The 144,179-nt window shown below is 43.1% G+C and overlaps 1 protein-coding gene across 2 annotated transcripts; it reads right to left on the bottom strand.

Moving 5' to 3' along the window:
* Positions 1-51,106: 51,106 nt before the first annotated feature.
* On the bottom strand, positions 51,107-89,939 carry p2ry1 (purinergic receptor P2Y1). Of its 2 annotated transcripts, XM_060834581.1 has the most exons (3): positions 89,695-89,939; positions 67,226-68,402; positions 51,107-53,244 (listed from the first exon to the last, which is right to left on the bottom strand). In XM_060834581.1, exon 2 carries the CDS (start codon positions 68,355-68,357, stop codon positions 67,272-67,274), a length of 1,086 nt encoding a protein of 361 aa, XP_060690564.1. In that variant the 5' UTR covers positions 68,358-68,402; positions 89,695-89,939; the 3' UTR covers positions 51,107-53,244; positions 67,226-67,271. The 2 variants fall into 2 exon arrangements, with proteins under 2 accessions (XP_060690564.1, XP_060690563.1); XM_060834580.1 differs by lacking the exon at positions 51,107-53,244 and having other exon boundaries at positions 64,011-68,402.
* Positions 89,940-144,179: the final 54,240 nt, after the last annotated feature.

The following is a 144,179-nucleotide window of genomic DNA, read 5'->3' as shown; positions in this document are numbered from 1 at the left end:
CATCAACTTCACCCACAACTTCCACCATTTCCTCAAATTCACTTGGAAAAACTGCAGAAATCCACAGCAAAAAGGGACTTGTGGGTACTTGTGCACAAAACACAGAACGCTTACACACAGGTACAGCAGCTAATCAGGGAGGCTAATGGAATATTGGCTCTTATTTCAAGGGGGTTAGATTATGGGAGATGGGAAGTCTTACTGCAACTGTGCAAGGTAACAGTGAGACCACATCTGGAATACTGTGAGCAGTTTTGATCCCCTTATTTCAGAAAAAAAATATTTCATTGGAGGCTGTCCAGAAAAGGTTCACTGAGATGATCCCAGTATGGAGTGATAATATTATAACCTAAGTAAAAAATAGGATTCTACATAGAGTTTAAAGGAATGAGAGATGAAACATATAGGATTGTTAAGACACTTCATAGGTTAGATGCTGAGAGAATTTTCCCATCATTTGAGTGTCTACAACCACAGGGTATACTCTCAGAATTAAGGGGCACCAATTTATCACTGAGATGAGGAGGAACTTCTTTTCCTCAAGGGTTGTGAGTCTGTGAACTCCTCGCCATGGAGAGCTGTAGGGGAAGAGTCCTTATGTTTATTAACTGCTGAGATTGATAGATTCTTGATCAGCTGGGGAATCAAGGATCATGGGCAAAGAGCAGGAAAGTGGAAGTGAGGAATGTCAGATCAGCCGTGAATGGCAGAGCAGGCCTGAGGGGCTGAATGGCCTACTCCTGCTCCTATTTCTTATGGCCTTAACTGACAATAATTGCCAACGTGCTCCTGCCTCTCAAGAATCTCGCTAGGCTGCTTGTGAAAACCATAACAGGTGGGGTGAGATGATCCCAACACTGAGGTACTTCTGGATGCAATGGTCACTGGATTCTGCCACCTCTTGTGCCATGGTTCAGGTTGCTCAGACCCCAGCAACATTCTGGACTGGTATTTTCACCTAACTGAACCCTGAGGCAAGGAAGTAATTTTATCAGTACTGCAGCAGACACTCAAATAGTTTCTGTCTCTCACTCACAGCACGTTCTCCTGAAACTCCAAAATTGAAATCAGCTTGTGTCTAGAATTGAGCTTTGTTTTATAGAGATGAACAGCCAACACTTTTTGATTGGGAAACAAAAATTTGTTGCTTTGGGTACTGTAAAGGCTGTCTTTTCCTAAGATAGATATGTCTGGGTTTCATTTCAAAAGATCAAAATACCCCTGAGCGCAAAGTAATTTCTTAATACTGGTGGGGCTAGAATGAATATTACTGCAATGTCACTGATGTGCAATGCTTCCTGATCACTCTCAATGTTCGGTAAGGATGCCAGACGCACAATGCAGCAATGAAGCACTTAATGAGGGTGGTAATGGAGCATAATGCAATGACTCAACATGGTGTTAAAATGGAGATGACAGCTTAATTCAGAGAGAGAAAAAAACACAAGACCTGAAAATAAAAACATTTTGAAGCAAAAAGAAGATTTTTTTTATGCATCATGGGATGTGGTTGCCACTGGCTGGGCCAGAACCTATTGTCAATCCATAATTGTTCTGGGAGAAGGTAGTGGTGAGCTGTCTTCTTGAACTGCTGCAACCCAATGTGCTGTGGGTAGACACACAATTCCCTCAGGGAGGGAGTTCCAGGATTTAGACCCAGCAGTGCTGAAGTAATGACAATATATTTCCAAGTCAACATGCTGAATGACTTGAACGTGGGTCTTTCAGGTGCTGGAATTCTCATATAACTGCCTCCCTCGTCCTTCTAAATGGAAGTGGGCATGCGTTTGGAAGGTGCTGTTGAAGGAGCATTATTGAATTGCTGAAGTGCATCTTGTAGATGGTACACACTGCTGCTACTGAGTGTCAGCAATGGAGGAGGTGGATGTTCCTGGATGTGACACTTGGCTGTTCTGTCCGGGATGGCGTCAAACATCTTGTGACACTTGGCTGTTCTGTCCGGGATGGCGTCAAACATCTTGTGACACTTGGCTGTTCTGTCCTGGATGGTGTCAAACATCTTGCACTCATCAAGATATTTAAAACGTGGAGACTGTTTGAGTTTTCACAGCAGCTTCTAAAGGTAAAGGTCACTTTCAACACAATCCTGCGTCAGAAGAAGGTAATCCCAGCCCCTGCTGGCCCCTCAGTCAAACCTTTGGCTAGTCAAACCTCCAGACATTAAACGTTAACCTTTCAACACTGTTTCAAAACCCTTCAGCCTCCTCCAGCCTCCACATCCCCTCACTCCTGCAGACTCTTTATCCTCTCTCTCCTCCAGCCTCTATATCCCCTCACTCCTCCAGCCTCCATATCCTCTCACTCCTCCAGCCTCCATATCTCCTCACTCTTCCAGTCTCCATATCCCCTCACTCTTCCAGCCAATAGACAATAATAGACAATAGGTGCAGGAGTAGGCCATTCTGCCCTTCAAGCCTGCACCACCATTCAATATGATCATGGCTGATCATCCTTAATCAGTATCCTGTTCCTGCCTTATCTTCATAACCCTTGATTCCACTATCCTTGAGAGCTCTATCCAACTCTTTCTTTAAATGAATCCAGAGACTGGGCCTCCACTGCCCTCTGGGGAAGAGCATTCCACACAGCCAGCCGCCACTCTCTGGGTGAAGAAGTTTCTCCTCATCTCTGTCCTAAATGGTCTACCCCCTATTTTTAAGCTGTGTCCTCTGGTTCGGCACTCACCCATCAGTGGAAACATGTTTCCTGCCGCCAGAGTGTCTAAACCTTTAATAATCTTATATGTCTCAATCAGATCCCCTCTCAGTCTTCTAAACTCAAGGGTATACAAGCCCAGTCGTTCCAGTCTTTCAGTGTAAGGTAATCCCGCCATTCCAGGAATTGACCTCGTGAACCTACGCTGCACTCCCTCAATAGCAGAATGTCTTTCCTCAAATTTGGAGACCAGAACTGCACACAGTACTCCAGGTGTAGTCTCACCAGGGCCCTGTACAGCTGCAGAAGAACGTCTTTGCTTCTATACTCAAATCCTCTTGTTATGAAGGCCAGCATGTTATTAGCCTTCTTCACTACCTGCTGTATTTGCATACTTACCATCATTGACTGGTGTACAAGAACACCCAGATCTCTCTGTACTGCCCCTTTACCTAAATTAATTCCGTTTAGGTAGTAATCTGCCTTCCTGTTCTTGCCACCAAAGCGAATAACCATACATTTATCTACATTAAACTGCATCTGCCATGCATCTGACCACTCACCTAACTTGTCCAGGTCACCCTGTAATCTCCTAACATCCTCATCACATTTCACCCTGCCACCCAGCTTAGTATCATCAGCAAATTTGCTAATGTTATTGCTAATACCATCTTCTATATCATTAACATATATTGTAAAAAGCTGCGGTCCCAGCACTGATCCCTGCGGTACCCCACTGGTCACTGTCTGCCATTCCGAAATGGAGCCGTTTATCACTACTCTTTGTTTCCTGTCAGCCAACCAACTTTCAATCCAAGTTAGTACTTTGCCTCCAACACCATGCGCCCTAACTTTGTTCACTAACCTCCTATGTGGGACTTTATCAAAAGCTTTCTGAAAGTCCAGGTACACCACATCTACTGGATCTCCCTTGTCCATCTTCAGAGTTACATCCTCAAAAAATTCCAGAAGATTAGTCAAGCATGATTTCCCCTTCATAAATCCTTGCTGACTCTGACCTATCCCGTTACTACTATCCAGATGTGTCGTAATTTCATCCTTTATAATAGACTCCAGCATCTTTCCCACCACTGAGGTCAAACTGGTCTATAATTTCCTGCTTTTTCTCCCCCACCTTTCTTAAAAAGTGGTATAACATTAGCCACCCTCCAATCCGCAGGAACTGATCCTGACTCTATCGAACTCTGGAAAATAATCACCAACGCATCCACGATTTCTCGAGTCACCTTCTTCAGTACCCTGGGATGTAGACCATCAGGCCCCGGGGACTTATCAACCCTCAGACCTAACAGTCTCTCCAACACCAATTCCTGGCAAATATAAATTCCCTTAAGTTCAGGTCCTTCAGCCACTGTTACCTCAGTGTCTTCCCCAGTGAACACAGATCTGAAGTACCAATTCAATTCTTCTGCCATTTCTTTGTTCCCCCTAATAAATTCCCCTGTTTCTGTCTTCAAGGGCCCAATTTTAGTCTTCACCATTTTTTTGCTTTTCACATACCTAAAAAAACTTTTACTATCCTCCTTTATATTATTGGCCAGTTTACCTTCGTACCTCATTTTTTCTCTGCATATTCAACTTGTTCCTGACAGGTACTTCCCCCAGGGTCTCTTGCACCTGTCTCCTCTCTGCCTTCCTCATTGTCTGCTCTCTTCTGCCTCCACATTCCCTCACTCCTCCAGCCTCCATATCCCCTCACTCCTCCAGCCTCCACACCCCCTCACTCCTCCAGCCTCCCCATCCCTTCACTCCTCCACCTCCACATCCCCTCACTCCTCCAACCTCCACATCCCCTCACTCCTCCACCTCCACATCCCCTCACTCCTCCAACCTCCACATCCCCTCACTCCTCCAGCCTCCACATCCCCTCACTCCTCCAGCCTCCCCATCCCTTCACTCCTCCAGCCTCCACATCCCCTCACTCCTCCACCTCCACATCCCCTCACTCCTCCAGCCTCCACATCCCCTCACTCCTCCAGCCTCCATATCTCCTCACTCCTCCAGCCTCCACACCCCCTCACTCCTCCAGCCTCCACACCCCCTCACTCCTCCAGCCTCCACATCCCCTCACTCCTCCACCTCCACACCCCCTCACTCCTCCAGCCTCCGCACCCCCTCACTCCTCCAACCTTCACACCCCCTCACTCCTCCAGCCTCCACACCCCCTCACTCCTCCAGCCTCCACATCCCCTCACTCCTCCAGCCTCCACACCCCCTCACTCCTCCAACCTTCACATCCCCTCACTCCTCCAGCCTCCATATCTCTTCAGTACTCCAGCTTTGAAGTTCTGTCTCTTGCCTCTATCCACCTTCCTGATTTTCCAGTGTTGTCTCAAAGATCCATGCCCATAGCCTTTTGCCCTTCTACCCAGACCAAGAAATAAGCCAAGATAATGTTTGTGCATTTTGTCATTTTTACTAATAGGACTAGCCCAGGTCTGACCCTTCACTTTCAAACTACCCACTTTCTCCCTTCGCTCGCACACCATGTTTTCCCACCTTCCCCTAAACGTGCCCCCTGCCCTATACTCTCTTCGCCATCCTCTCAATCTCCCTATTATATTGTACGTTTCAGTTTACCATGCTTCATCTCAAACCTCCTTCCATCCAGATCACTCCCTCCACAAGTACCCACCACCCTGCCTTAAGTTTTTGTTAAACTTCATAAATCAATCCCTGAGATATATTAACACCAGAAGTTCAGTTTCCCTTTCATAAGCAATTCTCACAGTCTGCAATCGATGAGTGTCAACAGTGATTATGCTCAAATGGCCATGTGTAAATATTCAGTCTGATAACTGGAAGACATTCAACCATGGGAGCATCATACCTTCTCCAATTTGCATTGACAGAAGGACTGGACAAACCATTACCACCTGATGCCTGGAAAAGGAACGCCTCATATTCTGCCTGCATCCACACAGCTTCCTTATTTCCCCTGCCCCCACATTATCCCAGTCCCAAGCCTCCAACTCGGCACCACCTTCCGGACCCGTCCATCACTGCCCCTTCTGACTATCACTTTCTCCCTCACCTTCATCCACCTATTGCTTTCCCAGCTACCTCCCCCCAACCCCACCCCCCTCCCATTTATCTCTCAGCCGCGACCCACAAACCTCATTCCTGATGAAGGGCTTACGCCCGAAATATCAGTTCTTCTCCTTGGATGCTGCCTGACCGGCTGTGCTTTTCCAGCACCACACTCTTGACTCTCATCTCCAGCATCTGCAGTCCTCACTTTCTCCTCATTACAGAGTCCAGCTGATGTTGCTACTGTCCAGTCAGAGTCAAAGAGTGTGGTGCTGGAAAAGCACGACTGGTCAGGCAGCATCTGAGGAGCAGGAGAGTTGATGTTTTGGGCATAAGCCCATCATCAGGAGTGAGACCTCATCTAATAATAAAATAAAGAAAGGAAATAGTGTACAAAGTAATTAGCTTTGGGGAGTACCAGGACAGAGAAAAAAAATACTTGCATTGGTAGTTAGTTATTTTGAAGTAAAAATGAAGATTGAAATTCTTCAAAGTAAAATAAGAAAATGGCTTTAGTTCCTTATGACTCATGTCAAATTGATCACTTTGTGTTCTGGGAAAATCGGATATTTCAGAGCCACCTTTTCCTGTGATTGAAACGGCAAGTCAAAATCCTGGAATTCCCTTTTCCCAACAGTGCTGCAGCTGGAAGTACCACCTGAAAGGCTGCAGCCATGGAAGCAGGCAGAGTCTCACCACCTTCTCCAGGATAGTTACGCGTGGGCATTAAATGCTGGCTTGGTCAGTGACACTTGTATCACACCAACAAATACAAAACAGGCTTAGAAATGTAGAAAGTCTTTTCAATTGCCAAGAGGAACTTTGTGATCAGATTTGTAATGTGGTAAATTTAAATTTTGTTGATTCATCGTGGAAAAATTTAATCTGTGAAAAGAAATGATGTTGATATAGTGGCAAAGTCACTGGACTAATAGTACAGAGCCCTTGGCTAATGCTCTGAAGTTGTGAGTTTAAATCTCACTATGGCAGATGATTAAAATTTGAATTACATTAAATCAATCAGAATGAAAAGTCAGCATTGTTGCTTATAATACCCACCTGGTACATTAATGCCCTTTTTGGGAATCCTTACCAGGCCTGGCTTACTTGTGACTCCAGACCCACAGCAATATAGTTAACGCGTAATAGCCAATAAGCACCAAATTCCATGAATGAATTGAAAAAAAGACAAAGTGCTACTGAAACCACTGGATATTGTAAAAATCTCTTTGGTTCACTTTTTAGACAAAGAAACCTATTCAGCTGAACCTGTACCCCATGTGTAATGTTAACAGCACAGCAATGCTTTTGACTCTTAATGTTCTTTGATCTGGCGTGAGCCATGAACGCCTCAAAGGTAATTATGTATTGGCAAGAGATGTTAGCCAGTGTTGCCCAAATCCTGTGAATGAATTAAAGAAAGGTTTCTTCACTCACTTACAATAAAAGAAAAATATTATGCATGTTGGAAATCTCAAAGTTCTGAACAAGATTCACAGTCATAAAGTCATAGAGATGTACAGAAAGGAAACAAACCCTTTGGTCCAATCTGTCCATGCCGACCATTCTAGTCCCACTTGCCAGCACCCAGCCCATATCCCTCCAAACCCTTCCCATCCAAATGCCTCTGAAATGTTACAATTGTGTCAGCCTCCACCACATCCTCTGGCAGCTCATTCCATACCCATACCATCCTGTGTGCGAAAAAGTTTCCCCGTAGGTGTCTTTTATATCTTTCCCCTCTCACCCTAAACCTATGCCCTCTAGCTCTGGACTCCCCAACCCCAGGGAAAAGTCTGTCTATTTATCCTATCCATGCCCCTCATAATTTTATAAACCTCTATGAGGTCACCCCTCAGCCTTCGACGCTCCAGGGAGAACAGCCCCAGCCTATTCAGCTTCTCCCTATAACTCAAACCCCCCAATCCTGGTAACATCCTTGTAAATCTTTTCTGAACCCTTTCAAGATCAGAACTGCACGCAATAGTCCAAAAGTGGCCTAACCAATGTCCTGCAACATGACCTCCCAATTCTCTGCCCGACATTAACTTTGTTTCTGTCTCCACGGTGTGGCCAGACCTGCTGAGTTTCTTCACTATCCTCTTTGTCTGTTTCTTCATCCACTAGTCTCTGAGAGAGCCTTTCCAGATAAGAACATTGGAACAGGTGTAGGCCATTCAGCCTCTCGAACCTGTTCTGCCACACTTCCAGAATGTGGCTGTTCTGTGGTCTAACCTTTGGCCTATATCCCTTTGCTTAACAAAAAAAGGTATCTATCTCAGATTTAAAATTAACAGCTGATGCAACATCCTCTGCCTATTGTGGAAGAGAGTTCCAAATATCTACAACTCTTTGTGTGGTAAATGTTTTCGAACATCTCTCCTGAATGGTTTGGCACTAATCTTTAGACTGTGCCCTCCAAGTTCTACAGTTTCCAACCAGTGGAAATAGTTTATCTTAACCTTTTCCTGTAAATAACTGGAAGCCGTTGATCAGCTCAGTCCCTAACCTTTAACTTCTAAAGAAAACAGGTATAATTTGGATAATCTCTCCTCATAACTTAATCTCTGAAGTTAGAGTATCATTTTTCTAAGCCTGCATCGCACTTCCTCCAAGGTTGATATATTATTCCTAAGCTGTGGTACCCAGGTCTGCTCACAGTACTAAGTGGAAAGTCTTAGAGCTTGTACTTAGAATCATAGAGATGTACAGCATGTAAACAAACTCTTCGGTCCAACCTGTCCATGCCGAACAGATATCCTAACTTAATCTAGTCCCACCTGCCAGCACCCAGCCCATATCCCTCCAAACCCTTCCTATTCATATACCCATCCAAATGTCTCTTAAATGTTGCAATTGTACCAGCCTCCACCACATCCTCTGGTGGCTCATTCCATGCACATACCACACTCTGTGTGAAAGAGTTGCCCCTTAGGTCTTTTTTATATCTTTCCCCTCTCACCCTAAACCTATGCCCTCTAGTTCTGGACTCCCCAACCCCAGGGAAAACACATTGCGGATTTATCCTATCCATGCCCCTCATAATTTTGTAAACCTTTATAAGGTCACCCCTCAGTCTCTGACACTCCAGGGAAATCAGCCCCAGCCTGTTCAGCATCTCCCTGTAGCTCAGATCCTCCAACCCTGGCAACTTCCTTGTAAATTTTTCTGAACCCTTTCAAGTTTCACAACATCTTTCTGATAGGAAGGAGACCAGAATTGCACCCAAAATTCCAACAGTGGCCTAATCAGTGTCCTTCTACAGCTGCAACATGACCTCCCAACTTCTGTACTCAATACTCTGACCAATAAAGGAAAGCAAATACCAAACACCTTCTTCACTGTCCTATCTACCTGCGACTCCACTTTCAAGGAGTTATGAACCTGCACTCCAAGGTCTCTTTGTTCAGCAATACTCCCTAGGACCTTACCATTAAGTATATAAGACCTGCTAAGATTTGCTTTCCCAAAATGCAGCACCTTGCATTTATTTGAATTAAACTCCATCTGCCACTTCTCAGCCCATTGGCCCATCTGGTCCAGATCCTGTTGTAATCTGAGGCAACCCTCTTCGCTATCCACTGCACCTCCAATTTTGGTGTCATCTGCAAACTTGCTAACTGTACCTCTTATACTCACATCCAAATCATTTCTGTAAATGACAAAATGTAGAGGACCCAGCACCGATTCTTGTGGCACTCCACTGGTCACAGGCCTCCAGTCTGAAAAACAACCCTCCACCACCACCCTCTGTCTTCTACCTTTGAGTCAGTTCTGTATCCAAATGCCTCGTTCTCCCTGTATTCCATGAGATCTAACCTTGCTAATCAGTCTCCCATGGGGAACCTTGTCGAACACCTTACCGAAGTCCATATAGATCACATCTACTAATCTGCCTTCATCAACCTTTATTGTTACTTCTTCAAAAAACTCAACCAAGTGTGTGAGACATGATTTCCCACGCACAAGGCCATGTTGACTATCCAGAATCAGTCCTTGCCTTTCCAAATACATGTACATCCTGTCCGTCAGGATTCCCTCCAACAACTTGCCCACCACCGAGGTCAGGCTCACCGGTCTATAGTTCCCTAGTTCGTCTTTACCGCCCTTCTTAAACAGTGGTACCACGCTTGCCAACCTCCAGTCTTCTGGCACCTCACCTGTGACTAATGATGATACAAATGTCTCAGCAAGAGGCCCAGCAATCACTCCTCTAGCTTCCCACAGAGTTCTAGGGTACACCTGATCAGGTCCTGGAGATTTATCCACTTTTAAGCATTTCAAGACATCCAGCACTTCCTCCTCTGTAATCTGGCCATTTTGCAAGATGTCACCATCTATTTCCCTACATTCTATATCTTCCATATCCTTTTCCACAGTAAATACTGATGCAAAATATTCATTTTGTATCCCCCCCATTTTCTGTAGCTCCACTCAAAGGCCGCCTTGCTGATCTTTGAGGGGCCCTATTCTCTTTACCAAACCAAAGGAGGAGCCATGGGCACCTGCATGGGCACCAGCTATGCCTGCCTCTTTGTCGGATATGTGGAACAGTCCATCTTCCGCAACTACACTGGCACCACCCCTCACCTTTTACTCCGCTACATCGATGACTGTATCGGCGCTGCCTCGTGCTCCCACGAGTAGGTTGAACAGTTCATCAACTTTACCAACACCTTCCATGCCGACCTCAAATTCACCTGGGCCATCTCAGACTCCTCCCTCCCCTTCCTAGTCCTTTCCATTTCTATCTCGGGCGACCGAATCAACGCGGACATTTACTATAAACCGACTGACTCCCACAGCTACCTAGACTACACCTCCTCCCACCCTGCCCCCGTAAAAATGCCATCCCATATTCCCAATTCCTTCGTCTCCGCCACATCTGCTCCCAGGAGGACCAATTCCAATACCGTATAACCCAGATGGCCTCCTTCTTCAAAGACTGCAATTTCCCTCCAGATGTGAGCCCCGCCCCTCCAACTGCCACCAGGACAGAACTTCACTGGTTCTCACCTACCACCCCACCAACCTCCGTATACAGCATATCATCCGCCGTCATTTCTGCCACCTCCAAACGGACCTCACCATCAGGGATATATTTCCCTCCCCTCCCCTATCAGCGTTCCGAAAAGGCCACTCCCTCCGTGACTCCCACGTCAGGTCCACACCCCCCACCAACCCAACCTCCACTCCCGGCACCTTCCCCTGCAACTGCAAGAATTGCAAAACTTGCGCCCACACCTCCCCTGTTACTACCCTCCAAGGCCCCAAGGGATCCTTCCATATCCGCCACAAATTCACCTGCACCTCCACACACATCATCTATTGCATCCGCTGCACCCGATGTGGCCTCCTCTATATTGGGGAGACAGGCCGCCTACTTGCGGAACGTTTCAGAGAACACCTCTGGGATACCCGGACCAACCAACCCAACCACCCCGTAGCGCAACACTTCAACTCCCCCTCCCACTCCACCAAGGACATGCAGGTACTTGGACTCCTCCATCGCCAGACCATAACAACACGACAGTTGGAGGAAGAGCGCCTCATCTTCCGCCTAGGAACCCTCCAACCACAAGGGATGAACTCCGATTTCTCCAGTTTCCTCATTCCCCTCCCCCCACCTTGTTTCAGTCAAATCCCTCGAACTCAGCACCGCCTTCCTAACCTGCAATCTTCTTCCTGACCTCTCCGCCCCCACCCCACTCCGGCCTATCTCCCTCACCTTGACCTCCTTCCACCTATCGCATTTCGAACGACCCTCCCCCAAGTCCCTCCTCCCTACCTTTTATCTTAGCCTGCTGGACACACTTACCTCATTCCTGATGAAGGGCTTATGCCCAAAACGTTGATTCTCCTGTTCCTTGGATGCTGCCTGACCTGCTGCGCTTATTTTCAGTTTTGGCCCTATTCTCTCCCTAGTTACCCTTTTGTCCTTAATATATTTGTAAAAACCCTTTGGATTCTCCTTAATTCTATTTGACAAAGCTATCTCATGTCCCCGTTTTGCCCTCCGGATTTCCCTCTTAAGTATACTCCTACTTCCTTTATACTCCTAAGGATTCACTCCATCTATTACCTGACATATGCTTCTTTCTTTTTCTTAACCAAACCCTCAATTTCTTTAGTCATCCAACATTCCCTATAACTACCAGCCTTCCCTTTCACCCTGACAGGAATATACTTTCTCTGGATTCTTGTTATCTAATTTCTGAAGGCTTCCCATTTTCTAGCCATCCCTTTAACTGAGAACATCTGTCTCCAATCAGCTTTCAAAAGTTCTTGCCTAATTCCATCAATATTGGCCTTTCTCCAATTTAGACCTCCAATTTTTAGATCTGGTCTATCCTTTTCCATCACTATTTTAAAACGAAGAGAATTATGGTCGCTGGCCCCAAAGTGCTCCCCCACTGACACCTCAGTCACCTGCCCTCCCTTATTTCCCAAGAGTAGGTCAGGTTTTGCACCTTCTCAAGTAGGTACATCCACATACTGAATCAGAAAATTGTCTTGTATACACTTAACAAATTCCTCTCCCTCTAAACCTTTAACACTATGGCAGTTCCAGTCGATATTTGGAAAGTTAAAATCCCCTACCATAACTACCCTATTATTCTTACAGATAGCTGAGATCTCCCTACAAGTTTGTTTCTCAATTTCCCTCTGACTATTAGAGGGTCTATAATACAACCCCAATAAGGTTATCATCCCTTTCTTATTTCTCAGTTCCACCCAAATAACTTCCCTGGATGTATTTCCAGGAATATCCTCCCTCAGCACAGCTGTAATGCTATCCCTTATCAAAAACACCACTCCTACTCCTCTCTTGCCTCCCTTTCTATCCTTCCTGTAGCATTTGTATCCGGGAACATTAAGCTGCCAGTCTGGCCCATCCCTGAGCCATGTTTCCATAATTGCTATGATATCCCAATCCCATGTTCCTAACCATGCCCTGAGTTCATCTGCTTTTCTTCTTAGGCCCATTGCATTGAAATAAATGCAGTTTAATTTATTAGTCCTACCTTGTCCCTGCCTGCCCTGATTGTTTGACTCACTTCTGTTCTTAGCTGTACCAGTCTCAGATTGATCTCCTTCCTCACTATCTCCCTGCGCCCCACCCCTCCATCTAACTAGTTTAAATCCTCCCAAGCAGTTCTAGCAAATTTCCCTGCCAGTAGATTAGTCCCCTTCCAATTTAGGTGCAATCCATCCTTCTTGTACAGGTCACTTCTACCCCAAAAGAAATCCCAATGATCCAAAAATGTGAATCCTTCTCCCATACACTAGCTCCTCAGCCATGCATTCATCTGCTCTCTCCTCCTATTCCTGTCCTCACTAGCTCGTAGCACTGGGAGTAATCCAGATATTACTACCCTTGAGGACCTCCTTTTTAAATTTCTGCCTAACTCACTGTAATCTCCCTTCAGAACCTCAACCTTTTCCCTTCCAATGTTGTTGGTTCCAATGTGGACAATGACCTCCTGCTGGCCCCTCTCCCCCTGTGAGAACATTCTGCACCCTCTCTGAGACATCCTTGATCCTGGCACCAGGGAAACAACACACCATTCTGCTTTTTCTCTGCTGGCCACAGAAATGTCTATCTGTACCTCAGACTTCAGAATCCTCTTACATAATTGATCTCTTGGAAGCCGACGTACCCCTCATTGTATTAGAGCCAGCCTCAATACCAGAAACTTGACTGTTCGTGCTACGTTCCCCTGAGAATCAATCGCACCCTACATTTTCCAAAACAGCATACCTGTTTGAAAAAGGTATATCTCACAAAAGACTCCTGCCCTAGGTGCCGACCTCTCTCACCCTTCCTGGAGTTAACCCATCTATGTGACTGTATCTGAGACTTTCTCCCCTTCCTATAACCGCCATCCATCACATACTGTTGCAAATTCCTCATCATTTCTATCTGTCTCTCCAATCGATCAACTCGATCTGATAAGATTCGCATCCAAAAGCATTTATGGCAGGTATAATCCGCAGTAACCCTTAAACTCTCTTTAAACTCCCACATCTGACAAGAAGTACATATCACTGCAAAGGCCATTTTTGCTCCTTCACAATCTACAGACCCAGAAAATAACACCGTCTTATTCCTCTACAAACACTGCCCCAGGTTAAATTAATAGCTATGGCTTATATTTTAAGTTTAATCAAGAGACTTATCTCCAAAACCATATAATCAAGAAAGAATCCATTATACTCACTACAGCAGCCTTTCTCTTGGACAGACTTAAAACAACAACTAACTTATCTGATTCTGTGCTGCAAACTTCACTCAATAGTTCCTCCAAGATTAGTTGTGAATTTCACTGTTTGTTAATTTTCCCAGATGCACTCCGATATCCAGCGATACACGAATTCAAACAGCAAAGGTGGTAACTGTGCGGGTTCTCTCTCTCTCTCTCTCTCCTGCACTGTCCTCACCATGTGCTTCCTTTGTCTGCTCTTCTCCCTTTTAAACCGCCGTTGTTTTGACTTTTTTATTTCCAAAGTTCCAAAACAATGCAACAGCATATAAAACTGTATTACTGCTCCTGGAATTTGAGGAAATCACCTCCAACACCTTAAATACCTCAAACAAAGGAGCAGCTCTTACAGCCAGAAATTTCTCCTGTCCTCCATCTTGGATTACCCAGAATCCATGGTTTGAGAATTTCATTTTTTTTTGTCTTGGACTTATCTTTGGCAGTATAAAGATTAAGAAGAATTGCAGCGGATTTTAGGGTCAGGCATGACTCAATGGATACACTACACGGATCTCTGGTTGGCACTATTGTTGTAAGGCAGCTGGATCCCATCATGGCATGTAATATTCATTTTAACAACCATTCAGTCACTCAATCAGTCACCCAGTCAATTATGTATGTAGTGTAACAGCAACATAAGTAGTTACTGTACATAATCTGAGATATCTGATCAGCATACATAGTCTGTGCTTTCAGTAAACTTCAAGACATCTGTCTCAATAAAATCCAGTCTTTGTGGTTTCTGTTAAAATCGAGGGAAGCTCAGGCTATATCACACCAACAGTGATGTTTGCCCCAAGGACACTGCATCAGATAGCACTTCAGAAGACGACGTATAACAATCTTGGTTTTTACTCCCAGTGCTGTGGCTGGTCTGCACCCCAACAACTGTTAAATAAACCAAGGGCCATCTCAGGTGGATGACACTTTTTGAGAAAGAACAAGGAAGTCCTCTGCAGTCTTCTGGTCAATATCTTTTCCTTCGGCACAATCACAAAAATAAGACCTGAATTGGCAAATGTCGTGTTGTTGCTTCTGGGAGATGCTGTGCACAACGTGGACACTGTGTTTTGTGTATTACAACAATAACTGCACTTCAAATGTACTGCATGAGTTGCAAACTGCTTTGAGATGACCTCAGGTTGTAAATCGTGCTTTTGAAATTTAAGTTCGTCTGTTCTCTCTTCACAGTGTGCCCGACTTGACATCCTTTCAATAACCACGAAAATCAGCAATGCATTGCATCCTGATAGAGTTGGATTGTGGAAGCTGGAGGAGGCCATTCTGCCCCTTAAGTGTGTTCTGTCATTCAATTAGCCTGTGGATGTTCTGCAGCTCAATTTTATTTGACAACTTTTTATTCCATATTTGCTGATATCCTTACCAACAAGAAGGCTTTTGATTGTGAAATACATCCACAGAGGCTGATATCTGTCACCAAACCACCTTCTAGTTACACATGAACAGTCATTGACTATGGTGCTACCGCATTCAGGATCAACTCCCAGAATTTCTGATACTCTTCTTTATATCTGTCAGCCAGAGCTCCCTGATTGGACTGGATTAGCAGTCCCAATCAGGGAACTCATGCTCTCTGATGTATAGCTGGTTGATCTTGTTATAATCACTACAGACTGAAATCTTGAAAGCATCAACGGAATCAGCAACAATAGCAACCAGATGTTGCATTCGTACATCAAGGTTCACACAGATAAATATCCCAACCTGCATCAGCACATCATTATCAAAGGAAATTTGACACTAAAAAATATAACAAAGCATGGGACAGATGCTTAAAGCCTTGGTCAAAGAATAGGTTTTAAGGAGCATGGTAAAGGATGTGTAGTAGAGGAATGGTTTAAACATGAAATTCCGGAGTTTAGAATCTTGGCAACTGAAGACGTGGCCCCCATTCATGGACCAAAGGAAATCTGGGCTGTGACCGAGTCTTATAGGAAAGTGAAATACAAATTTAGAGAAAATGAGGGACCAAGTACATTTCCTCAGACTTTTCCAAACCTCAGCAACTGAATCAAAAATATGATGACAAACAGAAACAGTTGGATGCTAATTGAATTCATTAGCTTCAGAGCTGAAGAAACGTTGCCATGGTTCTTTAATACAAAGTTTTGGGATATGTTGGAGCATTTTCCTTTACATAAGCCCTCACTTACCTGCGTTTGCACCACACTTTTATAAAGCGAAACACAAGATCTGGCTTTGGTGAGAAATGTTGGCAAGTGGGAAGTCATACGAGTACCAAGAATGACCATGAGGTGGAGTAAAATTCCCTGCTTTGTCTCTCTGTGTAATCCCCATGTGTACAGCTCACACGGAATCCTGTCAATAATTAGAATTGTACGGACTGCATGGATCAGCGAGATGCTCCTGGGCAGTGGATATCAATGTCACCTTCCCCTTCTCGATAAAATGATGGTGGAGATGGATCTGGCTTTGAACAGTTTTCTTGCCAGGTTACATGTAGATAGAGGAGTGGTCACAATGTTTCCAAGTGGGGGTGTTTTGACAGTCTCGCTTTTGCCATGCCCAAAATTAAAGTAAAGTGTCTAAAGTATGCAAATCAGGGACAATGCAAATGCCAGTCATGAGTCCCTGGATTGTTAGATGTGAGGACAGATGGTTGAATGGGCACTGCTCAGTGGTCTAACCAACATATCTAAAGGAGATCACAGGCGATTCTTGGGAAGGCTGTGATGTAGTGGCGATGCCATTGGATTAGTGATCCTAGGCTAATGTTGGTTCACATCCCACTTCAATCTCAAGAAGTCTTTCCTTGCCCTTGGTGATAAGTCTGAGGTAGACAAAATTATATTTCCTTCAGCAGTTGCTGTAATTTTAATCAATAAGCCAAAGACCTTTTATGAGTGAACGGCCACCTCTTGCAAACCAGTGGAAGCAACAATCAGGCCAGCATAATAATCATCTCAGCAACTCTTGTGAACAGGAACTATTGAGTTGTTTTCCCAATTTTTCTGTTTCTCCATTCTTTTCCCTGTATGTTTGCGTGTGTGTGTCTCTGTGTGTGCACATATGTCTCTGTGTGCATGTGTCTGTAAGTGTCTGTGTGTGTAAATATGCGTATGTGTGTGTGTGTGTGTCTGTGAATGTGTGTATGTATCTGTGTGTGTATGTGTGTGAATGGACATATGTGTATGTGTCTGTGTGTGTATATGTCTGTGAATGTGCGTATGGATCTGTGTGTGTCTGTCTGTATATATGTGTGAATGCTGAAAATGTGTTGCTGGTTAAAGCACAGCAGGTTAGGCAGCATCCAAGGAACAGGAAATTCGACGTTTCGGGCATAAGCCCTTCATCAGGAATGTGTGAATGTGCATATGTGTATGTGTCTGTGCATGTGTGTTGATGCGTATCTGTGTGTCTGTGGTGTATGTGTGTAAGGGAGGGTTTATAAGGGGATTAGAATTTTAATTACAGTTATTCACTGACAGTTCATAATTGTTTACCTGTGCCTGGAGTATATTTACTTGTACAAAATACCTTTTTGTTAAGTACAGAAACCTGGTCCGTACATTTTGTCAACACGTCAAAAGACAGACACGTAAGGATTTTCACGTACTTCTAATTTTTTTTAAACCTTTTGACAACTTCAGGAATAGCAGGGTTTGATTTCAAATGAGTAGTGACAATTAGAAGATGCAGAGTCCATATAACTGAAGGCAAGAAATAACAAGCAATGACAGTGATGGGATTAGTTTTTAGCCACCCTAACAGTAGCTATCTTTTTGGACAGAGAATACATCAGGAGATAATGAGGGCATGTAAAAAAGGCAGTGGGCTAATAATGGGTGACTTTAATCATCATGTAGATTGGGAAAGTCAAATTGACAGAGATAACCACAATGAAGAATTCATAGAGTGTATTCGGGATTGTATCCTAGAACAATATGTTATGGATTGAATCAGAGTCCAGGCTCTGAATATGGTGATGTGTGATTTAATTTAATAAATGATCTCAGAGTAAAAGGTCCCTCGGTAACAGTGACCATTAAGTCATTATCGAATTTAGCATTCAGTTTGAGAGAGAGAACCTTGAGTTGTAAATAACTGTGGTAAACTTAAAGGTAGCACATGGAATTAAGGGCACAATTGACTAGAGTGGAAAAGGAGTTTGACAACAAAGACGATTGAGGAACAATCACAGACTAAAAATCTGATTGAAGATTTGTAGCTCGGGTATCCGTTGTTGTGGTTCTGCTCGCTGAGCTGGAAGTTTTTGCGGCAAACGTTTCGTTCCCTGGCTAGGGAACATCATCAGTGCTGTTGGAGCCTCGTGTGAAGCTTCACACGAGGCTCCAACAGCACTGATGATGTTCCCTAGCCAGGGAACGAAACGTTTGCAGCAAAAACTTCCAGCTCGGCGAGCAGAACCACAACAACAATCACAGACATTTAAGAAAATAGTTCATAGCTCACAGCAAAGGTATATCCCAATGATGAAGAAGAATTCAAAGTTGGGGATAAGCCAACCATGGTTAACCTAGAAGGTAATGATAAAACAAATTGGAAGAAAACATTTAGAATCTGACAGCGATTAGTGGGAAGCCAGAGGATAGGGAAAGTTTTAAAAGCCAAAAATATGAAAAGAAAAAAGGAAGGAAATAAGCCATGAAGGTAAGACACAAGTAATACCAAGCTGGACATCAAGAGCTTCTTTAAATATATAAGAAAGACAGAGGCCAAAAATACAAGCCCCTCAGAGAATAATGATGGGGCAATAATAACATGGAACCAGAAAGCGGCAGAGGGGCTGGAATAGATATATATTTTAATCAGTCTTCCCTATTGATGAAATTGCTAACTTTCCAAAAACATTAAATAATCAAGAACAAGAAGGAAGGCTACATTAACTGTCACTAGAGAGAAAGTGCTAGAGAAACTAATGGGGTGAAAGACCAGTAAGTCCTTAGAATGGATGGGATGTATCCTGGGATATTAAAGGGAGTAGTAACAGAGATAGTGTATTCACCAACAGTAATCTTCCAAAACAAAGGCCTTAGATTCCAGAAAAGTGCTGGAGGATGGGAAAACTGCCCAAGTAGCATCTTTATTCATAAAGGGAAGGAATCAAAACACCAGTTACTATAGATCAATTACCTTAATACCTGTTATTGGGAAAATGTTACAAGTCTACTATAAAGAATGTAACACCAGAGCATTTAGGAATGCATTATAAAATCAAGCAGGGTCAGCATGACTTCACGAAGAGGTAACAGTGCCTGACAGTTTAAAGTGTTATGAGGAGGTAATCAGCAGAATAATTAAGGGGAAAGAGTGCATCTAATATGTTTGGATTCTCAGAAGGTGTTTGGTAAGCTATCATACATTAGGCTACTTAAGTAAGAGCCCATTGCATTGGAGGCACTATATTTGCATAGAAGGGATTTGTGGTACAGCAGTAGTGCCCTGCCTGTAAGCTAGAAGGGATGGGTTCAAATCCCACCTACTCTGGAGGTGTGTTGTAACATGCCTAGACAGATTAACTAACAGCTATTAGAATGGATAGAGGATTAGCTGCCTTTAGAGATGGGTGGAAATCATGGAGGCTGGAGTGCATCATTACCCCAGAAAACATTATTTTAATTAGGAAGTTTCTGTTTTCTTCTATAAGTTTCTGTTTTACCATTAATTTGCATTTGATTTTGATACAGCGACCCAGAAGGGGCGGATTCATTACTATTATTTTTGGCTGCCTGTTCTAAGAAGAGGGTCGAGATTGCTTTGCTCTGTATTAAACCCTGTGTCTTATCTGTTCCCGAGAGTGTTTGATGGAGACTGTGCTGAGGGAACTTTACTTTCTGTTTCCTTTCAATTTTAAAAGAATAGATGATTGGCTAACTGGGGGAGTCCAGAACTAGAGGGTATATCTTTAGGGTGAGAGGGGAAAGATATAAAAGAGACCTAAGGGCAACTTTTTCACACAGAGGGTGGTATGTGTATGAAATGAGCTGCCAGAGGAAGTGTGGAAGCTGGTACAATTGCAACATTTAAGAGGCATTTGGATGGGTATATGAATAGGAAGGGTTTGGAGGGAAATGGGGCGGGTGCTGGCAAATGGGACTAGAGTACGTTGGGATATCTGGTCGGCATGGATAAGTTGGACCGAAGGGTCTGTTTCCTTGCTGTACATCTCTGTGACTCTACAACTCTAATTGGGATACGAGGGGCATTTTTAGGATTGCAACCTGTAAATGCGGGACTGCCACAGGGGTCAGTTCTGAGGAACAATTATTTTCAAAATATACTTGTGACTTGGATGAGGAACATGAATGTACCATCATCAAATTTGTGTGTGACACAAAAATCATTAGGAAGGCAAGGGGTGAGGATGGCACAAAGAATCCACAGAGGGAGAGAGACAGGTTAAGTGAGTGAGCAAACTTTTGGCAGATGGAATATAATGTCAGGTCGTGTACATTTGCAGGAAGAATGGAGAAACTGAATATAATTTAACTGAGGAAGGACTGCAGAAAGTCACAATGCAAAGGGATTTAGCAGCCCTCATGCATTAATCACAAATAGCCAGCATACGTGCAACAGGTATCAGGGAAAGCAAGTAGAATATTGGCCTTTACTTCAAAAGAAAAAAATCAGGAATTCTTATTGAAGTTACATATTGCACCTGGAATACTCTGAACAGTTTTGAACCTCTTGTCCGTAGGAAAATGTACTTGCTATGGTGACAGTCCAGATGAGTTTCATGAAGTTGATCCTGGGTATGGAGGGATTGTCTTATGAGTAGAGGTTGGGAAGGTTGGGCCTGTAATCTTTGGATCTTTGAATAATGAGAGCAGCCCTTATTTAATCATCCACAATTCTCTGGGACTTGACAGAATCAATGGTGAGAGGTTTTTTCCAGTGTGGGAGAGTCAACAGCTGGAGAGCATAATCTCAGAATAAAGGCTCACCTATTTAAAACAGAGATGAGGAGAAATTTCTTCTTCTTGAAGGTGTGGACTTTTTTTTACCACATGGAGGGCTGTCGAGACTGGGTTATTAAATCTGTTCATGTCTGAGATAGACTAATTTTTAACTAGTAAGGGATTCAAGGGTTTTGGGGAAAAGACAGGAAAATGGAGTCTAGGGTGATCATATTTCTCATGATCCTATTGAATAGTACAGCTGACTCAGTGGGCTACTTTTGCTCCTACATCTTAATTCCCTAGAGGGCAGTTAAGTGTCAACAACATTGCTGTGGGTCTGGAGTCACATGTAGGCCAGACCACAGTAAGGACAGCACAATATCTTCACTAAAGGATATTAGTGAACCAAATGATTTTTTAATGAGATCAACAATGATTAAATATTGGCCGTCAAGATTTTTAATGAACTCGAATTCCACCATTCTCAGAACAGAACTCTATATCCTGGAGTTCTGAATTATTAATTCAATTAATTACCAGTATATCACCACCTCCCCAAACTTGGCCTTCGCAAATTCACGTCAATTATGAGCAAAACTGGGATCCAATGGACAAACTTACTCAAAGTCTGAGCAACTTCTGAATCCAATTCCGATCTTAAATTCTAAAATGACCAAGATTGATTGAAATCAGGGAAGTTGGCAATTTCCTTAATGGAGACCCATCAGTCAAATTTACAGCGATTGCAGATTATTCCAGTGATGTGGCTTGTGCTGTGTGATTCATTATGATAACGTACAGCTTCTCTGGAATATTGGTAGGATTAGAAATCAATTACATGTGGTAAATTCATTCAGTGTGGTTCGAAGCTGGAAAGCCACACGTGTGACAACAGGACCCAAGTATGTCACCAAGGATAATTCTTCAAACTTAGCAAGAAGGCCTTTCAGGGAAATCAAATGCTAGTGCTGAAAGCTAGCAACTTCTTTAAATGAGTTTCACTTCATTCACTTTAAATCTCATTTGGCTTCCACTCATCAATTAACCTTTGAACAACTTACAGGAAGTTTTAGCACTCACTAGGGTCTCCCTTCCTCACAGACTGGAGGTCTGTTCTGCAGGAAATGAGATTTGCATTCTCCTATAACTGTCCCCAAGCTGCACCAGATGATGCTGGGACTCGTTGAATACTTCCATATAACCAGGAATAACTGTAGCTTCACCCACTTTGGTTTTTGACACCATTCACAAGTAAGGAAGACCGGGTGGGAAAGGTATGCAGGTTACTGCCTGAACCATTTGAGCATTTAAATTCCAATCTGTCAGCTGCGTACATTGACAGGATTTTGGCCAGAATTTTACTGGATCTTTTCGGACTGTTCTAAAGATGGGAAAGCTCAGGAGTTTTCAGGTGGCCAACTGGAAGGCAATAACCTAGTGGTGGAATTACTCCTTAATGGTCCAGAAACTTAGCTAATATTCCGGGGATCTGGGTTCAAATCCCACCATTGCCGATAGTGGAATTTGAATTCACAGAATCGAGAATTAAAGGTCAATTGGTGACTGTCAAACGATTGCCAGGAAAAAAACCCATCTAAGTCACTAAAGTCCTTTAGGGAAGAAAAATCTCTCATCTTTACCTGGCCTGGCCTACATGTGACTTCAGACCCAAGGCAATGTGGTTGACCCAGCGAAAGTGAGGACTGCAGATGCTAGGGATCAGAGTCAAGATTAGAGTGGCGCTGGAAAAGCACAGCAGGTCAGGCAGCAATCGAGAAGCAGGAAAATCGACATTTCGGGCAAAAACCCTTCATCAGGAATGAGGCAGGGAGCCTCCAGGGTGGAGAGATAAATGGGAGGGGGAATGGGCTGTGGAGAAAGTAGCTGAGAGTGCAATAGGTGGATGGAGGTGGGGATGAAGGTGATAGGTCGGAGAGGAGGGTGGAGCGGATCGGTGGGAAGGAAGATTGGCAGGTAGGACAGGTATGAGGACAGTGCTAAGCTGGAAGGTTGGAACTGGGCTCAGGTGGGCGGAGGGGAAATGAGGAAGCTGGTGAAGTCCACGTTGATGCCCTAGGGTTGAAGAATTCAGACGCATTCTGAGGCATTCTTCCTCCAGGCGTTGGGTGGTGAAGGAGTGGTGGTGGAGGAGGCCCAGGACCTGCATGTCCTCAGCAGAGTGGGAGGGGGAGTTGAAATTTTCGGCCACGGGGTGTTGGGGTTTATCAGTGCGGGTGTCCCGGAGATGTTCACTAAAGCGCTCTGATACAATATCAGTAAAGGAAAAGCTGCAAATTCAAAGGTGAGTCTGTGGGCAACCACATTATCACATGCACACGTCAGGCATTTAATACGTGGTGTTACAGCAAATATGCGAATAAATTCTGTGTGAGGGGAATGGGAGGGATCAATTTTTGCAAGGAGGTTAACCAGGATCCTATTTTTATTTCCTTCAAGTTAAGGATGCCTGTCTCTTTATTCTTTAAAATAAATTCCGGAAGTAATGTGGGAAATCTCGGCCAGATTGTTACTGTGAATATTTTACAACAGTCACACGTCTTCAGTGTACTGCAGTTATCCACACAGTATTATTGCTGGTTCTTGGCCAAGCAGCAGATTATGAATATGACCGGGTGGAGATAATTATAACCTCACCTCGAGGATGCCACAAGCCAAGACTATAAGGGCCTGAACACAGGGTCAGGGCTGCACATCCAGATGCTGAGTTGGAGCTGATCCATGATCATGCGAGGGGCTGGAGACAGACACTGCACATGTCTTGGCTTTTTTATGTTTGTGGATGCAGTGCAGATACAATTGGCAGCCAACGACTTCCTGCCTAATTCCCAAAAGCGGGAAGTGGGTAGTTTTTCCTTTTTCTTTAAGTGTTTATCCAATTTCCTCCCCCAGACGTTGCCTTTGAATTGTCCCCCACTGTCCTTTCAGGCAGAATATTCCAGACCACAAAAAGGAAACATTGGCTGTTAATTATCTTCACCTTTTGATGATCCTCCTGCTTGTGGGAACAGTGTCACCTCAACAAAATCCTTTCAGAATTTTAAACACTTCCATTAAATCTTTTCAACTTCTTTTACCGGATGTGGGCATCGCTGGCTTGTTGCGCATCCCCAACTGCCCTTGAACTGGGTGTCTTGCCAGGCCCTTACATTGGGCAGTTGAGGGTCAGCCATGTTGCTGTGGGTCTGAAGTCACATGCAAGGTTGGCAGATTTTCTTCTCTAAAGGGCCTCAGTGAACCAGAGGCGTGTCTCATCATACCGGTACTGAGACTATAGTTATAGTGCATTCATTGAATATAAACTCCGCCTTCTGCTGTGCGGGAATTAAACCAATGCCAGCACAGCACTACACAGACCTCCAGACTGTGAGTTCAGTAACATTACCACAATGCCACTGCCATGCCATGCCTTACTCTAAGGCCAACTCCAAATTCATCAGTAGAAACCAAACAACTGCGGTCACTGGAAACCAGAAGCAAAAACAGTAATTGCTGGATAAACTCAGCAGCTCTGGCAGCATCTGTGGAGAGAAAGCAGAGTTAATGGTTCAGTGACCCCGAGAAAGTTCTGATTCTGAGGAAGGGTCACTGGACCCAAAACGGTAACTCAGCTTTCGCTCCACAGATGCTGCTAAACCTGCTGAGGTTTTTCCAGCAATTTCTATTTTTGTTTCAAATTCATCAGTCTCTGCAGTGGTCTTGGCTCGATAATAGTCCATTGTGAGCCAGAAAGGTGCAGAATCAGATGCCAGTCCAGTCACCTGAGACCTCTATTCCCGATGAAGGGCTTTTGCCCGAAATGTCAATCTTCCTGCTCTTCGGATGTTGCCTGACCTGCTGTGCTTTTCCAGCACCACTCTAATCTAGACTTCTGGTGGAATGCCAAGTGTGTGTTGCATTGTTGGAGGTGCTGTCTTACCCTGTTAGTAGTTGCTGAAGACCCCATTGCCCTTCTTTCAATGAACAGTAAGTGAGGTTCCACCATAGATCAGTGTGAGATGATGCACTTGGGCAGGACGAACAAGGCAAGAGAATATATGATGCAGGGTAAGACCATAAGACCATGAGACACAGGAGTGGAAGTAAGGCCATTCGGCCCATTGAGTCCACTCCGCCATTCAATCATGGCTGATGGGCATTTCAACTCCACTTACCAGCATTCTCCCGTAGCCCTTAATTCCTCGTGACATAAAGAGGGACCTGGGAAGTTCCAAGGATAAGAGGGTCCTTTCCAAATGGAAAATGGAGCACTGCAGCAAGCCTGAGACAGAGATATTGTTCAGGAAACAAAGTGGTGTGTTGAAGTGGTAGGCAACTGGAAGCTCTTATGGTTCTTCAATTGAAGCTCAGCACAAGCTAAAACAACAGCATCTCATTTTTCACTTGGGAAACCAGCAGTCTTCTGCATTCAATATTGAACTCAACAGTTTCTGGACCTGAGCACTGTCTCCAATGTCCTTACCCTAACCCCCACACACTAGGCCTTGGGCTACTACCACACACAACCCATTGTCAGCCACTAATGGCCCCCATTAGCAGCTATTGATTCTCCCAGGTTGACCTTGAGCCATTCCTGTCAAAACGTGTGGTGCTGGAAAAGCACAGCCGGTCAAGCAGTATCTGAGGAGCAAGACAGTTGATGTTTCAAGCATAAGCCCTTCACTAGGAAGGGCTTCTTGATGAAGGGCTTATGCCCGAAACGTCAACTCTCCTGTTCCTCAGATGCTGCCTGACCGGCTGTGCTTTTCCAGCACCAACGCTCGTGGACTCTGATCTCCAGCATCTCCAGTGCTCACTTTCTCCTTAGTCATTCCTTTGTCTGTTCAGTTGTTTTCCTTTCTCTCTCCCAGCTCTATTTCCATCTACCATTTACTCTTTCCTCTCCTCCCAGCCCATTTTCACCATAGTTAAGAACATTTTTGGAGTGACAATCAGTTCTGAAGGAGGATCACTGGACCTGAAATGCTTTCTCTCCACAGATGCTCCCAGACCTGCAGAGTTTTTCCAGCAATGTGTGATTTAGTGCCCTTCGGCCCCCAATCCAAAATGCAGAAAAATAAAAAGATACAGTCTTTGCACAAAGGTTACTGAAAATATAGAACCCTCTGACAACACTGAGGGTCAATAAAAACGTCAAATTGAGTTTGGTAGGTTTTTAATGAGTTTTTGGAAAAGCTCAGCAGGTCTGGCAGCATCTGTGCAGAGAAATCAGAGTTGGTGGTTCGGGTCTGGTGACCCTTCCTCAGAATGTTCTGAGGAAGGGTCACTGGACGTGAAACATTAACTCTGATTTCTCTTCACAGATGCTGCCAGACCTGCTGAGATTTTCCAGCAACTTCTGTTTTTTTTTCTGATTTACAGCACCAAAGTTCTTTCGGTTTTTGTAAGGTGTACGAAGGGTATGTAGATGGAATTGTTAACAGATCAGCTGTAACAAAACCGTATGAGCGAGCAGGCTTGAGTCTGTTGGAATCTGTCTGTCCCAGCGACTCCATTATTCTACCAACCTATCAAAAGAACTAATTGTACCATTTTGTTTGATGGAGGCGTGTTTTCCTGTCAGGCCCCTTTGATTGCCTTCCTGATGTTGTTTGCAACAAGTTCAATGTAGGGTGTTAAAGAATGTCAAGCCTCTATCAATAGCGATCATGTGATCACTGCGATGGCTTCATTCCACAATTGCATGCCAGCATTGGCACTTTGTAACTTTCACCAGTGAATACAAAGCCAAGCAAGCTTAAAGTGTGTGGGAAAACAAACCTCGCAAGTTCAGCAAAAGCAGAAAAACAAATTCGCAACTCCAGCAATCAAACAGAGCAAAGAGAATGTCTAATTTTTCACAACTGGACTCAGTAGGTTTATCACATCTTCATTTAATTTCGAACATTTGGATTGATTTAGAGTGCGACTGTGGCAGATACCAACCAGCGTTTTAAATAATTTTGAGGGCTTTACCTGACATTTCCTCAAGAGCTACTGTTTGTTATTCAGGAGCTACATTCTTATACTCGCTAACTCTTCAATGAGGTGTTACGATCACATAGTAACAAAACCTTCTGTGCTTGCGTTGAAGTTTTGGGAATATAATTGACACAGAAACAGAATTGGGAAAAAATACAATATCCTCAATAATCATCACAGTTTCATTAAACTTTATACCAAGGAAAGCATTCATTTCCTAGTCACTGCTGTATTTAAATTGGTACAAAACTGCAGTCATAAGTCAATAATTATTTTTTAAAAATAACTGGCACACAGTTACACATCACCTGAAACACACTTTCCACAGGTCGGTGAGGTCACAGCTAGTGCATTTTCATTACATCTGTACAAAGCCGGAAGATTTTATCAATGTAGTACCTGGTCATTTGATTGCATCTCAGACTTCAATTTGACAATTGACAATTTGATCATTATAATAGCAACCAACATAGCTTCCCAAAGAGGATAACACAATAGCTCCATGGTTAGCACTGCTGCCTCACAGTGCCAGTGACCCAGGTTCAAATCCACCCTTGCGCAACTGTTTGTGTGGAATTTGCATGTTCTCTGTCTCCCTTGGTGCTGCAATTTCTTCCCAGGGATACAGTGTAGGTGGATTGGCCATGCTAAATTACTCCAGTGTCTAGGGATATGCAGGTGAGGTGATTAGCCATGGGAAATGCAGGGTTATATCGTAGGAGGTGTTTCTGGGTGGAATGCTCTTTAGAGGATTGCTGTAAACTTCTTGGGCTGAATTACCTGTTTCCACACTGTATGGGTTCTATGAATATGGTATCGTCTGAATGTTTGCAGCCTTAAGTTTCAGAATCACCACTCATTAGTCAAGAGTTTATTACTCTTGCAAGTTTCCCACACTGCTGTTTAGCTGAGTATTCCTTTGCCTGGTGTAAACTGTTCCCTTTACAATCTTTCTTCCCCACATTGCAGCCTCCCTCTCTTTATCTCAATGTCCAGAGCCTAGCAACCCCCACCTCTCTGGCCTTTCACTTACTATTTCACTTCCTGCCAGGCCACATTTCCCTCCCGCGTTTGCCTCTGATGTGTTCACTGGTGCTGGTAAGGAAGAAAAACATTCTGTGCTTGCAGGAGCAGCTCCTGAGAGATTCTGATCATGCCATGTACAGTGACAAACTTTCTCCAATCGACCCCTACTGTGATTGCTTGTTCCTAGGCATTTTGGGGATTGAATTCACCTCCGAATATGTTGAAAGCAGATTTCAACCCATCAGGGGGTGCCTACCATGCACACACATTCATGCTCATTTGCACATACACACAACACACACACATAGGTATATGCCGTTGCACATGCGTTGGCATACATGCACGTGTGCCCCATGCACACACATTTGTGCATTAAACTGCATACTCACAAACACATGTACACACATGAACAGACACACACATATGTCCATGCTTCGACATGCATGCAAACATACACAGACATTATACAGGTGCACTACACATAGAGGCATATATATAAATGTACAGACATTTGTACAGACATTTAATGGGACTGCACTTAGCTGAGGGGAAGCAGAGATGAAGGCTCCTTTTGGAGTCTGTCCATAGGGAGAATTAGGAGGGCCTCCCCAACTGAGCCTGCAGTGGGACCAGAGTGGTCCCCTGGAAGCCCCCCCATGACTCAGCAGACCCATGGACTGCGATGGCGAGCAGGGATCATTTAGGTGACGCAATCAGCTTCTGCGTAGAAGAGCAGGCATCCACCACCTTCCCTGCCATTGGTACAATGCCATGTAGATGAGAAAGAGATAGGCAGTCCAGTCTCCACCTCCTCTTGCTATTTTACATCCCTACCCTCTCACAATGGCATACCCCACTGCCGCTCCCTAGCCCATCCACATATACACAGATACATACCCACACTCGCACAAATGTACACACACGTATGTAAATGTGCACACACACACACACACATGCACAACGCATTAAAAGACACACATGCACATGTTTACAAATATTGATGCAAACCAAGCATTCAAATATATGCATATAAATCCCAAACAAACTTTCAGAGCTCAATGCAAATTGAACACAAAGAAGGTACATTTCTTTGTGTGAGCAACAACAGGCATTACAATGCACCAAGTCATTTCTGCACAGTCACCTTCGTTTATTCACAGATCACGTTGTGGTAACTGGGAGACAAAAGAAATATTTCGTTGACTATTTTACGTCTTCCTCAATAATGTCCATTCTCAAAACTTAGCAACTAACTGGCTTTAGTCTACACTTGCTCATGGCATCGAGGGGAATTCTTGTCATTGGCCAGTCACTGAGAATGAAGACAGACTCAGGCTTGTCAGAGCCATGCAATGCCGCAGGCACCTTCTCCACCCGTTCCTTCAGTAACGTCTCCGTCGTTTCTGGGTAGGCTGAATCTAACTGTCACCCTCTGATACCAGCTGCGATTTCAGTCACTGGGAGTTTCAGCCAAGCAAACATATGGACAACAAAAGGAACAATGGCTCAGAGCTCCAGCACTGAAATGCAGCAGAGCCAGAACAAATTAGTGAAAGAAAAGAACAAGGGGAACATTTAAAGGAAATAAAGAAAGCAGATAAATTATGAACTGATCGTCAGATCAAAGCCCAGGAAAGAGAATGACTTCGGGCATCAAATGTACAAAGATGAAAAGAAACCCAGCAAAGAGCAGAAAGAATGTAAAATTAAGTGAGGGCTTGAAAACATAGGTCTGCAAGAATGTCTCAGAGTCCCTTGCCAGGATTCATAGTCTTTGGATAAGTGGTCAGCCATTAACGACTGAGGTTGGGAGAAATTCATTTTCCTTAGGATTTCTGAACCTGCGGATACTCAGTGTATTCAAGGTTGAGATTTAGAGACTAACTGGGCACTAAGGAAATCCTGGAATACTGGGACATTAGAATGTATAAATCAACTCTTCTGAAAGAACTGGAGAGAATTAGGCTCTAAATTAGAATGGTGCTGGAAAAGCACAGTAGGCCAGGCAGCATCCAAGGAGCAGGAAAATTAACATTTTGGGCAAAAACCCCTCATCAGGACTACTCCAGCACCATTCTAATCTAGACTCTGATCTCCAGCATCTGCAGTCCTCACTTTTGCCTGGAGAGAATTAGAGTCAGCCATGGAGTTATGGGAGTCTTTACAGCAAATATGGAGGTCACTCAATCCATCATGTCCATGCTAGCCCTGTGAAGAGCAATTCCCTCATTGCATCCGGTAGCTATACAGTCTTATCTCCCAAGTGTCAATCCAAATTTCTTTTGCAATTACTGAGCACCTCGTCTTCTTCCAACCTTAAATTCTAAGTCAACAGTATTTGTAGCATAAAATAATTTGTCCTCATATCCTCCTTGCACCTAGAACATAGAACATAGAACAGTACAGCATATGAACAGGCCCTTCCGCCCAATATATTATGCCGAGCATAATGCCAAATTCAATTGATCCCTTCTGCCTGCCCATGGTCCAAATCCCTTCATTCATTGTTTCTTCATGTGCTTACCTAATAAACCTTTCGTATCTGACTCCACCACTACCCCAGCAGCACATTCCACAGTGCTACAACTTTTTGTATAAAACACCTGCCCCTCACATCTCCTTTGAACCTTCCCATTCTCACCTTAAATGCATGCCCCCGAATATTAGAAATAATATTAGAATTTGACCTTTTTGCCCCAAAACTTAAATCTGGGTCCCCCTAGTGCCTGCACGATCAATTAATAGGAATGCTTTTCTTTGTCTATCTGATACAGTTCCATGCATCACTATCAAATCACCCCTCAATTCCATTTGCTTCAGGAAGAACATCTCCATTCTAACCTATAACTAAAATTCTTCATTCTTGGAGTCATTCTGAACAATTTATCCTTCAGACCATCATTCTTTCTTGAGGACTGGTGACCAGAACTGGATGGAATACTGAGCTTCAGAAAATATTAACAATGCATAAACGCATAGAAGTCAGCAGCAGGAGTAGGCCTTTCAGACTTTGAGCCTGCCCCTCCAATCGATATGTTCATGCCATCTCCTTAACCCTATTAATTTCCCTGCCACCATTTTTAAAGTCTTTGGATAATTATTTTCTTCAATTCCGACCCTCCAATTCACCTTTGGCTCCCTAAGATTTCCGGGAGGATATTTGCAGTCTTTTTTACAAAGACAGAGCCAAAATGAAATATGACTACAATAAAAATAAAACCTGGAATAAAATGTCAAGTCTTAATGTTGGCCACTGTTCATTGTAAATGCACCTCGTTCATTAATGTCCATTAGGGAAGGAGATCTGCCATCCTTACCTGGTCTAGATACATGTGCCTGAAAAAACAGAGCAACGCAGTTGACGATTAAATGCCCACTGGGCAACTAGGGACATAAACTATATCATGGCCTAGCTAGCAATTCCTACATCCCATGCACAATTTTCATTCAAGTATCTGTTCAATTCTTCTGCCATTTCCTTGACCTTCATTATCATTTCCCTAGCTTCTGACTGTGAGGGACTTACATTTATTTTGACTAATCTTTATCCTTCATATATTTCTAGAAGCCTTTAGGACTAGAATTAGAATCCCTACAGTGTGGAAACAGGCTCGTCGGCCCAACAAGTCCATACCAACCCTCCAAAGAGTATTCCCCCCCAGCCCCATTACCCTACATTTCCCCGACTAATGTACCTAACCTCCACATCCCTTCGCACTGTCGGCAATTTAGCTTGGCCAATTCACCTAACCTGCACATCTTTGGACTGGATGGAATACTGAGTTTCACACAATATTTAAAAAGCATAAATGCGTAGAAGTCGGGAGCAGGAGTAGGCCGTTCAGACTTTGAGCCTGCCAGCCAGTCAATATGTTCATGCACGATCCTTAAAACTGAGGAAACGCACTCAGACGTGGGGAGAATGTGTAAACTCCACACAGACAGTCACCCAGATCCCGTGAGGCAGCAATGCTGACAACTGGGCCACCACGCTGCCCAATCGGATGCTACGTTCTATGCAACTTCACTCTCATTCTCTATTTTTTCCCCTCTTGATCAAACCTTTTGATCACTTTTGCTGAATTCTAAAATTCTCCCAATTCTCAGGTTTGCTGCTCTCTCTGCTCATTTTGTATTAAATACCATTGCTAATTTCTTTTGTAAGTCATGGTTGAACTCTTGCACTGGATTTGTTGTAATTCTTGTACACATTCTTTAAATGTGCACAATTGTCTTTCTGCCAACTATGCCTTGAATAATGCTCCCCAATCCATTCTTATGAATTCTTGTCTCATACCCTTGTCATTCCCTAGCCTCAGTAAACTTTCCCTACATTGCTGCTCAAAACTTTGTTTATGAAATCTAACATCCCATTTATTTTTCCTCATTCTTTCATTGGCAGTCCCTCGCACACAAGGATGACTCTCCTCTCATCTCAGGGTGAGTCCGTTGGTGGCCAGAAAGTCTGTTGCAGTTTCTGTAGGTTCTGTTACACTTGGGACAGAAGGTAGTCACAGGAGGGCAGTGGGTGGGGCATTGCTTTCACTTGGCTTCCACTTCTTCCCAATGGCATGTCTCAAAGTGCTAGACACCTTCCCGGATGCTCCTCCTTCACTTTAAACGGTCTTGGGTAAGTGATTCCCAGGTGTCTGTGGGAATGCCACACTTCACCAGTTAGGCCTTGAGGGTATCCCTGAGGTGCTTCCTCTATCCCCTGCCATTTTGGAGCTGGGAGTAGAGCACCTGGAGTGTCAGAGTTTGAGGGGTGACCTTATAGAGGTTTACAAAATTATGAGGGACATGGACAGGATAAATAGACAAAGTCTTCTCCCTGGGGTTGAGGAGTCCAGAACTAGAGGGTATAGGTTTAGGATGAGAGGTGAAAGATATAAAAGACACCTATGGGGCAACTTTTTCACACAGAGGGTGGTACGGGAATGGAATGAACTGCCAGAGGATGTGGTGGAGGCTGACACAATTGCAACATTTAAGAGGCATTTGGATGGGAAGGGTTTGGAGGGATATGGGCTGGGTGCTGGCAAGTGGGACTAGATTGGGTTGGAATATCTGGTCGGCATGGACGGGTTGGACTGAAGGTTCTGTTTCCATGCTGTACATCTCTATGACTCTATGACTATGACATGCCTGGGGAGTCTTGTGTTGGTTATTCAGATAACAGGCCCAACCCATAGCCAATCAGGCAGAAGGTCAGTGCCTTGATGTTGGCCTGGTTGAGGATATTAGTGAATTCACAGGATCTTGCACAGACAGCATTGGTGGTACTGCTCCAGTACCTTGAGGTATCTACTGTAAATTGTCCATGTCTCAGAGCCACATGTTAAGGTGAGAACCACCACAGCTCTGTAAACCATGAGATTGGTGTCAGATCTGAAGTTGTTGTCATCAAACATGCTTTTTCCCAGGCGGCCGAAGGCTGCTGTAGATATTGATGTGTTTTGTTGACCAGCTTCTCAATTTTCATTCAGGTAGAAAGGCTCTCCATCATTATGCTCAAAGGCAGGAAAGACATAAGCCCAGAAGTTGCAGCCCCCAACACACAAATCGATATTTTTGTTGTTAACTGGGGAGATCAAATGAAGGGCAGGTTCTAGGGTGGCACGGTGGCTCAGTGGTTAGCACTGCTGCCTCACAGCAGCAGGGTCTCAGGTTCAATTCCAGGCTGAGGCGACTGCCAGTGTGGAGTTTGTACATTCTCCCCCTGTCTGCGTGGGTTTCCTCTGGCTGGCTTCGGTCTCCTCCCATAGTTAAAAGGTGTGCAGGTCAGGTGAATTAGTCATGCTAAAATCGCCTATAGTGTTAGCTGTATTAGTCAGAGGGAACTGGGTCTGGGTGGGTTACTGTTCAGAGGGCTGGCAGTGGACTGGTTTGGCTGAAGGACCTACTTCCACACTCTGGGAATCTAATCTAATTTGAATATCCATGGCTCACTGAGGCAACTGTATATGTTAAAGGGTAACTTACAAGTAGAGAGAGTGGTGCTGGAAAAGCACAGTCAGTCAGTAGCATCCGAGGAACAGGAGCATTGACGCATCGGGCACAAGCCATTCATCAGGCCTCCAGCATTGCAGTCCTCACTTTCTCCTAAAGGGTAGCTGACCTCAAACTGTTTTGATTTTCACATGTGGCACATCCAGAACATGAAGTGTGTACATTAAGCCTGGTAGGAAAAGTTCTAAAGTGTGTAAAGTAGGACATGCTTTTGGATATGATCCTGGGAACCTTCAGCAGAAGTGAGCTGCCCTTTCCAACTAGCTACACTTTGGGAGAGGTAATTTGACATTGTTAAACATAGACATGAACATGCATAAGTAGTGCATAAACTGATGGAAACTGTCAAGCTCATTGGAACTGTCAAGAAAGCTGATTATCAAACTGTCAAAAGAACTGTCAAAATTGCTCTCTGATCTGTCAAAAGAACAGTGAGATGACAAACAGTTGCCATCTCCTGCCCTTTAGATACTTGAAATAAACTGTCTGCAGCACTTGAAACAAAATAACTTGCTTCACCACTCTGTTGGAGTACACCATTACAGGATTAGAGCTACACGACTGGTTTCGCAACCTTACATTATGACAGTGGGGTGCTTGTCAGTCCACAGTTTGATTGCCAGCTCTAAGTGGTTATAAACTCTTTGAAGTGGGAAAAAAGATTTGACACGCAATTTCTTTGAAATGGCAAATCCCAAAAATATTAAACAGTAGGTTATCTGCTGTTCGCTGGGAAAAAAATATTTTGGGCAATGTACCTGACAAGTTTTTAAGAAAGATAAGACCTGAATTTCTTTTCAGATTGGGAGAAAAAATCTCTGGGTTGAAGTTGCTATGTTTTCTCACAGACTGAAATGTGGTCAGGTTAGTTGAAGAAGCTTTTGGTAAAAACACATAAAATAAACCTAACTTAAAAATCTCTTAGTGATGTGCTTGGAAAATGTGATACAGTTTCAAAAATCAGAATACTTAATTGTTTCCTACCTGTGCATGCAACATTATCTGAAGACCTTACATCATTCTGTGAATGTCAGTTTTTGGATCTCTTTCGAAAGAACTGTCAGAAGTAAACTGATCTTTTCTTCTGAATTCAAACATTTGACCCACAAGAGTGAGTTCCTTTTTGCTTAGAGTCATAGACTCTCTATGTACAGTCATAGAGATGTACAGCATGGAAACAGACCCTTCGGTCCAACCCATCCATGCCAACCAGATATCCCAACCCAATCTAGTCCCACCTGCCAGCACCCAGCCCATATCCCTCCAAACCCTTCTTATTCATATACCCATCCAAATGCCTCTTAAATGTTGCAATTGTACCAGCCTCCACCACACCCTCTGGCAGCTCTGCATGAAAAAGTTGCCCCTTAGGTCTCTTTTCTATCCTTCCTCTCTCACCCGAAACCTATGCCCTCCCTGACCACAGGAAAAAGATTTTGTCTACTTATCCTATCCATGCCCCTCATAATTTTGTAAACCTCTATAAGGTCACCCCTCAGCCTCCGACGCTCCAGGAAAACAGCCACAGCCTGTTCAGCCTCTCCCGAAAGCTCAGATCCTCCAACCTGACAACATCCTTGTACATCTTTTTTGAACCCTTTCAAGTTTCACAACATCTTTCCGATAGGAAGGAGACCAGAATTGCATGCAATATTGCAACAGTGGCCTAACCAATATCCTGTACAGCCGCAACATGACCTCCCAATTCCTGTACTCAATACTCTGGTCAATAAAGGAAAGCATACCAAACGCCTTCTACACTATCTTATCTACCTGCGACCCCACTTTCAAGGAACTTTGAACCTGCACTCCAAGGTCTCTTCGTTAAGCAGCACTCCCTAGAACCTTACCATTAAGTGTATAAGTCCTGCTAAGATTTGCTTTCACAAAATGCAGCACCTCGCATTTATCTGAATTAAACTCCATCTGCCACTTCTCAGCCCATTGGCTCATCTGGTCAAGATCCTGTTGTAATCTGAGGTATCCCTCTTCACTGTTCACTACACCTCCAATTTTGGTGTCATCTGCAAACTTACTAACTGTACCTCTTATGCTCGTATCCAAATCATTTATGTAAATAACAAAATGTAGAGGACCCAGCACCAATCCTTGTGGCACTCCACTGGTCACAGGCCTCCAGTCTGAAAACAACCCTCCACCACCATCCTCCGTCTTCTTCTTTTGAGCCAGTTCTGTATCCAAATGGCTAGTTCTCCCTGTATTCCATGAGATCTAACTTTGCTAATCAGTCTCCCATGGAGAAACTTGTCGAACGCCTTACTGAAGTCCATATAGATCACATCTACCGCTCTGCCCTCATCAATCTTCCTTGTTACTTCTTCAAAAAACTCAATCAAGTTTGTGAGACACGATTTCCCATGCACAAAGCCAAGTTGACTATCCCTAATCAGTCCTTGCCTTTCCAAATACACGTACATCCTGTCCCTCAGGCTTGCCCACCACTAAAAACCCATTATATCTCTACAAAACTTATTATGTCTTGTCTGTCTATAGATGCGTGTGTGTGTTTGGCATGAAGGGGATATGGCCTAATCAAAGTAGGTTATTTGTTAACCATTTTAGGTAAAAACAAGCTTGAATCCTGATGAAGGGCTTTTGCCCGAAATGTCGATTTTCCTGTTCCTCTGTTGCTGCCTGAACTGCTGTGCTTTTCCAGCACCATTCTAATCTAGAATCTGTTAACCATTTTATGCAACCTGTTGAAAGGATAACTTATAACTTATTTGCTTAAAGTAAATTAGTTATTTTTGAGTTCATTAAAGAAGACTGATGGAAATTCCTTTCACTCTGGATAGTAGTACAAAAGTGACCCTGATCGATCATTTTGGTGATTTATTCAAATATTTACACTTTTAGTATGACTCATGGAATAGTGAGGCTTGAATACCTGTGCATTCCTTCAGTTACACTCATAATAAGACCCTTACAAACTTTATTTAATCTCAGCATTAGTTCTGAGATCTGCCTATGATGGGTCCTGGGTGAGCTGGCATGGTAGGTGCATTGCAAAATGTACTGGATGGTTGGGGGATGGGTTGCCACCAAGGTGGCATAAGGGTTAGAAAAGGCCTTGGATATGGGTCATGGGGCATAGGTGGGCAGAGGGGATATACAGAATCCCCAAGGTATAGGTAGGTTGCATGAGGTGGAATGAGCTGGCATGGATATGGCAGGGAGAGTGTCAGCAGGGCATGAGAGGTGAGGACTGCAGAGCGGTCCTTGGTTGAGTCCTGTTTTCATTGCGTCAATGAAATGCCAGTGCACTAAGGCCTTCCTCTTCACCAACCAGCCTCTGAATTCACTCAGGAGCTGGCTGAAATGACTCCAATTAAATTCTAACCTGTCAATCAATGCCACTTTGAAAGGAAAATCAGAGCTTTCTCTTCCCCAGTAAGAATTCGCCAAGCCAGGAATATCCTGACTCTATGTTTCTGACCCAGGAGCACAAAACTCAAGACAATATGGCTTGCCAACTTCAAAGGTCTCAGGATATGAATCCCCAAACCCCTTTGTGTCTACATCTAGTTCTTTAGAACTGTGCTGTAATGTTTATTTTGTAATGCTCTAACCCTGCTGTCAAAGCATTTTACCACACATATCTTTTGGGTATTTGTGACAACTTCCTCTACAGTAATAATATTACATGAAAACTTTAGGCTATAGTTGGAAGAGTTCTCCATTGTCAGAGGCTCGATTTAACCCAACATTTTATTACAATGAGTTCTAAAGCATGCTTTCCTGTTGTTTGTTGATGTGTTGAAATGGAATCCAGTTTCTATACTCATTCGTCGACGCTTATGTATAAATAAGCCTTCATTACTGATCTAAACATTTTGGTGGAGGGGGACAAAATATGATGATCAAAATATAATCTTCAAGGTTCGATTCTGACTCAAAATCACAAATATCTAGATAAATGAGTGGTTGGAGAGAGCAAGTATACACAGTGGAATGGCAGAGTGCACTGAGACTAGATTAGAGTGATGTTGGAAAAGCACAGTAGGTCAGGCAGCATTCAAGCAGCAGGAAAATTGATGTTTCAGGCGGGAGTCCTTCATCAGGAATGAGGGCTCCTGCCTGAAACATTGATTTTCCTGCTCCTCGGATGCTGCTTGACCTGCTGTGCATTTCCAGCACCACTCTAATTTTGACTCTAATCTCCAGTATCTGCAGTCCTGATTTTTGCGAAGAGTACATAAAGAGTTCATTCGGTCCTTCATGCCTGTGATGGATCCATGAAACACACGTATATCTAGCCCCAGTCCCTGATTATTTTTGACAGAAAAATGTTACCTTTTCAAGTTTGTATCCACTCGCCTTTTGAAATTTCGCATTGAATCTGCTTCCACTATGCATTCAAGCAGTGAATTGTAAATCACACCAGCTTGCCATGTAAGAATGAAGTTCCTAAAACAAAAATAAATCAAATCAAGCTCTTTGGATACATTGCATCATGCCACCAGGACAGGTGAGATTTGGACCTAGAACTACGAGACCAGAATTAAGGATAGCCACAAGCATTCTGTAAGTTGCTTCCCCTGTCAACTCCAATACTTCAAACAATTTGAATCCTCTTGTTCATGACCTTCGTGCCATTGGATAAAGCTTCTTCTGACATTACTGAATCATTCATGATTCTGAACAACTCTATCAAATACTTCGCTAACAACACCAGCTCTAGATTTTTCAATGTTTCCTAATGGAAATCCTTCAGCTCTGGGCTAGGTTTGACCTATAGGAAGAGGCTGAATAGGCTGGGTCTAAATTTCCCGGAGCATTGGAGGCTGAGGGATGACCGAATAGAGGAAGAGTTGGAAGAGTTCTAAAATCATTAGGGGCATGGGTATGGTGAATAGTCAGGGTCTTTCTCCCAGAATAGGAGAGTCCAAACCAGAGGCGACAGGTTTAAGGTGAGAGGAGAAAGATTTTAAAAAGACCTACAGGGCAAATGTTTCACACTGAGGGTGATGTGTGTATGGAATGAGCTGCCAGAGGAAGAGGTGGAGGATAGTACAATTAAACATGTTCTGAATGGGTATATGAATAGGGAGGATTTAGAGGGATATGGGCCAAATGCTGGCAGTTGGGACTAGATTAACTTTGGATATCTGGTCAGCATGGACCAAAGGGTCTCTTTCTGTGCTGTACATCTCTATGGCTCCATTCAAGAAAGACTCAAAAACCATGAATTAAAAAAAAAATTTCAATGTTTCAGAGCCAGGTAGTCCAGTCGATTAAGTGCCAGATTTTTAAGCTGAGAGTCCGGGACACAAGTTGCAACTGGGGTAAAATCAGCTCATTTTCTGCCTTCCTAAAAATATTGAAATTATACCTACCCTCTCCCATGGACTGCAATAGTTTAAGGAGGTGGATCACCAGCAACTTCCCAAGAACAATGAAGGGTGGACAGCATTGCCCACATCCCATGAATGAACAAAGAAGCCAAGAGAGGAAGCAATAATTGTGGGGATAATGTGCATATGACGCCAAAGAGGAAGGTCAATCATGACCTTACAGAACAATAACAAAAATATTGAAATAACATGATGGCCTCTTCCTGTTTCTTTTCAGCCCTCTACAGCCTTTATATCAACAGAAGAATTAGATCAAGACCAATCTGATCACTTCACATAGGGTAACGTTTCACTCTCTTGTTTATATAGAATCTGTCCACCTCTGTTTCAAAAATATTCAAAGACTCTGTTTCTAAAGCCTTTAAAGGAAGAAACTTCCAAAGACTCACAGCCTGCAGAAGGGAGAGTGATCTCCTCCCACAGTCCAAAAATGTGCGGGTCAGGTGAATTGGCCATGCTAAATTCCCCGTAGTGTTAGGTAAGGGGTATATGTAGGGGTATGGGTGGGTTGCGCTTCGGCAGGTCGGTGTGGACTTGTTGGGCCGAAGGGCCTGTTTCCACACTGTAAGTAATCTAATCTAATCTCCTAACACTGTCTCAGATAGTGATCCCTTATTTTTAAATTGTAACCCTTAGTTCTTCCACAAGAGGAAATATATTTTCTATATGTACCCTGTAAAGACTCCTCAGGATCTCATGTTTCATAGGGGCATAGGGTTAAGCAGCAGGAATAGGCAACTCAGCACTTTGAGTCCACTGTGCATTTAACATGAACATGGTTGACCTTATCCCGGCCTCAACTCCACTTTCCCACCTGCTCTTCATCAGAAACACATCGCTTTCTTTCTTGAATGTATTGATTGATTCTGCCTTCTTTGCACTCCGGGGCAGTGAGCTCCACAGATTCACAATCCTCTGAGAGAAGCAGTTGCTTCTCATCTCAGCTTTGAACCTATCGCCTCTCACTATTGCTCGAGACTGTCCCAAAAGGGGGAGCATCTGATCAACGTCCACCTTATCGATCCCCTTTAGCATTTTATACATCTCAATCACTTTCAGCCAAGTCATCTCATGCTCTTGTAAACTCCAGGAGATATGAAATATCATCCTTGATCGGTGGCCTGTCTATTCCAGGTGCATTCTACTGAACATTCTCTGAACTGCTTCAAGTGCAGTTCCATCCTTCCTTAAGTAAGGAAGCCAATATTATACACAACGTCATACACAAAGTTAAAAATCGCACAACAACAGGTTTTAGTCCAACAGGTTTATTTGGAAGCACTAGCTTTCTGAGGATTGGTCCTTCATCAGGCGGTTGTGGAGGATAAGATCGTAAGACACAAAATTTATACTTAAAGTTTACAGTGTGATGCAAGTGAAATGATAGATTGAAAAAGACCTGGATTGTTGATCAATTCTCTCATCTTTTAGACTTAACAAACAATCCAGGTCCTTTTCAATTTATAATTCTGGTTGCATCATACTAAACCTTTGCAATAAATTCTGTGTCTTACAATCTTATTCTCCACAACCACCTAATGAAGGTTAGTGCTCCAAAAGCTAGTGCTTCCGAATAAACCTTATGGACTATAACATGCAGTTGTGTGATTTTTAATTTTGTACACCCCAGTCCAACACCAGCACCTCCAAATCATGTACACTGTCAATTGTCTTAAGTGTGTGCCCTTTGATTACTGAGACTCCTGCAAGTGGATATAATTCCTTTCCATTAACTTCACAAAAATCTTCAATATTAATCAGCACACAATTAAATTCGCTCTTAAACAATCCTGATCATGTTAGGAATCTAAAGCACACAGCTGGTATGCTTCCTTCAACAGATTCAGGGGATTCAATGAAGCTGTTTGCCATGGATCAAATTTGGGATCATGTTTTAGGGAAAAGAGTCAACTGTTTGGTATTGGGTTGAAAAGAAATGTGTTAATTTGGGGTTTGTGAATCAGTGGAATTCTCTCCCTCAGAGAGCTGTGGATGATTAGCAGTCAAAGATCAGTCACTCTTATGAACATATGGCCATGTTGTGGTAATCCAGGACTATTAATCCAGGATCTTCTGGAGATAGTGGTTCCAATTGCACCATGACAGCTGGGTGGAATCAAACTCAAGCTAAAGGGGGAGGTGCTGGCATAGTGATGATATCACTGGATTAATAATCAATGTTCCCTCCAAACTGCACGGCTGCACTCACACATAGTTGTTCCGAAGTTCCGTACAAGGAAATCACAACATTGTCTTCCACTTCCAGAAGTCACTGATGTGCACAGGCCCCAGAAGCCCATGTAGCCAGTGAGGAAATTCGAAGGCAAGCTGCTACCAATCCAGGTTGGTGTTCTGGATACTTGGCTCACATCCGACTGGTGAAATTTGAATTCAATAAAATCTCAGATTAAAAAGCTAACCGAATGGCAACCATTAGATGGCCTTACACTGTTGATTGTCATAAAAACTAATTCACTAATGCCCTTAATGGAAGGAATTCTGCCATCCTGACTTGGTCTGGTCTACTTGTGACTCCAGACCCACAGCAATATGGCCGATTCCTAACTGCCCTCTGAAAGGCTGAACAAGCCACACATTTCACAGGAAATTAGAGATGGGCAATAAATGCTGGCCCAGCCAGAAATTCCCACATTCCATGAATAAATGAAAAAAAAAGGAAAATCTGGTATAAGCTAGTCTCCCAGCAATAGTGACTGTGAAGTTATCATCATAAATTATCAAAATTCATCAAACTAGTGCCCTCTGGATGTAGGTTTGCTCACTGAGCTAGAAGATACATTTTCAGACATTTCATCACCATATTAGGTAACATTTTCAGTGAACCTCCGAATGAAGCATTGCTGATGTTTCTTGCTTTCTGTGGGTTGGTGATGTCATTTCCTGTGGTGATGTTATTTCCTGTCCCTTTTCTCCCCTCCATCAAAGACATCTCGGAAATGACTGCCAGACTACTCAGCCCCCTTGGCATCATGGTAGCCCACAAACCCACCAACACACTAAAACAGCAGCTAATGAACTTGAAAGACCCTATACAGACAACAAGCAAAACTAATGTCATTTACAAAATACCGTGCAAAGACTGTAACAAACACTACATTGGACAAACAGGCAGAAAACTAGCCATCAGGATACATGAACATCAACTAGCCACAAAATGACATGACCTTCTTTCACTAGTATCCTTACATACAGATAAGGAAGAATATCACTTTGACTGCCAAAGAGAGAGACACGCACAAGAATTCCTAGAAACATACCATTCCCACTGGAACTCTATCAACAAACACATTGACTTGGACCCCATTGACCACCCGCTGAGAATAAGTATCAGCAGTGCTTCATCTGGAGGCCCACTGAGGATGGCACCTAATATGGTGACGAAACATCTGAAAAATACCTTCCAGCTCAGTGAGCCAACCTACATCCAGAACCCCAACCTGAGCTACAAATTTTCATAAAACTCGCTTACTAATGCCTTTTAGGGGATAAATCTGCTGTTCTTGATTGGCCCGCCCTACGTGACACCTGATCCACAGTAACATTGTAAACTCATAACTACTGTTAATGCCAATGTGAGCTGTAAGGCTGAAATGTCAAAGCAGAGAGGGGTGGGTTGGGGTGGATCAGATGTGGGAACCCAGGATTAGAATGGTGTTGGAAAAGCACAGCAGTTCCGGCAGCATCCAAGGAGCAGGAAAATCGACGTTTCCGGCAAAAGCCCTTCATCAGGAATGCCTTTCAACAGGATATCATTCCTGATGAAGGTCTTTTGCCAGAAACGTCAATTTTCCTACTCCTCGGATGCTGCCTGACCTGCTGTGCTTTTCCAGCACCACTCTAATCTTGACTCTAATCTCCAGCATCTGCAGTTCCTACTTCCGCCTAACTGTGGGAACCCACCCACTCTGGTTTACTTGACCATTTCCGGCCATCTCCCCCTGTCAACATATCTCTGGTTCTTATGGGATCGCTTCCTGGAAATGTTTCCGATGCCTGAAATTTTTCAAAGGACAGAAGATTCTGCACATGAAGACTTTAATGGCATGAAGGATGTTCCTGATTTCCAGGCTGTCCAGAACCAAAGGTCACAGTCTAAGGATAGAGGGCATATCCTTTAGGATTGAGGTCTTCACCGAGAGATTGGTGAGCTTGTGGAATTCTCTGCCACCAAAAGTAGTGAAGGATAAAATATTGAATGCTTTCCAAAGAGAGTCAGATATAGTCCTTAGGGATAAAGAGATCAAAAGAGTGTGGAGCGAAAGCAGGAACAGGTTACTGAATTGGATGATCAGCCATGATCATATTGAATTGTGGAACAGGCTTAAAGAGCTGGATGGCTTACTCCTGCTCCTTTTTTTAATGTTTCTCTGAAGGGATATGAGGGTAAGACAGGAAGGTGATGTTGAGGTTGTAAGATCAACCATTGTACTGAATAATGGAACGGGTTTGATAGGCCAAATAGCCTCTTAAATGCTTATGATCTTTTACATAGGACCACATGGGGTAAATTTTGCAATTTGTCAATTCAGAACAGAGTTTCACATGCACCAGGAAGCACCTTACGGAAATTCTGGTATAGACATCAACATGTAGTTTAATCAAATTAGGGCGGCACGGTGGCACAGTGGTTAGCACTGCTGTCTCACAGCGTCTGAGACCCGGGTTCAATTCCCAACTCAGGCGACTGACTGTGTGGAGTTTGCACGTTCTCCCCGTGTCTGCGTGGGTTTCCTCCGGGTGCTCCGGTTTCCTCCCACAGCCCAAAGATGTGCGGGTCAGGTGAATTGGCCATGCTAAATTGCCCGTAGTGTTAGGTAAGGGGTAAATGTAGGGGTATGGGTGGGTTGCGCTTCGGCGGGTCGGTGTGGACTTGTTGGGCCAAAGGGCCTGTTTCCACACTGTAAAGTAATCTAATCTAATCAAATGCTAAACAGGAAAGCTCCTTGTGGCTTCATGTTAAAACTGCTACCAAGCAGCAATGTCCTTCTCCTCCCTCCCTCCCCCCCACCATTATCTACCGTACCACCACCAAATTCCAGGTACACTGAGCACCTCTCTCCTGGCATCTCACTCAATCAAATTCATTCTCAGCCCTGATTGTCCACTCCCTACCATCCCTCTACTGAATGTAAACTGTCCAAAAACTAACTATTCTAGTTAGGAAGCAGGCTTGCATTGCCAAGGGTCCTGTGTACAGCCTCATCAGGTCTTCCAACTTCCAGTCTTACATCTGAAAGGAAGTAACTATAACAAATGTAGCCCTTCCTTTACTGAAGCCACTGTGGGTTAAACCCTGTGACTAATGTTTCCACAAGTGAGAGAGAGTCTCTAACCAGGGATACAATAATCTTATTGACACATATAAGATTCTGAAGGAGCCTAATAGGGCAGATGTTGAGAAGATGTTTCCTCTAATGTGGGGGGCATTCTCAAACTTGGCAACATAGTTACAGAAAATGGGGTTATTCATTTAAATTGAGATAGAAAGGATTTTTTCCCTCCCAGAGGGCAGAGAGTGTCTGGGATTCTAAAGGAGGCTAGATCACTGAAAGTATTTAAAGAGGAAGTGAATTGATTTTTTAAAATAATGATGTGTTGAGGGTTATGAGGAGCTGGTGTGAAAAGGAAGTTGGGATCTTGGGTAGATCAGCCATAATCTTACAGAACAGCAGGGCGGGATTAAGCAGCTAAATGTTCTAACGTTCCAATTTCTAATGTTCTTATATTCTTATGAATCCCACTTTCCCCAATGCACTACCCTCAATCCATTCTCCTTTTTACTATCAGGTTCCCCATGCTGCAGAAGAATGTACCATAGGACAAATAATGATAGCCAATAAATGCTTGTCAATAGACAATAGACAATTGACAATAGGTGCAGGACTAGGCCATTCAGCCCTTCGAGCCTGCACCACCATTCAATATGATCATGGCTGATCATTCCTAATCAGTATCTGCTCCCTGCCTTATCTTCATAACCCTTTATTCCACTATCTTTGAGAGCTTTATCCAACTCTTTCTTAAATGAATCCAGAGACTGGGCCTCCACTGTCCTCTGGGGCAGAGCATTCCACACAGCCACCACTCTCTGGGTGAAGAAGTTTCTCCTCATCTCTGTCCTAAATGGTCTACCCCGTATTTTTAAGCTGTGTCCTCTGGTTCGGCACTCACCCATCAGCGGAAACATGTTTCCTGCTGCCAGAGTGTCCAATCCTTTCATAATCTTATACGTCTCAATCAGATCCCCTCTCAGTCTTCTAAACTCGGAAGTGTCTCGGCAGTGATGCGCACATCCCATGTACAAATAGCAAAACAAAACAATCCAGCTTTCACAACTTGCAGAACTGGCCCATTGTGTAAAGAACTTGTTGCAAATCAATGTTGAAACTGGTTCCCATGACCTATTGTTGCAGGTCATCATATACCCCTATGGTGGAGATTGCCTTCAAATCATTCCCTGTGTAGAGTTTCTTCTGAATTATTTACTGAGTTTGTTACTAACTATGATGTTTACAGCGCAAAGTTTTGAAATTGGACAATGGAAGCATCCTCACTGTTTGTAACCCACTGACCTCACAAAACGTGAAAGATCTTCCATCACGTCACCCCCTGAGCCATCGCTGTTCTATAGAGAAGAGCCCAAGCCCGTTTGATGGTTCATAGTTGGTTTCTGTTTGGCTGGTACTGTAGGTGACACAGTGCTGGACTGTAACAATGAAGACCACATCAATGAACATTGGCAAATCTTACATTTCCCCATTATAGGTCTACTATAGACTTAAATTCATATTGTAGCCTCTTGGCCTATGATGGCATTGTGTGCATCCTTACTTTTACAAGGTCGATATGGGCTAAAGTCATAGGATTATTACAGCTAGTGCCTAAACTTAAAAGATGGGCCATCACATTCTATTAAATTGCAAAATCCACAAAAAAGCAACAATTTGCACTTATATAATGCCTTATATAACATTAAAAGTTAACCATGGAACAGAGCAGAGATTTGTGCAAGGTTTCGACCTTGGTCAAAGTTCATACTCGGTGCCACTTGGACAAACCCAGAGGCTGTCAGTCTGTGTGCAGGTGATCTCGCATCATAGGTTTTGAACTCCCAGTGTGAGACACTGCGAAACTACTGGCTAACTGCTGTGGAGGAAATGACCTGATTCAGGAACACCCTGGACCTTAAAAAGCACTTCCATTCATATCAAAGAAAGCTTGGAGGGCTTTTGGGATATTAGACATAATCAATTCTGGCTAAATATAACATCATGGTCAAACAAAAAGGATTGTCAGCCCACTAAAGCACTAGATAATGCATTTTTGACTTCTCAAATAATATAGAGGGCAGCACTATTCAGCAACAAGGTAAATAGGGAGGGGAATCGTTTGAAGCCATCATCTCAGAATGGGAAAACGACATATCTCACAAAAGTTTCAACTCTGCAGAATAGACTATGGAGAGTTAATTGGAATTAAATCATTTAAATAAGAACAGGATGGTGGATTCATAAAGCATGACAGGCCTGTGTATGAGAATGAAATGTAGCTCTTCATGTTGAAATCTTTCCAGCAAGACTCAGCTCAGGATGTGGGATTTAATCATGTAAGCGGTTTCCCTGAAATTTTAAGGACTGCGTGATCATCTGTGAGTGCATGTAGACTTTCATGGGTCCAAATGAACTGGAAGAGGCCATTCACCCCATTCTTCCAATGCTGGCTCTCAACCAGACTGCTTAAAAAGCCCCGACCTCAAATTTACCTGGACCGTCTCAGACTCCTCCCTCCCCTTCCTAGACCTCTCCATTTCTATCTCGGACGACCGACTCAACACGGACGTTTACTATAAACCGACCGACTCCCACAGCTACCTAGATTACACCTCCTCCCACCCTGCCCCCTGTAAAAACGCCATCCCATATTCCCAATTCCTTCGCCTCCGCTGCATCTGCTTCCAGGAGGATCAATTCTAATACCGAACAACCCAGAAGGCCTCCTTCTTCAAAGACTGCAATTTCTCCTCAGACGTGGTTGACGATGCTCCCCACCACATCTCCTTCACTTCCCGCTCCTCCGCCCTTGAACCCCGCCCCTCCAATCGCTACCAGGACAGAACCCCACTGGTTCTCACCTACCACCCCACCAACCTCCAGATACATCGTATTATCCTTCGTCATTTCTGCCACCTCCAAACGGACCCCACAACCAGGGATATATTTCCCTCCCCTCCCATATCAGCGTTCCAGAAAAACCAGTCCCTCTGCAACTCCTTCATCAGGTCCACACCCCTCACCAACCCAACCTCCACTCCCGGCACTTTCCCCTGCAACTGCAAGAAATGCAAAACTTGCGCCCACACCTCCCCTCTCACTTCCCTCCAAGGCCCCAAGGGATCCTTCCATATCTGTCACAAATTCACCTGCACCTCCACACACATCATTTACTGCATCCGCGGCACCTGATGTAGCCTCCTCTACATTGGGGAGACAGGCCGCCTACTTGTGGAATGTTTCAGAGAACACCTCTAGGACATACACACCAACCAACCTAACCGCCCCGTGGCTGAACTCTTTAACTCCCCCTCCCACTCCGCCAAGGACATGCAAGTCCTTGGCCTCCTCCATCGCCAGACCAGAGCAACACGATGCCTGGAGGAAGAGCGCCTCATCTTCCGCCTAGGAACCCTCCAACCACAAGGGATGAATGCAGATTTCTCCAGCTTCCTCATTTCCCCTCCCCCCACCTTTTCTCAGTCCCAACCCTCGGACTCAGCACCACCTTCTTGACCTGCAATCTTCTTCCCGACCTCTCCAACCCCACCCCCTCTCTGGCCTATCACCCTCACCTTAACCTCCTTCCACCTATTGAATACCCAATGCCCCTCCCCCAAGTCCCTCCTCCCTACCTTTTATCTTAGCCTGCTTGGCACACCCTCCTCATTCCTGAAGAAGGGTTTATGCCCGAAACATCGATTCTGCTGCTCCTTGGATGCTGCCTGACCGGCTGCGCTTTTCCAGCAACACATTTTTCAGCTCTGATCTCCAGCATCTGCTGTCCTCACTTTCTCCTACTTAAAAAGCTGACACATGCACGACAAGCAAATAACATCCTTCAGCTTTTGGGATTGATTTTTAACAAATTGGCAACAGGGAGTGAGTGGGAAGATTTGTCCCACCCTGATCTGAATTCACGTGGAGGTGAGAAGGTGGTGGTGTTATGCTTCCATCATGCCACATCAAGTTTTCTTCAAATCTCTAGTCTCAGCATCTCTGGGGCTGGGAGGTTCCACTCATTGCATCTAGCTCGGTCATGAGGGAGCCGAGATATAGCAATAGATGTAAAAGTAATTACAATTCACCAAAATGATAAGCCTTGGTGAGAATTTTCATAGACTAAAATGATGCCAAGTGATAAAGTGAACTGACTCATACCTTACCTTTCTGCAGCAAGAATAGTCAGCGTGGTTCAGTTGCTGGGCCTCATGTCTTCCGGCAAATGGAGTCAGGGTCCAAATGAATGCACCCTGGGTGACATGGTGGCCCAGTGGTTAGCACTGCTGCCTCACAGCACCAGGGGCACAGGTTCAATTCCAGCTTTGCACATTCTTCCTGTGCCTGTGAGGGTTTCCTCCCACAGTCCAAAAGTGTGCAGGTTATGGTGAATTGGCCATGCTAACCTGCCCATAGTATTCAGGGATATTTTGGTTTGGTGCATTGGTCAGGGGCAAATGTAGGGGAGTGGGTCTGGATCTGTTACTCTTTGGAGGATTGGTGTGGACTTGTTGGGCTGAAGGGCCTGTTTCCACACTGTAGGGATTCTAATTCTAACTGCTGTTCTGATGTTGCATTGTTGAAAGTCCTGCCCATTCGTTGAGATATTGTTCAGAAGTCTCACCTCGCGTTGCTGTTAAGGATTCCAAAGCACTTCCCAAACAACAGCAGAGAGCTGCTTGGTGTCTTGAACAAAGTTCTTTCCTTCACTGACTCCAGTGAAAATAAGTTGGCGGGTGGTTCACATTACTGGGATCTCATCTGTGGAATCTTGCTGCACATAAAAATGGTTACCATGATCTAATGGATTTGTGCATGAAGCACAAGTTTATCTCCAGGTTACACAAATTTGAGCCAAAAATGATTTCCCTTTCCTTCAGGCTCACTGGGTTAAATTCTTGGAATGCCCTCCCTAGTATCAGTGTGGATGGACATTCAACACATGGAAAGCAGCAATTCGAGAAGATAAGGACATCACCTTCTTCAGGGCAACTTGGAATGGAAAACAGATTTTCTCCTTAGTAGTGACACTTGCACCCATGATTGAATTTTCTTTGTTTGTTTTTAATATGTTCATTTCTCAGGAAATGTGCATTATTGGTAAGGCTAGCATTCATTACCTGCTGCGAGTTGAGAGTCAACCATATTGTTGTGGGTTTGGAGTCATACCAGGTGTGTGGAGAGCAGGCTTCCTTTTCAAAACGCATGTTGGTGAACCAGACGGATTTACGACAATCAACAGAAGTAACCTGGTCACCATTACTATCTTTTTATTCCAGAACATTATTGAAATCTAATTTGGTCATCTGCCATGGTGGGAAATGGACAAAGCTGAGAGCACTGGCTTGGATCTTCAAGTTGCTAGTCCAATGACATTACCACTACACTATTGCCTCCCCTACTCGTGCAATTAGGGGCAGCATGGTGGTTAGCACTGCTGCCTCACAGCACCAGAGACCTGGGTTCAATTCCAGCCTTGGGTGACTGGCTGTGTGGAGTTTGCACGTTCTCCCCATGTCTGGGTGCTCCAGTGTCCTCCCACAGTCCAAAGATGTGCAGGTCAGGTGAATTGACCATGCTAAATTGCCCATAGTGGTAGGTGTATTACTCAGTGGGGAGTGGGTTGCTCTTCAGAGGATCAGTGTGGACTTGTTGGGCTAAAGGGCCTGTTTCCACACTATAGGGAATCTAATCTAAAATATTCATTTATTAGTTTTGCAGAATATTATGGAAAATATGCATATTATAACCTTAAGGCTGTACTGTACTGTTCATCAGCACCATAAGGAGAGATTGGAGCGTGCAGCACAGGATCTTGCTAGTGAAGTCATCTGATCTTTGTCAGTACTTGTACTCCACATCATCCTCACAACCTCCCTCTCTCACTTCAACAGCACTTTTTAAATGTTACTTCTCCCCCACCCCATGCATTTATCTAGCTTCCCTTAAAGATCATTGTGCTATTCACCTCGACTACTCTAAGAGACATTGAACAATGTTCTCTCTGAGGTCCATGATCATGCAGCAACTGGGTAACTTGCCTCATAAGCATCACTCCCTTCACCCTGAGCAGCTTCATCTTAAAGGCCCAGGCAATGGAAGACACACACCAAAAAGAAATTAATGTGAGACAAACACAGAGAATGCTGGAGAAAATCAGCAGGCCTGGCAGCAAACGTGGAGAGAGAACGCACAGTTAACACTTTGAGTTCAGTTCGACTTTTTTTCTGTTTCACTCAGCATAACTGCTGCCAGACTTGCTGTATTTCTCCAGCAATTTGTGAGCTTGTTTCAAATTTCTAGTAGCTGCAATAGTTTACTTTTATTTGAGAAATTAATGTGAACATGGGCAATGATTTCCACATTCCAAACACTCACAGGGTTGGCTCCAATGTATGTTTTTCTGAATATCTTATGCATTTATTAGTGATTATCTTGTATTGTCTCCCACCAGCGAAAACATCAGTCAGTAATAAACTATTCAGTAAAAAAATTGAGAAGTGTCCAGAAATGATATAAAACATACCACGAAAGATGGTCATTGCTTTCAGATTTTATTGTTGCAGTTCTGTTACTGGTCTCAGTGTTATACTGTCGAAGTCAATGAGCTGTGTTCTTTGATAACATGCTAAGTTTAACATGCTGTTTTATCCTGGCATGCTGCATAAGTATTGAAACTGCATGCGACAACACAATGCATCATATAAAATACAAGCTGAGTACATTGAGAGAAAGGGGGACTGTTAAAGAGACTGTGAAAAGGCAGGCTTTTGTCATGCTGACAGTTAATGGTCAATTGACAAGACAACTTTGGATTATACGCAGGGAGGGTGGAAGAGTTGTTTTTGATGTAAAGGTTATGAGAATATGAAATGCTTTATCACAATTGACTATTCAATCTCAGTTGATCATGACATTTGAGAGGGATCCGGATAATGACTTGAAGAAAAGAAATGTTAAAGAGTATGGAATTAAAGTTAATGGAAGCTCCTGGTATGGAATAATGAGATGAATAATTTCTTTCTGTGCCAAAATTTGTTTGGCTCAAAGACTCCAGTCTCTTTAAAATCAATACGACACTGTTTCCACATTGTATTGCAATGGTGGTGTCATCTAACAAAACATACAATATTCCCATTCCTTCATCTTAAAATCCTGCTTTACATTAGGCCTCTTGATTCCCTTTGTTTGCCTGTCTCAGGCAGAGAGATTACTGTCATTCAGCAGCATTCACAGGCAAACACTTAAGGCATAACATCCATCTTTTTATTGGGGAGTGGGTGTTGATATGTTTGTGGCAACGTGGTAATGCTTTCTGTAAAGTATAGACCAGAGACACAGCATTTGCCCACTGACTTCAAAGCAGGGATCACTTGGCAGATGATTTTAATGGTCAACCTGCCATCGTACTAGTCACAATTCCAGAAACACCAGAGTCCCATTTTAAAAGCAAAAGGCCATTGACCTCCAACATTGGATTCTCAAATTGTAAAGGACACTTTACTGTACAGTGCACTGTTCCAGTGATATCCTTTCCACTCCGGTTTATTTTGATTGATGCTGCTTCAGAGGTACTGTAACTGTGCTTGAGGTGGTAAGGCGGAGGTAGGGCGGCGGCGTGAAAGATGGTGGAGAGTGTGGACAAGCAGTGAGAGGTAGTCAATTAACCATCCTGAAGTGCCAACTGAGGGCACTCCATACAAACAGCGCGGATTCCTCCAGACAGCTGCCACCTGACAGAAAGCACATTTTGTTGTTGAAGGATAGGGAACCAACAAAACCTTATTTAAATCCATTTCCCACACCACCTCTCTTCACCTTAAGCTGGTGGTTGTAAACCTGTATCTTATGTGGGTTGGGGTTGAGTAGGTTTGGGCCTGGAATTTAGAAGAATGAAGAACCTTCAATTCCATGGCAATTTCCTCAGAGTCTGCCACATCAGGATTCCACAGCGTCCTGACACCCAAATCCCTACCACATTGAAAAATTGACGACTTGGCCATCATAAAATCAGGACAAATGTCTGTAACATAGCACAACATTCCTCAATAATGTACTAGTCGCAGCATTTCTAACGGGAAAGTTCAGCCAAATCTCTGTTTTTTTAAAAAAAATTAATGGTCCAGCAATTTCCGGACTAGGAAATACATCACCATTACCTTCAGTGTCATCAAGTCAAAATCCTAGAACTTCCTCCTGATGGCATTGTATCTCTACCTGCAGCGGTTTAAGAAGGCAGCTCACCACCACCTTCTCAAGGCAATAAAAACTGTTTCAGCCCAAATCCCATGAGGGAATTTTAAAAAGTAAATTTTGTTACATAGCAGGTGAAATTCAACAACTGTGCAAAGTGGGCAAGATCAAATTGGTAAATACCCCTATCTGTGATACACCATTCCTGCTAAATACTCTGTGGTGTACACATTGAACATGTTCTTCCTTATACATTTCACACTCTGGCAGTTAATTACATGTTTGTTAGACATCCTGTCCATCACAAATCCAGCCTGCTATATATCCAAATCTTGTGGATCCTTCAGTTCTGTAACAGATGATTATACACTTTACTAAAGGAAAATGTCACCATCACTGCCCTTGGACTTCATTTCCTCCCCACCGTCTCTGTTCACACCCCGATCTTGTTGACAGCTGACTTCCGTTGTGATGCAGTCTGTGGTCAAATAGGCCGATATGCAGAATGGGAAGCCATTTAAACGAGCGATGTTAAAATGATACAGCAGCAAAATTGGGGATGGGAAAGAGAGAAAAGTCAAAATAAGTAACAGCGTAAATCAGTAACAGTAAACAGTTTATAAGAATCAGCCACTGCTTATGGGGTAGCTCTAATCCTCTAAATCTGATGGTTTTAGAATCAAATTCCAATATTTGCTAATTACAGCCGCAGTTCATGAAGTCTCTGAAAACTCTTTCTCGCTTTATCTCAAGTTTCTATTCACCCCTGCAGGATTATATTGGAAACCGCAGAGTTTGTTGTGCGATATTACCATACAAATAACTTGTCCATTCATATAAAATTTTTTCCATTATTTTCACCAAGCACCAAATCACTAGCTTTACATGGATACATTCTCCAATAAAACAGCAAAAATTTTGATTAAAAAATAGACAGTGTGCATGTGGATAATATCATCAGGTGAGAAAACATGGTTAGAAATTCTATAATTTACTAATATCTCCTTCTCCTGATGACATTCAAGATTTTAATTTCAGTGGGGTTTCAGTCATCTAAAAAAAAGTTGTTAGTCAGTACAGAGTATTGCTGAGAAAGGACACATTTGTTGAAGCTTGTGTCTTGATTCATCAGAATCATTTGCAAGAATATAAACATAAAGGGAAAATCAACAGTCATTCTGCATGATAGGAGAGTACTGATTGGTTGCCAAGAGGGTTCTGATTGGTACAGTGTTGCCATGTAGAATGCACTCATTAATGCTGATTGACAGCTCACAGCCAGGTTATGTTTAAATTTTAAACCAGGCAGCTTGACTCTAATGGATCAATTGATATCTAATGCTGGTGTGTCATAGAGTCATAGAGATGTACAGCATGGAAACAGATCCTTCAGTCCAACTCGTCCATGCCGACCAGATATCCCAACCCAATCTAGTCCCACCTGCCAGAACCTGGCCCATATCCCGTTCCTATTCATATACCCATCCAGATGCCTTTTAAATGTTGTAATTGTACCAGCCTCCACCACTTCCTCTGGCAACGCATTCCATACATGTACCACCCTCTGCATGAAAAAGTTGCCCCTTAGGTCTCTTTTATAACTTTTCCCTCCCCAACCCCAGGGAAAAGACTGTGTCTGTTTATCCTATTCATGCCCCTCATAATTTTGTAAACCTCTATAAGGTCACCCCTCAGCCTCCGACACTCCAGGGAAAACAACTCCAGCCTGTTCAGCCTCTCCCTATAGCTCAAATCCTGCAACCCTGGCAACATCCTTGTAAATCTTTTCCGGACCCTTTCAAGTTTCACAACATCTTTCCAATAGGAAAGAGACCAGAACTGCATGCAATATTCCAACAGTGGCCTAACCAATGTCCTCTATAGCCATAACATGACCTCCCAACTCCTGTACTCTATGATCACCTGCACTTACATCCCCATTCCTCAAACATTCTTGCCAGTGGCACTGCCACACAAGCACCTTTGGGTTCCCTGAGCCTTAAAACATGTAACTTTATACACACTTGGATAAGCTTTTTAACATGTGACTGAGTCTATAACCAAGACCACTGAGCATATACATAGGACTGAAGGCTCCAAACATTGCTTAAAGGCTAGTGGAAACAATTCCCTTACCAAGCTACCAGGATGTGGGTCAAATGCAAATTTCAAAACTGAGATTGCAAGGCTTTTGGGAGGCAAGGATTTTGAGGGATGTGAAAACCAGATCTGCAGGTAGAGTTAAGACATAGATCCAAAATCATCCAGTTGATGTTAGAACAGGAGCTGAATAGCCTAATCTGGTTTCTTTATGATAGGCTGCTGAGGTCAACTTAGATACAAACTTAATTGTATCTGCCTGTAACTCAATGGGTATTCTTACCTCGACCCTGTGATGTTAACTGCTACAATACATTTATGCAAAGTTGGGGGAGAGTATAAATAAATGTGGATTGAGGAGAAGTGTCCTGTTTGGTGAAAGATCCCTTAGAATTCCCTTTACAACCAGAGCCATGTTCCCTGATGTTCTGAAAGTCTTCAACTCTAGAGAGTAAAACAGCAGTGAGAGAACGTACAGCCACACAGTAACAAGCTGCATCTGACCTCAGGCCCACTTCTGTGTTTGTTGCGCCCAAACTCGACAGTACCTTTGCCTCGATGCCCTCCTTCCATCCCCATTACCTCCAACCTGTCAAAAACTCTGCAGGACGAGGGGTGGCGCTTTCCAAAATCAGTGTGCAATCCTTGGAACCAATTCCACATTTCAAGTGAAAATCTGCCCACACTCTCAACTTAAAAATCACAAAATCCTTGCAGTGTGAAAGCAGGCCATTTGGCCCATCAAGTCCACACTGACCCTCCGAAGCACATCCCACAAGACCCACCCCATCTCTGTAATCCTGCATTTCCCACAGCTAATCTACCTTGCCTGCACATCCCTAGACACTACAGGCAATTTAGCATGGCCAATCCACCTAACGTGCACACTTTTGGACTGTGGGAGGAAACCAGAGCACCCAGAGGAAACCCATGCAGACACGGGGAAAACGTGCAAACTCCACACAGACAGCTGCCTGAGGCTGGAATTGAACATGGGTCCCCGATGCTGTGAGGCAGCAGTGCTAATTTCTGAGCTAACGTGCTGCCCCTGTTTAGCATTTTAGTATAATCACGTCAATTGTCTCTTCACATGGTTGCACCACAGATCGAAACCCACTGCTGCCTTAATAACAGAAGTTACATAAGATAAAAACCAAAAGACCTGCGGCTGCTGTAAATCAGAAAAGAAAATAGAAATTGCTGGAAAAGCTCAGCAGATATGGCAGCATCTGTGGAGAGAAATCAGAATTAACGTTTTGGGTTGTTTAGATTTCTTACAGTGCGGAAACAGGCCCTTCGGCCCAAGAAGTCTACACTGACACTCGGAAGAGCAACCCACCCAGACCCATTCCCCTGCATTTACCCATTCACCTAACACTACAGGTAATTTAGCATGGCCAATTCACCTAACCTGCACATTTTTGGACTGTGGGAGGAAATCAGAACCCCCGGAGGAAACCCACGGGCAAACTCCATACAGTTGCCTTTGGTGGGAATTGAACCTGGGTCTCTGGTGCTGTGAGGCAGCAGTGCTAACCACTGTGAGGCAGCAGTGCTAACCACTGTGAGGCAGCAGTGCTAACCACTGTGCCGCCCACAAAGGGTTGAGTGACCCTTCCTCAGAACTGACTTGTGGTGGTGATTATACTCCCTACAAACCTCCTCCTGCACTTCTGTATTGAATTTCATCAATATGAAGTTGCTTGAAGTATCGTATGCTCTCTGCAGTATTTACTTAGTTTCCCCTTATATGTATTAATGCTAATGCCCTCAACCTGTCTCCAGGGACATAAGTCTCCATTCTCACCACCTTCTGGATAAAGGAACGTCTCCTGAATTCTCAAGTCGATTCATTAACCACTGCCTTATATTTAAAACGCCTTGTTTGGGAGTCCTGCACAAGTGGAAACATTTTCTTTACACCACCTTATCAACTACATCGATAAAATTAAAGATCTATATCGAATCCCTGCGCTCCCCCCCACCAACTCTCTTCTCCATTTCACAATAATAAAAAACATCCTTAACTTAGATTTTTGTGTTTAAAATTTGAGCTCATGTCAAGTAAATATGGTATAGTACTAGGAGAAAGTGAGGACTGCAGATGCTGGAGATCAGAGCTGAAAATGTGTTGCTGGAAAAGCGCAGCAGGTCAGGCAGCATGGTATAGTACTCCCCATTAACCTGATGTAAAACAGTCCTTCAAAGAAAGCCAGTTATATCAGTCTCACACTTGCGTGACAGTAAAAGCTGGCCCATTATCATGGTTTAAAGTCAGTAATTGTTTGCATCCAACATGCAAGTGAACAGGCAATTGAAGCCTGTTGTTTACCCCTGTCTCCACCCCAATTCCTATTTCCTGGTCACTTTCACTCGAACCTCATTACATAGCTAATGAGAAAAGGCCGATTTTGTCATCTTTATACAATAGTTATGATGAGCAGTTTTATGACAATTTGTTACAGTCGTTCAGAGCTAATGAATGTACGTTTTTACACCATGAGAAATCAAGGTAAGCAGGGCATGGAACACCATCCAGGAAAGTCCTGATGTCGATTTGCTTGCTGGCCATCTGCACTGCAGGCAACCAAAGCCATAGTATATGCCCATCCAACCCAACCAACCTCCCCTGGCACATCCCAGAGTGGAGAAAGTGAGGACTGCAGATGCTGGAGATCAGAGCTGAAAATGGGTTGCTGGAAAACCGCAGCAGGTCAGGTGGAATCCAAGGAACAGGAAATTCGACGTTTCGGGCATAAGCCTTCCTGATGAATTTCCTGTTCCTTGGATGCTGCCTGACCTGCTGCGCTTTTCCAGCAACACATTTTCACATCCCAGAGTGGACAAACTGCTAATCTCACTCTGCCACACTGAGGTTCGAGGAAGCGATGGTCCAGTGGTATTATCACTGAATTGTCAATCCAGAGACCCAGATAATGGCCTGGGGACCTGGGTTTGAATCCTGCCACAGAATTTGCATTCAACAGGGTAAAAAAAAACTGGAATTAAGAGTCTAATGATGATCAAGAATCCATTGAAAATTGTCTGAAAAACCCATCTGGTGCACTAACGTCCTTGACAAAAGGAACCTGCTGTCCTTACCTGGTCTCAACCACATGTGACGCCAGAGCCACATCAATGTCATTGACTCTTACCTGCCCTCTGGGTAATTAGGGATAAATGCCAGTCTAGCCAGCGATGCGCACATCCCGTGAATGAATACATTTTTAAAAAAAATCAATGGAACCAGTCCAACTGTGTTAGACCTGACCCAGCCAAGGGACATCCATCTGTGTCAAGATTAGAGTGGTGCTGGAAAAGTACAGCAGGTCAGGCAGCATCCGAGGAGCAGGAAAATCAACGTTTCGGGCAAAAGCCCTCTGCCCATCTGTGTCACAGCAACAGGCTAGAGGCAGCTGCCTAATCACTGAAGCCATCCTGATAACCAATCTATGTACAGGATGTTGTACCCAAACATAAACCCTCAGAAATATTGTTTATGAGAAACAAAATCAACACTTTTTGACTAAAATGTCTGGCCTCATAAATTTGACTTTTACATTGGAATTTAGGTTGTCATTTTTGCTTTCCTTTGCTACCATGTGTGACACTTTGATCTTTTACTGTAAATTCTGTGCCCGATTATCCTGCCCCATGAGCTACCTGACGAAGGGGCAGTGCTCCAAAAGCTTGTATTTTCAAATAAACTTGTTGGACTATAACCTGGTATTCTGTACTATTTAACTCTTTTTTTTGTTGTCATTCCTTCCACAGTACAACTACATTCATTCTGAAATTCTTTTCTAAACCTGTGGCCAAGAGAAGATACCAGTGCTAATTATTAATCATATTCTTTGGGCCCCAGTCCTGAATCTCCCAGCAAAAAATCAAATCCTTTAGTATTTTACTTTGAAACATTTTCTCTGAGATACGCTCAGGGGCAGCACGGTGGCTCAGTGGTTAGCACTGCTGCCTCACAGCGCCAGGGACCCAGGTTCGATTCCAGCCTCAGTTGACTGCCTGTGTGCACATTCGCCCCATGTCTGCATGGGTTTCCTCCCACAATCCAAAAGATATACAGGTTAGGTGGATTGTCCATGCTAAATTGCCCATAGTGTTCAGGGATGTGTAGGTTGGATGCATTAGTCAAGGGTTAAATGTAGGGGAATGAGTCTGGGTGGATTACTCTTCGGAGGGTTGGTGTGGACTTGTTGGGCCAAAGGGCCTGTTTCCACACTAAAGGAATTCTATGATAATAGTCCAGCATTGAGCAGGTGAAGAACTGAGGCTCAGGAATCAACAGGGCCATAAACCCTGGTGAAGGATACTCCATTCAATGGCAAAGGAGCCGTGAAATGGCTCACAATGGAATGCATTGTGTTCATTCTGTCAAGAATTCCTCTGCTTCTACTTATAGGTGCTAGAGAGCAAAGATCGGCTGAGCGGGGGGGGGGGATCTGAGTGGCGTTCAAGATTTATGGGAAGAACTGTTTCCCTTAGTAGAGGGTTCAGTAAACCAGGGGGCATAGTTTTAAAGTGAGGAGCAGAGGGTTCAGAGTGGATTTGAGGAAAAAAGCGTTCACCCAGAGGACATGAATCTCTGGAACTCACTGCCTAAAAAGGTGGTTGAGATGGAAACCCTCAAGACATTTAATAACTGTTAAGGTGAGCATTTGAAATATGTTTGCATACAAAGCTATGGGCCAAAGGTTGGAAATTGGGATGAGAATAGATGGATGTTTGATGGGTTGTAAAAACTCCATGATTCTCTAGGTTAGAGTCTGTCAACTGCAGTGTGTAAAGGTAGCTCAGTGAACTCCGAAATGTATAAATTTATGGATGCTGGTCCAATCTGATAAAATTTCTCTGCTAATCTGCTCTATTGGGGGGTTGGGGCCTTGGTGGAAAGAGAATTTTACATATGTGTACAAAAACAGTTTAAGACAAAACAACATTCGGAGCTATCAAAACCCATTTCCTTAAACTCATGGCACTCATTAATGAGAAATTATGTAATTTTTTGAGGAACCATCCAGGCAATAGGAAATATGTATATATTTCCTCAACGTTTCCTCAGAATCAATAATGAATTGCTTATGTTTTGGCCATCAATGGTTCTGAGATGACCGACAGATGTAAAGTACATACCTGCAGACTTTGCCAATGTGGGACAGCTGTTTGGTAGATGGGGGTTTTTTTTGGACGTTTTTGTATTCCCTTCAAAATCTTGAATTCACCTCTCCATTTTCCCATTGAAGTTGTCCGGGTGTATTGGTGCCTTACTGAATAAACCATCTCCTTTTTGATACGTTACAGGAGTTGGCAAGTGATTTTATCTTCTTACCGTGAAGGTAGATACAGATATTCATCTTTGCCGCCAATGTGCCAGTCCAGCCTTGAGGGGGAGGATATTTGAGGACCATGATCTCAAACCCAAGACAATGCTCATTGTTTACTAGGCTGTGGTAGTCCCCATGCTCCTGGGTATTTCATAGAAGGCATGTAACAAGCACTGCAGAAGTGCCAGCTCCCTGTCAATTAGCAAGTCAAGCAGTCCACCATGAGCGCCCTCTGCCATCCCAACAAGCATAGCATTAGGGTGCGAGTGCTCAAATTCAGCACAGACTGGAAATGTCAATTGTAACATTACGTTGGACACCTAAAGCAACTGCCCTGCTTGGATTACGGTCACAACAGGAGACCGCCAGGAAAAGCACAGAAACACTTTCAAATTACCCTCACACTATTCCTGAAGCAATCAGCTAGAGGAAATGTAGAACCCAGAAACAGGTTATTTGGCCCAAATGCACTATATGATTATTTATGCTTCACTTCTTGATAGAAACTCATAAGGATTTTCACACAATTGCAGTATTCATTTTAGTAATTGGTGAGTTTGGGTTGCTAGTGTTAACATCAATAAGAGGGGCTTTGAGCCTTGTTCCAGCTGGAATAGACTCAGGCTCTGCCTTCTTGTCCTATTTGTCTTAAAAGAAGTGACAGTACTTCTGCTTTAGGACCTGACATCAGACAGTGAACATATGAAAATACTAACAATGTCACACACTGTAACTCAAGATTGGCAAACACAGTTTGAACAAAACAATATTCCATTTGAAATTCCATTGCAGCCCTATGTGACCTGTAGAAGTCATGAGGAGAATGATGGAAGTTTCCATTTTCCTAATGAATTCTACAGAGCGCAAAGATAGTGCTGCACACCATACTGTTTCACTCTACTGTGAGTGGAAATAATTTTGAAATTCGATGCTGAGATTGTAAATTTTCCTCAACAGGTTCATCCTTTCCGGACACCACTGCAACAATCCCACTCCCCACTTCCTGAAGGCTGGTTCAAGTCCATCGGGCCAACGATCCCTTACATCATCTCAGCACACTTGCTTACAAGCCAAGACAGATGCTTGGAATTCATGTCTCCATCTGACTGGAGTGATGTGGCTTTTGAGTGAAGTTGTATGGTCAATGTGCACAGTCAAGCAATAATTTCTGCAATATCTTGGCTTTATGAGTGACAGTCATGTATGTGGGTAAAAAAATGAGGTCTGCAGATGCTGGAGATCACAGCTGCAAATGTGTTGCTGGTTAAAGCACAGCAGGTTAGGCAGCATCCAAGGAATAGGATGTGACAGTCATCTTGTTGTATTTTCTGCTGGATCACTTCATTTTCAAGGTAACCTGTCTCACAGAAGTGTAATAAATCAGGGATATAGTCCAATCAGCTCTTTCGGCTTCTTCCACCATTCAATAAGATTATGGCCGATCATCCAACTCTGTACCTTGTTTTTGCTTTCTCCCCACACCATTTGATCCCTTTAGCTCTGAGAACTAAGGCTAACTCCTTGAAAGCATTCAAGGTTTTGGCTTCAACCACTTTCTGTAGGGGAGAATTCCACAGGCTCCCCACTGTCTCAGTGAAGACGTTTCTTCCCATTTCAGTCCTAAATGGCACATCCCCTACGCTTAAACTGCAACCCCTGGTCCTGAACTCGACGGTCCTTGGAAACATCCTTCCTGCATTTATTCTGTAGTGCTGTTCGAAGTACTCCAGAGCCCTGTGAGAAATTTTTAGGTTTCTATAAGATTCTCTCCAGTGAATATTGTCCTAACTGACCCAGTCTCTCTTTATTACTCAGTAATCTCACTTACGTTATGTAGTAACAGGCCTAGAGCTAAGATTCTGAGACGTATTAAACTCCATTTTGAAAACATGCGTTTTTAACTAATTCTGACAAGTAAGTAACAGTAGTGATGCAAACAATAGGTTTCCATAAAACTGATCTGGATCACTGAGCTCTGCCATCTGAAATCTGCCATAGTCCTCTGATATGGCCTTCGTGTGACTCCAGACTCACAATGTGGTTGACTCATAACTGCCCCTGTACTAGCCTAACAAACCTCACAGCTGGACAAAGTGATTACACTTGTAGTTATTCAAGAAGGAAATCATCACGATCTTCTCAGTAGCAATTAGGAACAGGCAACAAATGCCAATGATACCTGTATTCTGAGAACGTTTTTTTTTATAAAAACAGTGCAACTCCAGTCTGAGCTGTGAGGAAGGGCCACTGGACCTGAAATGCAAAATCTAATTTCTCTCCACAGATGCTGCCAGACCTGCAGAGCTTTTCTAGCAATGTCTGTTCTTTTTCTCCCTAACTCCAATCCAGTAAATCATTGTTACCCAATAAACTAAAAAGATAGATTTGGGTTTAAATTTGGCACCTTGGGTGAAGGGTTGCTCATAGTGTTGGGATGGAGGGGGGGTGCTCAATAGATATAAATTATTAAAGTGTTGGAAATAATATCAACAGGTCAACTGGATACTGTGAGCATAAAGTAAAATTATTAAGGGGCAAATTAGGAACTGTATTTAAAACTGGTAAGCTGCTAGTTGAGGACACAAAGGTCAAGTTAGATCTTGGCCCTTCAGGGTTGAATATATGAACATAAGGAATATGTTGAGTCTGCTTTCACCATTTAATGGCATGCACAATTTAATGTCACCATTTAATGGGACCATGGGCTAACGTTTTAGATTAATTCCAGTTTCCCACCCTATTCCCATAATTCCCTTAGTGTCAAACAAACTATTGATGCAGACCCTGAATATACTCAATGACTGAGAACACCCAGCTCTCCGATGAGAGAAAATCTAAACAATTCACAACCCACAGAGTGACAGGAAACCTCTCAGCCTGAGTGAAGTCACCACTGCAACCTCACATGAAGGCTCAAAAAAAACTTGAATGCTTCCCCTGAAAGACTGCTAATACTCCAATAAGGTAATCAAATGGGAAATCGTATATGATGTTTCGTTCCCATTGGAAATCTCTAAATATCCCCCAGCCATTGAAATGCATTTGGATGCAGTCACTCTTTTGATGTTGATATAAATGGCCAGCACAGCAAGCTTCCACAAACAGCAATGTGAACACGCAGACTGTTTTTACACTGGCCTCCCCTGTTTCTCTTGAACTTGGAACAATGGGCTCTTCAATGTCCATGTTGGAGAGCAGGAGGTGCCTCAATGTTACATCTCGTCTGAGTGGTTGCACATCTGACAGTGTAGCACTCCAGTAGCATTTACACTCCACATTGTTTCTTTCGCCTGCCAGAATGCTTGCAGTTCGGACTTTTACATTAACACTGGTCAAAAAAGCTAGTAACATCGGTCAAAAAAAGCACACAGTGTCCTGAAAAATGTCAATAGTCCAACCATTGTCTGAGAGAAGATTGGTTGCTCTCCCTCCTCATCTCCAATACAAGCAGATTTGAGCAGGATCAATGGTAGCGGTAGTGTTCGAAATTTTAAGTAGTTTTGCTTTCTTGCCCACATGCAATCCCTGCTTGGTTTCTGAAGATTAAAAGCCCCTTATAAGGGCAAGGCAATTGGATTACACATCAATGAACCAGATGAACAGAATCTGGAGTTGTAGGATTAATTTTAGATACGTACACCTGATTATCAGCTCTATGTGGTTTCCACGCAGACATGGACTTCAAATGCAATGCGGCAATGCTGAAAAGCCTACAGAGAATTTTAACCCACCACAATTTAAAACAAATGCATAAATCAGTGGGCTAAAGAGAATGCACAACAATATTACACAATGACTTGAAGTGTCACCAGACTGACATGAAAGTTTAATAGTAGTTTGGGAAACATTGTCACAATATTAAATCACATTTGGAACCTGATTTCCATATTAACTAGTTTCATACAGCACCAAACAGTGTGCAGATTCCGAAGGCAGTGATGAAATCAGATTGATATCAAACCCTGCTATGCGAAGGTTGTTACTGTCACTGGAATATCTCCAAAAAATAACATGGATTAATGGCTTGCTGGTCTTGGAAGGGGAATAACACAAGAATTATGATGATAAAAATTGGAAGTAAATTAAATATAATGGAGTAAATGTTCCTTTGCTCTTATCAAAACTGTGTCATATTTATTGCAACAAATAAAATATTCCAGCATGATTTGTCCAATAGAATTTAGGATTATAGAGAACAAAACACACATTTCTTTTTGTGAGAGTAGTAATGCAGAACATAGAACAGTACAGCACAGTGTTGGCCCTTTGGCCCTTCGATGTTGTGCTGGTTTTTTACCCTACTACTTGTCGTATCAATAAATGGTTCATTCTCATTTGTTCAGCTGTAACAATGTCAACAGAATTGATGTATCACATTGTTTTATGTGGTGTTGGGACCAAAGGTAATTGGGAATGATCTTGACTTAGTGGGAGAGTGTAAAACAGCTTTAAATTTGCATACCTCTACCAAATCTCCTCCTAACCATGTCTCCTCCAAGCGGAATTCTCAAAACCATATTGGAAGTGAAACTCCTCATCCCAGGGATCATTGTCCGAAACCTTTTCTGCAGAATGTCAGATCTTGACGCATAGACTCATAGAGATGTGCAGCACAGATCTTCCGGTCCAGCTCATCCATACCAACCAGATATCCTACATTAATTTGGCCCCATTTGCCAGCATTTGGCCCAAATCTCTCTAAACCCTTCCTATTCATATACCCATCCAGATGCCTTTTAAATGATGTTACTGTACCAGCCTCCACTACTTCTTCTGGCAGCTTGTTCCACACATGCACTACCCTCTGAGTGAGACAGCTGCCCCTTAGGTCCCTTTTAAATGTTTCTCCTCTCACCCAAAACCTATGCTCTCTAGTTTCATTAGCCTTTTTTGTTAAAACATTTTAAGTGATTATTAATATAATTGGCGAAAAACATGAGAGATGTGGAATGGGCTGCCAATGTGTTGTTGACAATTTGACATAAAGCCAAAATGATCCAAATGGACACCCAGATATCTAAACATAGCTTCAGGGAATGGTTACAGAGTTGAGAAAGACCATTCAGCCCTTTTGAGCTGATTGTCAGCTCCCTGCAAGAGCAATTTCGCTGATCTCAATCACCCTGAAAACTACTTTTCTTGAGGTGCTTGTCCAATTCCATGTGAATGCATGAGTCGAACCTGCCTCCTGCACAGCTGTCCACTCCAGATCATATGCACCGGATGCTTAAAAATTCAACTCTAGTTCTTTTGCTGAGCTCCATAAATTGATATCATCTGGATCTCAACCTATTCCCAGTAAAAACCGGCTTCACGACCCCTCAATCCACATCTCTCATGATCTTAAGCACCTTTATCAGATCTCTTTTCAACTCCTTCTCCAAGGAGAACAGCACATGTCCTGCAGCTTATCCTTATTGCTGATCTCCCTGATCCCCAAAGCCATTCTCGTCAATCTTTTCTCTGAGCGGTTTTCACGTCCTTCCTAAATTGTGGTGTCCAGAATTGGACACCCATACTCCATATAATTCAATATTAGTGATACGGTGAGCAAAGCAGAAAATGAGCCAGTGAATGTTAGTAGCACTGTGAAAGACTGTGTTAGGATATGTTACACATAATGACCAGACAAATTGCTAGTACCACGGACAGTAAAGCTTTCTCTGCATTGTTTGGACTACAGAAGCATTATTGCTATAAGGGTCAGCTCATGGATTTCAACATGCATTGTGCCGTTTTACTGCAAACAAGCTACATCTCTTTGCAACTACATTCACAATTATTGTGATGCCTTGCATCATTTCAACAATTTCCATTTTCCTGGTCCTAATCACTTCTTCTTTGCTATGAACGTCCAATCCCTTTATATCTCCATCCCTCACTAGGATGCTCTGATGGCTCTCGGTTTCTTACTCCAGCAGAAGCCCGAACAGCCCCTTTCTATCATGACCCTCCCACGCCTGGCTGAGTTGTTCACTAATTGGACAATTTCTCCTTGAAATTTCGTACATATAAATGGGCCTGACTTAAACTTGTCTTTTTGCGGGGTATGTCAGACAAAAAGATAGAAGAGATGTAGGCCATTCAGCCCATCGAATACTCCACCATTCGATGTGATCAGGGCTGATCTGACCACCATCAACTCCACTTTCCTGCCTTCTCCTCATAACTCACGATTCCCTTACAGATGAAAAATCTTCTTCCCTTCTGTGTTCCAGCCTTACTCAGGCCCTATCCCATCACTCTTTATCCGATACATTGATGACCAACGGTGCCATTTTCTGAGCAGAGTGGGCAGCCATGATTCATCTTAAACCACCCCCTGATAATCTGAACCTGCCAAAACTGTAAACCTTTTGTGTAAACAGAAAGGCATGGCCTCCATGAAGACCTTAAACGTAGATTAACTTTCAAGAGGTTCTGTTGAAGAACAATTAATTGGCAGAGTCACTTGCCCCACTTGCTTGCCAGTCTCGGGGTAGTGGAACAGTCAGGGTAATCATGAGTAGAAATATCTGAAAGCTCTCAAGCTTGAGGCACACTCACTCGGACAACTTGCATTCGAATCTCTGCCAAGTCATCACTGGGAGGTGCTGCAAGCAGTACTGAGCAACTACTGCATTAGGACGCTCCATGTAGGGCTACTCTTGTATGCTTCCTCTGTGTTGAAGTCAGAACAATATGAAGATGCTGAACTTCCCATGTGGGCATAGGAAAGGGATTGAGGGACAAAACTAATCTCTTTTTCAAGCCATGAAAGAAAACTTACTTTTCTGAAATTAAACACTTCATATTCAACTGTAATAGGTTTAGTGCTGCTGAGTGCACGATGGAAAACGTCAACAAAACATGTCTTTGGACAGCAATACTCAAACTGTGACGAGAGTCAGAAGATAAACGGTTAAGTACGCACAGTATGCTCAAACTTATAAATGCTGGATGCTTTACTCTCCATTGTTTCCTATATTAGATCAGAGCTTTAAATCGAGACCGATCTCATGAACACAATTCTTACTGTACCTCCAAAACCTACAAAGAAACGTTGTAAAATTTGCCAACACAAAGTTCAGAGAGAAGTGTCACCATTTTGTGAAATGTTTGACACAGCATGAAGTGGACTGTCTTCACTCCGAAACTGTAGGTTGGTCTCTCCCCGCTTAGACATGAACCTACTGGCCGCAGTAGTGAATCTCCTCCTGAAAGTGTCTCCTGCCAGGAAGTACAAGATAGGGTCCACGCAGCTATTGAGGCTGGCAAGCCCGCGGGTCACCTGATAAGTGGCGTAGACCCTCTTGTTCCACTCGCATGTCTCTAGCCCCTGGTAATAGAGTCTGGACTGGAGGTTAAGGTTCTTCATTACATGGAAGGGGAGGTAGGAAATGGCAAAAACGGCCAACACGATGATGACGAGACGCACAGACTTGCCCCGGAGTGGTGTCCTCATGTCGTTAGATATTAAGGCCTTCACTATGAATCCATAACAGACCAGGATGGTGGCAAAGGGGACGCAGAAACCAAAGAATGTAGTCAGCATGCTGTAAATGAAATAAGTGCTCAGGAGCTCTTTCGACGTTGTATCGTAACACGTAATTGTTTTATTTTTCCTTGGCCCAGTTCGGGAGAAGTACAGTATTGGGGAGATGCCAGCCATGACCACAACCCACACGCACATGCACACAATGGTGGCCGATTTTTTCTTCAACCTGCCCAGTGATCTCATGGGGTGCACCACCCCCGTGTACCTGTGGACGCTGATGCAGGTCAGAAACAAGATGCTCCCGTAGAGGTTAACGTGGAAGATGAACCTCTGCAGTTTGCACAGGGCCTCCCCGAAGATCCAGTCTGTCTTGTTGAAATAGTAAAATATTAAAACCGGCAGAGAGAAGACGTAGAAGAGGTCAGCCAGGACGAGGTTAAACATGTAAACGGTGATGCTACTCCAAGGCCTCATGTGAAAGATGAACATCCAGAGAGCAACACTGTTTCCGATGAATCCAGTGACAAACACAATAATGTACATGATGGGCAGATAGTAAAACTGGAAACCCTTGTTCAAGGAGCAGGTTTTGTTGATGCTAGCAGTCAGGTCACTGGACAAATCTGAAAAATTTGATAACGTTTCCTGCATTGTATCCAAGTCAAGGTCTTCCATTTGGCATCAACAGGATGGTGTGCCTCCCTTTATGTAACAGAACATCTGAAACAGCAAATAATCCAGTTTAAGTTTGCATGATCTTTTGGGAAACAATTAAGACTCATTAATGATCCTTTTGAAATTAATGATATTAATGATACATCAGCAAATTGCTCCCATTCGACAGAAAACTTTACCAAAAAGTAAATAAATAATCGATGTAATGGTGCAAAGAAAGAGCAAACTTGCACTGACCCAGAATAGCGTAAAACAGAGGAGCAGAGGGAGGCCAGTTGGTCCATGGCTGATCCGATAATACTCAAATTCACATTCCTAACTTTTCCCCATAATTCCCTTTCTAATTAAAAATCTGTCTATTTCAGCCTTAAATATAGTTAAGAACCTAACAGCCTTAAATATAGTTAAGAACCTAACCTTGACAGTTCTCTGTAGTTTAAAAAAATCCACAGGGTTTACTATCCTCTGTTTCAAGAAATTCCTCCTCTTTAATGTTAACTAGGTGACCACTTACTCTGAGACTTTGCCCTCTGATCCTAGGCTCTCCCACAAGGGTGAACTAAACTTTCTTTACCTATCTTGTTAAGTCCTTCAAAAATCTCACATGTTTCACTATGGTCATCTCCGGTTCTTCTAAATGCCAATAATTAATCTAGAACGTAGAACATAGAAAAGTACAGCACAGAACAGACCCTTAGGCCCACAACGTTATGCCGAGACTTAATCCTAATGTAAAATATAGTAACAACCTACGCACCCCTCAACTCACTGCTATCCATGTGCATGTCCAGCAGTCACTTAAATGTCCCCAATGACTCTGCTTCCACCACCACAGCTGGCAACGCATTCCATGCACTCACAACTCTCTGCATAAAGAACCTACTTCTGACATCTTCTTTATACCTTCCTCCTAATATTTTCAAACTATGACTTCTCGTACCAGTCAATCCTGCCCTGGGGAAAAATCTCTGGCTATTGACTCTAGCTATTCCACTCATTATTTTGTACACCTCGATCAGGTCTCCTCTCTTCTTCCTTCTCTCCAGAGAGAGAAGTCCGAGCTTATTCAAGCTTTCTTCATAAGGCAAGCCCTCCAGTCCAGGCAGCACCCTGGTAAACCTTCTTTGCACCCTCTCCAAAGCTTCTATATCTTTCATATAGTCGGGCGACCAGAATTGGATACAATATTCCAAGTGTGGTCTCACCAGGGACTTGTAGAGCTGCAGCAAAACCTCGCGGCTCTTAAACGCGATCCCCCTGTTAATGACAGCCAAAACACCTTATGCTTTCTTAACAACCCTATCCACTTGGGTGGCAACTTTGAAGTGCAACTACGTACTTGCACACCCAGATCCCTCTGTTCCTCCGCTCTGCCAAGAATCCTGTCTTTAATCCTATATTCAGCATTCAAGTTTGACCTTCCAAAATGCATCACTTTGCATTTACCCAGGTTGAATTCCACCTGCCATTTCTCAGCCCAGCTCTGTTTCCTGTCTATGTAGCACTACAGCCTGCTGTAGCCCTCTATACTATCAACAACATCTCCAATCTTTGTGTCATTCGCAAATTTACAAATCCACCCCTCAACCTCCTCATCCAAGTCATTTATAAAAACTACAAAGAGCAGAGGCCCAAGAACACGGCGGCACTGTGGCTCAATGGTTAGAACTGCTGCCTCACAGCGCCAGGGACCCGGGTTCAATTCCTGCCTCGGCCAACTGTCTGTGTGGAGTTTGCACATTCTCCCTGTGTCTACGTGGGTTTCCTCTGGGTGCTCTGGTTTCCTCCCATAGTCCAAAGATGTGCAGGTCAGGTGAATTGGCCATGTCAAATTGCCCGTAGTGTTAGGTGCATTAGTCAGAGGGGAATGAGTCTGGTGGGTTGCTCTTCGGAGGGTTGGTGTGGATTTGTTGGGCTGAAGGGCCTGTTGCCACACCTTAGTGAATCTAAAAAAAACAGAACCCTGTGCGACCCCACCCAACACTGACCTCCAGGCAGAATATTTTCCATCTACAACCACTCTCTTCCTTCTGCCAGCCAGCCAATTCTGAATCCAGATAGCCAAATCTCCCAGTATCCCATACTTCCTGACTTTATGAATGAGCCTACCATGGGGAACCTTATCAAATGCCTTGAATATGGTGAAACCCATATACACCACATCCACTGCTCTACTGTCGTCGACCTGTCTTGATACCTCCTCAAAGAACTACTCAAACTCACTGCATAAGGCAATCTCTCCATACCCAAGTTAAGCCTGGTAAAATGTCTCTTGGCTGCCTCCAGTGACAGTATATCTTTCCTTAGATAAAGAGACCAAAACTGTTTTCAGTATACCAGATGTGGTCTGACTATTCGATCTCTTTTGTAAGAAAGGTCTATATTCTACTTGCCATTCCTAACACTTGTTGAACTAATGTGTTCCCATTTTGTGATTTCAAATCCCTTTCTGCTGGCCTTCTGCAGTTTTGCAAAATTAAATAATATTCAAATCCCGTTTTCTTCCTGCCAAAGTGCATAATCTCACATTTCCCACATGATGTTACATGTCCATAAATATTGTTGTTGTAACAGTTACAGGATGCTCCAAAATCTCTTTTATACTCAATCAACTACTACTTGAACCATTCTGATGTAGTTGTGGGCGGCACGGTGGCACAGTGGTTAGCACTGTTGCCTCACAGTGCCTGAGACCCGGGTTCAATTCCTGACTCAGGCGACTGACTGTGTGGAGTTTGCACGTTCTCCCGTGTCTGCGTGGGTTTCCTCCGGGTGCTCCGGTTTCCTCCCACAGTCCAAAGATGTGCGGGTCAGGTGAATTGGCCATGCTAAATTGCCCGCAGTGTTAGGTAAGGAGTAAATGTAGGGGTATGGGTGGGTTGCGCTTCGGCGGGGCGGTGTGGACTTGTTGGGCCGAAGGGCCTGTTTCCACACTGTAAGTAATCTAATCTAATCATAACTTCAAGTATGCACTGAGCAAGGGCCCTGGAGCTCCTGTGGGTCAGAGGCAGTATGTCTCTCATGGCTACAAGACCTCATTCAAGTTGCTCTTGTCACATTATGGTATGATGTCAAGTTTGAGTAGGATAAGAATAATTAGTAAGGATGGTAGGCCAACAAAAGCATTCATGCAACCCTTTTAACTTCCTAAGGTGCTTCACAGAAACATTAGGAAGCTAAACAGAAGCTTTATTTAATGCCTGATCTGAAAGAGGGTATGAAATGTAATCTTTCTTCAATTTTTCTCCCTTATCAATCATTCTAACTCAAGATGTGATCTAAAGCTTCAGGCATGCTATAGCAGGAATGTTGCTACTGTGGTACTGCAGTTCCTGTCTGAAGTTGGCTTGAAACCAGAGACATGGAGGTCAGTGGCATTAAAATGGAGAGAATTTCCCTGGAGGGACGGACTCACGCTCTTTCTTGTGGTTGACTACCCCACCCACTTCAATGAAACAGCAGCAATTATATAACATCTTGAAAACAGGAAGTTCCAGGCTCAAATCCCATTCAGAAACTTGAGGACATAATCAAGGCTGAAAACTTCAGTAACGTGCTGAGGGAGTTGCTGCATTGTTGGAGGTTCCACTTCTTACACAATACCCCATATTCCCTCTCAGGTCTAACTTTTAAGTTTCCAGAGAGTTTTAAGAAGATCAGGATAGTTTCTTCTGTGGCCTGGCCAACACACATTCCCCAATCAGCAGGACATATATACATAATCCAGTAGTTAATGCACTCTTTTCTGGGAATTTGCTGAGTACAAATTGGCTGCATTTCAACAAATACTGCATTTCAAGAAGATGTCACTAGTGGTGAAAGCATTAGGATTCCCTGTCGTTAAGAAAGACATTATATAATTTTGTGTCTTTCTTTTAAGCACCCTAGGGCTGTTCACTGGAGAATTATCAGAGAAACATTGGCACCAAGTTTCATGAAGAACTATGACAAGAGAAGAGGAAAAAGAACACTGGCTATATAAAGAGGTGTAGGTAGTACAATCACCGATTTGTAAATGTTGTGCCATGGTTTGGGAAGAGGAAGGGACCACAAAATAACTCAAAAGGCACTTGCCTTGATCCAATGAATTGAAACCTATGCCTCACTCTTCCAGATTGGCTCAGTCTTTTGGAACAATTTCAGGATTGAAGTAATTGTCCTGTGTGGTATTCAAATTCTGTAATGTGACTAATAAGCAATATTGTCAGCAACTTCCTTTAAAAAAATGTTTCGTTAAAGAAGCTGCGAGCAGTGATGTATGAGTGAGAAGCGGAGATTGAGAGATAAAGAGGGTTATGACAGGAATTCATCAGCTTAGGTTCGAGGCAGTGGAAGGTATGACCGCTTAGGAAACAAGGAAATTGGGAATGCACCAAGTGTTCCGAATTGGATCAGTGTGAAGAGCTATAGAACCATTCTTGCTGTAGGACTGGACATCAGGAGGGAAAATGTAAACATAAGATGAGAATGAAAATCGTGACATTGCCAGAGTGTGAATACATCAGCAAGTAAAGGCAATGGGGCGAAAGAGAATTTGATACAAGTTATAACATGGGCAGCAGAGATTTGAATGCGCTCAGGTTTACAGTGGGTGGTAAGTGGGAGGCTGGCCAAGAAAGCATTGGAATAGGCAAATCTATTGGTAACAGAGCATTATACAGGTTTAGTATTGTTAAGAAACTATATCTGATTCATATATATGTGTAATGCAGGAGGGAAGCTTGCATTTAAACTGAACATAATTTCTCTCAATCTGTCAATGAACTTACATATAGTGTACGATTAAAAAAAAGTACTGATCTTTGCAATGCCAAAAAGTCATCTACAAACCGTGTAGTTGATGAGGTTAATGAATGTATAGTGCTGCTTAAGAGAGCATTATTGGTTGTTGCAGTGCATCTTGTAGATGGTACATATTGCTGCAACTGCACTAATGGCAGAGGGACTGAATGTTTGAGGTGGATAGGGTGCTGATCAATTGGGCTTTGGCTCCTTTGGTGTCAAGCTTTTTGAGTGTTTTTGGAGCTGTATTCATCGAGACAACATCCCATCACACCCGAGTTGTGCTTTGGAGATGTTGAGCAAGCTTTAGGAGATAATTATCTTGGAATTCAGAGTTTCTGACCAGCCCTTGTAGCCAGAATATTTGTATGGAGGCCCTGACCACTGTCTGATCAACAGTACCTCTCATGACTTTGATGGTTCTTGGCTTAAATCAACTGTGTTTCTAAGCGCAGCTCATTAGCTGGTATAGTGGTATCAAAAGACACTCAAGATACTTGACATCATCCAGGACAAGCAGCCCACTTGACAGGCACCAGATCCACAAACGTTCAGATCCTCCACCACTGGCACTGAGTTGCAGCAGTGTGTATCGTAAGTGAATGCACTGAAGAAATTCACCAAAGATCCTTAGACAGCATCTTCCAACCCACAATCACTTGCAACTAGAAGGACAAGGGCAGCAGGTACATGGGAATACTACCACCGGCAAGCCACTCACCATCCTGACTTGAAATACATCACTGTTCCTTCACTGGGTCAAAATCCTGGAATTTCCTCCCAATTGCATTGTGGGTCTACTTACAACACATGGACTGCAGCAGTTCAAGAAGACAGTTCACTACCTTCTCGAGGGCAACTAGGAATGGGCAATAAATGTTGGCCCAGCCAGCAATGCCCATGTCCCATGAGTGTAGAAAAAGACCATGATAACCCATAGACATGCCTCACTGACCTTGAGTTACAAACCATGGTCACACATGCAGCTGGATTTTCACTTCAGCTTAAGCCCTTGTGGTTGTTGCGATCATTATACACTCAACATCTTATACTTAGGCAGCACCTTTAGCATTATAAAATGTCCCCAGATGCTTCATAAAAATGTTCTTGCGATGTAGTATTTTTTGTATTGTAGTTCCCATGTAATATAAAATGTAATAACGCCTTTCAGCCAGTTCAATCTAATACATGTCAATGTACTGAGGTTGTGCCTCTATCCATTGGATTTTAGAACAATTTATTCAGATACTGAGGGGACTTGACAGGGTGGGTGCAGAGAGGATGCTTTACCCTGTGGGTGAGCCTAGAACCAGGGCAGACTGGTTAAAAATTATGCATCTCCCACTGAAGACAGAGATGAGGTGAAATATTTTCTCTGAGGATTGTGACTCGAATTCTCTTCCTCAGCAAACAGTGGATGCTGGGTCATTGATACACTCAAGTCTGGGGTGTGACTTTTGATAGACAAGGGAAGTTAAAGGTTAGGAAGGGCCACTGGCCACATTCTATCACCAATGATCTTACTGAATGTCAGAGCAGGCCCGAGGGCTGAATGGCCTTCCACTGTTCCATGTTCAATAACCCTCATTGTTCAAATCTTTGAACTGCACAGCATTGAATTGGATCATTCAGGACACTGTGCCTTGAGAAAGTAGTCCAATTGGTCTTATAAATTGAGCAGCTTTAATCTTTTTAACAGATTTTAAACTGTTTGGCAAAAGAGCTTGAAACATCAGCCACAGCTCAATTTCTTGTTTATTTCTGAGTCAGAAAGTTATGGGCTCAATACTGACTCCAGAGATTTCAGTGCATAATTTATGGATAAGTCTAGTGCTCTTGCTCTGTTGCTCAAATGAAGCATTGCAGGTAGGTGGAAAAGAACTGATGGCAGCATTTCAGGTCAGGCTTTCTTCCCCGAAACTAATCCGCACAAAACATAAACTGCTTTCTGGTGAAGCCTCCTCTCTTGATAACGTTAACTCCTGCTCCCTCGCCTGCCTGACCTGCTGAATATTTTCTGTTTTTATTTGCGATTTCCAGCCAGGACAGTGTTTTGCTTAATTGAGTTAAAATGCACATTTCTTCCCCACGTTCTTTGTGGCCTTTTGGTTCCAGTGGTTGTTAAACTTTGTAAGAGTGACTGCACTTGAAAAAATTTATGATTTTGTTGGCTGTGAGTCATTTTGGAATGTCCTGAGGAAATGATTGATATTGTATAAATCCAAGTTTTTTATTTCTCAATGAAAGTTCTTGTATTTGAAACAAAGGCCACTCTGACAATCAGGTTCCTTCCAAGATTAACTAAACACTGGACCGATGGAAACGTCCAACATGTACGGCACCTTCTCATGACATCCTTGGAGTAGAGTTCTCAGTGTTCTAATATGCCTGAATGTTCTCATTGTCTTCTGTGGTTTCCCTACTGATTGAAGAGTCTGATGCAGGATCAGCACGGTCCATCAGAGCTGATACTTTATGCTATTGTTGACACTTTGTTGGGGCGGGGAGCAGCACAGTTGTATTATCTTTTTATGGGCATATCGAACTTTGCAAGGTTGGCGCTGATGGTCCTCAAAAGGATGGGGAACCAAATTTTAGCATGTGCCTTCAACTGCACAGTTTTTAACAGGAATGAAGGGTCATCTTAGAGAAATCTATCAACGTATTAACAGATTTAGACAGGATAAACATAGGAAGGATGTTTCCTATGACCGAGGAGTCCAGAATCAGGGATCACAATTTAAGGGTACAGAGAAAGTCATTTAGGACTGAGATAAGGACAAATTTCTTCACCAGAGAGTGGTCAGTCTGTGGAATTCTCCGCTACAGAAAGGGATGGATGCAAAGCATTGAATGTTTTCAGGAAGGAGATAGATATAGTTCTTAGGGTTAAAGGTATGGGCAGAAAGCAGGGACAGGGGACTGAGTTGGACAATCAGGTGAATGGCATACTTCAGCTTCTATGTTTCTGTTTTTGCACCGTTTTCCCAGGAGACATGGTCCACAATGCTCAAATTTATTAGACTCTAAAATAGGATGACCCTCATTTTTTTCCTATCAATCACCTTGATATGACTTCCCTGAGACCATTCCCCAAGAAGACATACAAGATAAAATTAGGGGTCGCTTTTAACTCCAGAGGTGAGAAGATTTTTTTGTAAATGACTATTGAATAACTTTGGACACCTCCACCTCAGAATTTGTTGACAATGGGTGCAATGAATATTTTTACGCCAGAAATGGACAGAATCTTGTTCAGCAGAAGACTCAAAGGTTGTCTGGGGTTGGTGGGAATGAAAAACTCAAAACACAAATATATTTACCACAATCTTATTGAATGGCAAAGCATGCTAGGAGCAAAAGTATACCATCAGCTTCTCAATCTTGCCCTATTATTTAATAGAATAAGGGCAGTTATAATTGGAACCTCAAATAATGTTTCCCTGAATAAGCTTTCACTCGCTGGCTTAACAGAATCTAACTCTGCCTTAATAATATTTTGAGGGATCTGCTTTCCCCATGTCTTCAGGTTCCAAAAGACTCACGGCCCTGTAAGTTAAAGATTTCATCTTATCTCTATTTTAAAGGAGATTAGCACTGGGTAATGATTCTTCATTTAGAATTATAGAACCATGCAGCACGGAAATAGACCCTTCAGTCCAACTAGTCCATGCTGACCATAACTAAACTAAATTGAACTAGTCCCACTTGCCTGCATTTGGTCCATATTCCTCCAAACATTACATATCCATGTACCTATCCAAATGTCTTTTAAAATGTTGTAACTGTACCCGCATCCACCACTTCCTCTGGAAGTTCATCCACATATTCTATGTAAAAAAACCTTTCTTTTAAAACCTTTCTCCTCTCACCTTAAAAATAAGCCTCCTGGTCTTGAAATACTCCATTTTAGGGAAAAGACATCTGCCATTCACCTTTTCTATGCCCCTCATGATTTTATAAACCTCTTTCAGGTCAGGCTTCAACCTCCTACCCTCCAGAGAAACAAAATTGGCTATTGAGGGAGTGCAGCATAAGTTCACAAGGTCAATTCCTGGAATGGCAGGACTATCTTATGTTGAAAGATTGGAGCGACTGGGCTTGTATACCCATGAGTTTAGAAGACTGAGAGGGGATCTGATTGAGACGTATAAGATTATTAAAGAATTGGACACTCTTGAGGCAGGAAACATGTTTCCGCTGACGGGTGAGTCCCAAACCAGAGGACACAGCTTAAAAATAAGGGATAGGCCATTTAGGACAGAGATGAGGAGAAACCTCTTCACCCAGAGAGTGGTGGGTGTGTGGAATGCTCTGCTCCAGAAGACAGTGGAGGCCCAGTCTCTGGATTCTTTTAAGAAAGAGTTGGATAGAGCTCTCAAGGATAGTGGAATCAAGGGTTATGGAGATAAGGCAGGAATAGGATACTGATTGAGGATGATTAGCCATGATCATAATGAATGGTGGTGCAGGCTCAAAGGGCAGATTGGCCTACTCATGCACCTATTGTCTATAAAATCCCAGCCTCTCCTTATAACTCAAACCCTCCATCCCTGGCAACATCCTGGCAAATTTCTTCTGAACCCTCTCCAGCTTAATATCTTTCCTTTAACAGGGTGATCAGAACTGGATTCCAGAAAATGTCTCACTAATATCCTGTACAACCTCAACATGAAGTTCAGATCAACCAAACAAGGCAATACCGCTTGCCCAGTCAGCCTTCCAGCAGAGATTTTGAAATGTGACCGTACAAGGCTTCTGAACAAACTTACGACTACCTTCAAGAATATCCGGGATTAGGCAAATACTCCTCAAGGATGCTAATTATGTAGTCAGCATCTAGAAGCAGAAAGGATTAAAAACTGGATTCAGCGAATGAATCTTCTCTCAATCATATTCCGATCCTCAAAAGGATCCTACTAGATCTCTTACCAAGCATCCTTGTAGCTGACATCCTCCCAGAATTATTATGAAGTTTTGGGTGAACTGTTGTCATGACGATGGATTAGACCCCCAAGTATAATAGAGCTCCAAGGCTGTCTATCTATCCTAACAGCAAACAACTTCAAGAAAAAGTGCATTACGCCCTGGTAACGATCTCCTCCAACCTCTTCTGTCAGGCAGAAGATACAGAAACTTGAACACACACACACACACACACACACACCCACCAGCAGGTTCAAGAACAGCTTCTCCCCAGCCGTTATTTGACTGATGAACAAACTCTCTAGCCACAAATAATGCTGATCTTGCCAAGGTTGATCTAGCCTAGTGCACATCCTATGCAATGTAACCTGTGTGCCTCTAAGTCTCTTTGATCTGTACATCCTTGTTTACTATGATATGCCTGTACTGCTCGTAAACATAGCTTTTCACTGTACTTTGGTACAAGTGACAATAAATCAATTAATCAATCAAAGGATCCAAATCTTATCCATACCTGCTGGTTCTAGTCTGAACTAAAGTTTTGACAGTGTAAGTGAACCTGGTCTTTGGTATTTGTTCTCCAAACTAGGATGTCTGAATAAACTTGTACTAACTGCTTGATGGATATGTTTGTGATGTAAGAGGTCTGTTGGCTTCCTAGTAACAACCTTGTTAAACAAGGATGTGTCGTAGTCTCCTCACTCTTCAATTCCTACCTTGATGCACAGCTGAAAGAATTCAGTGGTGACATGCCTGCAGGTATCAGTATTAAATTGCATTTGAGGGAGCTCTCCAGTTTGTCTCAACCATGTCTCCATCGAAGTCACAGAGACAGTAATCAGAGAGTTTCTATATACAGGTGACTGTGTCCTTGCTGCCCACAACAAGAAAAATGCACAGACAATGGCAGACAAATTCCTGCTGTGAAAAGTATTGGTCTCCAAAGTAGCCTCTCAAGAAAGAAGTTATATTTCAGCCAGTAGCAGCCATATGATACAAAGCTGCAGATATTTTCAGGTAAAGATCAGCATTAACGTGGCTCAGTGGTAGCCCTGTCCATATCTGACAGTCAGGGTTTGGAGATACTGGTGTTGGACTGGCGTATACAAAGTTACAAATCACACAACACTAGGTTATAGTTCAACAGGTTTATTTGGAAGTACTAGCTTTCGAATCACTGCTCCTTTATCAGGTGATTGTGGAGAATAAGATTTTCAGACACAGAATTTATAGTAAACTTTTGCTATAAATTCTGTGCCTTAAAATCTTATTCTCTACACCTGATGAAAGAGCAACGCTCCAAAAGCTAGAGCTTCCAAATAAACTTATTGGATTATAACCTGGTGTTGTGTGATTTGTAACTTTGTACATATATGACAGGAGCATCTGAACTTGATTGGCACATGTGTACAGTGCTGAGGGAGCGCTGCAGTGTTGGAGTAACTACCATTGTGAGGAATCACTTAAAATGAAGACCTGACTGCCTCCTTGGTCAGAACGCAACAGATCTCATATCACGTTCCTGAAGAACAACACATTTTCTTTGTAGAACTTCGTAATATTCCACCCCCAAACAGCAGTGCATTAAACCTCACTCAATAGATTTTTTCTTGTTGGACCTTGCAGCGGACTAATTGATTGCCGTGTTTGCATCTGCAAAAGTGGCTGAAAAACAAAAATATTTTATGGGCTTTGTAGGTGGACTCAAAGGTGTGAGAAACACTATACAAAATATTTTTTTTAAGATTATAAGCTTGGTAATTTTCAGTCATTTCTAACGTCTTAGTTGTTGCTGATGATACGTGGCTAAGATGGGTGTTGGCTATCAATAAAGTAGGCAGTCCATATACTTAACATTTGTATGAGAGAAAGGTCAAATTAACAAGTTGGAATAATGGAAATTGAAAGTGAGGATATACTATTACAATCCATCTAACGTGAAGTAATCTTCCGAAAACATTCACCTTGTTTACCTGCACATATGCCATTGACTTGTTCAGCATCACAGAATATTTACAGCGCAGGAGACCATTCAACCCATTGTGTCAATGGAGGGTACAGTATATGAATGAATGGTGCACTAATTGCTAATATTCCACCTTGTTCTCATAGGCCTGTACATTTCTCCTTTTCAGATGGTACCCAATTCCCTTGAATGCCTTGATTGAACCTGTGACCACTGTACTCCCAAAGGGCACTTTGCTAACCGTGGCCACTTGGTAAATGAAAAGTTCATTTGGAACTTGTCAAGTTTCCACTGTTTCTTTTGCCAACTACCTTAAACCTACAACCTGTTCACTCTCCATCTTTCAATGTATACAAAAAGCTTTTACCAATTTACTCCGCCTAGGCCCCCTACTGAACAGCTGAACATTTGAGTATTTCTAGTGCTTGCTTGTCTTTGTTTCAGATTTCCAGTACCTGCAGTGTTTTCCTTTTATATTCAAGTTACAAGCCAACAGATGCCTCATACAATAATTACATTACTGACTAATCATTCCATCAATCTCCAATAGTCAGCAAGACACCCAGAAATCAGGACAAAGAAACAATCCAGTGATGGAACAGCTTTGGAACTATAAGCCCAAAGTCAACCGCTTCTCCCAAAGACCATCATACCACATCTACATCCTGTCTAACGTGACTCAGAAACTGAATCACAATGTGTTCTTTTCTGCTATAAATTTGTAGCTGAAATGTAGATGTTCATCAGAATGATCAGCTGAGAAACAGAATGACAAATCATAAATGTGTTTTTACTGTCTAATGGAAAGGGACATGGTGTTCATTATTTCCAACATTTTCACCTGTTTCTTCATCTGGAGTTCATTGTAGAATTGATAAATGACTGTTATTCACAACTACAGGAACAATAGATTTTATTTAAAAGATAAAAAATAACAAATACTTCTATAGCTTTTCATGACCCAAAATGCTTTACAGCCAGTGACACACTTTTGAATTCAAAGTTAAAAATCACACAACACCAGGTTATAGTCCAATAGGTTTAATTGGAAGCACACTAGCTTTCGGAGCGACGCTCCTTCATCAACTATGCTCCTTCATCAGGTGGTAGCTGATGAAGGAGCGTCGCTCCGAAAGCTAGTGTGCTTCCAATTAAACTGTTGGACTATAACCAGATGTTGTGTGATTTTTAACTTTATACACCCTAGTCCAACACCGGCATCTCCAAATTTTGAATTCAACGTTGTAATGTAGAAAATGCAGCATCTAATTTGAGCACAGCAGACTCATCAAATGGCAATGTTATGGTGACCAGGTAATCTGTTTTTTTTTAACTGATGTTCAGCAAGTGCTAAATATTATCCAATACATCAGGAAAAGCTCTCCTGCAACGTAGCATCTTGAGATAGAGTCAAACAACATGAAGACTGTCGTTCCGGATGAAGGGCTGATGCCTGAAATGTTGATTCACCTGCTCCTCGGATACTGCCTGACCTGCTGTGCTTTTCTAGCACTACACTCTCGACCATGAAGACTGTCCAACCAGTCCATGCCATGTTCCCAAACTAAATCAGTCCCACCTGTCTGCGCTTGGCCCATATTCCTTTAAACCTTTCCTATTTATGAACTTATCCAACTGTCTCTTAAATGTTGTAACTGTACCTGCACCTGCCACTTCTTCTGGCAGTTCATTCCACACACGACCCATTCTCTGTGTAAGAAAATTGCCCCTCGTAGTTTTTAAATCTTTCTCCTGTCACCTGAAAAACATGCCCCCTAGATTAAAACTCCCCCATTCTAGGGAAAAAGACCTTTGTCATTCACCTTATCCATGCCTCTCCTGATTTTATAAACCTCTCTAAGGTCACCCCTCAACCAGCTATGCTCCAGTGAAAATTATCTTTTGCATCTATCCCTTCACTTCAATATGAAACTGAGTCACAGCATGAGCTTGAATTATAGTTAGATTATTACCACATTGGAAAGTCACAGGCTCGGGCCAGAGTGTGGAGTCAAACACATAATCCAGACTTCTAAAGGCAGAACACTGTGGATGCTGGAAATCTGAAATGAAAACAAAGTGCTGGAGAACAAAACAAAAGATGCACAGAGGTGCTTGTGAGAAACTGCTATGTGCAAGTTGGCATTCCATATTACAATGGTGACAAAACAGCTATTTCCTTGTTAGTAAAGTACTTTGGGGCATCTTGAACTCAAGACAAGTGCTACAGAAATGGAAATTTCTCTTCCTTCATTTTATTGGTAGAATGCTGTGTGATTGTCCTGACATAATCATGGAGAAAGTGAGGACTGCAGATGCTGGAGATCAGAGCTGAAAATGTGTTGCTGGAAAAAGCACAGCAGGTCAGGCAGCATCCAAGGAGCAGGAGAATCGACGTTTCGGGCATGAGTCCTTCTTCAGTGTTGCTGGAAAAGCAGGACACACTTTCCTCATTCCTGAAGAAGGGCTCATGCCTGAAACGTCAATTCTCCTGCTCCTTGGATGCTGCCTGACCTGCTGCGCTTTTCCAGCAATACATTTTCAGCTCAGACACAATCATGCCAAGTTACAAAATAACCATTGTGCACATGTGCAAATTTAATCTGATTCAACAGAGAGAAATAGAACTGGCTTTTCTTCTCAACTTGGAATCACACAAATCCCCAGTAAGAGCTCTTGTTGATTAATGGTTTGCTTTCAATACGGGCTGCATATGGACTTCTAAAATCTTCTCAATTCCTGCCAAGAGGTAGCAGGGACTGGAAGAAAACAGACATTCAAAACAAATTTTTGTTTGCAGTGAAGCGTTGCAGTGAATGTAGCAATCTACATCTCAGACCTTGTAATGCTGTTGCTTCTGTCATCCAAACAATACAGCAATAGATCATAGACTATGATGGGAACAATTACTCTGGTCATGATGTGTAACAATATCATAACTTAAAGTGTAGGCATTGTTGCTTACAATGCACACAGTGACCAGAGATTATCTCTCCACTTTGTTTTTCAAGTCATTACTGTTCCCATTGTTGGAATGATTAAGCACCAGAGAGTGTAGATTTAAGTTAATTGGCCAAAGAAATGAATATGAAATAAGGAATTTTTTTGTTCACAGCACTTGGTTATATTTGGGGAATTCACTACATGGGAGTCTGGTGGAGGCAGACAAACTGTTCATAAGGAAATTGGATTATTATCTGATAAAGAAATATTTGCAAGATTAAAGCCAAAAAGTCTAAGATTGACATCAGGTGAGTTGAATTTGCAGAGTACTTGCAGAATTTGGGGTGGCTCAGTGGTTAACACAGCTGCCTCACAGCACCAGGGAATGGGTTTAATTCCAACCTCAGGTGACTGTCTGAGTGGAGTTTGCACACTCTCTCCATGTCTGTGTCGGTTTCCTCCAGGTGCTCCATTTCCTCCCACAGCTGTGCAGGATGGGTAGATTGACCATGTTAAATATTGCTCCATAGTGTTTAGGGATTTGCAGGCTGGGTGGGTTAGCCATGGTGATGGGATGGGGGAGGGCATTTGGGTGGGAATGCTCTTTGGAATGTCAGTGCAGACTCGATGGGCTCAATGGCCTCTTTCTGCACTGTAGAGGCACTATGAGAAGCAGAAAATTGGACCAAATCTTTTTAGAAGGTCTAATAATACATTTTGGACTAGATGGATTAAAAAAAGCACTCAATCCAATAAACTGATGCAAATATAACTGATTTCTATTCAACTTGTTTTAACTGTGGGGTCAAACTTGCTTACAATATGGAGCATTTTAAATATGTCTTGAGTCTGAAAATCAGGACAGTGCATATAATACAAAGTCCCTCCCAACGATACTGATAGTCAGCAATTTCTGCACAGTACAGAAAGTTGGAACAATAAGTACGTAATTTGTAAAATCTTTCAGAACCAAATATTAATATTGTACAATCTACCTCTTTAACTCTAGTTCCTTTAAAAACCGTAAGTATCTAGAACACCGAACATATTTCAAAAAGAATGATAAATTATTGTGAAAATGCAAGTTTTTTTTCCTTTGTTCATTCCCAATTCTACAAAATCCCAACACAAAATTACAACTGCTGGTCTTCAAAGTAGGAAACGGTATGGTGCTAGTGCTAACAGTGCTGCCTTTCTGATTAAATCTTGAAGTGAGACTCAGTCTGCACACTGGCAGAGCTTTAAAGAAAGTCCCATGACGCTATTTGAGAGCAGGGAATCTGTTTGGCCAACACTTCTCCCATAACAGAAAACAAATGATCATGTTTTTATTGACATTCTCTCTGAGGCATGTCCCCATGTTGCAAATTGTTGGTACAATGTTCTAAAACATCAACAGCGATTGAGTTTCAAAAGCAAATCACTGTGGCTTTTTCTGGCGTTTTGGGATTTCTTAAAGAAATGATATGATGCTTTATAAATACTTACTATTTCTCTGGTCAGTGTGTTTTGTTTGTATACTTAAAATTAAAAAGGGAGGGGAAAGTGCTAACATGCAAGCACTTGCAGGGAGGAAGCTGGAGAAAGGGATAAGAAATTGGAGTGATTCAGTTCAAGACTTCTGCCATTCAATGAGATCAAGACTCCTCTCTACATGAACGCCACATTCCTGCACTATCAATGTATCCCATTGTGCCTTTAATTGATAGAAATGCCTTCATTTTTGCCTTGGACATGGTTAATGAGCAAGTCTTTATAATCCCTTCGCACAGAGATTTCCAAAAGATTCACCATCCTCTTATTGAAGAAATTCCTCCTCACTTACCACTTATCACTTACACTGAGATTATGTGCCCATTTCTGATTTAGAATCCTGATGGTATGGAAGCAGGCCATTTGGTCCATTGAGCCTACACTGACCCTCTGAGGTGCATCCCACCTAGATCCAGCCCTGTCTCTGTCACCCTGCATTCCCCATGGCTAATCCACCTAACCTGCACATTCCTGAACACTGTGGGCAATTTAGCATGACCAATCCATCTAACCTGCACGTTTTTGGATGGTGGGAGGAAACCAGAGCATACCCACGTAGACACAGGGAAAACATGCAAACTCCACACAGATAGTCACCCGAAGGTGGAATCGAACCCAGATTCCTGGAGCTGTGAGGCAGCATTGCTAACTACTGAGCCACCATGCCATACGTAAACTTATCAGTCAAGTGAAGCATTTTAACTACATTACCCGTGACTCACCCCATGAGAATTTTGTAAGTTTCAACTAGACCACCCCCTAGTTCTTTGAAGCTCTACACGTTAAAGATCCGGTCTCCTCAATCTCCCTTCTGCCACCCCAGGGATGAATCACGTGAAACAAAATGAAAAACAGAATGTGCTGGAGAAACTCAGTTCTTGAGTTCTGACACAGGGTCACTGGACTTGAAACATTAACTCTGTTTTTCTTTCTCGAGATGCTGAGTTTCTCCAGCACTTTGTTTTCGTTTTTGATTTCCAACATCCATAATTCTGTGTTAAATTTAATCTGAACCACTGTTGCACTATTACTGTGGCACATATATTCTTCCTTAGATAAGGGTGTCAATATTGTACAAAATACTCCAGGTGCCTTATCACTAAGATTCTACACAACTGCAGCAAGATAGCTTTCTCCTGTGGTCACATTTCCTTGTAATGAAGGCCAATAGACTATTTGCCTTGCTAATTGCTTGTTGCACCTGCACACTCACTCACAAACAAGACCACTCAGATCCTTTTAGATACTCACACTTCCCAATCTCTCTCCCTTTCAGAAATAGTCTCCCTTTCCATTTCCCTTCTACCAAAGTGAATAACTTAAAACTTATTCAATTTATATTACATCTGCCATGTTCTAGCCCATTCACTTTTTCTGTCCAAGTTCACTTGAAGTGTCCTTGTATCCTCCTTCCAACTTAAGTTCCCACCCAGTTTGGTGTCGCTGGCAAACATGGAAATATTACAACTGGTCCCCACAACCAAATTATTTGCACAGATTGTGAACCAAAGGTCATCCAGCATGGACTCTTATGGTATCACATTAATTGCAACATGCCACATTAATTGTCTTAGTTTTTGCACAAGTCTAACTTTAAAATGCCCAACAACTGAGCATCCATGGTTTTGTGCAGTAGGGAATTCCAAAAGTTTGTAACTCTTCAAGTGAAGTCATTTCTTCTCATCTCATTCAGAAATGGGTAACTCCCACTCGGAAAACTGCAATCTCTAGTATGTATATCTCTAGTATACCTTCACAGCATGTGAAACATCCTTCTCGAATCTATCCTGTTGGACTTTAAAGGATTTTATATGTTTTAACTCTCATTTGTTTAAACTCTGGATAAATAGACTTCATTTGCATTGTTATCTCCTCATAAACCATTTTTCTTTAATCACAGGAACCAGTCTACTGAACCTTCACTGCACTTTCTCGAAGGCACATTCCTGAGGTACAGAGACCAGAAATCTGCACAGTATTTCAGGTGGCCATGATGTGGAGGTGCCAGTGCTGGACTGGGACAGACAAAGTTAAAAATCACACAACACCAGCATATAGTCCAACAGGTTTATTTGAAAGTAAAGCTTTCAGAGCTCTGCTCCTTCATCAGGTAGTTAGCTGTTGTTTGATTTTTAACTATTTCAGTGGGGTGCACTAACTCCTTGTGCAATGTGAATGAGACTTTTACTTTTATACTCCAATTACATTGCAATGAATGTTGACTTGCCTTTAGTTGGATGGGGTAGGGTTAAGTGGCGGTAAGTAAAAACAATGACTGCAGATGCTGGAAACCAGATTCTGGATTAGTGGGGCTGGAAGAGCACAGCAGTTCAGGCAGCATCCAAGGAGCAGTAAAATAGACGTTTCGGGCAAAAGCCCTTCATCATGAATACAGGCAGAGACCCTGAAGAGTGGAGAGATAAGTGAGAGGAGGGTGGGGGGTGGGGAGAAAATAGCATAGAGTACAATAGGTGAGTGGGGGAGGGGATGAAGGTGATAGGTCGGGGGGGTGGAGTGGATAGGTGGAAAAGAAGATAGGCAGGTCGGACAAGTCATTGGGACAGTGCTGAGCTGGAAGTTTGGAACTGGGGTGAGGTGGGGAAAAGAGAAATGAGGAAACTGTTGACGTCCACATTGATGCCCTGGGGTTGAAGTGTTCTGAGGTGGAAGATGAGGCATTCTTCCTCCAGGCATCTGGTGGTGAGGGAACGGTGGTGAAGGGGAGGCCCAGGACCTCCATGTCCTAGGCAGAGTGGGAGAGGAAGCTGAAATGTTGGGCCACAGGGCGGTGTGGTTGATTGGTGCAGGTGTCTGTAGAATAAATTTGTATCAAATATGAACTATTGAGAGTTAAACACTTAGAGGTCAGTTGATGTGACCTGAGATTCCTTCAATTCTAGGAAAGCCCCAGAATGGTAAAAATACTGTGTTAGCAGGAGGGTCAACATCTGCACTCACAAAGCACCAGCTGTAATGCACCAGCATTATTAATTAAGAGCATGAGGAGCTTGCTTCATAGTTTAAAACATGACACAGAGCCAATGTAGGAGGTTAGAACAGGAAATTTACAACATAGGAAGAGATCATTCAACTCATCATGTCAGCAAATTTATAGGGAATATTCGGAATAGTCAAAGGTACAGATTTTGATGAAAATTTGAAACAAAGATAGAGAGGGGTAGAAAGTTGGAGAGCTGTAATCAGAGCAAAGGCAGTGGAAGACGATTGCAATTAAACATCAGTAAGGCTAGACCTGGAGATCACAGAAGATAGCAGGACTGTAGTAGGCTACATAGACAAAGGATTTGCAAACAACGGTGAGAATTTAAAATCAAGGCATTAACATGTCAGGAGTCAATGTAGGCAGTGGCTACAGCAGAGATGGCTGAATGGGATTTAGTGTGAATCAAGGTATAGACAGCAGAGTTTTGAACAAACACAAGTTTACAGAGAGTAGATTGGAGGAAGCTGGCCAATTTCAGGAACAGATGATCTGAGGGAGGGGCAGGGACAAGTGATGTTTGACAGGCACAAATAGGTTCAGGAACTCAGTTCAAGGTGAAATAGAATGAGAGATTTGCAGACAGCCTGGTTCAGCCTGAGACAGTGGTCAGTGGGTGTGATGAGGTTGGTGCTCAGAAACCACTGTTCATACACTGAATGCACTTCATTAAATTTAGAAGTCATTTACTGAACTGAGGAAATTCCTTTACTTATCTTCATCTGTTGCAATTCATGCAATGGAATTCATCCACATCTATAATTAGACTGCGTTTGAAAGAACTTAAATTACAAGTCAACCATTCTAAGTGTATGCTAAATATGAAAAGGCATCTATGGACCAGTTTTGTATCTTCTAATGACAACCCGAACCCTTCAATTTAAGTTATTTCCTCGCGCAAGGCTCTATTATCCTGTATTTTATTCCACGGGCATATGATTGATAATCTCAACTCTTGCTCACTGGTGTTCCCGAGTGCAAAGCGACGATGGCAAGATTTTAAAGAAATCATCACCGCATTAGGGAGACCATGGAAAAACACATCAGGATGCTGGGCTGATGATGGAAATCTAGGGTCAAAGTTTTTGAAATGAAAATGGATAAAGTCTTCCAACTCATATCAAACAAATCTTAGTGATCCTACTGATAGAATAAGCTTCCATCTCAATAGAGGATTGCTGATAAGCTCCTGAAATACTGGTCTACCCAAAATATCAGAGAAGCAGACAGCACCGAAGGAGGTTGCTCATCCTATCACAAGATCATAAAAAACAGAAGCCGGGTGATGTGATTTTCCCCTTCAGAGTTTCTCTGCAATCCAATGTGCACAGGCAGTATCCCTTAAATGTCTCCTTCCCCAACCTCACATTGAAAAGACTCGACTGACTGCCCATGACCCTCTGGGGCAGAGAATCCCAAAACTTCACTATCCTCCAAGCGAAGAAATTTCTCCTGATCTCAGTCCTGAACAGTCTCACCCCTTTATCCTCTCACAGAAGCACGAAGTACAGGGGGAGGCCAATCAGCTACACATTTTATCATCTCCAATCCCGAGACTGTGACTCCCCGCTTTCTCATCGTGCCCAGACTGATTCTATGAGGGAATCTGTCCCACTCCTCTTCCCCCAATTAACATGCGAAGTATTTATCACATTGTCCTTTCCAACATTATTTGTTTCTCCTACCCCGTCAGGCAGTATACTGCATATCACAATTCGCGGAGTTAAACAAAAAAAGTCTTTTCTGGTTCTTATACCAACTGATCTTAAAACTGGTTACACATCCTTCATTCAGTCCGAACATTTCTGTTCAATCTCCTCAGCCCTTAAGCACCCCTCAGTAAGAGCTGCACTGACCCTCTCTGGACGCTGGTCTCTCACACATGCACCCCACACACATACTAACTCAGACCTTGTCCACAAACCACACGTAAACGCGAAACATGTTCACCACCCAGCCTTCACTCAAGACACAGATCAAAAACAAAACAATAACCTTTACCGAGTTTGCTCAGGAGAAGTTTGTTTTTAAAGTGGACTTCCCCCACCACCCAAAAAAAAATGTTTTTTGCTACTTTGTGATAAACACGATGAAAGACCTCACGAAGGATCAAGTTCTGTTGCTCAGCTTTAACCACGCGTATTTTTTTAACAACATGTTGACAAACAGCCTTAAAAATTTCCTACCACATATTGCCGAATACTTTAACACCTAACAGCAGCTCCAGGTCCCAGTCCCATGCTTTGAGATCCTCCAGGAGCGCGTGTGTGTGAGGGGCTAATAGGTAGATTTATTTTTCCTCTTCATTTTGTGTCTTTTAACCCCTTTCATTGACAGCTCGGCTCTTCCGCACAGATCTCACGCTTTTTTTTAAAGAAGGGGGGTTGACTGAAACAGTCGCACACTCAGAAGTGAGTTCTCCCTCCTCTGCTCCCTCTGTGCTGGAGCGTCATAGCCAGGCGTGGCATTAGAGCTGTTTCCTATTCTTTCTTAATCAATGTGACAGGTTCTGCAACAAATTGCATTTTACCCTCTCCCTGCTTCCACCTCCCCGGAAATTGTGAAAACTGGAATTCGCCCTGGGCTAATGAGTTTCACTGATCGGTCAGATTTTTTTTTATTAAATGACTCCAAATGTTCTTCTCTTTCACTGACCTTCCCCGACAAACCCGATGTCCCCAAATGTTATTCTGATATTCTTTTTTTATTCCCCCGGTGTTTCATTGGAAAGAACACCACCCCCCCCGCAAACTTTGCAATTCGTTGGTGTGTTCTCGTTTGAACGCAGAGCGAATGACACATGTCTTTATAAGTTTCATACTTGCGGAAGTGAAGGAATTTGTCCATCTTCGCCTCGACTGTGACGAGTTTGGAGCTGAACTCTTCTCCCACCAGCGGCAGAACCCATCGGGGGTGGTGTATCTTTTGTAGAATTTCATACAAGCGTGAATTATATTTTTCGATCACTCAGCACATTACATTTCAACACATAAAATTGTGTAAAACAGCTATAGTATATAAGTAGATGCAATTCATATGATACCCTCGTTCAACATCATTGAATCTGGCTGGAATAGGCTGGGGCTGTTTTCCCTGGAGCATCGGAGGCTGGGGGATAACCTGATAGAGATTTATAAAATCATGAGGGGCATGGATAGGGTAAATAGACAAGGTCTTTTCCCTGGGGTGGGGGCGTTCAGAACTAAAGGGCATGGCTTTAGAGTCAAAGGGGAAAGATATAAAAGGGACCTAAGGGACAACTTTTTCACACAAAGGGTGGTACATGTATGTAATGAGCTGCCAGAGGAAGTGGTGGAGGCTGGTACAGTTACAGCATTTATATGAATAGGAGGGGTTTAGAGGAATATTGGCCGAGTGCTCGCAAATGGGACTAGATTAGGTTAGGATATCTGGTAGGTATGGACAAGTTGGACCAAAGGGTCTGTTTCCATGCTGTACATCTCTATGACTATGTGGTTATTAACATGTGGGAGCTTATTCTGTGCACAAGTTGCCCAATATATGCATGACCACAGTGACTCAGTTTAAATAATACTTTATCCAAATGGGGCTAGATGGGCGAGTTGGACAAAAGACCTGTTTCCATGCTGTTCATCCCTATGACTCTATGACTTTGTGTTAGCATATCCTGCTGTCTTGAAAGAGGATACACAAATGCAAACCTTTGTTTCTCTAAGCCACATATAATTTCAGTCTGGAGTTCATGGTTTTCTGGTGGTGTGTGGCAGCTTACTGAGGATGCTGTGGCAATGGAAACCTTTACACAGAACCTGGGTTTGCTCCCTGCCTGGGGAGGCACGGTGGCACAGTGGTTAGCATTGATGCCTCACAGCACCAGGGACCTGGGTTCGATTCCTGCCTCGGGCAACTGTCTGTGTGGAGTTTGCACATTCTTCCTATGTCTGCATGGGTTTCCTCCCACAATCCAAAGATGTGTGGGTCAGGTAAATTGACCATGTCAAATTGCCCATAGTGTTAGGGTGCCTTTGTTAGGGGTCTGGGTGGGTTACTCTTTGGAGGGTTGGTGTGTGTGGACTTGAAGGGCCTGTTTCCAAACTGTGGGGGATAAAATCTAAAAGAGTGATGGCTGAGGGGCCAACAGTTTCTCCATCACATGGCTGACCAATCAGGAGTCTCCCCTGTTCTTGCTGCCTGCCATCGAGATGTGCTAGAAGGACTGACAAGTTTATAATTAATCTGGTTAGATGTGGACACGCCTTCCTCAGCCATCAAGTGGGATTTGAACCTAGAGCATCTGGCTTAGTGGCAGGGGCACTATCACTGTGCACAAGATGCCTCAAGTTTTAGCTTGATGCATCATCACTATTGTTGATTGACTTCCATTACTTTGACAGGGGTGAAGTTGACAATGTAATGGACGATAGTGCAGTGTTAAATTTATGCTGCACTGCCACCGGTCTAAGTTTTAGAGAAGATGTCAAAGCTTGGCTCCATTTGACCTCTTAAGTGGATGTAAAAATTCCATGATCCCAGCCCATCCCAATTTGAATTCTGGCCTGATAAATAATATTTTGTTTTGGTTTTAACCAAGATGGTCTCTAACTGAAACATAAGCACTCAATGTTTGCAAATTTGTTTCTAACAATAAAACCTAAAATTATTAAGCGTGGGAAATTCTGTTAAAATAGAGGAAGCCAATCTATTTATGTATAATACAATCTTAAACATTTTTAACACACAATAAAGTATAATCCCATTAATCTCAAAACTCTCCTTTACAGATATTCAAAATACTTATGTACCACAGTACCAAAGAACTGATGTACAGTACCCTTCTTTAGTACTCACACCAGAAAACTGCTTCCTCTTACACCTCAATGGGTTCAATTTGACTTCAACTTCTTGTCTAAAAATCTGATTGCTTCTTCCTAGAGCTATCACAAACCTGAACTTATACAGACCCAGCGTCAAATAACCTCTTCAAGTATTTACCAGTACTTTTGGTCTGGAACTATTCCTAGTTTCTGTTTCTAATATTATCTAATGGTAACAAATATAACTACTTTATCCCTTCTCGGCAGTAGCTTTACGCATGGACTTTTTGCAGAATTTCCCCAAAAGTGAAACTGAAACTGAGTACTTCTCTCTTTCTCTCTCCACCTCACCCTCTCTCCCTCTTTCTCTCTCTTTCTTTTTCAACCTTTCTTCCTCCCTAAACTGTAGATGTTACCACGAAATGGAGAAAAAAAGAAATCCTGTAATTTCTAGCCTTAACCGTGAAGTTTACATTACTAGGTCATAATACCCCTGAAGATAAATAAAAATCCATTAGTTCTGACAACTGGCACTCACAAATTCTATTTAAAAATCACCATGGCTACAGAAACACTCACAAGTTCTGAAGAGGATTCACTGGATCTGAGACATTAACTCTGTCTTCCCTCCATAGATGCTGCAAGACCTGATGGATTTCTCCCAGCTATTTCTGCCATTGTTTCTTCAAACACAGAGAAAAATCCAAAGTCTAAAAATCCAAGTTTAACACAAATGAAATGAAAAATACATTCAAATTTAAGGACGGCATAGTGGCTCAGTGGTTAGCACTGCTGCCTCACAGTGAAACGGAACCAGATCCGATTCCAGCCTTGGGCGACTGTGTAGAGTTTACATGTTTCCCCCTGTGTCTGTGCCTGTTTCCTCTGGGTGCTCTGGTTTCCTCCCACAATCCAAAGATGTGCAGGTTAAGCGAATTGGCCTTGCTAAATTGCCCATAGTTTTCAGGGATGTATAGACTAGATGCATTAGTCAGGGGTAAATGTAGAGTAATAGGATAGGGGATTGGATCTGGGTGGGTTACACTTCAGAGGGTTGGACTTGTTGGGCCAAATGGCCTGTTTCCACACTGTAGGGATTCTATAATAAATCACACTGACCCTATGTCCAAAATGGACAGAGTGTCTTTGCAAATATTTATTAATCATCAACATGTAGAAAAGTAAGAGGTGATTTTGCATTTGACTTCTTGCCATGTGTGGGAACTCATGGACAAATTGAATGCAGATATTGCTACATTAGAGTTGTGACTAAAATTCAAAAATGCCTCATTGGCTATAAAATCACTGCAACGTCCTTGACCATTCATTGGAAGCCCTTTTTTCCAATGGAAGGTGTTTGCCTCAGATATTTCAAAGGATAAGCTGATAACATGCAAAGTGTTGCATTTTTGAAGGTGAAGTGTAAAAAAAAGAGACAATACTGTAGTCAAATTCAATTTGACTGCCCATTTGTTACCTAAATGGTATTCCTCTGGAGATGCAAAAATACTGACATCTAGATGATAACTGAATGGTTTCATCTATGCTTATTTCTGTACAGGCTGCACAACATTCCTTTGTAGACCTACTACTGACACTTTCGTGTCCCATCAAAGTTTCAACCTTACTTCATCTGTTGTCTCAGATGGATCTATAAGACCATAAGACACAGGAGCAGGTGTAGGCTGTGCTGCTTCAGTGATTACTCTACATGGCTGATCTGATAATCCTCCACTTGCCTTTCCCTTTTCCCCATAACTCTTAATTGCCTTACTGATTAAAAATCTGTCTATCTTAGCCTTGAATATTCAGCCTTGACAGCCCTTTGTGGTAAAGAATTCCACACATTCACTACCCTCAGAGATAAATAAATCCTCCATATCCTTAAATGGATGACATTTTACTCTGAGATTATGCCCTTTGATCCTGGAATCTCCCATGAGAAGATGATTTGTTCAGTGACATTACCACTACTCCAGAGCCTTCCTTATGCTAACAGCCATTCTATAATAGCACTTTATCTGCTGTTGTCAGGGCGATGTTGAAACAGATCGATTAGCCCACCAACTAAAATGTTGGCAAAGTCCAATTCCTATTTGTAAAGGTGATTGTGTTTCAAAAGTATTTCACTATCTGTGGGATACCTAGATGTTCTGAAATTTGCTACATTAGCTGCTTTAATTGTTTCATTCAAACATAGTTTAGAAACGTTAATTTTATGCAACCTTGACAAACAGGTCAACCATCATATGTCTCAACCTATTTTCTTTTCCATAGGTTCCAATTGAATGCAAAGTGGGTGTGTCGTATAATGTGAGAATCCATTAGTGCCCATTTATTCCTGTTCACAAAATTCTGTGCAAGTGAACCTCAATAAATTTGTCAAGAAATGTATTTCAAAGTTGTTTAATTTTTTTCAACCGAAATCAGCTGGCAGTCCCTAGTATTTAACCAACGGATCAGTGATGAAAAGAAGGGTTTATTCTGTCTTTAACATTTTTCTGGAAAGCAATTTGCTGATCTGTGCTATCAATTTGTAACACAAGAAGTAAGTTAGTGTAAGCATTTTTCTTCACTGTTCCTCCCCACCCAACTAATGACTGGTCTTGCAGATGTTTAGGCATTCCCTGGTGCCTTAAAGCTTTTTTATTCTAATTGCTCCACTGACATAATGTCAACTGTTGGAAGAATGAACTAGGGAGCAAAAAGCTAATGTTTTACTTGTGGGAATACTTTTTGCGCAGATGAAGGTGAGAGTTTATCACTTGATAAATGTTAGACTTAATAGAGAGGAATGTGCCCTTTTGTGAAATCCGTTTTCATAAGATCAGGGGAAATGTTAGATGAATAAGTATCATAAATCTCCCTCGAACAATATGACAGGAACCTTAATGATAAAGTAATCATTGTCTAATCTCAGAAATCAATTGTCATCAATTAGTCCATGGTGTCAACTTTGGCTGAACTCTCACATCTTGATGGAGAGGTTGCAGTTTTAATACGCAGACCGTACATTACAATGCTGCCCTGTTGGATATTTCAGCTTTCAGTTGAGACATTTTGATTTTGATTTTATTGTTGCATACTGAAGTACAACAGTGCAGTGAAAAGTGTGTAATGTCGCCACAAGGTGCTACTTTAGGTACAAGTACCTAGGGACAGAATCTTAAGAACAAGGTAGAAAGAAAGAACAAAGTTAAAAACTAAACGTTGCAGCAGTTATACAAAGCGTAAGACATCTGAAATATCTTCTTAGTTTTAAGTAGAAAATAAAGGAATAAATTTGAAAGTTCAAACATTACAGTCTTTCCCATTAACTATTCAGCCCTCTCAGGTAGATGTAAAGTAAGGTTCCTGTCATTCTTAATTTTTCTGGCTTGATGGCTTTCCAGAAAAATGTTAAAGACAGAATAAACCCTTTATTTCATCACCGATCAGTTGGTTAAATACCAGGGACCACCAGCTGATCTCAGTTGGAGAAAATGCGATAACTTTGAAATACATTACTTGACAAATTTACTGAGGTTCACTTGCACAGAATTTTGTGATTAGAAATGGGCACTAATGGATTCTCACATTATACGACACACTCACTTTGCATTCAATTGGAGTCAATGGAAAAGAAAATAGGATGAGGCATATAATGGTTGACCTGTTTGTCAAGATTGCATAAAATTAATATTTCTACACTGTGTTTGAATGAAACAATTAAAGCAGCTAATGTAGCAAATTTCAGAACATCTAGGTTAGATGCTGACCCAGCCAATGACACCCGTGCCCAAGAGTGCAAAAACCAATCTGCACTTCAGTTGGGACGTATATCCAAACCTTATCTGATGCAGAGTATGAATGCCACCAGCTAGCCAATGCTGACACTGCTTAATCTATCTGTAAAAGTTACTTTACTATCATCATTGCCTTGATATTGGCTACTTTTTATCTGATTCATGTTACCATCATCCTACTTTATGTGAACTCTGATTTCGCTTGCTGGATGTGGATGAGGATAAGAAAGAAAGAGGAATTGAAACACTGTTTTGTTTGTAGGGCTGTAAACTGCCACTGTTTTCAGCTGAAGACCTTTGTAGTCAAAGATAAATACTGGCCTCATGCTTGAAGTTTGAGGAAGAGTTGGAGATGAACTTGCAAATTAGCCTTCCCATTAGCCTTGACTGCACAGAGAGACTGGCTAATCATTGATTGTGTGCAAGAGAAATGCAAGTATAATTGATGGTTTTGTGGATGAGAAATTGAAGTGAAATTAGCAAAGCAGTAACCTACTAACAATTTCCAAGCAAGCCAACATCACTACGGTAATGGAAATATGCTGAATTTTCAAGACAGCCCTGAGTAGACAATCTTGCTTTAGTGCTGGAACCTGTAAACATCATCTACCCTGTAGATTATGCCAGGATTGGAGAGTGCAAGCTCTCTGTCTAGTCCCACTATTCCACTAGTCACAACATGAATTTAAATGCTTTACCCAGTTCCTGATATGACCAATTGTATAGTCGATCTGTAACAAGTTCAGAATGAAAGAAAAATCAAAGAGAATTTACCAACAGACACTAACATTATTAATTTATTAAGAAAACAAGGCTTATTCAGCAGAGATGTCAAACTGATTAACACATAGAACATAGAAAAATACAGCGCAGTACAGGCCCTTCGGCCCTCGATGTTGCGCCGACCGAAGCCTACCTAACCTACACTAGCCCAATAACCTCCATATGCTTATCCAATGCCCGCATAAATGACCATAAAGAGGGAGAGTCCACCACTGCTACTGGCAGGGCATTCCATGAACTCACAACCCGCTGAGTAAAGAATCTACCCCTAACATCTGTCCTATACCTACCACCCCTTATTTTAGAGCTGTGTCCCCTAGTAACAGCTGACTCCATTAGCGGAAAAAAGTTCTCACTGTCAACCCTATCTAAACCCCTAATCATCTTGTACACCTCTATCAAGTCACCCCTAAACCTTCTTTTCTCCAATGAAAACAGTCCCAACTGCCTCAGCCTTTCCTCATATGATCTTCCTACCTTGCCAGGCAACATCCTGGTAAACCTCCTCTGCACTCGTTCCAATGCCTCCACATCCTTCCTATAGTATGGCGACCAAAACTGCACACAATACTCCAGATGTGGCCGCACCAGAGTCTTATACAACTGCAACATGACCTCAGGACCCCGGAACTCAATTCCTCTACCAATAAAGCCCAGTACACCATATGCCTTCTTCACAGCACTATTTACCTGGGTGGCAACTTTCAGAGATCTGTGTACATGGACACCAAGATCCCTCTGCTCATCCACACTACCAAGTGGCCTACCATTAGCCCAGTAATCCATCTTCTTGTTACTCCTACCAAAGTGAATGACTTCACACTTAACTACATTGAACTCTATTTGCCACCTTTCTGCCCAGCTCTGCAACTTATCTATATCCCGCTGTAACCTGCCACATCCTTCTTCGCTGTCCACAACTCCACCGACTTTCGTGTCATCCGCAAACTTGCTCACCCAGCTTTCCAGCCCCTCCTCTAGGTCATTTATAAAAATGACAAACAGCAATGGTCCCAAAACAGATCCTTGTGGAACACCGCTACTAACTGCACTCCAAGATGAACCTTTACCATCAACTACTACCCTCTGTCTCCTTCCAGCCAGCCAATTCCTAATCCAAACCTCTAATGCACCCTCAATGCCATACCTCCATAGATTTTGCATTAGTCTACCATGGGGTACCTTATCGAACGCCTTGCTAAAATCCATATACACCACATCTACTGCTTTACCCTCGTCCACTTCCTTGGTCACCTTCTCAAAGAACTCAATAAGGTTTCTGAGGCATGACCTGCCCTTCACAAAACCATGCTGACTATCCTTGATCACATTATTCCTATCCAGATGTTCATAAATCCTATCCCTTACAATTCTCTCTAAGACTTTGCCCACAACAGAAGTGAGACTCTCTGACCTATAGTTACTAGGGCTATCCCTACTCCCCTTCTTGAACAAGGGGATCACATTCGCTATCCTCCAGTCTTCTGGCACTATTCCCGTAGACAACGATGACATAAAAGTCAAGGCCAATGGCTCCGCTATCTCCTCCCTAGCTTCCCAGAGGATCCTAGGATAAATGCCATCAGGCCCAGGGGACTTATCTATTTTCATCCTTTCCAGTATTCCCCAGACCTCTTCCCTACATACCTCAAGGCCATCCATTCTAATCACTTGAGACTCAATATTCACATCAGCAACAATGTCCTGTTCCTGAGTGAATACTGATGAAAAGTATTGATTTAGTGTCTCTCCAATCTCCTCCGCCTCCATGCACAACTTCCCAGTACTATCCTTGACTGGACTGATACCTACCCTAGTCATCCTTTTATTCCTGACATACCTATAGAAAGCCTTTGGGTTTTCCCTAATCCTACCAACTAAGGACTTTTCATGTCCCCTTCTCGCTGCTCTTAGCTCTCTCTTTAGATCCTTCCTGGCTACCTTATAACTCTCAATCGCCCCAACTGAACCTTCACGCCTCATCTTTACATAGGCCGCCCTCTTCCCTTTCACAAGGGATTCCAATTCCTTATTAAACCACGGCTCCCTCACAAGAGCCTTTACTCCCTGCCTGACTGGTACATACTTATCAAGGACACCCAATAGCTGTTCCTTGAACAATCTCCACATATCATTTGTGTTCTTCCCTTGAAGCCTATTTTTCCAATCCACGCATCCTAAGTCATGTCTCACCGCATCATAATTTTCCTGTCCCCAGCTATAACTCTTGCCCTGCAGTGCACACTTATCCCTCTCCATCACTAGAGTAAAAGTCACCGAATTGCGGTCACTGTCCCCAAAGTGCTCACCTACCTCCAAGTCTAACACCTGGCCTGGTTCATTACCTAGAACCAAATCCAGTATGGCCTCACCTCTTGTTGGCCTGTCTACATATTGTGTCAGGAAACCCTCCTGCACACATTGGACAAACACCGACCCATCTAACGAACTGGAGCTATAGCTCTCCCAGTCAATATCTGGGAAGTTAAAGTCCCCCATAACAACCACCCTATTACTTTCACTCTTCTCCTGAATCATTCTCGCAATACTTTCCTCTACTTCTCTCGGACTTTTAGGAGGCCTGACCTCACCTTTCCTATTTCTAACCTCAGCCCAAACTACCTCAGATGGCAAGTCTTCCTCCATCGTCCTTTCCACCGCTGTAATACTATCCTTGACAAGCAATGCCATACCTCCTCCTCTTTTACCCCCACCTCTGACCCTGCTAAAACATTTAAACCCTGGAACCTGCAACAGCCATGCCTGTCCCTGTTCTACCCACGTCTCTGTAATGGCCACAACATCGAAGTCCCAGGTACCAACCCACGCTGCAAGTTCACCTACCTTATTTCTTATACTTCTGGCATTGAAGTATACACACTTCAAGCCACCTTCCTGTTTACAGGCACCCTCCTTCGAGATCGATGCCATGTTCCTAAACTCCCTGCACTCAAGGTCCTGTACCCTAAAGCTACAGTCTAGGTTCCCATGCCCCTGCAGAGTTAGTTTAAACCCTCCCAAAGAGCACTAGCAAACCTCCCCCCAAGGATACTGGTGCCCCTCAGGTTCAGGTGTAGACCATCCTGTTTATAGAGGTCCCATCTTCCCCAGAAAGTACCCCAGTTGTCCAGAAACCAGAATCCCTCCCTCCTGCACCATCCCTGTAGCCACGCATTTAACTGTTCTCTCTCCCTATTCCTCGACTCTCTATCACGTGGCACGGGTAACAAACCAGAGACAACAACTCTGTTTGTTCTAGCTCTGAGCTTCCAACCTAGCTCCCTGAAAGACTGTCTAACATCCTCACCCCTCTTCCTACCTATGTCGTTGGTGCCAACGTGGACCACGATCTGGGGCTGCTCCTCCTCCCCCTTAAGGACCCGGAAAACACGATCAGTGACATCACGTACCCTTGCACCTGGGAGGCAACATACCAATCGTGAGTCTCTCTCGCCCCCACAAAACCGCCTATCTGTGCCCCTCACTATTGAGTCCCCAATAACTATCGCTCTACCTTTCTCCACCCTTCCCTTCTGAGCAACGGGGACAGGCTCCGTGCCAGAGGCCTGAACCTCGTTGCTTACCCCTGGTAAGTCATCCCCCCCACAAATATCCAAAACGGTATACTTGTTCTTGAGGGGAATGACTGCAGGGGGTCCCTGCACTGGCTGCTTCCTCCCACTCCCCCTCACTGTCACCCATCTCTCTATAACTTTCAGTGTAACTACTTCCCTAAAGCTCTGACCTATGACCACCTCTGCCTCCCGAATGATCCGCAGTTCATCCAACTCCAGCTCCAGTTCCCTAACACGGTCTTGGAGGAGCTGGAGATGGGTGCACTTCTTGCAAGTGTAATCAGCAGGGATGCTAATGGCTTCCCTCACCTCATACATGTTGCAAGAGGAACATTGCACTGCCTTTGCTGCCATCCCTCTAAAAGGTAAACTTTAAAAACTAGATCTAAAGAAACAAACAAGCAAAATGCAGCACTTACCTGCTTACCACAACGGGTCTTATTATTAAGTTAGAGGAGGAGGGCGGGTGGGAGGCTCTACCCCTGTAGTGCCTCGGGTTCCTCGCCTGCGCGCTTTTATAAGAAAAAAAAACCTTCCCAGGTAAGCTAGCGCGACACCAGCTTCCGGGTCCGCTAGGCGCTTCAAAAAAACTTTAAAGTTTAGCCGTTAAAAAAAACAATAACTGGACTATACCGCGACTTAAAATAAACACCACCAGACAGCCGTTACCTACTCTGCCGAGAGAGTGAGGCCGAAGGCTTGGAGCTGCGCGCTTTTATAAGGAAAAAAAACCTTCCCAGGTAAGCTAGCGCGACACCAGCTTCCGGATCATAATTGGACATAGGAAAACCATGGTATTTCCCTTCTACTATAATGAAACATATGTTCTGAGGAAGGATCACTGGACCTGAAATGTTAATTCTGATCTCTCTTCACAGAATGCTGCCACACCTGCTGAGCTTTTCCAGCAATTTCTGATTTCCAGCATTCACAGTTCTTTTGGTTTTTATAATATATTAATATCAGTTTTGCAGTTTGGATTTCAAAATAATGGCGTATGGATATTGACTACTTTAGTGGAGTCTTTTTATGAAAGAAAAGGTCAAAGGGTCCTTCCAGAACAGTGACCTAATACAGCATTGCTCTGAAAACAAATGGCCGTAGCCACCTGTGGTGTTAGTGGCAAATTATTTCTCCTGTAGTTTATGATAGGTGGTAAAACACTGAAGGCTAATTGGTTATTTTCACTTTCAAATGCTTTAGAGTGGCAATATATTGAAGAGTTTTACAGCAGTTTGGAGGAACCATGACTGATGTCAGAAGCAAGTATAGCTTCCCTTCTAGAAAATAACTTTTCATGCAAGTTCAGTGAAAACACAGCCAACCCCTTAGTAGAAAAGTTTAGTTTGTGAAACTTCCAGATCAGATGTTTGTTAGAAATCTGCAGGTTAATGGAAGCTGAAAAATTCTTAAGATCTTAGGTTTTATGAGTATTCATGTGAAAAGACTTTACACTTCACAGCAAAGAAAATGGGCAATCAATTTGTAGATTGGATTTGATAAATCATAGAATCCCTACCGAATGGAACTGAGCCATTTGGCCCTTTGAGTCCACACCAGCCATGTGAAGAGCAGCCTATCCAGATCCATCTATGACTAATCCACCTAGTCTGCAAATCTTTGGACAGTGGGAGGAAACTGGAGCACCCAAAGAAAACCCATGTAGACACTGGGAGAAGGTGCAAACTCCATGCAGACAGTCACCCAAGGGTGGAATCAAACCCAGGTCCCCAGGCATTGTGAGGCAGCAGTGCTAAGCACTGAGCCACCATGCTTCTGTAAAGAGGAGTAATTGTTCTGGACTTTAATTTCTCTAAATGAATAGTGTCTAAATATGTTGGAAATTTGGCTTTTCTCTGTGCTTTAAGGTTTTATTTTCTAAATTCTTTTTGTACCTTGCTTTAATTTTTATTTGTCTGCATCCTATTGTATAACCAATTGCTCAAAACTGCCCACACATTCCAAATGCAGTCTGATCAGAGCCTTATATGGCCTCAGCAGTACATCTCTGCTCTCATATTCTAGCCCTCTTGAAATGAATGCTAACATTGCACTTTCTTTCCTAACTGCAAACTGAATCTGCATGTTAGCCTTAAGAGAATCCTGAATTTCAACTCCCAAGTCCCTTTATACTTCAGATTTCTGAAGTCTTTCCCCATTAAGAACATAGCCTACACTTCTATTCTTCCAACCAAACTGTATAACCTCACATTTTTCCACATTATATTCCATCTGCCACTTCTTTGGCCACTACCTAGTCCAAGTCCTTCTGCAGCCTCCCAGCTTCTTCAACACTATCTGTCCCTCCATCTATCTTTGTATTTTATGCAAACATGACAACAGTGTACTCAATTCCTTTGCCCAGATCATCAATGCATAAGGTGAATAGTTAAGGTCCCAACATTGACCTCTGCAAAACTCCACTAGTCACCAGATGCCATCCTCAAAAAGGTCCCTTTATCCCTACCTTTTGCAAGTCAGCCAATTGTCTATCCATGTCAGTGGTTTGCCCTAACACCATGGGCTCTAATCTTACTTGCAATATCCTATGTGCCACTTTGTCAAAGGCCTTCTGTAAATCCAAATACATCATATCCACTGACTGTCCTTTGTCTCAAGTGCTTGTTACCTCTTCAAAGAATTCTAACAGATTTGTCAGGCATAGCCTCCCCTTGATGAAACTGTGCTGGCTCAGCTCAATTTTACCACACACTTCCAAGTACTCTGCTATCTCATCTTAGGTAATGAATTCTAAAATCTTACCTGTGACTGAGGTCAGGCTAACTGGCCTATAATTTCCAGTCTTCTGCCTTCCTCCCCTCTTAAACAGTGCTGTTACATTAGCCATTTTCCACTCCTGTGGGTCCTGAAAGATCAACACCAATGCCTCAACAATCTCGTCAGCTATCTCCTTCAGAACTCTGGGATTTAGTCCATCTGGACCAGGTGATTATCCACCTTCAACCTTTCAGCTTCCCCAGCTTCTCTTTCGTGAAAACTACAATACTGATCTCTGCTCTTGAAGTTTCAGTATGCTGCTGGTATATTGATCAGACTGGTGCTGGAAAAGCACAGCAGGTCAGGCATCATCTGAGGAGCAGGAAAATAGATATTTCGGGCAAAAGCCTTTCATCAGGAATCACTGGTGTATTGTACCATGAAGATTGATGCAAAATACCCATTTACTTCCTCAACCGTTTCTTTGTTCCCCATTACTCCTTCTCTAGCCTAATTTTCCAGTGATTCAATGTCAATTCCTGCCTCTCTCTTATCTTTTAGATACTGAAAAAAACTTGCAATCTCTTTTTAATTTACTAACTAGCTTATTCTCAGATGTCATCCTCTCCTCCCCTATTGCTATTTTAGTTATTCTCTGCTAGTTTTAAAGGCTTCCCAATCCTCTTGGCTCCCACTAATCTTTACCATTTTGTATATTTCCATTTTGTTTTTATGCTGTCCCTGACTTTCCTTATCAGTCACAGTTGCCTCATCCTCTCCTTGTGTGTTTCCTCTTCCTTGGGATGAATTTCAGCCATGCCTCCCAATTTACCCCCAGAAACCCTTACTTTTGCTGCTCCACCATCTTCCCTGCTACACTGCCCTTCCAATCAACTCTGGCCAGCTCCTCCGTCATATCTTTGCAGTGCCCTTTACTCCATTGTAATACCATTCCATCTGATTTCAGCTTCTCCCTCTCAAACTGCAGGATGAATTGTATCACATTACAGTCACTGCCCCCTGGGGGTTCCTTCACCTTAAGCTCCCTCACCTCTGTAGGCAATGATGTTGAATGTCAGGCAAATCAAAATTGGTACAGTATTATGATCAAAAAGCCCAGAAACTGCAGCCTCACAGCACCAGGGTCCCAGGTTTGATTCCAGTCTCGGGTGACTGTTTGTGTGTTGTTTGCACATTCTCCCCGTGTCTGCGTGGGTTTCCTCCGGGTGCTCCGGTTTCCTCCCACAGTCCAAAGATGTGCAGGTTAGGTGAATTGGCTATGTTAAATTTCCCAAAGTGTTATGTGCATTAGATTAGATTACCTACAGTATGGAAACAGGCTCCTCAGCCCAACAAGTCCACGCCGACCCTCCAAAGAGCAACCCACCTAGACCCATTCCCCTACACCTAACACTAAGGGCAATTTAGCATGGCCAATTCACCTGACCTGCACATCTTTGGACCGTGGGAGGAAACCAGACCACCCGGAGGAAAACCACGCAAACACGGGGATAATGTGCAAACTCCACACAGATAGTTACCTGAGACGGGAATTGAACCCAGGCCCCTGCCACGGTGAGGTAGCAGTGCTAACCACTGAGCCACCAAGCCACATTAGTGAGAGGGAAATGGGGCTGGGTGGTTTACTCTTCGGAGGGTCGGTGTGGACTTTTTGGGTCGAAAGGTCTTTTTCTACACTGTAGGGAATCTAATCTAATCAAACAGAAACGGCTAAACCCCAGAGACATAATGCATAATCTGACCCTTAACACTAAACTAATTGTAGTGTACTCACTGTTGTAATGTTGTTATCATATTCATGTTAATGGGATTGTGTTGTGCATAAATTGGCCGGTGTACGTGCTTCCTACATTAAAACAGTGACTACAGTTCAGAAGTGTCTTAATGCTTGCAAAGTGCTTTGGGACTTCCTGAGGCAATCAGAAGTGCTGTATTAATGCAAACTTTTTTTTTACAGTGGGAGATGTGTGGCTCATTAATTGCACCACTAATGGATGGATCATCCATTTCAGTGATTTTGGTTCAGGATTGAAAATTGGTTAGGACAACAGTAAAACTTCTCTGTGGAGGGGTCTTACACACCCACAGCAGGTGACTGATGGGAGCTTGGTGTAATGTCTTAAACCAAAAACACTTCATGGTACCCTGGTTCATCTTTGTGAATCTGCGGCAGCCATTTTGTGGTATTACGGGAGTGGAGGGCAGATCTCATAGGTTTATCCAGGCAAGAGTTAAAAAGGTTAAATGTGGTGAACCTCTGCCTCTCACTATATGGCTGCACATACAGCCAGCGAATGATCAAAAATTGTTGTGGTACTGTCTGGGATTTTAGATTCATTGAATTGGATGAAAAATTGGAAAGGCAGCATCTTTAGTTCCAGTCAATGGAGTGGGGCCTCACAAATTTACCCTTTACACATAAAGCACTCATAGAGTCATACAGCATGGAAATAGACCCTTCGGTCCAACCAGTCTATGCTGACCATAATCCAAACTAAACTAATCCTACCTACCTGCGCTTGGCCCATAGCGTTCCAAACCTTTCTAAATTTATGAACATACCAGTGTCTTTTAAACATTGTAACTGTACCCGTGTTCATCACTTTCTCTGGAAGTTCATTCCATACATGAATTGCTCTCTCTATATAAAAATAAAAAAGTGTGACAACATACTGATACAGGCTGAATTTGTGGAATTTTCAAAGGGTTAGTAGGACTTTATACCCCCGCTCATTTCAACAGTAACTTGCATTTATAATTCTATTTATATCATTTTCTAACTCAGTAAAAAAAAAACCCTTACTACTTCAACTGAGCATTATCAAACAAAAATTGATACCAAGGTCAAATAAGGAGATGGTGAAGCAGGTGACCAAAGATTTAGTCAATGGATAGATATTAAGGAGCTACTCAAATAAGGAAAAATAAACTCTTGTATTTCTTGAAAGAGCTTCTTCAAATTTCAAGATGTACCAAAGTGCTCTGTAGCCAACAAAGTGCTTTAGAGTTATAATCATAGTTGTAGTATAGTAAATACAGGAATCCATATATGCAAAACAGAGTAGAGCGGCAAAGGGAGTTAAAGATAGCATTCCAAAGATTAGGATCTCAGCAATTAGACATGTCTGCTGATGATGCAAAAAAGGAAATTAAGGATATGCAAGCGGCTATAATTCGAGGTGTGCAGATTACTACTTCTCCAGGAGGCGAAGCAGATTTGGCATGTCCACAAAAACGTTCATAAGTTTTTACAGATGCACCATAGAAAGTGTCTTATCTATGCATAAGCTGCTTTTCCCAAGACCGCAGGAAATTACAGAGAATCGTGAACACAGCCCAGTCCATCACACAAACCAGCCTTCCATCCAATGACTCTGTTTATACCTCCTGCAGCCTCAGGAAAGCAACCCAATATAATCAAAGGCCTCCCCGATTATACTCTCTCCCACCCTCTTCCATCTGGCAGAAGATAAGAAAATTTAAATACACTTAAGAACAGTTTCAAGAACCGTCACTTCCCTGCTGTTATCAGACTTTTGTAGATAGTCAGGAGGCTGGAAGAACATAGCACGCCAGGCAGCATCAGGAAGTGGAGAAGTCGGTGTTTCGAGTGTAACCTTTCTTCAGGGCCGGGGTGGATGTGCAGGGAGCTGTAGATAAAGGGAGAGGAGGGGGCAGGGTGGGGAAGTAGGGATAGGTGAAGACAGGCAGAGAGTATGATCTAGTTCGTCAATGGGAGGAATGAATCCAGCTAGTGGCGGAAGGGAGGGTGAGGAAATTGGGGAAAGGGAGTTGGGGGATGGGGAGGGAGGTTATTTGAAATTGGAGAACTCAGTGTTGAGTCTTCTGGGCTCTAGGGTGCCCAGGTGTTGTTCCTCCAATAGGAGCTGTGGTTTGTTTTGGCAATGGAGGAAGCCAAGAATGGTCACGTCAGAAAGGGAGTGGTTGGGGGAATTGAAATGGGTGGTGACTGGGAGGTCAGTTCAGCCCCTGTGGGCCTGACTGAGATGCTTGGCAATCTGTTCCCTAAGTTTACGTTTGGTCTCCCTGATGTACAGAAGACCACAGCGGGAACATCTGATGCAGTAAACTAGGTTGGAAGAGAGGCAGGTGAACCTCTGTCTCACCTGGAAGGACTGTTTGGGGTCCTGGATGGAGGTGAGGGGTGTGGTGTACCAGCGGAATTTGCATCTTTTCTGGTTGCAGGGGAGGTACCTGGGAATTCAGTGGTGGGGGTGGTGGGGGTGGCAAGAACCAAGGATTGTTGAAGGGAACAGTCCTTGCAGGAAGCTCAGATGGATGGGGAGGGGAAGATGTTCTCAATGGTGGGGTCTAGTTGGAGTTGGTGGAAGTGTTGGAGGTTGAAGTGTTGGATGCGGAGAGTGATGGGGTGGTGGGTAAGGACAAGGTGGTCTCTGTTTTTATAGCATGTAAAGGGGAGGGTTGAGAGTGGTGGAATGGGTAATGGAGGTGGTGCACCGAGGGTTGCCTGGATGACGGAGGGAGGAAAAGCATGTTCTTCAAAATAGGTGGACACCTGGGATGCTAGTAAGTGGAATGTCTCCTCATCCGAGCAGATGCAGCAGAGGGGGAGGAATTGGGAGAAGGGTATGGAGTTCTTGCAGGATACTGGGTGGGAGAAGGTGTAGTCCAGGTAGTTATGCAACTCTACAGCTTTGTAGTAGATGTCTGTCCGGAGACTGTCACCAGAGATGGAAATGGTGAGGTCAAGAAGGGAGAGGAAGGTGTCCGAGATGGACCAAGTGAATTTAAGGGCAGGATGGGAGTTGTGGGTGAAGTTGATTAAGTCCATTTCAATTCTCCCAACCATTCCCTTTCCAACATGACCATCTTTGGCCTCCTCCACTGCCAAAAGAAATTGCAGTTCCTATTGGTGGAATAATACCCTAATCTTCCACCTGGACAGCCCAGAAGATTCAACATTGAGTTCTCCAATTTCCTCCCCATCCCCCAACTCCATTCCCAGCCCCTCTCCCTCCTTTCCACTCCTCCTAACCACCTACCAGATTCATTCCTCCCATTGACCAACCAGGTCGTACCCTCTACCTGCCTTCACATATCCCCACTTCACCACCCTGCCCCCCCCCCAACTTTATCTGCAACTCCCCTTATACCCATTCCCAGTCCTGAAGAAAGGTAACACCCAAACATTGACTTTTCCACCTCCTGATGCTGCCTGGATTGCTGTGTTCTTCCAGCCTCCTGCTTGTCTACTTTGGGTTCCAGCATCTGTAGTTTTTCTGTCTCTAACCATTATCAGACTTTTGAACAGACCTCAGAGATGTTAATGTTGATCACTGTCTCTGCATCTTCTCTGCAGCTGTAACACTATATCCTGCACCTGTTTGTGACCTGATGCACTTTGTATGGTACGGTCTGTCTGTAGAGCACACAAAACAACACCTTTCATTGCATCTCGATACATATGGCAACAATAAATCAAATCAAATCAACTTAAAGAGGAAGGTCACAGAAACTGATATTCTTCTGAGCAGAACTCCTACAGAGTCCACTTGTCACCCTCCCTTCTTATACATGTTGTTTCCCATTTATCTTTGTATTTCTTGGGAATTGTGCTGTCAAGTGAAAGTCGTGTTTATAAAATTCATTTTTGGGATAGGCAACATTTATTGCTCATCCCTAATTACTCTTGAAAAGGTGGTGGTGAACTGTCTTCTTTAGCCATTGCAGTTCACTGGCTGTAGGTTGACCCATGCTGCCATTAGGGAATTTCAGGATTGTGACCCAGCGACAGTGAAAGAATGGCGATGTAACTCCAGGTCAGGATGGTGAGTGGCTTGGAGGGGAACTTGAAGGTGGTGGTGCTCCCATGTATCTGCTGCCCTTGTCCTTCTCAGTCAGAGGTCACACACGACACCAGGTTTTGTCCAACAGGGCAAAATCACAAGTTTTCCTAGCACGCTCCTCACAACGTTCTGAAAGGTTGTGATTTCAAATAAACTTGTTAGACAATAAACTGGTGTTGTGTGAGACTTTTGACTTTGTCCACCACAGTCCAACACTAACATCTCCACATCTTGTCCTTCTGCATGGAAGTGGTCATGAGTTTGGAAGGTGCTGTCTGAGGACGTTTGGTGAATTTCTGCAATGCATCTTGTAGATAGTCCACACTGTTGCTCCTAGACGTTGGTGGTGGAAAGGTTGGATGTTTGTGTATGCGGTGCCAATCAAACAAGCTATTTTGTCCTGGATTGTGTCAAGCTTCTTGAGTTTTTTTGGAGCTGCATCCATCCAGGCAAGTGGGGAGTATTCTGTCACACTCCTGAGTTGTACCTTGTAGATGGTAGAAAGATTTTGTGTAGTCAGGAAGTGAGTTACCCGCTGCAGTATTCCTAGCCTCTGGCCTGCCCTTGTAACTTATAGTTTTAACAAAATATGTTGTTTCACAGCAGTATTCAAAACAGATTATCCACCTCATCATCGTTTGTCGGAGATTACTTTGCAAAATTTGACAAAAATTTGTTACTCTCTATGTAGTTCAAAAACAACTAATTGGCTGCGAAACATTCTTGTGATAGTGAAAGACACTGAGAAACTTTCATTATTGAGTATTTATTTTAGGATGGCTCATGGTCACAAAAGGCACAATATTAATGTGAATGATATCACCTGCATATTTTGTGAACTCTTTGTGCTTTTTCTGTGGTTTCTGTTGCTGTTTTACCTGAAACAGTCATGACAGATATTTAAGCCTTAACCAATTCACTTTCCTTGTCCATTTGTCCCCAGGCAATGAGATACAGGCTGGTCTCCACCACTGTTGATCATGTTTGGGTCCAGCATCTTTCCCTCACTTCAAGATCCTCCGTTATGTAATTTTATTCAGTGTGGATGGAATTGCAGTTGGAACTGCTGCACTTGATCAGGGTCTTTGCCCCTTTTTACCACATCTTCCTCAGCCAACCTCCCTGGGCAGCATCAGGTGACACTTGCTGATCAGAATGGCCTGAGAGTTGGTCACCGAGTACTGGCAACTGCACCAGACCTGTGCTCAAGTGTGAATTATTCTAGAGTAGAGAGACTAGATTACCTACAATGTGGAAACAAGCCCTTCAGCCCAACAAGTCCACACCGACTCTCTGAAGAGCAACCCACCTAGACCCATTTCCCTACATTTACCCCTGACTAATGCAACTAACACTACTGGCAATTTAGCCATGGTCAATTAACCTAACCTGCACTTCTTTGGATTGTGGGAGAAAACCAGAGCACCCAGAGGAAACCCACGCAGACACAGGGAGAATGTGCAAACTCCACACAGACAATTGCCTGAGGTGGGAATTGAACCCAGGTCTCTGGTGCTGTGAGGCAGCAGTGCTAACTACTGAGCCACCATGCTGCCCACTTAGTTTCTCCACTTAAATTCATAGAGTTGTACAGCATGGAAACAGACCCTCAGTCCAACTCGTCCACACCTACCTCATATCCGAAATTAATCTAGCCCCAATTGCCAGCATTTGGCCAATTTCCCCCGAAACACTTTCTATTCATATACCCAGTCAGATGCTGAGTTAAAGTGTAATTGTACCAGCCTCCACCACCTCCTCTGGCAGCTCGTTCCATACATGCACCACCTTCTACATGAAAACTTCCCCTTAGGTCCCTTTTAAATCTTTCCCCATTCACCCTAAACCCATGCCCTCTCGTTATGAACTCTCCTAACCTGGGAAAAAGACATTGACTATTCATCCTATCCATGCCCCTCATGATTTTACAAAGCTCTATAAGGTCAACCCTCAGCCTCCAATGCTCCTGGGAAATAGCCCCAGCTTATTCAGCCTCTCCCTATAACGCAAGCCCTCCAACCCTGGCAACATCCTTGTAAATCTTTTCTGAGCACTTTCAAGTTTCACACCTTCTTTCCTGTACCAGGGAGATCAGAATTGAATGCAGTGTTCTAAAAGTGACCTGCTGAAAGGTGGTGGTGGAGAAGGTCAATTTTAATGATCTGATCCATTATCAGTCATGAATTAGTTTGCTAGCAGGGTAGTGTCTTAACAAGTCCACTACATGGATGAAGTGTGCACGCATAAGTACCCCCCTGAGAGAGAAGAAAGAATCAAGCCATCATTCAACAATCTGTAAGTTATTAAGTTTAACTTGCAATCAATGTTTTTTGGCACACCTGATTGAGTGAATACAATTCAGGATGTAATTAAAGCCAGCAGAGGATAACTGAGTAACCGCATGTGCAGCCTATGTTCTGCAATGCCTTACAACTCTGCTATTAAACTCTTTTGTGTAGAGACACAGTAGTGGGGAAGGAGATTTGAACTTTGCTTCTTTCTCTGTAGTGTCATCTTAAAATAAACTGATTTCACAATAGCAATCTCTGTCTTGCTTAGGTCATTCCAACTCGCAGCTGTTCATTGTAAAGTTCACAATTCGAGTTTAGCATGGTAGCTGTTGGAAAGCCTATTTCTGGATTCTAGGGAGGAGACTAAACACTATCCAATCCAGTATATGTGGCCGTGAATGATTGGAGGTAGAGTATTTCCATCTAGAATTTGAGTGACTATTCAAGGGGTACAATTTGCAAATGTTCTATTCTCAGATGTAGCAGCTGTGACAATTCTCTAGGTTACATTGAGTGCATTTCCCTTCTCTATGGCCTCTGACACCAAGATCGATAAGTTCAGTAAGAGACACTGTACTTGATTTTGTTTTGCTTTAAAAATTCACGAGTGTGGCAAGCAATTTCCACAAGTTACAGGTTCTCTCCACTTTGTGTTAAAGTGTGATGGGGTGTGATCTTTAATAATAGGCTGTGTTTTTGGCATGGTTTATCTCTGCATTGCATAAAAGACTTTCCAAGTTTGTTTTGCTTTGATGGATGAATAAGAGGAATATTGAAGTGACAACATTTTGCAAGTTGGGCTGAAGTTGAAAGATGTAACTCCCATAAATCACTGGCTTCTCGCTGGTGCAGAATGTCGCTTAGTGCATCTCATCATTTAGACAGCATCTCAGAAGTGTCAGGACAGCATTAAAGAAGAGGGTTAACCTGATCCAGAAACTTGACAAATTCTTGTGGTCACAGAAGTAAAAAAAAACATCTATAGGGCACCTGGTGTGTTCCTAAAGCAGAGAAGAGTTCTCCAGTATAGTTACAAAGTCTACATCACACATCGGCTGATGTCCAGCTGAAGTCCACACTTAAACTTACCATTGATGCTTTTTTTTAACTCAACCCCAACATTCCCTGGCTGCCTGCGGTTGCAAAGATCCCATTATCACACCTAAGCTGTAAATGTGTATCTCCAGAGAGTACGACTGTGCCATCAACAAAGACACAGCAAATCTGAATTGATTAACTGTATTAAAATGTAGAAACTCATTACAGATCTGTGTTGCTGTTCTCCACCGATTTCCCCTTCCCCTCAGTGACCTTTGGTGCAATGCTCATAAGAATAACCACATAAAACTAGATTCCTTCTTAAAAACCCCGCACAACCACCTGAAGGACAAAACCTTCTTCACAAACAGTAGACAACCATCCCCTCTGTCCAAGTCAGTCACCGTCAATACTTCCATCTTCTTGTTAGGCTAAATTATTCCCAACATATGCCTACTCAGTTTCTAATCGGGACCTGTAAATGATTATCGAATGCTACTTTCAGAGGGCTTTCACAAACAGCCTTTAGGATATCCTTGCATCAAAAAACTCAAAGTTTCCTTTTGAAATGGATATCTACTTTTGTATTTTGTTGCTCCTGGACAAAAGAAGCCTGGTGTCAAAAACCTTCTATACCTGTCCAGTCTCTATCCATGAGTCAGCTACCTGAACAAACAGTCAATAGGAAATCTGTTTCTATTCTCTCCACACATGTGCAGATAAACTTTAGCTCCCATTTAGAGTTTCAACATTTGCCTTCCCAGAAATGACTACATTGAGATTCCTTCCTGTCATTGAAAGATGTTTGGTTGAAAAGGAATCAAAAAGGGGAAGGTCGATCAGGGAGTCTTTTATCATGTGATTTGATGCAACCTAATAGGTTTGGATTCAGGAAAGATTGACTGAGGATAAGGCAATCTCAAGAACTATTTTTGGGTTTACATTTCAAAGTAATACTATTTATCATACATCCATACGAAGTACTGCTATAGATGGTAATCACAGAAATATCAGGTTTAGATGTATATTTGCACTAAATAAAAAACTAATTTCTCCTTTTTATGTTCATGGCCACATGCTCTCAAGACTCTCTCACATTCCAGTGTATTATTGGGAGTCGATGTGTTGGCAAAAGCCCTTCACCAGCCATTCCCAATAAAGGGCTTTTGCCTGAAACGTCACTTCTCCTGCTCCTCAATGCTGCCTGACCTGCCGTGCTTTTCAAGCATCACACTCTCGAATCCGAACCTCAGCATCTGCAGTTCTCACTTCCTCCATAATGTATATTATGGTCTCGTGTAGTTCGATGCCATATGGTATGGCCTAATGAGTATAACTCCTCTCACAGTGCTCACAGTGAGCAGCTCCCTGACATCATCACAAGTTTACTCCTGGATCTTAAAACTTTCCACATCAGAGAGAAGGGATTATGTATTGAAGTGTAACTGGACAGGTGCACCTCATGAATGAGCAATTAAGCTTTTCTTTCTGCTGAAAACTGTACTCCATTTCCAGTCACCCTGCATTTAGATCCAACTCCTTGCATTCACCTTCTGTATGGGTAATTAATGCTACATTAGTTGAGACTGATTACTTTCCAAAAGAGCTATTCCTCAGTCATTCAGCATGCATGGCTTGCCTGTCACAATCTATTATCGTCAACATGTATGGTTAGTGATAGCGGTTCCAGTATTGGTTATTTTGTCTATTTTGAAATTCCACCAGGCCTTTGTCTGGTCCTTTCCTGAAGTCCATTGCCCAACTCTCAACACATCAGCATGTGCAGAAACATCAACACTTTCACATCAGAGGAAATGGAGACAAAGTAAGGATATTAACCAATCATATCTGCTCATGCTAAGCAAGGAAAGTATGTGTTGAGCTTGGTGTGTTTATCACTTTCCTCAGATCAATGCCACTAGTTTTAAAGTGTACTACCAGTTAACTTATAGAAGTTTTAAAATATTTCCACAATCACAAAATGTTTGTAGTTGGAGGATGATGGTGGTGTAGTTGTGATGTCACTCAACTAGCAATCCAATGGGCTAGGCTAATACACAAGAGTCATGGGTTCAAATCTCCACCACAGCAAATACCATAGACTTAGAAATCTTAATGTGTGGAAGCAGCCATTTGGCCCATTAAGTCCACACCAATCCTCCAAAGATCATCCCATCCCCTACACTATTCCTGAAACCCTGCATTTCCCATGTCTAAGCCACCTAGCCGGCACATCCCTGGACAATCTGGACAATTTAGCATGGCCAATTCACTTAACCTGCACATTTTCGGACTGTGGGAGGAGACTGGAGCACCCAGAGGACACCCACGCAGACAGAGGGAGAACGTGCAAGCTCCACACAGACAGTCGCCCAAGGCTGGGATCGAACCTGGGTGCCTGGTGCTGTAAGGCATCAGTGCTAACCACTGTCTCTGATTGCAATTAATAAACCTGGAATATAAAATTTGTTAGCGTGACAGTGACCACGACAATGATCATTTGATTAGTCATCCTTGTCAGGCCTGTTCTGCATGTGGTGTTTCGTATGGCTTAGCCAATCACTCAATTCCATAACAATTACAGATGGGCAAAAAACACTGATCCAGCCAGAAGCTTCACACATCATCTGTGAAAGTATAAAGAAACCATGTTTGCTCCAGCTTCAGTAGTTTTTGTGCTTTCTGTTTAACTTTGATCCATGCCAACACCTAGGCTGAACCAATCAAACACATTGAGCACAAATCACCTTCACTCTTGCTTAATCAATCACAGAAGAAACATCGCAGTAACAAACTAATTGCAAAAGTGGGGCATGAAAACAGCATTGATGCTTTGTCATTATTACGACTAAGTAAACTTTTGAAAATGTCTATGTGTAGTTTTACACCGCACACGTCCTAATTTATTCTCCATTGCAGTTATATTGGGTGCAATGAAAAACCAGTGTTCAGCCTGAGTCAGTGGAACTCCTACCTGTTAAACTTGTTAAATTCCCCTCCACTATTGTTGAAGACTGAAAGGACATAATGGTTTAAAATGGAAATGGACATTTTGACTTGCATTGAGATATGTCTAAATATTGCTTGTTACTTATTTATTTTGGTTCAGCAAATAATAGTAGTCAAAAGACTGTTGTTTTTAAATTTTGAGAGTGAGCCCCAGGCTAGCGGAAGAGTAAGCATTGTTTGGTTAGTTGCACGCCAACTTTGTGAATTACTTTCAAAAGGATTAGAATCCCAAGCCCTGACTGATGAAACCTCTTGGGAGTAAATACAAATGATATGATGTTTTCCTCTTTTCTTGATGATTTGTGGTAAATTCTGCCAAGAGAATATTTACATAAGCCCTGTCATCCTGCAGCACGCTAGTGGTTTGATAATCCTGCTAGGCATGTGTTCAATTATTGAGCACATCTGTTAACGTCTGGATCCTTGATGATTGGAGCAGTACAATAAGTCACTTATGCTGACCTGAACTGCCACTGGTAAATAAACAGGCAGCTCTCGCCCTTTAGTATTCCACTGGTGGAATGATACATTGCTTAATGTGTCAGTTGATTCCAGGGGGGAGAGTCCTATGAGGTTTTGAGCTGCGATGGGTGTGAAGACAGTCACCATCCAGGGTTGAGAATTAGTGCCGTCGCTATTTTCTCAGTACCAGATCTTTTTGGATACGCAAGAGTCAACAGAGAATGAACATAAGACAACAGGGTGAAGATGGGGACACATATCCTGGTGAAACAGAAAAGAGCATTGACCTTCTTTCGGCAATGGTGTGCATCCCTCCGGACTGTGGTGGCAACGTCAGTCAGGTTTTTGGAACTTGCTGGCATCATTTCCTCTGGTAGTCCTGGAGAAGAGGAGGTTCCTCCTCTGCTCACCAGCCCATCCAGGTCCCTATCTGCAAAATAGAGGACCATCCTCCTCTTATTGGTCAGATTCACATAAAAGATGACAAACTGTGCAGGCCAAGGATGTGCAGGTTAAGTGAGTTGGCCATGCTAAATCACCCAAAGTGTCCAGGGATGTGAAGGTTCGCTGGATGAGCCATGACAAATGCCAGGTTACAGAGATGGGGTCGGTTTGGGAGGGAGGCTCTTCAGATGGTTGGTGTGGACCAATGGGCCAAATGGCCTGCTTCCACACTGCAAGGATTCTATGATTCAGTGATTCTATGAGCTTCAGACAGCCGACTCTTGATCTGATGCACAATTCCACATTGAAGACATCAGAGAAACCACTGAGGCCAATCATTCTGGTTAGTGTCAAGTTCTTCCAGGCTAGCATCAGGCCAGAGATGGGACAGGGTTTATAGTTAATGAAGTGATTTTGGGACAGTTCATCAAGATATCTTGCTGGGCAGCACTGAACTTGAAGAAATTGATGCTGAGCCAAACTATTGTAAGATCTCACCCAACGAGTCAAACTACTTGTAAATGATTAAAAGCAATGTTTACAAGCAAAGAAAAATGTTTAAAAGTTTAGATATTTTTAATTCCTGGCTGAATTTCTAATACTGCAAAATTAACTTTACCATTTATTTTGAGTCAAGAGATTTTTAAAGAGAAGCAATTCTCACATTAGTTGAATTAAAGTTTAAAAAACTCAAAATAACAATTAAACGTCCTTGAAATATCAAAAATATGCCTAAACCTCACTATTGCTGGATCATGCCAAATTGTATTCACCAGTTCTTGTACAATGGTACTTTACTTTTTACTGGTCTGGATTATCAGGTTGGTGGTATACACCTGTGTCCCATCGTTGAGTGAAAAATCTCAGCCAATCAGGCATCAACATGGTCACTGTGGGAGCAAGAGCAGATGTTTCAACTCCATCATGGGTTGATCATCTATCTCAATGCCAGTTCCATGTGCTACCAGCTTCCTCCATATTCCTTGAGGTCATTAGTATTTAAAAAACCCATCAATCTCTGTCTTGAACACATTCCATGACTGAGCTTTCATAGATCTATGGAGTAGACATTTCCAGAGTGATAGCATCCTCGCAGTTTAAGAAATTCATCCTCATCCTCTGCCTGAAGAGGCCATAACCCTTATTCCATACCTATGTCACCTTGTTTCCAGACCCCTCAGTTTCAATGAGATAAAATCTCATTGTTATAAACTGTGGAGAGTACAGTCTCCTCAAATCCCACATTTCTTCTGGCAGGAATCAATTGCTGCTATCAATTTTCCTTTTTAGATATTTTTAATCAATCTGTTCAGACCAGGTTGTGGCTCTTGTTTGGCGTAGGGGGCCTTCAATCCAGGCCTCTTCACCCAGAGGTAGGAACAATATAATTGCACCACAAGAAGCTGACAATACCATGTTTTATTCTGAGTCCAAGGATCTGTCTACTAGTAGTAATAATGGTTGACTACTTTAGTGTATAACAAAAAGAGGCATTTGTGCAGTCTATTGAATAATAACAATAGAGAAATTAGCATTTACAATTAAGCGAGGACTCTTGTGATGTAATGGTAGTAAAGTTCTGGACCAAGTGACTAGGGATTAAGTCCCACCTGCTCCAGATGTGTGTGATAATATCTCTGAATAGATTGATTAGAAACAAAATAAAGTAGTTAGGCATCAATGCAAACATTGGGAGCCAAGTGCATCAGGACTGTCTACAACAATGTCTCATTCAGGACAACTCTAAAAGACTGCATTGCATCATCAGTTCAGATAGAGCTAACGAAGCTTCATTATTGGCTCTTTCAGGACCATGATCTGATGCAGCATCTTGATGATGGCCAGAGGTGTGTTTGAAGAAGCAATTGCAGCCAACTACCTCATAATAATGAGCTGGATTTACATTGTCATCTGTAAATTGTGGTCGAGCAGGATAGGCATCATTTTAGGCACTGTCTCAGTGTTATTCAGATGTGCTGGGGAGTGAGCATAGAATCCTAGAACGTAGACACCCTACAGCATGGAAGCAGGCCATCTGAAACGCCGAGTCCACACCGACCCAATGGGTGGTGGGGGATTTTGGCAGAAGCAAATCACAGGCCATTCTTTGTGAGTAACTGCTGTTATTTTTACGCATTCCTGTGATTACCTCCTAACTGAGCTCAATGCATTCATGCCAGTTCGATGTTTTGATTCCTTTGCTGATGCCACATCAACTCCAATATAAGCTGGAACTTTCCATCTCGAACAGCTGAACTGCACGTCTGCCAAAAAAAGAAGCAACTCTCAAGAATTTAGTGTTTAGTATAAACAGCGCTTTGTATACATTCAGTGTGTGTACCGTGCATGTATAGAAATGTATACGGGTGTGTGTTTAAATACATGTGTGCCTGTTTGTGAGGGCATGTGTGTGTGTCTGTGTGTTGTAATGAAATCCATTTCCAGTTTTCTGCAAGACTATATGTGGATACATTCAGGTTGAATATACTATATCTAACTGTTCCAAAGTGTTAGAGAATTCTGCCCAACAATAGTTGGTGGGGGTGGGGAGGTGCTTAAAACCAGAAGGTGATAAGAAATAGGATCAGGAATAGGCTGTTTGGCAACTTGAGTCTCCTCACCGCTCAGTATGATTTTGACTTTTCTGCCTATTCCCTGTTACTCTTGATTTCCCCTACTGATCAACAATTCATCAATCTCAGCTTTAAATATAAACAAGAACTCTGCCCCCACAGCTCTATGTGACAAAGAGTTCCAACCCTCTGAGAGAAGAACTTCTTCCTCATCTCTGTCTTAAATTGGTGTCCCTTTATTCTGAAATTATACCCTCTGGTCCTAGGCCCTCCCATAAGGGCAAACATCCTCTCAGCATTGACCCTGTCAAATCTCTTAAGAATCCCACATGTTTAAATGACATCACCGCTCATTCTTCTGAAGTCTGAGTAATCCCAATCTGTTTAATCTTTGGTCATAAGACAATCCCTCCTTAGAAGGGACAATGCTGGTGAATCTGGTCTGAACTTCCTCAATGAAAAAATATCTTTCTTCAATAAGGAGACCGTAACTTTTCGTAGTTCTCCAGATGTGGTCCCATCAGCACCTTATAGAAATGCAGTAAGTCTTCCCTATTCTTAAACGCCAACCCCATTGAAATACTGGCCTACAGTCCATTACCCTTCCTGATTGCTTGCTGCGCCTGTGTGCTCATTACAACATTTTCAATCACTGAAGAGGATTTCGAAGAATTCAAGGAATTGAAGGGACAATCAGGGAGACACAACAGACTCCACCCTAGGAGTACTACAGTTAGCTGCTCTGCTGGGAAGGTAGCTCACTTACTTAGATTCTACGTAATGACTCAACGCCATTACAACTCAGGGGCAGCAGTGCTAACTATTGAGCCACTGTGGACTCAGGAGAGTCTTGATTATCTGAGGAAAGGGGAATGTCATTGGCTCTGTGCTGCTGGAAGCTATGAGGTGCTTGGAAGAACTCTGTGAGCATTAATATTTAAGTGTAGCTAATGGAGTGGGAAATGAAAAACTCAGAAGGCCCATTTGTTCAATGTAACTGAGCAAGATTGGAGCTCTGAAAAACTCAGTACAGGAGTAAGATTGGCTCAGTGAAGGTTGCTGTTAGTGAAGACCTGGTGTTATGTTTGTGAATGAGTACTGGAGTGCAGTTTAGTAGTCAAGGGAGTTCAGGATCAGGAAAGGGAGATGATGGAATGGAAGCAGTATTGAAGCAGCCCATGATGGAGTGGATCTTGAGAGGGTATTTCAAGACCACACCGGTGGAAGTAAAGAATTGCAATTCTTTGTGAGTTTAATGAGCTATGATGATCTATCATGTCAGTAATGTCTCGGGGAAATTGCTAAGAAATCTGTGGAATCTGACTTGTTTGCTATTGCAATTTGACTTTCACTATAGATTGTTTGATTACAATCAGTTATTCATGTTAACTACACAATAATTCTGGATGTTGGAAATGAGTTGAATTGAATTTATTGCCACATGTACTGAGGCACAGTGAAAAGCTTTGACTTGTGAGCAATACAGGAAGATCACAGTGTTAAGTAGCATAGATAAGTAAATAATAGGTAAACAACGACAAAAACAAAAGTTTAAAGAGTGTAGAACGATTTTGTACATATTTTGTAGTTTGCATGACTATTCTAAATTTGTATAGTAAAGTCTTGCTTGTTCAACTGAGTGGAATCTTGTGATGTCATGCTCTAAATCCCCTGGATCTCGCACTTTGTCTCATTTGAAAATAGAAGTCATGATCTCCGGCCAGGTTATAGAGGAGTTTGGCACTCTGATCTGGGATCATGACAACATGTGCATCTGCATGTGTATTTATGAGTCTTTTTGCCCCACATAGACCCACTCAACCCTTTTCATTTATAATGTCTTGGTGACTGCCAATTCCTTGCTCCAAACTTCAGCATTCCTAAATTTCCTACTCTCCTGTCATAATCCCAGGCTTGATTCCACTTTAGATAAGACCGTGGCTTCCCTCCATGCCTCATCATGTAAAGCCCTTGGAAGTGCTCATTCTGTAAGTAATCTCAATTTCTCTGTACTTTTTCTCTGACTTTACAATAAAACAGGTCCACTGAGGGATAATCTTGTCATTTTGCCTTCTCTTCCAAACTTATCCCTTCCACTTCTGCACTCAGCCAATGGTTCAGCTTTGACCATCACTCTTTGCATCTCTTGCAGGTGCACCTGTTGTGAAACAGGCTTTCTCAGTTCCTGAGTGCATTGTGGATGAGTGTACTGACATCAGAGTCATGATGGAATCCTTCTCTCTAAATGAATGCTCAATATTTGGATAGACCTTTCACCAGCTGCCCTACTCAAATGACCGCTGTGGTATTGTCTTCATCACCATATTTAAGCTTATTTGCCCCCAGCTACTCTCATTCTTTGCTCTATCCTTCTTATAAAAGCAACATAGGTTGTTCAGATAGATGAATCTTGGGGGACAACAAGAGGTGGCAGAGCTGCATTGTGTGTCTCACAGATTTACAATTGGATCTTTACTGTAAATTTAATGTAATATTTCTTGAACTGAATCACATCAAAACATCCCATTTGGATTTCCACCATGAAGGCCATTGAGTGAGGAAGGTGGTAAGCATTAATAATTGTTCAAACTGCACTGGGCACAGAGAATTTCTCTGGCAAAGACTCACAGATTTGTTTCTCTGAAACCTGGCAATCAACATAGGACAGCTTGATAAATCCACTTGTACAGAAGCATCAGTAAGACAAGGACAACTTCAGCCTGTCTGTCCCAAACTGCATCTTGAAATAAGAAAGGGAATGTCCAGTCACAGCACTCAAGGCTATAAGAAAATGTTATGTAAGAACTGAAAAATATAGCCACTTCTGTTAAATGCCAAGCAAACAATATTTAATCCATTTATAGCTGACCAAACATCATATGTCACATTTTTCCCCAACAATGACCAAAACAATTTGGATTTACATGTTGTAAAATATCGCCATTTTACCATGCACTGCATAAGAGCATTTTCAATTAATGCCAAGCTGTATAAGGAGTTATGAGGGCAGGTACACAAGACTTAGTCAAGGAGGTCATTATGTCAGGTTTGGAAATGGTTTTAATATTGGAGATTGCATTAGATTCCAACCAATCTAATGATTCAGGCGAGAATCGAACAGTCTAGATCTGGAAGAGTTCGCTTAACTCTGAGGAAGGGTCTCTGGACCCAAAATATTAACTCTGATTTCTCTCCACAGATGCAGTCAGACTAGCTGAACTTTCCCAGCAATTTCTGTTTTGTTTCTGATTTGCAGCATCTACCGTTCTTTTGGTTTTTAATCGAGATCTAGATCCTATTGGTGTCAGATGCATCATCTCAAGCTCCTGTTAGCCTGAATGGTTAGGGGTCAGTTAGCTGGATGGCTGATTTGAAATGCAGAGTGGTGCCAAGACAGGTTAAAGTTAACACAGAAGTCTTTCCTTCTCAATCTCTCCCTTTGCCTGAGGCATGGTTATTTTCAGGTTAATATACTAGTAAAAGAGGGCATAGCCTCGAGATTAGAGGGAGCAAATTTAGGATTGAAGTGAGAAGGAACTTCTTCACCCAGAGAGTTGTAAATCTATCGAATTCCTTACCCAATGAAATAGTTGACGCTATCTCAGTAAACATTTTTAAAGCTGAGGTAGACATTTTTCAACTATATAGGAATTAAGGGATACGGTGACAGTGTGGGTGAGTGGATCTGAGTCCACAAATAGATCAGCCATGATCTTATTGAATGGCAGAGCAGGCTTGAAGGGACGAATGGCCTGCTCCTGCTCCTAGTCCTTATGTGCCTATGTACCACCAGTTACCTCTTACGAACGAGCAAGGAGCCGTATGATCTGATAAGACAATGGTGGCTTTATCGTTAATGATTATATCTAATTAGTTAATGTAACTTGGACCTATTTTTACCATGTTCCTTCCAGTTGGAGCTGGCTTGATTGAAACAAGTAAGGTCTTAAGAGACCTTAACAGAGGGGAGTTGGAAAGGATGATTCCACTTTTGGGAGAATCCAGAACAATATATAGGACACACTTTCCAAAAAAAGGTCATTCATTTAAGATAAAGGTGGAGAGAATATTTTTCTCTCACAGAGAGTTAAAAATCTCCAATCTTCAAGAGAAATGGAAGCAGGATCTTTTACTATTCTTAAGGTGTAGCTGGATAGAATCTTGAGAAGCAAGTGAGTGAAAGGTTGTAAGGGTCAGGAAAGAAAGTGGAGTTGAAGTTACAATCGGAGCAATTGTAATCTTATTAAATAGCAGAGCAGCTCAATGGGCCAAATGGCCTACTCCTACTCATTTGTTCCTTGGATGGAAGTTAGTGCTACGTCCATGTGGTATCTTTCCACCTACTGTTCAGAACCTTTTGAATGACACTGCTTATTTATTTGAATAAATCTGAAGGTGAATGGCCTGGACACAATAGACACTGCCAGAATATTTCTCCTTGTGGGCCATCTGGAACTAGGGAGCATAGAACTGAGGCAACTTAACTGGGTTTGGCAGAACTCTGGCAGTTCTGAAGAAGGGTCACTGGACTCAAAACATTAACTCTGTTTCTCTCTCCACAGATGGTGCCAGACCTGTTGAGTTTCTCCAGCAATTCCCGCTTTTCTTTGGTGCTATTTTGTTACTTTTAGATTTAGTACTTCAATTCATAAAGTTTAGATTAGATTACTTACAGTGTGGAAACAGGCCCTTCAGCCCAATAAGTCCACACCAACCCGCCGAAGCGCAACCCACCCATACCCCTACATTTACCCCTTACCTAACACTACGGGAAATTTAGCATGGCCAATTCACCTGACCTACACATCTTTGGACTGTGGGAGGAAACCCGAGCACCCAGAGGAAACCCACGCAGACACAGGGAGAACATGCAAACTCCACACAGCCTGAGGCGGGAATTGAACCCAGGTCTCTGGCGCTGTGAGGCAGCAGTGCTAACCACTGTGCCACCGTGCCGCCTGCCGAAGCGCAACCCATCCCATACCCCTACATTTACCTCTTACCTAACACTACGGGCAATTTAGCATGGCCAAAGTGTTGGAACACATAACACCTTTTAACAGCTTTCTCGATTTGTCTTGCTACCTTCAAAGAGAGATACCTACACGATCTCTCTTTTGCTATTGTGGCAGTTAGTTTATTAAAGGGAATGTGGTGGAGATAGACAGCAGGAATATCTGTGGAACTGGTTCGAGTGAGATTGTGGTAAATTAGAGAAGATTAAAATAGCATGTTGCTTCAAAGGATTGAGTGTTCTGAACTTGGGCTGAAGCCATATTGTTTGAATAGAGCAGAAAAATTTACCGGTAGTTGCTTTCTCGCACTTGGGCACTGGATTGATGCCATGTAGGTAAAAAGCTAGAGTTAAGTCTCTATACTCTCTCCCCACACACAAGCAAATAATTCACTGGCATACACTAGAATCATAAATAAAAACAGGCGTCAGCCATTGTGCCTTTGATCCTGCTGCCCCATTCTATAAGATCTGCTCTCAACTCCTCTTTCCAGTCCATTATCCTTAACTCTCAACTTCCCTTCAGGTGAATAATGTGTCCACCTCAGCCCCTCGTCTCCCCACTGCATCAAGAATTCCAATGAATGATGATCCTCTAAGAGAACAAATTGCTCCTCGTCTCCAGCTTAACCCTTCACTCCGAAACTGTGCCTCTGAGTTCCCTAGATTCACCGATGAAGGGAAACATCTTCTAGCCTCTACTCCTATCTAAACCCTTGCAGAATTTTAGGTTTTAACCTACGATTATGCTTCAAACGCCTTGCAAAATTGGTCATTTAAAGACTAATTGAATGATTTGGTTGCAATTTGCAGTCCAGGATTTCCTAAGGTGCTCTCTGTGGATACAGGTGTGATTGTTCTTGTTTGACTTTTACTCTGTCTCCAGTTGACTCCTCACACCTCAGTATCGTCAGAGGTTAATCCACTCTATATGATTAGATTAGATTACTTACAGTGTGGAAACAGGCCCTTTGGCCCAACAAGTCCACACCGACCTGCCGAAGCGCAACCTACCCAGACCCATTCCCCTACATTTACCACTGCACCTAACACTATGGGCAATTTAGCATAGCCAATTCACCTAACCTGCACATTTTCGGACTGTGGAAGGAAACCGGAGCACCCGGAGGAAACCCACGCAGACACGGCGAGAATGTGCAAACTCCACACAGTCAGTTGCCTGAGGCAGGAGTTGAACCTGGGTCTCTGGCACTGTGAGGCAGCAGTGCTAACCACTGTGCCACCATGCCGTCCATATTTGGCACTGAATCATTCCCAACCTGGCCTCAGCCCCTCCCTGACCAGGAACTTAGAACTTTCATTTCCTGTTTCTATGCTTGAACTTCCTAACATAGTAGGTTCAATAGTAGGTTCTTATCTGAGCTTGGGCATCTTCAGAAACATAGACTTTAAAAGTAGAAATGTAACGTAAAAAGTCACATCAATAAAACACAAGTAAAATACTGTGGCTTGTATCCAAAAGAATAGAATTCATAAGTAGATCCCACTCGTGAACTGTTCTGGTTTCCAAATTGCAAAAAAAGATATAGGAGCTTCTGGAGAAAGTGCAGAAAACATTTGCAGCAAACATTTCAGATTGAGGGGATTATACATTTCCAGAACATTTGAACAAGGCAAGGTTCAAGTTTTCAACACAACAGAAATTGCTGGAAAATCTCAGCAGGTCTGGCAGCATCTGTGCAGAGAAAGCAGGGTTAATATTTCAGATCCAGTAATCCTTCTTTAGAAAAACGGTGACTGGACCCAAAGCATTGACTCTGTTTTCTCTCCATGGATGCTGCCATACCTGCTGAGTTTTTCTAGTAATTTGTGTTTTTGTTTCTGATTTCCAGCATTTAGAATTCTTTGGGGTTCTTTTTTGTTTAAGGTTCACATTCTGCTCTGGATAGGCAAGACTAAGGCATTATTAAATAGGAAGGGGTTTGGTAAGGTAGACATAGAGATGATTGCACTTGGGGTTGGGTGAGCTAGGGGTGGGGGTGGGGTTGGAGTGCAGTGTTGGTGGGGTCTAAAACTCAGAGCCATAAATATAAGTTCATCTTGAATTAATCACTATTTATATAGATTAGGTAAATAAACAAGGTCTTTTCCCTAGGATGGAACCGTCCAAAACTTTAAGGCATATGCTTAAGATGTGAGAAGAAAGATTAAAAAGGGACTTAAGGTTAACTTTTTCACACAGAGGGTTGTGCGTGTATGGAATGAGCTGCCAGAGGAAGTGGTGGAGGCTGGTACAATTACAACATTTAATAGGCATCTGGATGGGTATATGAATAGGAAGGGTTTGGAGGGTTGTGGGCCAGGTGCTGGCAAATGGGACTAGACTAATTCAGGACATCTGGTCGGCATTGACGAGTTGGACCGAAGGGTCTGTTTCTGTGCTGTACCTCTGTATGACTATGACTCTAAATAGTTAAATTTAGATAATCAATTGGGAATTCAGATGAATATTCTCTCTAGTGTGGTTAGAATATAAAACATATCAAATCACATGCAGTAGTCGCAGTGAGTAGTATGGGTGCATTTAAAGGGGGAGGTGACAACGTTATGAGGCAGGAGGGATTAGAGAGATAGTGGAGATGAGATAACATGGAGGAGGTAGTTGTGAACCAGAAACACAAGCATTGAATCATTGGGTTGAATAGTCTGTTTATTTATTCTAAATTCATGTCTTTCTCCATGAGGGCTGAGGAGGAGTATTCTGAATTTCAAACAAGAACAGGATGCCCAATTCCCTGTGACCAGAATCACTGTGCCGGCATTATCGGTAACTATTACTTACATTGTCAAGGCTGGTGAAACAGAGCAGAATCAAAGAATGCTTTAAATTTGGGAAAGTGAACGGTTGAATCCTGGTGCATTTCGGTGTAAAGTGAAAAGGAAATACTTTAGTTCCTTAAATTATTTTCAGCTTGTTATTTTTACAACCTGTCAGTTTAGTTCTTCTCCAAATTAATTTGTGACACACAGAATGACTCAGACATTTTGCAGCTAATCTAAATGTGGAGTGGGGGGTTGGTATTTGGAAAGCCAGGTTGCAAACCTATGTAGGTCAGATGTAATGGCATGGATGAAACAGCAACAACTAGCAAGCAGAAACACCATCAGATGTCATAACCAAATTTTAAAAAGCCCTTGTTAATTAATTAATTGCAACAATTTGTCCACTATGCAGAAGAACTTAAGGAACAGGTATAAGAGACAATCACTCAGCTGTGGCTTCACTAGTAGCACACATCCTTGCAAGACCTTTGAGTTCCAGTTCTACTCCCATGATTGAAATCAAAAGTGAATACTAAAACTCTGCTCCAAGACTGAGAGAGGATTATATTGTTTGTAATCACTCAGAGCTGAATTTTACGGAACGCGGTCAGCATATTTGAAAGCAGGACGGATAAGGTGTGAGGCAGGACGGGTAAGGTGTGAGGCAGGACGGGTAAGGTGTGAGGCAGGGTGGGTAAGGTGTGAGGTAGGGTGGGTAAGGTGTGAGGCAGGATGGGTAAGGTGTGAGGTAGGACGGATAAGGTGTGAGGTAGGGTGGGTAAGGTGTGAGGCAGGATGGGTAAGGTGTGAGGTAGGGTGGGTAAGGTGTGAGGCAGGATGGGTAAGGTGTGAGGTAGGGTGGGTAAGGTGTGAGGCAGGGTGGGTAAGGTGTGAGGCAGGGTGCGTAAAGTGTGAGGCAGGGTGGGTAAGGTGTGAGGTAGGGTGGGTAAGGTGTGAGGTAGGGTGGGTAAGGTGTGAGGCAGGATGGGTAAGGTGTGAGGTAGGGTGGGTAAGGTGTGAGGCAGGGTGGATAAGGTGTGAGGCAGGACGGGTAAGGTGTAAGGCAGGCTGGATAAGGTGTGAGGCAGGACGGGTAAGGTGTGAGGCAGGACGGGTAAGGTGTGAGGTAGGGTGGGTAAGGTGTGAGGTAGGGTGGGTAAGGTGTGAGGCAGGGTGGGTAAGGTGTGAGGCAGGGTGGGTAAAGTGTGAGGCAGGGTGGGTAAGGTGTGAGGTAGGGTGGGTAAGGTGTGAGGTAGAGTGGGTAAGGTGTGAGGCAGGACGGGTAAGGTGTGAGGTAGGATGGGTAAGGTGTGAGGCAGGGTGGGTAAGGTGTGAGGCAGGGTGGGTAAGGTGTGAGGCAGGGTGGGGAAGGTGTGAGGCAGGGTGGGGAAGGGGAGAGATAAGTAAGGACTGCAAATGCTGGAGAGTCAGAGTCAAAACGTATGGCACCGAAAAAGCACAGCAGGTCAGGAAGCATCTGAGGAACAGGAGAGTTGATGTTTTGGGCATAAGCCCTTCATCAGGAATGTGGGGGCGAAGTGAGCTGAGAGATAAATTGGGGGGGGGGGTGGGTGGTTGGGGAGGAGCTGTGGGGAAGTAGGTGGGAAGGTGATAGGTAAATGCAGGTGTGGGGTGATTGTGGTAGTTTGGTGGGGACGGTAGAGTGGATAGATGGGAAGGAAGATGGACAGGTAGGGCATGTCAAGAGGGTGTTGCCGAGTTGGAGAGTTGGTTCTGGAATGAGGTGAGGGGAGGGGAGATTTGGAAACTAGTGAAGTTGACATTGATGCTGTGTGGTTGAAGGGTCCCAAGTGGAAGAAGAGGCATTCTTCCTCCAGTTGTTGGGTGGCTTTGATTTGGTGGGGGAGGAGGCCCAGACTTGCATATCCTTGGCGGAGTGGAGGGGGAGTTAAAGTGGTTGGTCACAGGGCAGGGGTTTGTTTGGTGTGTGTCCCGGAGATGTTCCCTCAAATGTTCAGCGAGTTGGAGTCCTATTTCCCGAATGTAGAGGGGACCACATCAAGAGCAACGAGCACAGTAAGTGTGGTGTTTGGATGTGCAGGCAAATCTCTGCCAGATGTGAAAAGATCCTTTGGGGCCTTGGACGGAGGTGAGGGGGGAGGTGTGGGTGCAGGTTTTGCACTTCCTGTGGCAGCAAGGAAAGGTACTGAGTGTGGAGGGTGGGTTGATGAGCGGGGGTGTAGATCTAATTTGGAAGTCACAGAGAGAATGGTCTCTGCGGAAGGCAGGTAGGGGTGGGGAGAGAAATATATCTGTGGTGGTGGTGTCTGATTGTAGATGGCAGAGATTGTGGAGATTAATGAGCTGTAACTGGATATTAGTGGGGTGGAAGGTGAGGACCAGGCGTGTTCTAATCTTGTTGTGGTTAAGGGGTGGGTTTCAAGGGTGGAGGTACGGGAAATGGAGGAGATGCGCTGGAGGGCATTGTTGATCACGTGGGTGGGAAAATTATGTTCCTGGAACTAGGAGGTCATCTGGGATATCCTGGAATGGACTTGCACTTCCTGGGAGCAGGTACGGTAGAGGCAGAGGAATTGGAAGTAAGGGATAACAGTTTTGCAGCAGTGGGGTAGGAGGAGGTGTAGTCCAGGTAGCTGTGGGAGCCGGTGGTTTTGAAGTAGATCTGAAAAATGTGTTGCTGGAAAAGCGCAGCAGGTCAGGCAGCATCCAAGGAGCAGGAAAATCGATGTTTCAAGCATGAGCCCTTCTTCATGAATCCTGAAGAAGGGCTTATGCCCGAAACATCAATTCTCCTGCTCTTTGGATGCTGCCTGACCTGCTGCGCTTTTCCAGCAGCACATTTTTCAGCTCAGATCTCCAGCATCTGCAGTCCTCATTTTCTCCATTTTGAAGTAGATGTCCACGTTGAGTCGGTTGCCAGAAATGGAGATGGAGAGATCCAGGAAAGGGAGGGAGGTATCCGAGATGGTCCAGGTGAACTTAAGGTCAGGGTGGAACGTGCTAGTGAAGTCGATGAACTGTTCCACCTCCTCGTGGGAGCACGAGGGATGGCACCAATACAGTCATCAATGTCACAGAGGAAAAGGTGGGGGAATGATGCCAGTGTAACTACAAATTTGGACAGATCCACCTATCCTATAAGAGGCAGGCACAGCTGGGGCCCATGTGGGGGCCCATGGCTATCTCTTTGGTCTGAAGGTAGTGGGAGGATTCGAAGGAGAAGTTGTTGAGGGTGAGGACCAGTTCTGCCAGTCGAATGAGGGTGTCAGTGGAAAGGTACTGGTTGGGTCAGCGCGGGAGGAAAAAGCAGAGGGCTTGGAGGCCTTCGCTATGGCAGATGGACATGTAAGGCACAGGATGTCCATGGTGAAGGTAGGTATCAGGCAGGATGAATAAGGTGTCAGGTAGAGTGGGTAAGGTGTCATGCAGTACGTACACAGTTAGGCCTTTTGAAGCTCTCAGTTGTCAATAACTGCCCCTAAATGGCCTTAATTCATAGCCACCACAGTTTTCCAGCCTGCAGGGAAAGATAAGAGCAATTCAGACAGCCTACCAGCTTTGGTGGTATGGGTTGCTATCGAGGAGGAATTGGGAAGTGGGGGTGTGCCTGCTTGTGGGGATGTGAGTTCTCTGAGCTCTTTGGATCACTCCCATAAAGATCATACCCTCCCATCTATCCCTACCCCACTACTCCCAGCTCCTTTCTCTTAAAGACCTCCACCCACTCCAACTGCGCTGCAGAGGTCTCATAGCCAAACCGACCCATAAGCTTACCTCAGGTCTGGGAAAAGTCTTCTCAATTTCGAGGTGGCACAGTGGCTGAATGGTTAGCACTGCCGCCTCACAGTGTTAGGGGCCTGGGTTTGATTCCGATGTCAGGTGACTGCGTGGAGTTTGCAAAATCTCCCTGTGTCTGGATGGGTTTCCTCTGGGTGATTCCAAAGCACCTTGGGAAATGTAAGTCCTGAAATATGCAATATACTAACAAGGCTTTTCCATTTTCATTTTCATTTTTGACCCTGTCCCACAATTCAGTCAGATTGTGGTGATTTATCTCTCAATTCCACTTCCCGCACTATCCCCAAATCCCTTATTCTGTTCAATGACAGCATCCACAAATATGAAGATTCAGAGTGAAGAAATTTTATTTTTTTTAATATTGCTGTCATCACTGAAAGCTCATCCCAAATAACCCTGGAGAAGACAGTGCTAAGTCACCAGCTTGAACCACTGGGAGACCCACAGAGCTGTCAGGAAGGGAGTTCCAAACTTTGTATCTTGTCAAAATGACGGAGCCATGATAGCGTTCCAAGTCAGGATGGTGTGTTGATTGGAGGGGAATGCATGCAGTTCAAATGTATCTGCTTGTCCTTGATTTTCTAGCTAGCAGACGTCACAGGAATGGAAGGTAATGTGAGCTAACCCTTGGTGTATTGTTACAGTGAATCTTGTAGTTGGTACACACAGCTGTCACCATGCATCAACGGTGGAAGAAATGAATGTTGATCAGGAACGAATCAAATGGGATGCTTTATCCTGGATGATGTTGAGCCTCTTGTGTGTTATTGGAGCTGCTATTCATTAATTGCCTCATGTCTTACCCACAGTGATGGTAAATTCTTTTCCTCGTATACAAATTGGTGACTGAGATGGAGGAAGAACCCTAGAAGCTTAGAGTCAATGGTGTCGATTTGTACTGAAACACTGCAGTTCACTGTGACAGTTGACAAAGCAATATCTCAACTGACAATGATACTATTAATAACAACATTTGGCACATATCAAAATAGGGTTTTCAGCAAGGTATTGCATGTCCTTTGTAGATTTATGTTCCTAACACAGAGATATCTCTGAACTTAGCATTAAATCCAATGAGCTTGTCCAGTTGCAGCTGCATTCCTCTTTTGCTTTCTAGGAACACCATAACAACCCATTCAGACCATCAAGCCTCTCTGCTGTTCGATATGATAATGGCAGATCAAACACTTCAGAGTTTTTTACTCAACCTAATCATAATCCTTGTGCCATTGGTAATTCAGAAATCTATCAATCTCTATCTTTAATCTAATGAAAGACTGAGCATCCAGAGATCTCTGGGGTAGAGAATTTCAATAGTTCACAACATTTGTTAGACCAGTATTAGAATACTGTGTGCAATTCTGGTCTCCCTCCTATTGGAAGGATGTTGTGAAACTTGAAAGGGTTCAGAAAAGATTTACAAGGGTTGGAGGGTTTGAGTTATAGGGAGAGGCTGAACAGGCTGGGGCTGTTTTCCCTGGAGAGTGGGAGGCTGAGGGGTGACCTTATAGAGGTTAATAAAATCATGAGGGGCATGGATAGAGTAAATAGACAAGGTTTTTTCGCTGAGGTGAGGGATTCCACAACTTGAGGGCTTAGGTTTAGGATGAGAGGGGAAAGATATAAAAGGGACCTAAGGAGCAACTTTTTCACATGGTGCATGTTTGAAATGAGCTGCCAGAGGAAGTGGTGGGGGCTGGTACAATTACAACATTTAAAAGGCACCCGGATGGGTATATGAATAGAAAAGGTTAGGAGGGATATGGGCCACGTGCTGGCAAATGGGACTAGATTAATTTAGGAAATCTAGTCAGCATGAACCAAAGGGTCTGTTTTCATGCTGTACATCTCTATGATTCTATGACTCTGAGTAAAAGATAATTCTCCTTATCTTGGACCTAAATGGCACCCCCTTATTTTTAAGTTGTGCCCCCTGGTTCTAGATTCCCTAAGCAGGTAGAGCATCTTACATGCATTCACCTTGTCTGTCCTTCAGTTGGAATGAACCTGTGGAACACATTGCTGCAGACGACTGTGGAAGCCACATCATTTAAGACAGAGATGGATAGGTTCTCAATTAGTAAAGGGATTAAGGCTTATGGGGAGAAGGCAGGAGAACAAGGTTGAGAAACATATCAGCCTTGATCAAATAGCAGAGTAGATTCGATGAGCCAAATGGCTTAAACCTAGTCCAATACCTTATGGTCTACGGTCTTATGTCCCATTGCATCTTCTTAACTACCCTATTAACACATCCTGTTGCTATCCAAGATCTGTGGACAAGCATCCTAAGATTCTTCTGTTTTTTGGAGCTTCCTCGTGTCCTGCCAGTCAAGTACTCCCTTGTCTTGTTAGTCTACCAAAGCACATCACCTCGCACTTTTCAGGGTTAAATTCCATCTGCCGCTCATCTGCCCATTGGAACAAACAGTCTGTATCGTCCTATATCCTAAACCTTGTGCATAGATCACAAAAAGCACAGTCGTCAATGATGAATATAGGCCTTTGCTTCAAAGGGAATGGAGTGGAAAAATTTGCAAGTCTTACTAAAACTATACAAGGCTCTTGTTAGACTGCAGCTAATGTACTGTGAACAGTATTTGACCCCTTGTCTAAGGGGAGGTATAATGGCAATCCAGAAGCAGTCCAGAGAAGGTTCTCTGGGTTGATCCTCTGCATGAAAGGATTTTATTACGAGGAGAGGTTGAATTGTTTTGGTCTATGTTCATTGGAGTTCAGAAAAATAAGAGGCAACATTATTTAAATATATGAGATGGATCTGACTCAGGGAAGACAATGGCCAGTGTTATTGTCACTGACTGTTAATCCAAAGGCCCAGATAATGTTCTGGGGACCTGAGTTTGAATCCTACACCAGCAGATAGTGAAATTTGAATTCAATTTTAAAAATCTGGAATGAAGAGTCCAATGATGGCCTTGAAGCCATTGCTGATTATCAGGAAAAAAAACCATCTGGTTCACTAATGTCCTTCAGGGAAGAAAATCTGTCATCTTTAATTGGTCTGGCCTCCATGTGAATTCAGATCACAGCTAAAGCAGTTGACTCCTAACTGCCCTCTGGGCAATTAGAAATGGGCAATTAATACTGCTGACCCAGCGATACCCTCATCCTGCAAATGAATAAAGAAAAAAATCTTGATAAGCCGTTTCCACCTTTTGGAGATTCAAGGTCCAGAGGGAATAATCTCAGTGTAAGAGGTCATCCAGTCAGGACAGAGATAAGGAGGAAATTCTTCCCTCAGAGGGTAATAAATCTGTTGAATTCTTCATCACAGAGAGCTGTGGCAGCTTTCATAGAATCCCTACAGTGTGGAAACAGGCCTTTCGGCCCAACACATCCACACCAACCCACTAAAGAGTAACCCACCCAGACCCATTCCCCTACTATTCTATATTTACCCCTGACTAATGCACCTAACCTGCACGTCCCTGAACACTATGGGCATTTTAGCATGGCCAACTCACCGAATCTGCACATCTTTAGACTGTGGGAGGAAACCGGAGCACCTGGAGGAAACCCACACAGATACGGAGAGAATGTGCAAACTCCACACAGAAAGTCACCCTAGACTGGAATCAAACCCGGGTCCCTGGTGCTGTGAAGCATCACTGCTAACCACTGAGCCAGCGTGCCACCCCGCTGGGTCATTAGTCTATTAAATATTGAGTTAGACAGTTTTTTAAAACAGTAAGAAATTCAAGAGTTGTGGGGAAAAGGCAGAAAAGTGGAATTAAGGATTATTAGATCAGCAATGAACTCATGGAATGGTGCAGCAGTCTTGATGGGTCAAATAGCCTTCCTCTGCTCCTATGTCTTATAGTCTTATTGCTCAATTCCACATCGACCAGTCTATTTCACTGGTGGATGCTATTTGTATCTATCATGATTGTAATGAAGGCAGCCAGCTGGGCCTCATCGAATGTGAGTTCTCTGTTTGAGGCCGTTAATCTGGTCCAATCAGGGAGACCTGGCTGACAGAAACAACTGATGGCAGTGATATTGGGCCCTTAAATGCCTGACTCAGTGAGAGGCGGTGCTATAGTCGCAGGCTATGCATTTGTAAATAAAGGCCATTTAGTGAAAGGATGCCGGCCTCTGAAGAATGATTTCAGTATCATTGATTGAATTAACTCATCTTGTCTTACCATTAATAGCTATTATTTTGCACACAGGTTACTTGTTATTAAGGTTATGTTCAAAATTAGGAGTTAATTTGAAATTGAGCTAACATGGCAATAAAAGTCGAACCTAAATGGTAAAATGGAGTAGGAGATGATATTGGATCAGTATATATTGATCAATGTGCTCCACGCTAATAGGTAGCACTTTATCACTGTGTACATCAATTTAATAGGGACAGCTACTCAGGCTTCCACACACTCTCTTAGCATTCTCATTGAAAAAAATTACTCGATTTAATGGCTGAAATTTAAGCTGGGTTTTTCAGTAGCTGTGAGTTTCTGAAGTCAGGAGATTGTCAATTCAAGGACCATGTTCGGACTTGAGCACAATGTAAAGAGAAAATCATTACAAGCCTGTGGGAACATAGGGCTGCTCTCTCATCAGAGAGAGGCAACTCATGGTGGTTTAACCCAAGGGTCACCACACCTCAAATGAGGGGTGAGGTGGAGGAGAAGAGTCCTTTGTGATCACCCCGGCTGATGTGGAATTTGAACCCACATTGTTGGCATTAGTGTGTTGCAAACTAACCAGCTAGACCAGCCTAAGCCCTGCACAAGGTATAGGTCGAGCTGCATTCAATAATGTGTTGCACACGGCATTGGGGTGAAATGCATCTTGGGATAGTGGCAGCCATTTGAAGTCCAGATTGTGTTTTCTCCCGACCAATATCAATAATAAAGAAAAACAGACCAAGCACTGACAGGTCCCTGACTTTCTGTTGTCTTGTTTTGTGCAGACTATCCAAAATGTTTTCATATACCAGTGTCTATTAGATGAGATATACCAAGAAACCTGACTACCTGCAAATAGCAGTTTAATATAGAATCACAGAATTGTTATGACACCGAAAGAAACCATTTGACATTGTTCCCACACCAGCTCTTCAATTGAATATTGTTACTTTGTACCAATGTTCGACTTTCTCCCCATACCTTGCACACTATTTCTATCCAAATAATCATCCAATGCCCCATTGAATGCTTCAACTTAACCAACCTCTACAACATTTCCAGGCTGTACATTGCATATCCTATCACTGTGTAAATATGTTTTTTTCTCTCACAACACCCTTGTTTCTTTTGTACATCACTTTAAATCTATAACCTTGAATTCTTGTTGCCTTTACAAGCAGGAACCTCTTCTTTCTGTACACTCCATCCAGTCCACCATGATTTTGAAAACATCTAGCAAATCTCCTCTCAGCCTTCTCTCTCCAAGGAGACCAGTCCCAACCTCTTCAATCTATCCTCCAAATGCCTAGGTACCGTGACTAACATGCATCTCTCAGTTTGAAACAGTTTAAAATGCCCTTATTCTACATACACGTCTGACCTTGCTGTGAGCAAATTGAAGGAAGAAAGTAATTCATTGCTTGTGAATAACATTGGTTTGAGTGGACAGCAATAACATGAGAGATTTAGAACGTGTGACTGTTGCAATATCTCCCTCTCACCTTTGATACAATTCAATCAGCTCCAAGGCTGTCTGTATTTAAATATGGTTTGACTTGGTGACATAGAAGATCAAATCATAGGTTCTGCCTCATAGCAGTCCCTCATGCGTTACCTGGCTACATGCTTGATGTGATTTTCAACACTATGTTACATGTTTGTAGTATTTAAATTTAAATTTGTCTACCATCTTTTCAATAAGGCAATGAGCAGTAGGACATAAGGAACAGGATCAGGAATAGATCATCTGGCCCCTCGAACCTGATCCAATATCCAATAAGATCATAAATGATCTATTTCATGGACTCAGCTCCACTTACCGCCCTCTCATCATAACCCTTAGTTCTGTTACTGTTCAAAAATCTATCTATTTTTGCATTAAAACATACAACAGCTTAGCCTCAACTGCTTCATTGGACAGGGAATTCCACAGATTCACACTCTGTTGGGTGAAGAGGTTCCTCTTAACTCAGTCCTAAATCTGCTCCCCAATATTTTGAGGCTATACCCCCTAGTTCTAGTTTCACCCACCAGTGGGAACAACCTCCCTGCTTCTGTCTTATCTATTCCCTTGAAATAAATACAGTAACGTGATTTCACAGAGACAGTTACCCCACTAAACATCTGTAGTTCCTCAGATTGGTCAAAGTTCTGTCACAACAGCTCTCTCTTTGACACTTTATGAGACCAGCATTTTCAGAGAGGCGCTACACTCTCAACTCAATCCCATCCTCAGATGATGTCTGCATATGGACATCTTCCAGCAGATGTCAGTGAATTCTTAGGGAGGGCTTTTGCCTGATTTGTTTCTGCACAATTTATTGAGAATTCAGTTACAGTGGCTCCTTACTGCTTGGTGATGCACACTGCAACTTATAGCACACAAAGAACACGCAGCGATAGCATGTCAGGCGAAAAATCAACAGCAGAAATGAAGAGGCCACAGTATAAGCTGTGCATGGAGTTGGCATTCTTAAAATGACTCAAACATTTGTTGGGCCAAACCCACTCCAGAGGCTGAAGTGCAATATCTAGGTTTGGACTTCAGTGCAGGACAGTGAGAGTGCATTGAGGGGGGTTTTGTACATTTTAGTCAGGTCACCTCTTGTGCTTCTGAACTCTAGCAGATACAAACCTCACCTGTCCAACCTTTCCTCAAAAGTCAAACTCTCATTCCAGCTGTTAATACTCTAAAGCTTTTCTGCGCTACTTCAAAAGCATTCATATCCTTCGTTAAATAATACTGTGCATAATATTCCAGATGAGCTCCCCAGTTTCCTGTGTAACTGAATCTTGACATCCCTGGTATTATTTTCAATTCCCTTGAGGTAAATGATAACAATCTATTAGCTTTTTCTGTTACTCAGTGACCTCCTTAATCCTCTTTTGCAATTCTTGCCTCAGGTAAACCAAATCCCTCTGAATCTCCGAGTGCATCATTTAGATAATGTGTTTTTTTAATTGGTAAGTGGAGCAGAGTGGCAGCACAATGGCTTAGTGTTAGCACTGCTGTCTCATAGCACCAGGGACCTGGGTTCGATTCTAGCCTCAGGCGACTGTGTGGAGTTTGTATATTCTGCCCATATCTGCGTGGACTTTCTCTGGTTTCCTCCCACAGTCCAAAGATGTGCAGGGGGGTCAATTTGGTTTGCTAAATTGCTCATACTGCTCAGGGATGTGCAGGTTAGGTGAATTAGTGAGGGGGTAAATGATTAGATTAGATTCCCCGACAGTGTAGAAACAGGCCCTTCTACACAACAAGTCCACACCGACCCTCTGAAGAGTAACCCACTCAAACCTATTTCCCTCTGACTAATGCACCTAACACTATGGATAATTTAGCATGGCCAATTCACCTGATTTGCACATCTTTGGACTGTGGGAGGAAACCCACACAGACACAGGGAGAATGTGCAAACTCCACACAGACAGTCGCCCAAGGCTGGAATCAAACCTGGGTCACTGGCGCTGTGAGGCAGCAGTGCTAACCACTGAGCCACCATGCCACCCTGATGTAGAGTAATAGAGTAGGGAAATGGTCAGGGTGGGATACTGTTTGGAGGGTTGGTGTGGACCTGTTGCCTGAAGGTCTGTTTTCACACTGTAGGCATTCTATGTAAATTAATCAGCCACGATCTTATTGAATGGTGGAGCAGGCTCGACAGACAAGATGGCCTACTTCTGCTCCTAGTTCTTATGTTATTATGTCTTCTATTCTTCCTGCCAAAATGGACCACTTCGGGACTTAGAAATGGGTACAGGCCATCCAGCCCATCAAACCTGACACATCATTCAATGTGATCATGACTGATTGAACACTCAAAGACTTTTGCCCAGACTACCCCCATAACCTTTTATGTCATTAACAATAAAACATTTAACAGCCTTGACTTTAAATATAATCAAAAGACTCAGCTTCCACCTTCCTTTCTGGGATAGGGAATTCCACTACCCTCAGAGTAAAGAAGCTCCTCCTCATCCTGGTCTTAAATGGCATCTCCTTGTCTTTAAACTGTGCCCATTGTTTGTAATTTCCCAAACAGAGGAAAAATCTTACCTGCACTTAACCTGCCTATCCTTTTAAGAATTAATCAGGTTTCAATGAGATCACCTCTCTTTCTTTGAAACTATAGAGAGGTCCAATTTGTCCAAGCTCTCTTCACAGGAAAGTCCTGCCAGCAATGGGACAAGTCTGAAGAACCTTTGCAGCAATCTCCCTGTGAGGAGACCAGACTTTGTTCCATTACCCTTTCTAATAACTTTGCTGCACCTGCATGTTAGCCTTCAATGACTTATTGACAAGGACAGTTAAGTCCCTTTGACTATCTACACTATCTAACACCTCACCATTAGGAAATACACTGAACATCGGTTCTTGTTGCCAAAGTGGATAACCTCACATTTTTCCTCATTGTAATCACACCTTCCATAGTCTTTCCCATTCACTCCGCCTGGCCAAATCCTTCTGACATGTCTTACATATTTCTCACAATACCCATTCATGCTTAGCTTTTATTTAACTATAAATTTGAAAATATTTTATTTGGTTTATCATTGATTTATATTTTGAACAACTAGTGCCCAAGTATTGATCCTTGCTGTACACCAATAGTCACAGACTATCAATATAAGAATGACCCATTTATTCCTGTTCTGTTTTCTGTCTGTTAGCCAAGCCTTAATCCGCACCAGCACATTATCTTCAAAATTATGTGGTTTCAATTAACTAACCAAACCACAGAGGGGAGTCTTACCAAAAGCCATCTGAATGTCCAAATATATTATAAATATATCAATTTATTCCCATTTCTCAATTTTATTCATAATATCCTCAAAAATGCTCAAGTTTATCAAATATGAGCTTTCATTGACATGCCCTTGCTATGTCAGTTCAGAACATTTTAATGTCCATTTATCAAGTCCTTTATGATGCATTCTAGCATTTCCCCAACTACTGATGGAAAGCTAATGGATTTGTAATTTCATGATTTTTCTTTTCATCACTATTTAAATGTTGAGGTGACGTTTGTGATCTTCCAATTGTAAGAATCATTCCAAAATCCATGGAATTTTGGAAGATGATTCCCAATGCATCAGCCATTTCAATAGCCACCTCCTTTAATACTCTGGAGGATTGGAAACCTGTTATATGATACCCTTATTCATAAAGGGAGGGAAGCAATGAGCAGGTAATTGTAGGTCAATTAGCCTAACATCTATTGTTGGAAAAGTATTGGAATCAATTATTACAGACATATAGGAGAATATTTGGAAAATCATTGTCTAATCAAGCAGAGTCAGCATGGCTTCATGAAAGCATTCAATTAGCTGATTTTCAGATTATCCAGGAAGATTGCAAGGTCTCAGTGCTTGGCTAAACTATGTTATCCACATTCAATTATCCAAGCATTCAATCATCTGATAAAATACTCCCCGCCTGTGTCGCTCGGATAATCGAGGTTCTTCTGTGGATAGGTGAAGTAAGTGGTCATAAAGTTGGCAAATAGAATATAATGTGGAAGACTTTGAAGTTGGAGAAAGTGAGGACTGCAGATGGTGGCGAATCAGAGTTTAAAAAGGTGACGTTGGAAAAGCACAGCAGGTCAGGCAGCATCCGAGGAGCAGGAGAGTCGGTGTTTCGGGCATATGTGCTTTGGAGAATGGAGAAAAGCTGCAGAAAGCTACAACTCAGAAGGACGTGGGAGTATTTGTGTTTGAAACACAGAAAGTTAGCACTCAGGTGCAGCACATAATCAGGGAAGCTAATCAAATGTTGGCCCTTATTTCAAGGGGGTTGGAATATAAGAGTGGGGAAGTCTTACTGTAGCTGTAAAAAGTGCTGCTGATTGCACAACTGGAGTACTGTGAGCAGGTTTGGACCCTAATTTAAGGAAAGATATTATTTACGTTGAGGCAGTTCACCAGGATGATCTCTGATATGGAGGAATTGTTTTATGAGCAAAGACTAAACAGGTTGGGGATCTACTCATTGCAGATTAGAAGAATGGGAGTTGATCTCATTGAAATATATTGTGCTCTTAAGAGGCTTGACAAGGATGTTTCCATTTGCCAGGTCTGGGGTTTCTGGCTGCTCTGTATTTTCAGATCGAAGCTCAACCAATCAAAAGACCGTTGTCAGGCAGTTTTCTTCATAATTTCAAAACCCTGGGGTTGTTGTGACTCAATATATCGGTCCAACTGCTCCAAAAGCAACACTGTCTTGCACTGCTAAAAACATGCACCACTCAACATTTTCCAAGTTGCAAAACTCTCCTGGTATTTCAGCTATATATTAGTGCATGAATTTTGTTCCAGGTTAAGGTCGAAAAAGGAAAAAAAATGTGGTCGCTTATATGAATGTTATTTGTCACTTCTCAACTGAATCCTGAATGTTGTTCAGGTCTTGCTGCCTGTGGGTGGACTTCAGAAGCTGAATAACATTGGACAATGTGCAATCATTAAAGAACACTCCACTTCTGACCTTGCAGTGTGTGCAAATTGGATCTAATGTTTCCCACAATAGCAACCACACTGCAAAAGTACAGTACAGCACTGGCCATGAAGCACTTGGTGAACTCCTGAGGTTAGAAAAGTTGCAATACAATTAAACTTTTAAACATTGTAGAAAATTCAACCCTTTCAGCCTACTCTGTTATTCAATATGATCTGTCTCAATTCCATGTGTTTTCTCCATACTTCTTGATAACTTTAATATTTAAAATTTTATTGGTTTCTTGATTATGCTGCTTTCATTTCTTTCATGGAAGACAGGCAGCTGAATGGGGCTAAAGGAACAACCAAATGAGATGATGGTAAAGTGGCAATTAAATTATAGAATCTCTACAGTGCAGAGACAGGCCATTCGGCCCAACAAGTCCACACGGAACCTCTGAAGAGTAACCCATCCAGACCCCATTGCCCGAACCGATCACTCTACATTTATCTCTGAGTTATGCACCTAACACATACATCCATGAACACTATAGGCAATTGAGCATGGCAAATTCACCTAAGCTGCATATCTTTGGACTGTAGGACGAAACCGGAGCACCCGAAAGAAACCTACACAGACACAGGGAGAATGTGCAAACTCCACACAGACACTCGTCCGAGATTGGAATTAAACCCAGGTTCGAGAGCTGTGAGGCAGCAGTGCTAACCACTGAGCCACAGTGCTGGCCTATATATCACCAATAATCCAAGGTCAGACAAGTGCTCTGAGCATGTGAGTTCAAGTCCTATCATGGCAGTTGGTGAGATTTAAATTCAATTAATAAATCTGAAATCAGTACTTTGTCTCTGTAGTGATGAACAGAGGATGATGATTTGTTCTGAGAAGAGTCAGTTTAGACTTGAAATGTTAACTGGTTTTCTCTCACAACCGATAATACCATACCTGCTGGGGTTCTCCAGCACTTTCTGCTTTTATTTCAGATTTTCAACATCTGCAGTATTTTGCATTTATCAAACTATCATCGATCAATCTTCCATGATAGGCAGTAAGTTAAATAGCCGAAAACATGTTGCTGGAAAAGCGCAGCAGGTCAGGCAGCATCCAAGGAGCAGGAGAATCGATGTTTCGGGCATGAGCACTTCTTCAGGAATCCCCTGAATCTTTGGGCTCATTCCCGAAATGTTGATCCTCCTGCTCCTTGGATGCTGCCTGACCTGCTGCGCTTTTCCAGCAACACATTTTCAGTTCTGATCTCCAGCACCTGCAGTCCTCACTTTCTCCTAGCAAGTTAAATAGGACTAGAGTGGCAGAGAATACACATCTCCAAATAGCAGAGCAAATCAACAAAGTCACAAACCACGTCTGGTTAACTGAAACTCTTTCAGGAGGGAAATCTGCCATGTCACCGAGTCTGGTCCATATGTGACAGTAGTGTGGCTGATTCCAAAATACCCTCTGAAATTGTGAAACAAGCCAGTCAATTGAAGGACAATGAGGAATGGGCAACAAATGCTAGCCTTTACATCAAGGTCCCCATCCCATGCAAGAATAAATAAAGAACCTTTTTTATACACAGCATGGTGAAGAGACATTGCCCATTGCCATGAGATGTTGATAAGGCCACAAAGAGTGAAGACAAAGGTCTGAGATCATTGAAACTCATTTACTGAAGATGGCTTTGGTATCTAGGGAGGAACACGAAGCATCAGAACACACCCAGATGGCCTCCTTCTTCAAAGACAGCATTTTCTCCTCCCACTTGGTTGAAGATGTCCTCCAGCACATCTCATCTATGACCCGCACCTCTGCCCTCAAGCCCCACACCTCCAACTGCAACAAGGACAGAACCCCCCTGGTCCTCACTTCCCATCCCCACCAACCTCGGCATATATTGCATCATCCTCCATTATCAACTGTTCGGGCCCTGGTGAGACTGCACCTGGAATATTGTGTGCAGTTTTAGTCTCCCAATTTGAGAAAAGACATTCTGGCTATTGAGGGAGTGCAGTGTAGGTTCACAAGGTCAATTCCCAGAATGGCAGGACTATCTTACGTTGAAAGATTGGAGCGACTGGGCTTGTATACCCTTGTGTTTAGAAGGCTGAGAGGGGATCCGATTGAGACGTATAAGATTATTAAAGGATTGGACACTCTGGAGGCAGGAAGCTTGTTTCCACTGATGAGTGAGTTCCGAACCAGAGGACATAGTTTAAAAATAAGGGGTAGGCCACTTAGAACAGAGTTGAGGAGAAACTTCTTCACCCAGAGAGTGGTGGTTGTATGGAATGCTCTGCCCCAGAAGGCTGTGGAGGCCAAGTCTCTGGATGCTTTCAAGAAATAGTTGGATAGAGCTCTTAAGGATAATGGAATCAAGGGTTATGGGGATAAGGCAGGAACAGGATACTGATTGAGGATGATCAGCCATGATCCTAATGAATGGTGGTGCTGGCTCGAAGGGCAGAGTGGCCTACTCCTGCACCTATTGTCTATTTCTGCCACCTACAAATGGACCCCACCACCAGAAATATATTTCCCTCCCCACCCCTATCGGCTTTACGTGACTACCTGGTCAGGTCCACGCCCCCTAACAACTCACCGTCCCCTCCTGGCACCATCCCCTGCCACCACAGGAATTGCAAAACCTGCGCTCACACATGACCCTCACTCTGTCCAAGGCCCCAAAGGAGCCTTCCACATTCATCAAAGTTTCACCTGCACGTCCCCACATCCCCACATGTCATTTACTGTATCCATTGCTTCCGATGCGGTCACCTCCACATTGGGGAGACAGGATGCCTACTTGCAGAGCTCTTCAGAGAACATCTCTGGGACACCCACACCAATCAACCCCATTGCCCCATGGCCGAACACTTCAACTCCCCCTCCCATTCTGCCAAGGACATGCAGGTCCTGGGTCTTCTCCATCGCCACTCCCTTACCACCCAATGCCTGGAGGAAGAACACCTCAACCCCATGGCATCAAATGGATTTCACCAGTTTCCTCATTTCCCCTCCTATCACCTTATCCCAGTTTGAAACTTCCAGCTCAGCACTGCCCTCATGACCTGTCCATCTGCCTTCTCACCTAACTGCTCCACTCTCCTCTCTGACCTATCACCTTTACCCCACCTCCATCCACCTATCGCACTCTCAGCTACCTAC

Source organism: Hemiscyllium ocellatum, chromosome 13 (genome assembly GCF_020745735.1).
Source record: "Hemiscyllium ocellatum isolate sHemOce1 chromosome 13, sHemOce1.pat.X.cur, whole genome shotgun sequence".
NCBI lineage: Eukaryota > Metazoa > Chordata > Chondrichthyes > Orectolobiformes > Hemiscylliidae > Hemiscyllium > Hemiscyllium ocellatum.
Note: the sequence above shows the minus strand (reverse complement) of the source record. Positions and strands in the feature narration are given on the sequence as shown.

Excerpts from the sequence above, each read along its gene's own strand:
- p2ry1 (XM_060834581.1), bottom strand. The coding sequence starts at position 68,357 with ATGGAAGACCTTGACTTGGATACAATGCAGGAAACGTTATCAAATTTT.